Below are 144,179 nucleotides of genomic sequence, written 5' to 3'. Positions count from 1 at the left end.
TTTTGTTGAAGACTTTGCATCTATGTTCATCAGGAATATTGGCCTGCATTTCTTTTTTCATCATGTCCCTTTCTGCTTTTGGTATCAGGGTAATGCTGACCTCATAGAGTAATTTTGGAAACATTTCCTCCCCTTCAATTTTTTGGAATGGTTTGTGAAAAATTGGTGTTAACTCTTCTTTAAATCTTAAGTAGAATTCAACAGTAAAGTCACTGGACTTGAGCTTTTCTTTGTTGGAAGACTTTTTTATACTTCAATCTTATTACTCATTATTAGTCAGTGCAGGTTTTCTATTTATTCCTAGTTCTATCTTAGTAGGTTGTATGTGTTCAGGAATTTACTCATTTCATCTAGATTTACCAATATGTTGATGTGTAGTTATTTATAATAGTTTCTAATGATTCTTTGCATTTTTGTTGTATCAGTTGTAATGTCTCCTTTTTTATTTATGATTTTATTTACTTCGGCCTTTTCTTTTTTTTTCTCAGTCTATCTAATGGTTTGTCAATTTTATTTATCTTTTCAAAAGACCAAATTTTTATTTCCTTGATCTTTTATATACTTTTTAAATACTCTTTCATTTATTTATGCTCTAATCTTTATCGTTTCTTTCCTCCTACTGATTTGGGGTTTGGTTTGTTCTTCCTTTTCTATTTACTTGAGGTACCCCAATATGTTGTTTCTTTGTGTTCTTTTTACCTTTTTAATGTAGATGTTTATTGCTGTAAACCTCCCTCATAATACTGCTTTTGCTATGTCCCATTTTGGCATGTTGTGTTTCTATATTTTCATTTATTTCAGGAAGATTTTAAATTTCCTTCTTAATTTCTTCATTGACCCATTGGTCATTCAGAAACATGTTTTCTAATTTCCATCCATTCATTAAGTTTCTAAAATTCCTCCTGTTATTCATTTATAGTTTTATTCCATTGTGGTCAAAAAATATATTTTATATGATTTCAATTTTTAAAAATTTGTTGAGATTTATTTTTGGGCTTAACATACAGTTTATCCTGGAGAATGTTCCATGTGCTGATGTGAAGAATGTGTATGCCGCAGCTGGTGGATGAAATAGTCTGCAAATATCTGTAAGATAGTGCAGTTTAAATTCAATGTTTCTTTTTTTGTTTTCTGTCTAGATGATCTGTCCAGTCCTGACAATGGGGTGGTAAAGTCCTTAACCATTATTGTATTAGGGTTTCTCTCACTCTTTAGATCTAGTGATTGCTTTATATATCTGAGTTCTCCAGTGTTGGGTTTATAAATATTTACAATTGTTATATAATCCTCCTGTGGAATTAATCCCTTTATCATTGGAGAGTGACTCTTTTGTCTCTTTTTACAATTTTTAATTTAAAGTCTATTTTATCTAGTATAAATATAGCTATTCCTGCTTATTTTTGGTTTCATTTTGTGTGGAATATCTTTTTCTATCCCTTCACTTTCTGTCTGTGTTTGTCTTTACAGGTAAAATGAGTTTCTTGTAGGCAGAATATAGTTGAGTCTTGTTCTTTTTATTCATTCATCAAGTCTATATCTTTTAAATGGATAATTTAATCTGTTTACATCCAAGGTTATTATTGATAGGTGAGTACTTACTCCTGTCATTTTGTTATTTGTTTGCTGGTAGTTTTATATATCCTTTGTTTCTTTATTCTTCTTTTATTGCTTATCTTTGTGGTTTGGTGATTCTGTGTAGTTGACAAGATTTGATCCTTTTCTTTTTCTCATTTGTTTATCAGCTCTAGCAGAGAGTTTTATACTTTCACATGTTTTCATGATGGTAGTTATTATCCTTTCACTTCAGATATAAGACTCCCTTGAGCATTTCTTGAAAGGCTGGTCTAGTCAGGCATTTTCTGGTTTTGCTTGTCTTGAAAAGACTATTTCCCCTTCATTTCTGAAGGATAGCTTTGCTGGGTATAGTAATCTTGGCTGCCAGTTTTTTTCTTTCAGTACTTTGAATATATCATTCTCCCTGGCCATAAGGTTTTTGCTGAGAAATCAACTATTAGTCTAATAGGTATTCCCTTGTATGTGCCTTGATTCTTTTCTCCTGCTGTCTTTAAATTTTTCTCTTTGTTTTTGGCTTTTGACAATGTAACTATAATGTGCCTTGGAAAGGACCTTTTTGAGTTGACTTTATCTGGGGATCTTTGAACTTCCTGGATCTGGATGTCTGTATCTTTACAAAGACTTGGGAAGTTTTCAGTTAATATTTCATTTAGTAGGTTTTTTATGCCTTTCCAATCTCTGTTCCTTCTGGAATTCCTATAATAGCAATATTTGTTTGCTTAATGGTATCCCATAAATCATGTAGGTTTTCTTCATTCTTTTAAATTATTTTGTCTTTTCTTTTTTTTTTTTTGGTTCCACCGGGTTATTTCAAAAGATCTGTCTTTAAGTTGAAAAATTATTTCTCTGTTGTTGAAGCTCTCAATTGTATTTTTATTTTATTCTTTGAGTTATTCTGCTCCAAGATTTGTTTAGTTCTTTTTTATGAACTCTTTCTCTTTGTTGAATTTCTCATTGTGATCATGAATTGTTTTCCTGATTTTATTGAATTATCTATTGATATTCTTTTGTATCTCGCTGAGATTCCTAGGATCATTATTTTGAATTCCTTTTCAGACACTTCATAGATTTCCTTTCCTTTGGTTTTGTTACTGGAGAATTATTGTGTTCCTTTGAAGGTGTCATGTTTCCTTGTTTTTCATGTTTCTTGTGTCCCTACATTGATATTTGTGCATCTAATGGAACAGTCAGCCCTTCCAAATTTATGGAGTAGCTTCCATAGGGAAAGCCTTTTTCCTGTAGATATGTCCTGTATTGTTCGTTGGGTAGGTGCTTCGAATTTCGTTCTGTGAGTGCAGTAATGCAGTCTCCATGTGATTTCTTTAGCTCTAATCAATGTCAGTGGTGGTGTCTGTGAGTGCCTCAGAGGCCTAGACTGAAGGTGTTTGTGGAGGCTGTGGTGTGGCTTTGCCAGAGGCAGGGGCTACTGGATGGGCTGGTTCTTAAGTTCTTGGAGGGGGCATGCACTGAGCATAGTGTCTCCACCGTTGTCAAGATGGTGTTGCCAGCTGCAGCGGTCACTGGACAAGCTGGTCCTTGGTCCCTGGGTGGTGTACATGGTGCATGGCTACTCTGCAGTTGAAGGAGATGGGGTTGCTTGTAGCAGTGGGTACTACACAGGCAGGTTCTCGGTCCCTAGGGGGCACATATACTATGAGACAGTTGAAGGGGGCAGGGTGACTGGCAGTGGTGGGTGCCAGTTGGACCAGTTCTGGGTTCCTGGAATATGTTTGCAATGTGTGACAGTTCTGCCACTGGAGGGGACAGGGTCGTTGTTGGTGGTGGGTATCAAGCAACTTGTTTTATGGCTCTAAGGAATGTGTATGTCTGTTCCTCCAGTCCTGAGGGTGGCCTCCATGCTGTCCTGAACTGCCTGCTCCCTGGAGTGTAGGGCAATGCATAGACTCAGGTGCTGGGGTTAAAGCTGTACTGCTGGGTCTATCTGGGGTGGTGGTGCAGTTTTCCATATGGGTATCAGGGGATGATGGCTGGTCTCCAAAAATGTAGACATGTAGTGGCTATAGGATCCCAGGTCAAGATGCACACCAACAGCAACATCATTCCCCAAATGGTCACCATGCTGTAGCAGCTTTGGTCCTGGGAGTGAGGGGGCACTTGGTGTGTGTTCCTTCTTTAGAGCAATGAGGTTGTGCAGACTCCAGGCAGTTCCCTATTATGGATTCAAGGCTTGTGAGAATTGTGAGGCGTGCCAGCAGCTAGGATTGCAGATGTCCTCAGTTGAAATGGGGACAGCTGAGGAGCTCCTGCTTATCTTTTCCCCACAATGAGAAGTCCCTTTTGACTCTGAGCTGACCCCAGCTGAATGTTTCACTTCCCTGTCTATGCTGCCATCACATCCATGCCTCAGAGAGTTTTTGTCACTTTCTTGCTGTATTTCCATGTTCTCCTTTAGTTGCTCTACTCACAGTACAGTTATTTGTTGTTTTCTTCTTCTTTTTGCAGGAGATGAGTGTTTGGCATCCCTAGTCAGCCATCTTGATCTGGTTTTCTTGTGAGTTAATTTTTGCACAATGTATGAGACTTTGGTTAAAGTTTTGTTTTTTATTTTCCTGTAGATATTCAATTGTTCCAGCACCGTTTGTTGCAAAGGCTATTCTTATGTCATTGAATAGCTTTTGCACTTTTGTCAATAATCATTGGACATACTTATGTGGGGTTATTTCCTGATTCTCTATTTTGTTTCATTGATCTACATGTCTGTCCCTCTGCCAATACTACACGGTCTTGTGTACCCTTCACAAGATTATTGTAGATATGTAAGAAATCTTAAAGCCAGGAATAGTGATTCCTTCCACTTTATTTTTACTTGTATAAAATTATTTTAGCTGTATAAGTTCCTTTACTTTTCTATGTACATTTTAGAATAATCTTATCTATATATGCGAAAAGTCTTGCTGGGATTTTGATAGAAATTTTGTTAAGTTTGCACATCAATTTGGGTAGAGTTGATATCTTCGCTACAGTAAGTGTTCCAACCCATGAACACAGTATGTCTCTCCATTTATTTAGAGCCTTGATTTCAGCATTTTTTAGTTTTCAGCATACACATCCTATACATGTTTTGTTAGATTTATACCTAAGTATTTTTTTCTTTGGGGGAACACAGTCTTTCATCACTAAATATGATGTTAACTATGCTTTTTCAGTAGATATTCTTTATCAAATTGAGGAAGTTTCCCATCTATTTCTAGTTTTCTGAAAGCTTTTTGTCATTAATAAGTGTTATTTTTTTTAAAGTGCTTTTTTTCTGCTTCAATTGATATGATTTCCATCCTTTTACTCTCAATTTACCTGTATTTTTATATTTGAAACAAGTTTCTTGTAAACTCTATGTAGTTGGGTCAATTTTTAATCCACTCTTTCAATATCTGTCTTTTAATAGGCATGTTTAGATGATTTATATTTAATATAATTATTCATATTTTAGTGCTTGAGTCTACCATTTTATTTTTGTTTTTTGTTTGTTCCCTCTTGAAATGACTAAATATATATGTCACCCCAAATTAATTTGTTTAAAACTAATACCCAATATGGTGGCATAATGAGGTGAAACACTTGGGAGGTGATCAGGGCATAAAGGCCATGCTCTCATTAATGGGACAAGCACCCTTATAAAAGAGGCCCTAGAGGGACCCCTTCCCCCTTACACCATGTGAAGACACAGTGAAAATGTACCTGTGTAGGAGGAAGTGAGCTCTCATCAGACATTGAATCTGCCAATGCCTTGATCTTGGACTTCCCAGCCTCCAGATCTGTGAGAATTACTCAGTTTATGGTATTTTGTTATAGCAGACTGAACAGATTAAGACACTTCTGTTTTTTGTTACCCTGTTTCCTTTTTCTGCCTTTCTGTGGGTCACTTATATATACTTTAGAGTTCCATTTTGATTTATATACAGTGCATTTGAATGCACCTCTGTGTAAAGATTTTTTTAGTGGTTAATCTAGGTATTATATTATACATACATAACTTAATGTGTTCTAGTAGTAGCTACATTTCATCTGTTCTAGTGAAGTGCAAAAATCATACCTCCCTGTATATGCCTTTACTATCCCTCCGTGATAAGTGTCTTAAATATTTCCTCTAAATGCATTGAGAACTACATTAGGCAGTGTTATAATTTTGCTTCAACCATCAAATCTAAGTTTGAAAACTCAAGGAAAGATGGAAAGTCTATTATATTTACTCATATTTTATTCTTTCCATTGTTCGTTCGTTCTTTCTTTCTTTCTGGTGCTTCAAGTTACTTTATTTTATAATTTTTTTTCTGTTAGAGAACTTTTTTAGCCATTATTTTAGGGTAGAGTTGCTGATTACAAATTCTCTTACCTTTCCCTCATCACAGAATGTCTTCATTACATTTTCATTTCTGAAGGATTGAATTCTTACGTCACTAGATATAGAATTATGGGTTGACAGTTCTTTATTTTCGATACTTGAAAAATGTTGCACCACTCCTTTTGGGCCTGTTTTGTTTCTTGTGAGAAATTTGTTGTTCTTCAAATTGTTTTTTCCCTGTGGGTGAAGTGTTCTTTTTCTTCCACTGCTTCAATATTTTTTCTTTGTCTTTTAGTTTTCAAAAGTTTGACTGTGATGTATCTTGATAAGGATTTTTTGGGGTTTATCCAATTTGGAGTTTGCTCAGCTTTTTGGACTTGGAGGTTTATGTATTTTGAAAAATTTGGTGAATTTTCAGCCTTTATTTTTTCAAATACTGTTTTAGCTCCACCTTTCTCATCTCCTTTCCATATTATGATGGCACATGTATTAGATCTTTTGTTGTAATCCTACAGGTCTCATAGCTCCTTTCATTTCTTTATCAGTGGATTTTTTCAGTGTTGTTGGGATCAGGGTAATTTCCAAAGTTTTCTTTTCAAGTTCACTGGTTCTTTAATCCTTTCCCTCTATTCTGTTGTTGAGCCTATCTATTGAGTTTTTTAAATGTTATTGCATTTTTTTCAATTCTAAAATGTCCATTTGTTTTTTTCTTTATGTCTTCTATTTATTTGCTGAGACTTGCTCTTTTTTTCTTTTGTCCCAAACATGTTTGTAATTGTTTGTTGAGGAATTTTTATTATACTCCTTTAAAAATCATTTTCAGATAATTCTAACTAATAGCATCTATCAATTGTCTTTTATCATTTGATTCGAGATTTTCTTTTTTTTCTTATTTATTTATTCATTTATTTATTTTTTATAGACAGGGTCTCACTCTGTCTCCCAGGATGGAGTAGAGTGGTAAGACCATAGCTCACTGCAGCCTTGACCTCCTGGGCTCAAGTGGTCCTCCCACGTCAGCTTCCAGAGTATCTGGGACTACAGGCACATGCCACTGTGCCTAGTTAATTTTTTATTTTTTGTAGAGATGGAGTCTCACTATGCCCAGGCTAGTCTCAAACTCCTGTCCTCAAGCAATCTTCCTGCTTTGGCCTTCCAGAGTGCTGGGATTACAGGCATGAGCCACTGCACCTGGCTCCAGTCACTTTTAGATACTGGACTATTCTTCTTCCTCAGTTCTCTCTCACAATCTAGGCAGAACTCAGTGGTATTTAATCATTTGTCCATTACCAGCCAACTCTTCTGAAGCACTCAGTGTGTGGAGCCATGACAGTGTTTGTAAGGAACTGAGATGGCTTCAACCCAGCCAGAGTGTGGAAGGCTCCTAGGTGCTTGGGGAGGGAGATGGGTGACCCAAAAGATTATATACAGTGGCTTGGGTGGTTAACGGGATCAGGAAGTCTTTTCAGGGAATGACTTGAAGGACAGGAAGGGCTATATGGGAGGAAACAAGAATGGGAAGCTGCCCTCATCTCCTGGAACCACAGGTACCATTCCTGTCAGTTTGGAGTTGGTCTGCCTGGGTAATAATAGTGTGTAGCCTCACGTGAGAGAACACGGTGAAGCCCAGCTTGGGAGAGTCTGGCCCTCCGTGTGCCTGGAGTGGTGTTTTTTTCTCACCTCTCATCCAGGGTAAGTCCAGTATGTTGGTCACCTGATCCTGGAGCTGGCTCTTTCCCAGGAGAACTTATCTGTCTTTGTGTCTTTTCATTTATTTCTAGTTATTTCTCATGTCTTATCTGCAGAGAAGGCACCTCCTGTCATTTATTCTGACTCTCTGACTACATCCCAGCCTGCCACCACTTGCCTTCCCATTATCTGTTTGATCTCCTTCTGGGAAGGCATCTCATTGCCTGCCCAGGTTCATCTTTTCTCTTTGCACAGTTCTGACTGCCAGAAAGTGTTTCCTCATATTGACACAGGCAGTGAAATCTCAAGGTTTGCCCCTATGAATGTGACGATGGTTCAGCTTCACTCAAGGATTGTGAGTTAATAGGAAGATATCAGACTTAGGCACTGGGGAAACTGGCATTCGCCAATCACTCAATGGATAGAAATTGTTAAGTCCCTTTTCCTCTCTGGGCCCCAATTTCCACATTGCTCACTTTGGGATAGATTATTTTACAGAATATTCCATCCCAGGGACTAAATGGCCAAATACATTTCTCTCTTGGACTTCCTTTTACAACACTGAGAAGTCTTTTGTTTTTCTTGTCCTTTCTCCTGTGCCACTAGATCTGAGGCCACGGATGGGGCTGAGTCAAGAAGAGTTTGGAGCAAAGAGTTACAAATCTTTAAAAAGTTGCCCCCTTTGTTTTTATCATAAAATATGCTAATAAGGGGCTATAAATATCCAATCTTGTCTGAAAGCAGTAGCCAGGTGAGTTAGCACCTGAAATGGGTGAAAGTTACATTTCTTGTCTTTGTTCTGTGTTTGGGTAAAAGCCACAAAGGACCACGCGTTACATATTTGAAGCAATTTAAATTCCACTCTGTATTGGGGTCTTTTCTCGTCTCCGAAGTGATTTAAAGCTTATAAATACAAGTCACAAAGTTAAGAAACTTCTTGTACATCTGGGGTCATGTCCCCATGATCCAATTATTCTGAAGTCTCTCCAGAAATAGTTTCTTCCCTCCTTCCCTCTCTTCCTACCAATTCTGCGGTGCTGTTGGAAAACATTAGAGAGGAAGGATCATCCTGACCTTGCCCAAATTAACATGAACCCCTGTCAATGAGAACTCTCACCAGAGTTCATGATAGACTGTGAAACCCACCACACAGGAAAAATCATTGTAGCTCAGTCCCTTTGACCATTTCCAAATTCAGGATCCCAGGGTTGGATGAAGCCAGCAACCTCGAAGATCTCTTGTCTGTATCCCACCAAATATGTTCTATTAGGCAGCCGTTACTCAGGCCAGCCTTTTAAAGAGTCACAAATAAACCTGGTCATGGCTCCTACCAGAGAGTTTCAGAGGCACAGCAGCTGTCGACTTCAAAAAGAGCAGTCAGTCACAGAAGTGGCATCCTCTTGTGCACAGCTGAGTCTTTTCCTGTGTGTGTGTGCATGAGTATCCTGTATCTGTGCATTTGTGAGAGTACTGCTGATTTACCACTGGGATCTGGTAACCTCCACTTCTAAGATCCAAAGCTGAGAGCTGTGACTGCCCAGGCAGCAGCCAGAAGCATCTTCAATGTGGACCACTGTTTTCTGATACACTATAGTTTCTTAATCACATTCCAGTTTTCCCTTTCCCATTTAATTCTAATTCTGGGGGTGATGTGATGAGCTCTCATTCCACAGATGTCCTTGGTGTGCAAGAGGAGCCTGCCCAGTGTCAGCAAGAAATAGGACTTGGGCAATCCCTTCCACCTCTTCCACAAATGAATACACCTGCCTTGTATACCAGCTCTAAAAGTCCTAGAATCAAATACATGCCACATTCATAGTCATAAGCCGTTATGCCTTTCATTGGATTTTTTCTTTTTGTAAGATATATTATATATACAAAAGAGTATAAAAAGCACATGCAGGCCAGGCCCGATGGCTCATGCCTGTAATCCCAGCACTTTGGGAGGCCAAGGCGGGTAGATCACGAGGTCAAGAGATAGAGACCATCCTGACCAACAGGATGGTTTGTATTTTGTAAAAATACAAAAATTAGCTGGACATGGTGGTGCACACCTGTAATCCCAACTATTTAGGAGGCTGAGGCAGGAGAATTGCTTGAACTTGGGAGGCAGAGGTTGCAGTGAGCCAAGATCGCAGCACTGCATTCCAACCTGGCGACAGAACAAGACTCTGTCAAAAAAAAAAAAAAAAAGCATATACATACCATTCTAGGAAAAATAAGTCAGGGGCACACGTACCCCTGAACTTAAAATAAAAGTTTAAAAAAAGTTGTTTTTAATTTAAAAATTCCTTTTAAGATTTGTCTTAAATACTATCTATTGAATTGTATTTGTTCAATAATTGTGAACTTTTTTCCAAGAAAATGTTCTTATCTCTCAGATTATCTTTACCCCAGCCTCTTTTTTATAGACAACTCTTGTTTTATTGATTCAAAAGCCTCTTTAATTCTATTGACAAAACTACTGAGAATTTTCTTTAACATTTTCACCATCTTCCCACGTTAACTGATTTTCAGCAAAGTTTGTTTATTTTTTATGTTTTTGAGATGGAGTCTCACTCTGCTGCCCAGGCTGGAGTGCAGTGGCATGATCTCAGCTCACTGCAGTCTCCACCTCCCAGGTTCCAGCGATTCTCCTGACTCAGCCTCCGAGGTAGCTGACATCACAGGCACGCACCACCACACCCGGCTAATTTTTGTGTTTTTAGTAGAGATGGGGGTTTCACCATGTTGGCCAGGCTGGTCTCAAACTCCAAACTCCTGACCTCAGTGGATCCACCCACCCTGGCCTCCCAAAGTGCTAGGATCTTATTTTAATTGTTAGTTTGTTTCTATGGGGTTAAAAGTTTATGTCATAAGTTTTCTATTCTGCTGATCCTTTTAACTGGACTTCTAGACTGATCACTATTTGGAGCCGACTTGGAATTCCTCACAATCATGTGGGTGATTCTTAGATGTCCCCTGATGTGCATTGTTTCTGTCTTCCTCTGACTATTATGGGGCCTCAGGGATTCTTCAGTGGAAAACAAGTGATGGCTGCCACTTGGCTGCATGCTTGGTTAAGCCAGGTCAGGTGGTTAATACAATTTATTTGATCCTCCTGGACTTATCTCGGTTTTCGCATTACTCTGATGGCTCATGAGAGGACACTGTTATCTAGGACAGAGCCCAGGGATGAACAATGTCTTCCAAAAGAAAAAGAAAAGAGGCCTGTGCCCTTGACCCTTGCATCAGTTTTGTCACACTTTCCTTACTCCCCTCTCTTCTCCAAGAGCATTAATGATTTTCTGGTGAGGACTCTGAGTGAGGATGAGAGAGAGACAAAGCTACAGGTTAATTTATGAAGATACAGAGACAGAAAAATTCAGCAAACAGTTTTAAGAATTTATATGACAATGAGAAAAAAACAATGAGGAGAAAAATAAAACTAACTATTATGTAATATGGAGTAGGAAGAGCTTGAAAGGTAACATAAAAGTAAGGACCAACAAGAGTTTCTATATTCTTTTAAAAGTGCTCGCTTACCTTCTCAACAAATATGTTGATTCAAATTACTTATCTGGGATCTGAGAGTAGTCCAGAAGCCAAAAATAGCCAATCTGGTCAGAAAGCAGCAGCCAGATGAGTTAGTGCCTGAAATGGGTGAACGTTTTCTTGTCTTTGTTCTGTGTTTTGGTAAAATCCACAAAAGACTATTCATTGCTCATACAAAGCCACTTAAATCCCATCCTGCTATTGGGAGTATTCTAGTCCCCAAAATCATTTAAAGTTTGGAAATTCAAGTTACCCAGTCAAGAAACTTTTTATACATCTGGGATTGTGTCCCCATGATCCAATTACTCTGAAGTCTCTCCAGAAATACTTTCTTCTCTCCTTCCCTCTCTTCCTACCCATTTTCTGGGCTATTGGAAAGTATTAGAGAGGAAGGATCATCCTGGCCCTCCCCAAATAACAAGAACCCCCAGTCCGTGAGAACTGTCACCAGAGTCCATGATAGATCTGGGGGAATGTGAAACCACACAGGACAAATCCTTGTGGGTTAGTCCCCTTGGCCATTTACAAATTCAAAGGGTTCAGGATCTCAGGTTTGGATGAAAGCCAGTGACCTAGAAGAACTCTTGTCTGCATCCCACCAAATAGGTTCTGCTAGGCATACCCTACCCAGACCCGACCTCTAAAGAGTCATAAGTGAATCTAGTCATGGCTTCTACCAGAGAGTTTCAGAAGCAAGGCAGCTGTGGACTTGAAAGAGAGCAGTTGATCACGGAAGTGGTGTCCTGTTGTGAACGGCAGTCTTTTCCTGTGTGTGTGTGCATGAATATACTGTATCTGTGCATTTGTGAGAGCATTGCTGATTTACCACTGGGATCTGGTAACCTCCACTTCTAAGATCCAAAGCTGAGAGATGTGACTGCCCAGGCAGCAGCCAGTAGCATCTTCAATGTGGACCACTGTTTTCTGATACACTATAGTTTCTTAATCACATTCCAGTTTTCCCTTTCCCATTTAATTCTAATACCGGAGATGGTAGGTGGCACATATGATGAGCTCTCATTCCACAGATGTTCTTGGTGTGCAAGAAGAGTTTGCCCGATGTTAGCAAAAACACTTGGGCAATCCTGACCACCTCTTTCACAAATGAACATGCCTGCCTTATACACTAGCTCTAAAAATCCTAGAATCAAATACATGCCACATTCGTAGTCATAAGCCATTTTGTCTTGCATTGAATTTTTTTCTTTTTGTGAGATATATTACACATACAAAAGAGTGTAAAAGGCATATGTATACCATTCAAGGAAAAATAAGAAAATACACTACCATGTCCCCCCCACCTCCCACCACCCAGGTTAAAATTAGGATGTTCCAGAACCTTACAAGCCCCTCTTATTTCCCTATCCAATTAAATTTCCTTATTCCCTCCCTTCCAGAAGTGACCACTATTTTGACTTCTATGGAAATCATTTTGTGGTAGGCAGAATCTTAATGATCCCCACATGATCACATAATTCCCTTCGTGCGGTGATCAAACATTAACCTAGGTACTGCTGTGAAGGGATTTTGTCAATGTAACTAAAGTTCCAAATCAATTGTCTTTAAGATTAGAAGATTATCCAGCGAGGTCTGACCTAATCAAGTGAGTCCTTTAAAAACAGTTTTCTCTGGTTAGTAGCAGAAGGAGAAACCAGATTCAAAGGGTGGGAAGAATTCCACATGCTGTTTCTTGATTATAAGATGGAGGGAGCCACAAACAAGAACCAGAGAGCTCCCACAAGGAGCTAAGCATGACCCCTGGCCACAGCCAGCAAGGAAACCGGGACCATAGTCTAAAAAACACAAGGAACTGAATTCTGCCACCAACACCAGTGAGCTTGAAAGCTGACTTTTTTTCAGAGCCCAACCTAACTCACCCAACCTTCTCACTTCCAGAACTGTGTGCTAATAATTAGGTGTTTTAAGCTGCTGATATTGGGGTGGTTTATTATGCAACAAGAGAAAGCTAATATGTATTCCCTTTATTTCCTTCACAGTTTTACCTTCTACAATGTATTGGTGTACAATGAATTGTTCCATTTTGAAAAATGAATTGTTTCCATTTTGAAAAATGGAGTAACAATTACAAACCTAGCTTTTTTAAACAATACATTTAAGGGGTACAAGTGAAGTTTTGTTACACAGATATACTGAGTTGTGATGAAGTCTGGGTTTTTAGTGCAACCATCACCCAAAATAATGTACATTATGCCAATTAAGTAATTTCTCCTCCCTCAGCCCCCGTTCACCATTCCACACTTCCAAGTCTCCAATGTCAATTATTCCACACTTTATGTCCATGTGGACACACTGGTATTTGACTTTCTGTTTCCGGGCTGCATAACTTAAGAGACTGGCCATCCAACATGGCCAGTTCCATCCATGTTGCTGCAAAATACATGGTTTCCTTCTTTTCTATGTCCAAAGAGTACTCCATTGTGTATATAGATGACATTTTCTTTATCCAGTCATCTATCTGTAGATGCTTAGATTGATTCCATCTTTGCTGTTGTGAATAATGCTGCAATAAATGTACCAATGCGAGTATCTTTTTTTACATAATTAATTCTTTTCCCTTATGTAGATACCCAGTAGTGGTATCCATAAAGGAAAAGAATTATGTAATGGTGAAACCCCATCTCTACTAAAAACACAAAAATTAGCTGATCGTGGTGGTGCATGCCTGTAATCCCAGCTACTCAGGAGGCTAAGGCAAGAGAATCACTTGAACCCAGGAGGCAGAGGTTGCAGTGAGTCGAGATCGCACCATTGCACTCCAGCCTGGGCAATAAAAGCAAAATTCTGTCTCAAAAAAAAAAAAAAAGAATAAATTCTATAAAAAAATAGATTGAATACTGAATGGTAGTTCTATTTTTAGTTCTTTGAGAAATCTCAATCCTGTTTTCCATTGAGGTTGTACTGACTTGCCTTCCCACCAACAATGTACAAATGTTTCCCTTTTCTCACACCCTCACTAACATCTGTTATTTTTTGACTTTTTAATAATAGTCATTCTGACTGGCAAATCTAGTTTTTTGATGAAAAAATTGCCACTGTTTTGGGGAAGACTCCCCTGAGAATCTAATCTCTCAGTTTCAATAGTCCCTTCTGGGTAAGTCAGACAGTGCTGTAGTGTGGCCAGGTACCAGACATCTGGCAGAAATATCATCAGAGAGAGTGGATTGTTTTATGTTTTCTGCTTCTAAGCTCTGAGTATGGCCCTCTTCCCACTCTTGGGAATAGATCAAAGCAGAATACTCTCTGGAGTGGAATGAGTGTCCTCCGCTAACCCAGTCAGCAAGACATGGAGAGAGAAGAGGGCATTTTATACATGCACGGCCAAGATAAGGCCAGTGCAGGAAAGAATATGGGCCAGGCTGTCTGGGGCATTCTGTCCTCAAGTTAATCACCATGGGCAGCAGGGGTCTATGAATGAGAGCCGTTGACATGCCTGTCTCTGGAGTCATAGGGCTGCCCTCTGGGCTGGCTGCCTTCTCTGCAGGGTGTACAACTGTCATGCCAGGATCTCCTTTTACTGTCCTGGGGACTCCTTACACCTCTCTTATGGGTTGGAACTTCTGTTTCTTTTGTCAATTTCTTTCTATTTCTTGGTTTATTCTCTTATTTTGATAGAGCATTTTCTTGAATAACTTCTTTTTTTCTGAGACGGAATCTCATTCTGTCACCCAGGCTGGAGTGCAGTGGCGCAATCTTGGCTCACTGCAACCTCCGCCTCCCTGGTTCAAGTGATTCTCCTGCCTCAGCCTTCTGAGCAGCTGGGATTACAGGTGCCTGCCACCACACCCAGCTAACTTTTGTATTTTTAGTAGAGACGGGGTTTTGCCGTGGGTGCCAGGCTGGTCCTGAACTCCTGACCTTAGATGATCCATCCACCTCAGCCTCCCAAAGTGCTGGGATTACAGGCATAAGCCACTCACCCAGGTTGAATAACCTCTTGAGAAAAAGTGTATAGTATACACATTTTTGAGATCTTATGTGTCTGAACATATTTTTATTTAACCTCCTGACTGATAATTTGTTGGATGTATTAGCCAGGGTTCTCGAGAGGAACAGTACTAATAGTGTGTGTGTATGTGTGTGCGTGTGTGTGTGTGTGTGTGTGTGTTTGTATGTGTCATAAGGAACTGGCTTATCTGATTATGGAGGCTGACAAGTCCCAAGATTTGCGGTCAACAGGCTGGTGGCCCAGGAGAGCTGATGAAAAAACTAATGTCCCAGCTCAAAGGCAGGAGAAGTTCCCTCTTACTCATCCTTTTTGTTCTATTCAAGACTTTCACTGATTGAATGAGGCTTAGTACATTAGGGAGGATAATCTGCTTTACTCGATCTATGCATTCAAATGTTAATCTCATCCAGGTGCTCCCTCACAGACATATCCAGAATAATATTTGACCAAATATCTGGGCACCCCATGACCCAGTCAAGGTGACACATAAAGTTAATCATCACAGTAGTGTGTGGAATTCTAGGAACTTATTGGAAATCGTCTTCCTTCTGAATTTGAAGGTAATTCTAGTGCAATCAGAAGCCATTTTGATTCTTGATCTTTTATGCTAATTGTTTTTTTACTCCATGAAAGAGTAAAGTACCCATGCTCTCAACTGTGGCTGTTGTCTGCCAGTCCAGAGAGCCATGATTTTACCCTCTACAGAGAATAAAACTTTTGCTGGGGTGGGCAAGAGATAGTTGGCTAATGTCATGGAATGAATGAAGGGGTGTAGGGACTCTGTTTCTTATACATTTGTCACCTAGTCTTCCTTTTTTAGCAGTACTTCCTTCACCCCCATCCTAGAGGTACTTGGTACAGTGAGTTTCTCTGTACTACAAATCTAGTTGTTGCCAATTACTATGGTTTGAATGTCCCCTCAAAAACTCATGGTGAAATTTAATTGCCAGGGTAACAGTACTGAGAGATGGGACCTTTAAGAGGTGATTAAGCCAAGAGGGCTCAGCCTTCATGAAGGGATTAATGCCATTATTGCAGGAGTGAGTTATTGCAGGAGTTTGGCCTCCTTTCTCTCCTTGTTTCATGTACTTGCTTGCCCTTTCACCTTCTGCCATGGAAGATGCAACACGAAGGCCTTCACTAGATGCCAGTGTCATGCTCTTGGACTTCACAGCCTCCAGAACTGTGAGCCAAATAAATGTCTCAGATATTCTGTTAAAGCAGCAGAAAATGGAGTAAGACACTTACTTTTCCAAGTTTCTGGCTTGGAATTTGGCTCTGTCAGATCTGCTATGGCAATTAGCACTAGTTCATCTGCTTCTTAACTTTCACAATGTTCTCACTGTTGATATCTTACTTCTTCTCCTTAACCTTGTAGATTTTATTGGAAAGAAAGAAAGACTATCATTTTCGTGGGTTTTAGGAGGAATAAAATTAGGTGCATGTGTTCAGTTATCCTTTATGCAGTCTTGATTCCGTAAAATTTCTAACAACCTATTTATTTTTGTAATTGTTTATTGCTTATTTCTCTCCTGTTAGAATACAAGTTTCACAGAGGTAAGTTTTTTCTGTATTGTTCACAGATGTTTCCTTAGCATAAAAACAGGGCCTCACTCACAACTGACTCTCAATACATAGATGCTGAATAAATGAATGAGTGAATCTGTGGCCTACCCTCATTTTCTTCTGATTTTGTCCCATGTTTGCTCTTTTTTTAAAAAAAAATTTTATCTTTGTCCTATCTTTTTGAACTTCTATTTTTGTAAACATTGTGAATGTCCATAACATATTGGTACAGTAGAATACCTATGTACTTATAAGTATATATATACTTATAGGTATTCTACTTATAAATCAATAAACAAATGCATTTTAAATTGCAGGGAAGCATGATATTAACATCTTGGAGACCATGGACCCCAGATATGTAGTTTTTGACTATGACTCCATCCTTCCAAATATTTAACAAACCTCTTTTTTCTAAGTGGCTCTTACATATTGGAAACATCTATTTTGAACAGAGCAGGCAGGCAGAATTCAGGACTTTGGACACCATTTAGAAGTGATCTTCCAGGTTCCTTCTTGTCTGCATCATGTGCCCTTCTTTGCCAAAGTCCCCTGGTGAGCAGGGGCTTGTGACTGCCCTCATCATGATTTAGGAAAGTCATTCCCAAGCTGCAAGATGCCCTGAGGTTCCAGTCTGGAATCTTTCTTTCCAGGCTTGAATTTATCTTGCAACTCTTTCCTAGCCCACTGCCACCCAATGCCTCACTCCCAGACTCAGATCTCCTGCAGGAAGCTCAGGAACAAGCGAGAGAAAGGGGCCCACCACCCACGTCATCACCTCAATGGTTAAGATCAGCCCAGTCTTCCCAGACACACACCCCTGTGTTATGATCAGCCCCAGTACTCCCAGACACACACCACTGGACGACTTGATTGAATTCTGCTCTTTACAGGAGGCGTGCTCAATGTTAACTCCTGACATCATTATGTGTGTATAACTTCAAGCCATCTCCAAACATTTCTGGAATGAGGAGACAGCACATAGAAGAAGGAGATACAGTTATAAAATCAATGAGATTAGGTAAAAAATCCATAGCTCTTAGTTTGAATTGTATGTATGTATGATTTATGTATTTGATCTAAATCTATATATTTATATATCATACATACATATAATTCAATTATATTTTTTTCATAGCTCTTTCCACTGAAACATTTAGAAACCATGGGAAACTCAATAGCAACCCTAGCACCCAGATTATGACTTCTAAATACCATTCCCCATTAAAGGAAAAAAAGAGCTCGTTAGACAAAATAGTTGTTTCAGGTCTGGGAAGGAAGTGTGAATATTGAGCTTGTAATATCTTGACATACCGGGTAGCAGGAAGTCATCAAAGATACTAGCGTCATGCAAAAGGTCTCAGGAGCCATGAGCTCATAACTCCAGTAAAAAAAAAAAATTAAGTAACTAGATCTAATCACCAATGTATGGGAAACACAAAGGCAGACACCACAGAACTGCAATCAGCAAAATCAGACTGTGGTAAACTTTATAGTTTTCCATAATAAGGAACTATTCCTTCTAAAAAAAATCTAGCCTAAAAGCAGGGTGGTGGTGGTAGGAACAGAGGTAGAGGGAAAGATAGAAAAAGCGAGGGGAAATGTAGATTGAAAGAGACTGTACTGGTCCATTCTCACACTGCTAATAAAGACATACCTGAGACTAGGTGATTTATAAAGGAAAGAGGTTTAATTGACTCACAGTTCAGCATGGCTGGGGAGGCTTCAGGAAACTTACAATCGTGGCAGAAGGGGGAGCAAACATATTCTTCTTCACATGGCAGCAACACGGAGAAGTGCCAAGCAAAAGGGGGAAAAGGCCCTTATAAAACCGTCAGATTTCATGAGAACTCATTCACTATCATGAGAACAGCATGAGGGTAACCACCTCCATGATTAAATTACCTCCCGCCAGGTCCCTCCCATGACATCCCACAACATGTGGAGATTATGGGAACTACAGTTGTTCAAGGTGAGATTTGGATGGCGACACAGCCAAACCGTATCAGAGACAAATCACAATGTATGCTGTTATTTGGATCCTGGTTCAATTTAAAAATTGAAATAAATAATGTATAAGACATTTCTGGAAATATAAATGCTGGATAATTGATGATATCAAGGAATTAGTGAGTTTTAGGTGATTCATATGTTAAATATTAAATGGTACTTTATATTTTTGCAAGAGTACTAATCTTTTTTGGATATAAATACTAAAATATTTCAGGATGGAATGTTATTACCATCTGGGATTTGCTTTGGAATAATTAAGGAGAAGGAGAAATAATCCACAGGGCTACGGAAGAACAAGATTGGCCATAAGCAGCACAGAAAGACAAACTGCATGTTCTCACTTATTTGTGGAAGCTAAAAGTTAAAACAATTGAACCCATGGAGATGGAGAGTAGAATGATGGTTATCAGAGGCTGGGAACAGTGATGAGAGGGTAGAGGGGAAGTGGAGATGGCTTATGGGTACAAAAAATAGGATAAATAAGAACTAGTATTTGATAGCACAGCAGGATGACTATAGTCAAAAATAATTTAATTGTACATTTTAAAATAATTAAAAGAGTATAATTGGATTGTTTGTAACACAAAGGATAAATGCTTGAGGTGATGGATACCCCATTTACCCTGATGTGATTATTACACATTGCATGCCTGTATTGAAATATCCCATATACTTCATAAATATATATAGCTACTATGTACCCAGGAAAATTTAAAAAATTAAAAATTACACACATACACACACACACACACACACACACACACACACACCAGCCATGAGCAGATCGTCTTTGGATCTGGAAGATGAATACCTATTATTCTTTCTAAAGATTAAATTTTCCCATAAAATAAAAGTAAAAACGTTCTCCAATACCTAGCCTAAATATTGCAGCCTTTATTTCTGTTTCATGTAGGTGTGGTCCTCTTTGTGCATTTGCTTTATCTCTCTCTGCAGACCAGCTTTCTCTTCCTTGCTAGACACAGGGCCACATTTGTGCCCCCTTTACATGGTCTATCAGTTCAAGAGCTTTGTGCCAACTATGAGGTGTCTCTATGTCCAAATTCCAAGTTCCTTGGACAGAAAATATGGTTTGCCCAGTTTGGGTCAACTTGCCAATTATCTATAGCCAAAGGAGAGAGCATGACTGTCCTCTTAGCAGGGGCTAAGGGAAGACACATCCTGCTTCAGGCAGAACATTTCAGCTAATGTGCCACGGGGTACAGATGAACCAAGCTCAGAGTCCTCCTGGGATTACTAAACAGAACCCGTAGTGACCTAAGCCCCCAGGTGAATTGTCTTCAGCCATGAAAAGACTCATCCACTCACCCCAGGGTGCCTACACATCCCATTGTTTTCTATGTGCTCCATGGCAAGACACAGGTTGGGAAGCACTGTCCTAGGGAGGTGGGCGGAGTCATGAAGTTCTGTCCCACGGTGTCTTCAGTGCTTCCTTTCAAGAGTAGAATCTCGGCTTTACATTTTTGTAACAGAAAGTACCCTAGGGTGTTTTTCCTAAAACAGAGGAACCATCTGCTCACAAAGGTGAATTCAGACTTGAACAGTGGAGAAACAGAAAAATCATTCCTTGTGTATCCAGCAGCATTCTGCTTCCATCCCCTCAAGCCACACTCCCCCTGGGTTCTAGGTTTCAACATTTTAATTGGGTCCAATCACAGCTAAAGTGCTCTATTACCTGAGTATTTCAATTTTCTGGTAGTCATTCTTCACATGTATCTTCTTTAGGGAACATGCTCTTCTGAGATTTGTGGGTGAAAGCAGCCAAGAGGCAAAGAGCTATGGGGACATCTGTTCCCCCAAACATCACTAGGCAAAGTGTTTCTGAAATACCAGGTTCCTCACAGCAGCCTTTACATCCTTGTTCCTCAGGCTGTATATGATGGGATTGAGCATGGGGGTCACCACCCCATAGAAGAGGGAAATGAGTTTGTCTGCAAGGTCTTGCTTGTCTGCCCCCAGCGGGTCCTTAGACTTGGGCTTCCCATACATGAAAAGGATGGTCCCATAGAAGACGATCACGACAGTGAGGTGGGCAGAGCAGGTGGAGAAGGCCTTTTTCCTCCCCTCAGCTGAGGGGATCCTCAGGATGGTGGTGATGATGAAGACATAGGAGAAAGAGATGAACAGAACCGGGACCCCCAGGAAGATCACATTGGTCACTCCCATACTGATCACATTGACAGAGATATCAGCACAGGCCAACTTCAGGACAGCCAGAATCTCACAGGTGAAGTGGTTGATGATGTTGTCTCCACAGAAGGGCAGCCTCATTGCAAGGGATGTCTGCACCATAGAAGCAGTGCTTCCAGCTACCCAGGAGCCGGCAGCCATGGGCATGTAGGTAGCCTTGCTCATGACCACAGGGTACCTAAGGGGGTTGCAGATGGCCACGTAGCGATCAAATGCCATCATGCTCAGGAGAACACACTCTGTGGCTCCCATGGCAAAGGAGAGGAACATCTGTATTGCCCAGGCTGAGAAGGATATGGTTTTCCTGGGGGTCAAGAAGCTGTCAAGGATGAGGGGGACAGAGGATGTTGTATAGCAGATGTCCAGGAAGGAGAGGTTCCCCAGGAAGAAGTACATGGGCATGCGCAGGTGGGAGTTGGACACAGTCACCAGGATAAGGACCCCATTGCCCAATAGGATCACCAGGTACATCAGCAGGATGAGCACAAAGAATGTTTTCTCCAGCTTTGGGTGGGCAGAGAGGCCCAGGAGAACAAACTCTGTCAGAGAGGCTGTCTGGTTGGCACTTACCATAGTGTATCTCCTCTGTCAACTGAAGGAAATACTTAGAGATCCAAACTCAACATTCTTTGCCTTGCATAGGACCAGTGCATCTGGTCTGGGGTTCCAGTCTGGCTAAGACATTAGAAAACAGTTTTGAAAGTCCACAATATTTATTTCCAAGAAAAAAGAGACAACAAAATAAAAAATTATTTTGGGGCCACAGGACACCAAATGCACAAGGTTTAAAATGATGACTATGATAATGTCACACATGTGATCAGTGACGAAAACACATAACACATTCATTTAGGGATGCTATGTCCTACAAGGCAATTTATCTCATTAAACTTTGATCAGAAAAGTGACTTAAAGTTTGCTCCATGTTCCCCCAACTTTGTGCCAAATACTAGTGACTTGATTAGTTGTGAATCCTCACCTTATAACTATTTCTTCTCGTTAGACAATTTTTATATAAAACAAACTCCGGTTGTTGCCCAAGATCTTTCTCATGGGCAACACCAGCCCCAGCTGGGTCTTGCAGGAAAAGAGGAGACTGGACATGGAGAGACGCAAGGGAAAGGGGAGAGGGTTCCAAGGTAACTTCATGCTCTGGAAATTTCAATATGTCTCTAATATTTGAATCTGATGTTTCATGAAGATAAATAGGAGGCTGGCCCCAGAAACCCATAGTGGCTCACAATTTCTGGAACTCTAGTTTTCTTTGATAACTAAGGCAGTCGGGGTGAGTGTCTACACAGGAATCAAGAGTTCTTGAACCTAAGTATGTCACCCAGATGTAGATCCTGACACTGATTATGCCCCCCAAAATAAATCTAGCCCCACCCTCTGTCCCATTCTAGATCTTCCTCTGCAGAACACTGATGCATGGGTTTTCAGCTTGATCTCTTCTAGTGATGAAGAGCTCACTACATTCCCAAACAGCCTGCTTCCTATTTACAGAGCTCTGAAGTGTCAGTACATTCTTTATTCTAAACCAAGCCAGCAGCCTTCTGAGTTTCTCTCATTCATGTGATGGTGGTTTCACCTCCTTCTGGAATTGCCTGAGTTTGTGAAAAGTCAACAGAAGAGGCTCTAAAACCATATGACCATCTTATTTCTGGGGGAGTCTCTAAAGTTAGGTAAGTCCATGAACTAAGACTGAAAAGTTTCATAGGCTTCTTGCCATCTAGATTTTCTAACCTAAGAAGAAAGAGTTTTGCATGGGCCTCAATCTTTATGACAGTGCTGAAATTGCTTCATTCCTTCCCTTCTCAAGTCCCAATCCCTTTAGAAAATCAAGTCAGAAGTTAGGAATGTTATTGTGCTAATAAAAAGGTTAAGTATTACTCTTATAAGAACACTCACTTACCTTTGTCAGGAGCCTACTGAGAAAATGTGCCCATGGCTTAGGAACAGTGTGTGGGCCAGAAATAGCAGCACTAGCTTGGGAGACTCAGGTTGAGATGGCCACCTCTGATTTGAAGAAAAGAGTGAAAGCTAGTTCTTCCTACTCAGTCTTGGTCTTACGTTTTAAGCAAAATTTCCAAATGAATAACCAGAACATGAAAAAGGCAATTTGAAATCAGTGCTGCGATTGGGACTATTATGCTCCCTGAAGTGATTAAAAGTTTGGATGTAGAATTGTACAAAGTCAGGTAAGTTTTTATACTTCTGAGACAATGTCCCCAAGATCCAATTATGCCGAAAACACTCCAGAAAGACTTCTTTTCCTCCTTTCTTTCTTCCTGTTGGAACTTTCCACGCTTAGACTATTGAGGGTTGTTAGAGAAAGCAGTTTCATGTCCTTTTTGAATTTCTGCAAACTTCAAAATGCGAAAAATTCTTGAAAAGAAGCTGGAGAGCTAAATGTTATTTAGGAATGCCCTCTGTCCATGCACTATGGGACCAGCAGCTGTGGGCACAATGATTCCAAATCAAGTGCTCAGGGGCATGGCTGTGGACATTTTGGGGGAACTTCTATATAAAGCCCTGGGGAGACCTCAATGGGGAATCAGTCTCTGTCAAGTCCTTGAACAATGGGGGAGAATTTACACATGAAGAGACAGGCAAGGGATGGGAGGAAGGAGAAGACCATCTTGGGGACAGAGCTTGGCACAGCTCTTGGCTTGCTTGTTTCTTCCACAACCTCAACAAAGCATTTGTTTGAACAGCTTCATGGAACAGGAGGGATAGCACAGAGTCCAGGGAAGACATTCTATGTTGGTGGAATCTGGAGTATGACAGGCAGTGTCTAAGATGGCTTTAGTGATTCTTGCCTCCTGGTATTCATGGCTTTGTGTCGTCCTCTCCCCTTGAGTAACTTGCATTTAACCAAAAGAATATACTCACATGCTGGCTTTAGTGAAACAAACTTCCGGATTGGAGAGACAAATGTGGCAAGGAACTGAGAGAGGTCTCTGGCCAACTTAAACTCAGGACCTCAGCCCAACAACTCTCAAGGCACTGAATCTTGCCAACTACCTAAGTGAGCTTGGAAGTAAACCTTTCCCCAGTTGAACCTTCAGATGAGATCCCACCCCTAGTGAAAACCTTAGTTATAGACTTGTAAAAGACCCTGAAGCATAGGATCCAATTAATCTATAATCAGATCTTGACCCACAGAAATTGTGAGACAACATGTATATTGTTTTAAGCCACTTAATTTTGAAGAAGTTTGTTATACAACAATAAATAACTAGTATGTAGAGGATGGTTATGAAGTATGAGGAAGAAGCCAAGGAAAGAAAGGAGTAAAATATCTAGAAAACAGTGGTTCAGTAAAAGGGAGCCCCCTACTTCCTCAAAAGTCTTTCCTATTGCCAGAGGACATTAGTGTTCAACAAGTTTTTTCTCATCCTGGGTCAAAGTCTGCTTATCTCCCTGCACCTCTATCCTGGGTGTTAGCTTAGCCTTTGGCTACATGGGACATAATCACTTCCTCTTTTGTGTATCAGCCCTTCAGAGACAGAAGGACAATAAATCACTGTAGATACGTGCAGCTACACTGAAGATAGGGCTCTGAACTAGGCACATTACTCCTTCTACTGCCTGCTGTGAACACTGTGTTTCTGTCAATGTGTCAGAGATCCCTTTGGCTTACCTGGCAAATAATCATCTCCTCCAGGAAATTTCCCATGGCAATTTCTGCCCATAGAACTCTCTCTCCTCTAAACTTTAAAAGCTTCCTTTCCTGGGATGTCCAGTTTTGTTCTGAACTCTGGAAATTAACTTGTGTAATTTATTTTCTCTGGGTGTGTCCACGTGCATAGCTCTATTCACACATCCACATGCATAACGTGTGTGTGCACATATAGGTGGTTTTGTAACTCTTTTTCTCTTCAGCCTCAAGGATCTGGTGGTATCCATTTCCAAGATGAAATGCTAATAGGCTTCCTGGTGAATCGTGAACTTGAATCTTGATGTTTGAATCCCCCTTAGTTTGTCTAATTCATGTTCCAGAACTCACCTGCATTCATTATTTTCATTCTGGATGGAAACTCAGTGATGACATTATTTGTCAATAGTTCTTTCAACTATGTCCCTCATTTTTCCATAGTAGAGTTAGCCTTTATGATCATAGTGGCAAAGAGCAGGAATCAAAATGATGACTGGTGAGCTCGGTTTCCTGGACTTACTCTGTATCTCATTCTTGAACTGAAAACACTTTGTTGTCATGGTTAGCTTCTTCCTCACTTCCTTTTTTCATTCTGTGACTACTCACAGGTCTCTAGAATCATACCCCTTGGGTCCACAGTAAATTCTAATGTCTTAGATGAACCCTGCAGAATAATGGAGCTTTGAGAAACATCCTTATGTTCTCTCTCTCCATTTAGGAGCCACGGTCATGGGAATCATTGTTCCCTGCAAGCTTCCTGAGTTGGTAAAAAGCTTGTTCCAATTAGGACAGATATGTCAGGTATTGACAGATCACCTGGAGCTTTGCTTATCTTTTATACAAAGAAGTTTTACATCTTTACTTTTGTATTTGGCCTCAGAAATCTTAGAACACTCTACCAACTCTGAAACATTTCCTTCAGGGCAGCAGGTTCATTGACTTCCCTCCTGAATTCAGTCTTTGACATGTGCCTGGTGTACACTAGGGAGCATGAAGAGTCTTCCAAGTTCTGCCATATCACCACTCAAGGACATCCCAATGACCAAATATGCTTTGGCAAATATTCTTTACCCTTGTATACTAGTTTTAGACTGTCTGTCATGAAAGAGGAAGTGATTATGTCCCGTGTAGCCAAAGGCGAATCAATTCCCAAAGCTAAAAAGTCAGACAGAAATTACCACGTATTTCTATAAAGTTACACCGAGTGTGCCTGCCTGTCCTGCCTCCCTTTTACCTCCTCCACTCTTCCTCCTCTGCCACCCTCAGACAGCAAGACCAACCCCTCCTCCTTCTCCTTCTCCTCCTCAGCCTATTCAATGTGAAGACACGGAGGATGAAGACTTTTATGATGACCCACTCCACTTAACGAACAGTAAACATGTTTTATCTTTCTTGTGATTTGTGTGTGTGTGGTGGGGGGTGGGGTGGGCAGGGTCTGGCTCTGTCATTCAGGCTGCAGTGCAGTGGCACTAACTTGTTTCACTGCAACCTCTGCCTCCCAGGCTCAAGCCATCCTCCCTCTTCAGCCTCTGGAGTAGCTGGGACACAGGCACCTGCCACCACACCCGGATAATTTTTGTATTTTTGGTAGAGACAGGGTCTCACTTTGTTGTCCAGGCTGGTCTCCAGCTCCTGAACTCAGGCGACCCGCCCACCTCGGCTTCCTAAAGTTCTGGATTAGAGGCATGAGCCACTGAACCCAGCATGATTTTCTTAATATTTTCTTTTCTCTAGCTTACTTTATTATGAGAATACAGTATAATAATACATTTAACATACAAAATATGTGTTTATCTACTGTTTATGTTATCGGTTAGGCGTTCAGTCTAACAATAGGCTATTAGTAGTTGTTTTGGGGGAGTTAAAAGTTACACATGGATTTTCAACTGCAATGGGGATCGGCGCCCTAATCCCTGCGCTGTTCGAGGGTCAACCGTATTTTTTTCATGTGCCTCTTTCTTGCCTCTAGAGGGTGCACTCCCAGAAGGCAGGGACCCTGGGTTACTCTGCACATTTCTGCCTTTTGCCGCTAGAGGGTGCACTCCCAGAGGGCAGGGACCCTGGGTTACTCTACACATTTCTGCCTTTTATGGAGCATATGCTCAATAATTGTTTGCTGAATAAAGGAAAGTCCCCATTCTCTAGACTCATCCCTGTCCTGGGTCACATTCTGTCCGTGACTCGTAAGAGGTCTGGCAGCACATGCACAGATGACAGGGAGCTGAAAGGACAGTGACTTGGGTGCCCAGTGAGGATTGAGGCAGAACACAGCAGGTTGCTTCAAGGTGTTTAATCCAATGAGATGAACATTTACAGGGAGAGTAAAGGTCCTTCAGTCAGATGCCCCAAGCCACTGCGTAAGCACAGACTGGGGGTGACGGGGCTTGGCTGCAGCACAAGAGAAAGCACCTGGGGTCTGAATCCCAGAATCACTGACCCACAGATTGTTGGACCCTGTTAATGGGATTATGATGTTCAGAAAGAAAGAAAGGAGACAAGGAAGGAAGGAAGGGAAAGAGGAAGGGAGAGAAGGAGGGGGAGAAGGAGCAGACAGCTGACTTCCTACAGTGCTGCCAACATAATTGGTTCTTGGGGATGTTATCCCAGAAGGATAGAAAGTTTCTAAACTGAGTACAATTCACTTTCCAAACCTTAAATGACTTCAGGGACTACAATGGTCCCAAAGAATAAACTGCAATTTAAATTATCTTCTAAGGGTGATGGCCAGTCCTTTGGAGATTGTGCCCCAAGCACATGAGGCAGGAGAAGCAGAAAGGACCCTTCACCTGTCACATGTCCTGAGCCCTCACCCTGGCGTTTAGACCCAATGTCACTGTTTCTGACATGTAGCCTCTTTCCAAACCTTGGAAAATCGATCATTCTTGCTTACGATGTTTTTTTTTATAAAGGTAAGGGCAAGTTTTGGTGAAAGGAATTCCACAATTTTCATTAGCATTGGCTATATTTATTTTTTAAAATACAGTTTCTTATTGATACATAATAGATATACATGGTTTTAAGGTACATGTGATAATTTAATACATTCGTATAATTTGCAAGGATCACGTGAGTGTAGTTGGGATATCCATGACTTTAAACTCTTGTCTTTATGCTAGAAATATTTGAATTATTCTCTTCCTGCTATCTTTAAAGGTATAGTAGCTTATTGTAAACTATAGTCACCCTCCTGACCTATTGAAAACTAGGTCTTATTCCTTCGATCAAACCATATATTTTCACCCATTAATCAACAGCATGGTTACATTTCTATCATCAGACTTGATTGTAATGGAATGGGGGCTTGAGGAGGGCAGATGTGAAGCTGTTTCATTGGTATGATATTATTCTCACAAAATCAAATAGACCTCGTCAACCTGCAAGAATGTCTGAGATCACCTGGCCTCACCCTGCCATCATGCCCAGGAAATGCGGGCTTGCCTGCGACCATACAGCTAATAGTCTTCTTCTGACGATTGGTTGTCCTTTCTTGATAAAAACTGTTGGGCTCTTTCTCACTTCATAGTTAGATACAAAGTCTGGCAATAATAATAAGCATGTTTCTGGATCTGATAATGATGACATAGAGGGGATATTTTCTTCATATGATCTGATGCAAGTTCTTGAGAGTCGGCTGGCCAACCTACAGTGAGAAACCCAGCTGGGGACTGATACACTGCCCAACACACACATCCCAGCAGCAGTGTGTCTCGGGCACCTCAGCCATCCTCAAGCTTGGGGACTATTCTCAGTGTCAGGCTTTGTAGCGAGCTCCTGGTTGATACATTTGCCTATAAGAGATATATCTACCTTTTTAAGACCTTAAGAGAAAAAGGGAGATTTATTCTTATTTATCTTCGTGCTGAAGCCATGCTATTTCTAGATATTTAGGCAGTTGTGTGTAAGAGAGATTAACTGCCTTTAGGGGCTCCAGAAGACAAAGCCAGGTAGAAGTTGCAAGGAGACAGATTTCAGCTCAATATCCAGAGTAACTACTTCAAAATGAAGTGAGTCTTACCAGGAGATAAAGAACCTCACATCACTCAGATAGTCAGATCTAGGTTCTATGACTATCAGGAACGTGGTAAAGGGCTTTCTGCCTTAGAAAGGGAGCAATTACTAAATAGACCCTAAGACCTGTTGTCCTTTGCGTTCAAGTAATTGTTATGGATGATGATGATGGTGATGATGATGATGATGATGAAAGTATTTGTTTGTATGACTATTTCCCCACTAGATTTTGAGCTCTTTGTTCCCAGCACCTAGAATTATGCCTGGCCCAAAGTAGAGGCTCAACAAATATCTGTTAACCTGACCTGAATTATTATGGCACTGACTTGGTCACAGCTATAATGTGCTTACCACCAACATAGGAGTATCTCAGAGCTCACGAGGCAGGAAGCATCCCTGCAACAACAGAGGAGGGGGTTGGATTACCAAGAGCTCTTAGAGAGATGGATATCTGGGAGGTTTGTAAGTATTTTAGATACAGTGCTAATAAAACTGTAGTGCTCAAGTTGCCTACAAGCTTTTTACTGCTCCAGAACAAATCATAGTTTGAGGAGCACCTCGAAGTCTGAGGAGTGTTGAGGAGACAATGATTCATTAGTACTTGTTAAAGCATGGCAAAGCAGACTATTCAGGACTATCTCAACATGTATAGGGACCACTGCCATGGGATTTTGCAGTGAGGGAGATAAATTGGGCTCAACTCCAAATACAGCAGGCACAAGTGGGAATTTTTAGCCAAGGAGGGGGTCAGTAGATGGAAAATTACTAAGAAGAAACATCAGGGGTAACGGGGATTCTGGCTAAATGGACCTAACAGAATTCTTGCTGAAGAGAGGACAGGGTAATCAGACATAACCTGGGGATGGTGGAGGATAAGGAACCTCATCAAACATTGAAGATGATCAATATTGAGGATGGGGGTTCTTGCTGAACTGACTTAGCAGGACCTTTTGCTGAAACTGAATTTTATAAGCAAGCACACAGATGTACCTAGAAGAAGGTTCAGGTGCTTGGCCAAAGTTTGGAAAATCCAAGAATCTTTATCAAGAGAGATTTAACCTTTCCATTAAAAAAAAAAAACAAAGTAACCGAGCAGGACCCAGGGCTCTGTAAACAGTCTCAGGAACAAGTTAATGCCTTTGCTGCAAGCAATGGAGAATGAAGAGAAGACGGGAGGTTCAGTCGGAACTCTCATTCAACTTGGCCATGGGGCACAGGGGCCTACTTACTGCCACAGATGTACAAAAGGATCAACCAAATGTTGAGACCTTGGCACCGGATGTGTCAAGGTGGCCTGGGCTTGCTGTCTAGGCAGGTGGCACTAGAACTGTCCTCTTGGCTGCCACATGCCCCAAGAGATGCTTTATTTTCTGTTGTTGCTTTTTTTCTGTTAGTTTTGATTTGTTTTCTTGTCTCCTTGTGTGCCTTATTCTTTTTCAGTGTGTGCCAGATGTTGTGTTTGCAAAATTATTTGTGGAAATGATTTAGAGACTAGGGTGATGTTATCTTCCTCCAAAGTGGATCTATGTTTGCTTCTGTGAGGCATTTGGGAGCATCAAAACTTGGTATCACCTCAATTTAATTTCAGGGCTTGGGAAGATCTGAAGCTGAACTACAGCATGTGTAAATGTCTGTTTCCTTCTGATTTGCCCTTATTCCTATGATGCTGCCCTTTGAGAGTCCATCCCAAAAGGAGAATATTTAGTGAGGGGCCTTTCAAGGTGAGTCTTTCACAACAAAACCTATTCCCCATCTCCATGAGGCTGTCAGTAATGCTTCCCAGCCTCTCCCTGGCTCCCTCCAGAAGCTGCAAATGCTCGAGTTGAGTCACAGCCACAAGTGCTAGACTTACATCTCTAGGTCCTTGTTTTTCCCCAGAATCGTAACCCTATGTTCCTCATTGTCTTATTACTTCTCCAATGTTTTATGTATTTTTTCCAGTTTGTCTAATTGTCATCTGCAAGACAGTTAGTCCACATTAGCCTGTTTGTTCTTACTGGAAGCAGAAGTTAAATATTGACCTGTACTACATTGTTCCTAGAACCCCATAGAGATGAACAAATCATCAGCACTATTCTCCAGTTGCTCAGCAGGGCAAGGATTTGTGCCTGGCCTTCCAGGTACTTTTGGAGTAAGATAATGCTGAGGTTGACCTCTGAGTTCCTCTAGGTGACAGAGCAGATGCACCATGAACAGGTCCATTGAGACCTCCCCTGTGTTGGGGTTCATTCTCCTGGGCCTCTCTGCCCACCCAAAGCTGGAGAAGACATTCTTTGTGTTCATCCTGCTGATGTACCTGGTGATCCTGCTGGGCAATGGGGTCCTCATCCTGGTGACCATCCTTGACTCCCGCCTGCACACGCCCATGTACTTCTTCCTGGGGAACCTCTCCTTCCTGGACATCTGCTATACAACTTCCTCAGTCCCCCTCATCCTTGACAGCCTCCTGACCCCCAGGAAAACCATCTCCTTCTCAGCCTGTGCAGTACAGATGTTCCTCTCTTTTGCCATGGGAGCCACAGAGTGTGTCCTCCTGAGCATGATGGCTTTTGATCGCTATGTGGCCATCTGCAACCCCCTTAGGTACCCTGTGGTCATAAGCAAGGCTGCCTACATGCCCATGGCTGTCAGCTCCTGGGCAGCTGGTATCACCAACTCTGTGGTACAGACATCCCTAGCAATGCGACTGCCCTTCTGTGGGGACAATGTCATCAATCACTTCACCTGTGAGATCCTGGCAGTTCTAAAGTTGGCCTGTGCTGACATCTCCATCAACGTGATCAGCATGGTTGTGGCCAACATGATCTTCCTTGCACTCTCAGTCCTGTTTATTTTTGTCTCGTATGTCTTTATCCTTGCCACCATCCTGAGAATCCCCTCAGCTGAGGGGAGGAAAAAGGCCTTCTCCACCTGCTCTGCCCACCTCACTGTCGTGATCGTCTTCTACAGGACCATCCTCTTCATGTATGGGAAGCCCAAGTCTAAGGACCCAATGGGAGCAGACAAACAGGACCTTGCAGACAAACTCATCTCCCTTTTCTATGGAGTGGTGACCCCATGCTCAAACCCATCATCTACAGCCTGAGGAACAAAGATGTGAAAGCTGCTATGAGGAACCTGGTGGCTCAGAAACACCTAGCAGAGTGACTATCACAGATTCCCAGACTGCCAGAATGTATAACCTCCAAATTCCTCATTGTTCTCTCGGGGAAATGGTAACCAGGGAGGACCTTAGACTGTCAGTGGAAAGAACCATAAAATTTCTGAGGCTGCTGGTTAGTTTGTTGGCTTTACACAGAATCGTGCTGTGTCATATCATAGCTATATTTTACTGACTAAATCTTAAATTCTTTGATACAGAATTTGATGAATATCCATAAGAGTTATAGAAGTGGTCAAAAGAGACAAACAAACAAAAATTTTAGTGGTACTGGGATCTTGGAGGATACAGGATATGGTTGGGCTCTGTGTCCCTGCCCAAATCTCCTGTCGAATTGTAATCCTCAGTGTTGGAGGAGGGGCCTGGTAAGAGGTGATCGGATCATGGGGGCAGATTTCCCCCTTGCTGTTCTCATGATAGTGAGTCAGTTCCCCTGAGATCTAGATGTTTAAAAGTGTGTAGCACCTCCCGTTTCACCCTCTTCCTCCTACTCCAGCCATGTAGGACATGATTGCTTCCCCTTTGCCTTCTGCCATGATTGTAAGTTTCCTGAGGCCTCCCCAGCCATGCTTCCTGTACAGCGTGTGGAATAGCGAGCTGATTAAACCTCTTTTCTTTGTAAATTACCCAGTTTCAGTTATTTCTTTATATCATTGCAAGAATGGACTAATACAATGTTGTTTTGTCCTATGTAAAACTGCTACTTACTCTACTCTGATTTTGTGTTACCCCAGAGACCTTTGCTGTTTCTCATGTAGGGATAAATTGGAAAATGTCATCTGCCCCAACATATAATGGTAAGCATTAGCACTGTGGCAGGAATTCTTCTCACATCTTAGCACTAGGAATAGTGAGACCTGAGCAGCTGCTTTGTTTTGACCTCATGGGCACTAAGAATCTTGTCATTCACAACATTCATCTACTTATTGTCACCACAGGAGAATTCAGAGGCAAACTTGCCACCCCACTGAAGCAGTAACTAAGTACTGTATGACTGGGTGCCAGCAGCTTCCAAACTTTTGTCCATGCAACCAACATGATGCATAGCAGTTACACACAGCACATATTCCATGAGTATGTCCACATTGTTCTGGAACACCAAAAAGACTGTGAGGAAGCAAATGCAAAAATAATTCTCAATCCTACAACTAATAACAGGCCAGCAATAACAGTCATCCCTGACCATCTGCGACACTGGTGAGATTGGCTGTGTGTTCTTTGCAGCCCAAAGAGCTCTCAGTCCATGACTTCCTTCTACACTCAAGGAGCAGACTGAGATAGGAGTGAAACTTAATGTGTTATAGTGACTATTTTCAGTCCACTTTATATTTGTAAATGACAGTGTCTTCATCCATTTTTACTGCTATAACAATATACCTGAGACTAGGTAATGTATAAATAGTACAAATTTATTTCTCACAGTTCTAGAGGCTGGGAAGTCCAAGATCAAGGCACCAGCATGTTCAATGTCTGGTGACAGTCCAGTCTCTGCTTCCAATACCTTGAACACTATGTCCTCACATGGCAGAAGGGATGAAAAAGCAAAAAAGGGGCTAGCTAGTTCCCTCCAGCCCTTTTATAAGGTTACTAATCCCATTCATGAGGTTGTACCTTTTAATATTATGACATTGATAATTAAGTTTCAACATATGAATTTAGGGGAACCATTCAGACCATGGCAGTCAGTTATTACCAAACTTTGGTCCTTTAGCCATGCCAGTACATACTAGGTTGCTTTCTCCTTTTCTTTTCTCTTTTTTTCTTCCTCATCCCCATGTGAAATAAGACTCAGGTCTTTGCCCTAAATACATTTTTATTGGTGGGAGTATAATGAGGACATACAGAGGGTGGCCTAGAGAATTAAAACAGCTGGAATTCACCAGTTCCCATCAGTTTTTAAAAAGCCTAAGCCCATTAAAGAGACACATTTAGGTGTCCAGAAGGGGAAGAAGAAAGAGCAGATGTGAAAACAGGAAGGAGGAGAGATTCCTTCCAAAGGCAGGAGAGAGGTGGAGGTCGCAGATCCCACTCTAGGTCTCATCCCTACTGTAAATGTGAGAACCAGCTATTATGTATGTCCGTGCTAGTTACACATTTGGAAACCTGGAGAATGACTACCAGTGGTTAGTTCCATAAAAATCCATTTGTCCTATCAGGAAACAAACTTGGACCTAGACCCCATTTATCAACTGATTTCCATATACTCCTACAGTAGATGCTCCTTTGGGTTCCTTGGTATTAGTGTCAGTTGAGATTCTATAACCAACAGCCCTCAAAATATTAGGGTATTCCATTTTCCCCAGTGTACAGCTACTCAGGGAAATAGTCACAAGTCCCTGGAGGGAAATATAGAGAAAATCACTACTATATACATGCAAGGGAATGCCCTTGAGGCATTCTTCCTCAGAGAACAGCCTCTCCTTCAATTGAGGTATTTTGGATCTGAGACTTAATTTAGGTCTGGAATTGAGGGAATGATCATAATTTTTCAACAGGGAAGATGTTATCAGGCTTCTGCTCATCCATGCTTGATTTTGTTTTAATTACCTACATTTACAACCTTCTAAATTGCCTACCTGTCTTGCTCCCAGGAACATTACAGTTGCATAGTCATTACCATACATTCCTGTGGGTCAGGCCCTCTGGTTGCTATTCTGACCTTGCTGTCTATTACAGTAATTAATCTTCTTGCCCCTAATAGTTAAGTGCTGCCATCAGGCCTCTACTATTCTGGAAAATTATCATCTCCGTTAACACTAGGGACCCCACTTCCAAAACAGCACCTCCTACAGTCAGCCTGGCTGACAGAGGATAAACACTGCCGAGGTTCTCAATAATGCACCTCATTAGTGCATTTTCTTATTCACTTAGTGAAGAAAGTGTCCTCTAGCCTTCCTAGGGAACATAGCCATCTGGTAGGTCTAATTTAAAAGTCCACGTAGCATACCAAATTCTTTGAGCCTTTTGGCTCCTTCCTCTACACTCTGCCAAGGCAGTTTGATGTTTCCAGGAGCCATCCCAACCATCCTGAAGGATCACTTGATTGCCAGACACCCTCTCTGAAACAGTGGCCAGCAGAACAGCAGCCTATTCCTCTGTGGGGGGTGTGATGGCCTGATGACTTTTAAAGAAGTCCCTTTCAATGAGCAATTTGAAAAAATTGTGATTCCTGGCATACACCCACTCTCATCTCCTTAGAAATAGCATAGGTTTAATATGAATTTAGGCCCAAAAAATAGGGAAGCCTTATTTCACAAGACATGAGGCATTTCTGTGACTCTGATACCAGATAACATAAACTCTAGTTCCAGGCATATTCAGAAGGAAATAACGCCAATGTTGTTTGTACAAAAGTGAGTGGGCACCTTTTATGCATCATTATAGGTCTGAAATGCCTGGCATGTCTGAAGACAGAAGGGAATAAAGGCAGCCAATGATGATATAAATGGAGCAACTGACCATTTGAGCAATTGAATATAATTGGAAGCAATTGGCATGGGTCAGGCCAGGAACCAGGGGAGATGTCAGTAGAAAAACGGAGTTCTAAAGGCCGGGCATGGTGGTTCATGCTTGTAATCCCAGCACTTTGGGAGGCCAAAGTGGGCAGATCACCTGAGATTGGGAGTTCGAGACCCGCCTGGCCAACATAGTGAAACGCTGTCTCTACCAAAAATACAAAAAATTAGTTGGGCGTGGTGGCGGGCACCTGTAATCCTAGCTACTCGGGAGGCTGAGACAGGAGAATCGCTTGAACCCAGGAGGCGGAGGTTGCAGTGAGCAGAGATCATGCCATTGCACTCCAGCCCACATGACAGTGTGAGACTCTGTCTCAAAAATGAAAAAAGAAAAATGGAGTTCTTGCTGAGCGTGGTGCTTATGCCTGTAATCCCAGCACTTTGGGAGGGTGAAACAGGAGGATCTCTTCAGGCCGAGAGTTTGAGACCAGCATGGGCAACAGAGTGAGACCCCCCACTCCATCTCTACAAAAACATTTTTAAAAGTTAGCCAGGTGTAGTGGTGCACACAGGTCCCAGATACTCGGGACTGAGGCAGAGGGATCGCTTCAGCCCAGAAGTTCAAGGCTGTGGTGAGCTGATTGTGCCACTGCATTCCAGCCTGGGTGACAAAGCCAGACCCCAGAAAGAAAATGGAGGTTTCATGGCTCTCCTCATCCCCAAGGTATCTGCTTCTGGAAAAATTAATGATTAGGATTACCCAAGTATACGTAAATTCTAAACAAACATATCCTACGTACATAGAGATCTTCTTAGCACAGGGTGCCGGAAGAAAGCTGGCTTACAATTTTTCAACTTTACAATGGTGAAAAAGTGATACCTATTAAGTAGAAACTGTACTTCAAGTACCCATACAACCATTTTTTTTCACCTTCAGTATAGTAGTCAATAAATTACATGAGATATTCAATACTTTCTTATAAAATTGACTTTGTGCTAGATGATTTTGCCCAACTGTAGACTGCTGTAAGTGTTTTGAGCATATTTAAGGTAGGCTAGGCTAAGCTATGATGTTCAGCAAGTTAAGGGTATTAAATGCATTTTCAACTTACAGCATTTTCCATTTATGATGGGTTTATCATGACATTGCCCCATTGTAAGTCGAGGGGCATTTGTATTCCAGCTGAGCCTGGAGGACCATGATCAAGGAAGTAGTAGGGCTGGTATGCTTTGCACAGGAATTGGCTTGATTAGTCCCTAAAGCTCCTTCTAAGCTTGGGCCTACCATTGTCTATGAGCGAAACAAAAGCCAGAATTGAAGAATGGCCTGTACGGTGGTGTGTTTTTGGAAACCCTGATTAAGCAGAGAGCATCCATCCTGTGACTGTTTCTATGACTATTTTGCATGACCACTGAAAGAAAAACACTGACAAACACTCCAAACATGAATACTTCCAAATCAAATTAATTAGGCTTAAGTGATCCCAAAATAGAAACATCCCTCATCCTTCTTCTTACAAGAGAATGAAGGTTTGAACCATGATTCAATCTGTGGAATAAACCATATGGCTTCCTTCCTAGGACGGAAGAGGAGCTGCTCAAGGGGAATCAAAACATCCAGCCCTGGGTCAGAGACAAATCTGACCTTGGAGACATGGGACCCAGACAGAGACCCTACAGATCCTGACCTGACCTGTGTATGGAAGATGTCAGGGGTAGATGGATATTTATTCAGTCTTTTAGTCTGAACTTTACATTTAAAAGCAAAGAGGAAAACAGGGTAGTTATAGGGCTGGGCCTCAGATCCAACTTAAAGGCTTACCAGTGGATTAAGAACATCTGCCCCCGTTCCTTAGACATATGTTTTGATTTTATTGCACTGTCTCTCTTCATCTGAGAACAGATATGATAGCTCTTTCCTTCTGAGGATGTTGTGAGAATGATAGTAAATAAGGTGCCTAGTACATAATTTTTCTTTTTTTTTAAATTTTTTTGAGACAAGGTCTTGCTCTCTCACCCATTTTGGAGTGCAGTGGTATGATCATGGCTCACTGCATCCTCAACCTCCTGGGCTCAAGCAGTCCTCCCACCTCAGCCTCCCGAGTAGCTGTGGAACTGGCAAAAGGATCTGATTGCTCACTGCTTGTGGAAAGAAGTCAAAATAATAACGAGTTATGATATGGAAGAGCAATATTCCTTTATTATCCATGCCAGCAAGGGGAAGAGTAGACAGCAAATTCCACTCTTCAATTTGTGGAGGGAATGCAGGGGTTTTTGGTGGTGGTGGTGGTGATGGTTTCTTTTTTTTTTTTTGAGACAGAGTCTCACTCTGTCGCCCAGGCTGGAGTGCAGTGGCACGATCTCTGCTCACTGCAAGCTCCACCTCCCGGGTTCACCCCACTCTCCTGCCTCAGCCTCTCGAGTAGCTGGGATACAGGCACCCGCCACTGGGCCCGGCTAATTTTTTTGTATTTTTAGTAGAGATGGGGTTTCACCGTGTTAGCCAGGATGGTCTCGATCTGCTGACCTCGTGATCCGCCTGCCTGGGCCTCCCGAAGTGCTGGGATTACGGGTGTGAGCCACCGTGCCCGGCTGGGAATGCAAGGGTTTTTAAAGAAAGCATTTTGGAATGTGGAAGAGGCCAGGGGGGCTAGGAGGTGCCAGGTGCTATGACACTCCGATGGCTCATCTTGAATTATTGTTCCATTTGGTGAAGGGGCTGGTGCCATCGTGGATCCTACCAGGTTATAAATTAATCACAGTCAATCTTGTGATCACTCTTCAGCTGAGAGTGGGTTCCAGCCCTGAGGAAACCTTTTGTTGGAGAGAGAATTCTGGAGGTGTCTTCTGGTCCCTATCAGGATCTGACCTCTGCAGCATCAAAGGAAGCATACGACCAGATAAGTGAGCACGGTGTGTGCTTAACAAGCATCTAGGTAAATAAATGTGCATAAGGCATGGGAGCACAGAATGGGAAAAGAAAGGGAGAGGTTCACAGCCCATTCCGAGGCTGTATTTCAAGATGAACGGTAACACATAAGCAGTCTGTCTCAAAGTTATATCTTGAGACTGGGGGTGGGAGGAGGAAGAAAGGGGAAAGGAAAAAGAGTTATAAAATGCCTTTTGAGGCTTAGCTGCTAAGCTGCTTGATTATAGCTGGGACTACTGGTGAATGCCCCCAAACCCAGCTAATTTCTAAAAAAAAATTTTGTAGAGATGGAGTCTCATTGTGTTGCCCAAGCTGGTTTTGAACTCCTGAGCTCAAGCAATCCGCCTCCCTCAGCCTCCCAAAGTGCTGGGATTACAGAGGTGAGTCACCGCATCTGGCCTCCTAGTACAAAATTTATATTCAATTGATAATAGCTCCTACCACTGCTTCTACAGCTGCTGTTGCTGTTCTAGGCCTTGCACTGATTTTTTAGCATGTCCGTCTTCTCCTAAATATTGAGCTCTTTAAAGTAGAAACTTTGATTTTTATCTCTGAGTACCCAGCACTGAGAATCATGCCTGGCACAGAAGGTGTGCTCGGTAGCCATCTGTTGACTTGAGCCAAATGGCCGTGGCACAGACACTGTGTGCTTGCGCAAGCACAGGAGAGTCTCAGAGCTCCTTGCGGGAAGTGCTCCTGTAGCAGCCTGGGAAGGGGTCAGATCACAAAGCAGAGCTCGGAGGAGATGGATTTCTATAGAGTTTGTATGGTTTTCAAGCACAGGGTAAAATAAAACCAACTGCAAAACCCCTGGGTTGTCAACAAGCTTATGATGACCGAGGATAAATCACATGTGAGCACCTAGAAATCCGAAAGAGAGATATTTAGTTCCCTGAAAAAAAGCAAGGGAAATCTCAGGACCAGCCTCAGAAGCAAGTCAGTTCTTCCATGAGAGCTGATGGGGAATGGGGAGGAGGGAAGTTCAGAGATAACTGAACTTCAACTTGGCCAAAACGTGCAGGAGGCCCCTTGCTAGTCAGTCACAGAGGCTCACTGGTGAACTGAAATTTACTTAAAGGTCAGTAAAAGTTTAAAGTCTTGGCACTAGAGTTACAGGGTACCTGGGACTGACTCCTGGCTGATATCACCAGAGCAGAGGAGTTCTTGGCCCATCTGCCCTAAGGGAAGGAAAGAGACTAAATATCATCAGTCGCCTGCCCTTCTATGGGGACATCATCAACCACTTGACCTGTGAGGTCCTGGCTGTCCTGAAGTTGGCCTGTGCTGACATCTCTATCAACGTGATCAGGCAAAAGGCCTTCTCCACTTGCTCTGCCCACCTCACAGTTGTGGTCATCTTCTACAGGACCATCCTCTTCACGTATGGGAAGCCCAAGTCGAAGGACCCACTGGGGGCAGACAAGCAGGATTTTGCAAACAAACTCATCTCCCTCTCCTATGGAGTGATCACCCCCATGCTGAACACCATCATCTACAGCCTGAGGAACAAGGGTGTGAAGGCTACTGTGAAGAACCTGGTATTTCAGAAACCCCTAACTGAGTGACAGACTGTCAGAATCCCAGGTGGCCAGAACATATGATCTCTAAGCACCTCACTGTGCTCATGGGGAAATGATAACGCAGAGGAAAGAAGGGACTTTCCCGAGGTCCAGGCCGTGAACCATGTGACTAGGATGAACAAGTAAACTGAGTGTCCCCTGTTGTGTCACAAGTAATGGAAGCTTCTCTCAAAGGACCTAGAGGGAAAGTGCCTCCACATTTCTACTTTTAATTTCCCATTGCCCCATTTCCTCACCTATCTATTTTTAATTTTTTGGCCTTGAATACATTTTTGGGTTACCACAAATCCTTTATGACATGAGAGTAGGCATAATTGGAACCAAAGAGACAAAGCAACGAAAAAGCAAACAAAAAACCCAAATGAGCTAATGACAAGACATGGCAGTGGTGGGGGGGTGTGGGCAGTGGGCTGGCCGTCGGATCCCTTCTGTGGACCTCAGCTGTTTCTCTCCCCTGCTAGAAGCTAGTTTTAGACTGCATGGCTTTGAGGTCCTTTCAAAGTTGACCTTCCAAGGCAGTGATTCTAGCCACAGGACCTTGAGTATTGTGGGGTATTAGGCCATTCTTGTACTGCTATAAAGAAATACCTGAGACTGGGTAATTTATAAAGAAAAGAGGTTTAACTGGCTCATGGTTCTGCAGACTATACAAACATGGCTCCAGCATCTGCGTAGCTTCTGGGGAGGCCTCAGGGAGCTTTTACTCATGGCAGAAGGTGAAGTGGGAGCAGGCACTTCATATGGCCAAAGCAGGAGTGAGCGAGAGAGAGAGAAAGATAAAGAGAGAGAGAGAGAGAGAGAGAGAGCAGGCAGGAGGTGCCACACTTTACAACAACTGAATCTTGGGAGAACTCATTATCACAAAGACAGCACCAAGCCATGAGGGACCTGCCCATGATCCAAACACTTCCCACCAGGCCCCAGCTCCAGCACTGGGGATTACAATTCAACATGAGATTTGGGTGAGGACGAGTATCCAAACTATATCATGTGGAAATACCACTGGCCATCCGAATTGAATTATTAAAACAGCAGCTTCTAGCACTTCCAGAGAAAACAAGATAGCTGTTCAAAGAGCATCTGAGGGGAGTGAGTGGAGAGGCAGCCGCTCAGGTCAGCATAGACAGTGGAGTGCTTTCAGCCCAGGCCAGGCAGCCTGACACCTGCCTTCCAAGTCCGGCCCTAACACTATTTCCCGCTGCTGAGCACTTGGCTAAGTCTCCTTCCCTCTCTGGGCCTTGATTTCTTTGTCTGTAAAATGAGAGGGTATAGCCCATCCCTCTCACTAGACAATACAACTGGGGACTGCCAGAGAGGGGGAACTCATGGCTTGCACCCCATCACCCGCCACTCTTTGATTAGGGGTCTCCTCTGGGGTCGCCCCTCCATTCATTCCCTCCGCAGTTCATGAGCAATTGTTCCTAACTTCAGAATTGGGTGGCTGGTTGCAGCTCTAGCTACCTGTGCCTGCTGCAAACCTGCCACCTGGTGGACATTGCTGAAGCTGACAATTGAAATTTCCGCAAGCTCCTGAGATAGGTGCTTCTCAAACTTGAATGTTTTCATGAGTTATGTGAGAATGTGGATAAGGATTCAGTGAGTCTGAGGTAGGGTCTGAGATTCTACATCTCTAACAGATTTCCAGGTAATGTCTATGCTGCTGAACTCTGCAGGCCACGCTTTGAGGAGCAAAGCCCTAGAAGATGTGGGACCAGGGCAGAGGGGCTGAAGGAAGAGGCAGGGTAGGAAGACTTCCTCGCGCAAGTCTCCTGCTGTGAGCCAAGCCCTTGGGCATCAGCAAGCCTGTGAGGTGTTCATCAGCCTGGCAAATTCCCTCATAGCAAAAGCCTAAAATGTCATTGCTTTTAAGTCTCTGGGTTGCAGATTTCACTTAGTTTTTGGCCTTTGAGTATCCCTTAGTTTCTGGAAAGCTCATCAATACCTTTTAAAAAAATGTTTTTACATTTTATTCAGCGCGCTCAGTTGTGTTCCACACTCAGCAAGATGAGAATACTCAGAGAATCTAATTGTTCATGCTGCCAGAAGAGATACCCTTGACCAGTGTGGTTGGTTTTATATTCCCAAAATCAAGTTGCCCAGTTGCTCCCTCTATTCAATCAACAGTTTCATTAATTCATGGGGATGAACAAAGACTCCCTAGAATGAAACATTTGTTTTTCTCTTAGAGTGTCCAATTAGACAATAATCTTAAAAATTAGGCTTTCTGGCCAGGCATGGTGGCTCACACCTGTAATCCCAGCATTTTGGGGGTCCAAGGCAGGAGGATCGCTTGAGGCCAAGAGTTTCAGACCAGCCTGGGAAACATGGTGAGACCCTGTCTCTACAAAAAAATTTAAAACTAGCTGGGTGCGACGGCGCACACCTGTGGTCCCAGCTACTTGGAAGGCTGGGGCAGGACAACTTGAGCCCAGGAGTTCAAAGCTGCACAGAGTGAGCCTTGATTGCACCACTGCACTCCAGCCTGGGCAACAGAGTGAGACCTCATCTCAAAAAAATTAGGCTTTCTGAGAGAAAAGAGAGTTTTTAAAAATCCAGAATTTCTCTTTTATAGATTAAGAGCAAAATTGGGGGTTATCAGCAGTTTGGGTTTACCTTTATCTTTACTAAAAGGTATAGGCAAGAGAATTCAGGATATAATAATAAAGGTTTCCAATGTCCTTAGGGAGAAATGGAGTGCTTTCTTAGCTAGAAGTTTGGTCAGATTGAAGAGGATAATCAGAAAAGATAGAACTAGGGTAAGATTCTATTGAGTGGATAAGGAGGAATTTAACATCTTCTCCATCCTGGGCTGGTGCCCAAGCTAGAGGTTGTAAGTGATGTTGAGACAATAAAACCTCCGATAGAAAGTCCATATTTGTTAAGGGCGAATCCATGAATATTTATGGTTCTTTACTTCTTCAGAATGACCAACATCTTATGGATGCTACAAGCCCAGAAGGACTGGGCCTGCAATAGACCACCAACTCCAAGACACTCTCAGCCCCGATGGCAAATGAAAGGGGTTCAGAATTCCTGTCCCCATTAGAAGGATACAGGGGTGGTTGGACATATTATCTGATCACGTTGTCAGCAGGATCACCATGGTGAGTGATGAAGTGACCCCATCACTAAATCTTTCCATTTAATGGGTCAAGGCCATTGAATGGAAAGATTTAGAACAAATGGGAATATTAGCCACATCTTCAGGGGTCCATTGTATCAGCAGAGTCAAAGCAGACCCAAGCCAGTTGGGTGTTGATGTTTCTGGAGCAACTGGATAGTCATACGGGGGAAAAAATGAACCTTGACCTTTATTTCACACCATTCACAAAACTTCATTTGAAATCAATCATAGACGTAAATGCTTAAGCTAGAACTATAGAAAGTCTAGAAGAAAACACAGAAGAAAATCTTTGTGACCTCAGAATAGGCAAAAGTTTCTTAAGATGCAAAAAAGCATGAACCCTAAAGGAAATAAGTGCCAAACTGGACTTCACCAAAGTTTAAAACTTTTGCTCTTTGGACAATACCATTAAGAAAATGAATGGGTAAGCAACAGATGGACAGACAATAGTTGCAATGCATATATCTGATAAAGGACTTGTATCCATAATATGTAAAGAACTCTTACAATGCAATAAGAAGGCAGTCCCCAAAAATGTGGGAAAGATTTGAACAGATGCTTCACAAAGGAGTTTCACAAAAGATTTATAAATGTCCAAGAAGCACATGAAAATTGTTCAGCATCATTAGTCACTATGGAAAATCAAATTAAAACCACAATGAGATTTCACCATACACTCTTTGGAATGTCTAAAATTTTAAAGACTGACAATACCAAGTGTTATGGAAGACATGTAGCAACTAGAATAGAACTCCCATACATTGCTGATGAGAATGTAATATGGTACAATCCTTTGGAAAACAGCTACTGGTTTCTTATAAAGTTAAACATACACTTCCTTGTGACAATAGTTCAAGTCTTGAGTTTTGTATTTTCTTAGATTCTGTATTTGTCTATTTGACATCCGTTAATTTCAGGGCCAAACTAACAACCAAAGTTGTTTACATCTCCTCTGAGATCCAGGGCCTATACTCTGAACCACCTCCTTATCTAACTCACATACCAACCAATATTTCCCTGCCCTAAACCACCCGGGGCCGTGTATCGGACAACCAGAGACCACCCTCATAGCCCAGAGCCCACATATTTTTCAATCCTATGCTGTCTACCCACCCCTGCCCTGCCTTTCCCATGGAAACTGTAATAGAGTCTCTGGCCTGGGCTCTCCCCTCACACTTGCTTCTGCCTCCTGAAAAAACCTTGGTCCTTCCCCATATGACCCCAGCATGGAATGGTGTGACCTCTCCTCTCGGGAAATGTAAGTAATAAAAATCTTCTTTCAAAGGCCTCTATGTATCTTCACTCGGTCATCTACATAAGTTAAGATGACCCGAGTACATCTGGAGACATGAGTGTTTACATCAAAGAAATAAAAATATACATCCACACAAAGACATGTATACAAATGCTCATAGAATCTTTATTCGTAATAGCCCCACATTGAAAATAACTCAAATATTCATCAATAAGTCAAAAGATAAACAAATTGAGGTACATCCATACAATGGAATACTACCCATCAGTAAAAAGGAACAAAATACCCAAAAAATGCTAAGACATGGGATTATCTCAAAAACATTATACTAAGTGAAAGAGGCCAGACACAAAAGAGTACATGGTGTATGATTGGAATTCTAGAAAATTCATAGCTAATATATGGTGATAAAAATCATACCAGTTGTTGCCTGGAGCCTGGTGAGCTGCGGGGTTGATTGCAAGGGCATTAAGAAGCTTTGGGGAGTGGTGGGAATATTTTATATCTTGATTTTGTGATGGTAGTTACACAGTGCATACATTTCTTAAGACTCATGGAACTGAGTCTTAGAATGGGTACTTTGTTTTTTTTTGAGATGGAGTCTCGCTCTGTCACCCAGGCTGGAGTGCAGTGGCGTGATCTCAGCTCACTGCAAGCTCCGCCTCCCGGGTTCACTGCCTCAGCCTCCTGAGTAGCTGGGACTACAGGCGCCCGCCACCATGCCCGGCTAACTTTTTGTATTTTTTAGTAGAGACAGGGTTTTACCATGTTAGCCAGGATGGTCTCCATCTCCTGACATCGTGATCCTCCCGCCTCGGCCTCCCAAAGTGCTGGGATTACAGGCGTGAGCCACTGTGTCCGGCCTAGAATGGGTACATTTTACTGTGTGCAAATTATACCTCAGTGAAGTCAATTTTTTAAAAAAGAAGCAACTTCTTTCTTCAGTTCTCATTCTTATCTGAATTGTTATGTGTAATTTTTTAGCTGACTGAACTAGTAATTTTCTTTAGCTTATATACTGTCCCCACCCTAATTCTCATTTCAAATAGTTCTAAAATGTAGCCAAGTGCAAATAGATATAAAAGTGTGGTCAAGTGCAAAATAAGAGACGTAAATATAGCAGAGAAAGAAATATAGGTCAATTTTTGCAGAAAACCCATTACAGTATTTCTAAAAATTAACCAGAAAACTATTAGCAGTAATATGAGTTCAGAAAAGTTAGAAAATAGAAATAAGTTCCCCCAAATCGATTGTATTCCCACATACCTACATATACATTCCTGTGTTCAACATGCAACAACACAAACCAAGAACAAAAAAAAAAGGAATACTATTGTATTCATAATAATTACAAATATCAAATAATTGAGAATAATCATAATTCCAGACATGACAGATCAAGTCAAGAATAAAAGTATAAGACTGTTTTCTTTTTGTTTTTGTTTATTTTTTTAGAGACAGAATCTTGTTGCATTGCCCAGCCTGGATGGAGTACAGTGGTACCATCACAGCTCACTGCAACCTTGAACTCCTGAGACTCAAGCTATCCTCTGGCCTCAGCCTCCCTCAGCTAAGACCACAGGCACACACACCACCATGCCTGGTATAGATGATAGATAGATAGATGATAGATAGATAGATGATAGATAGATAGATAGATAGATAGATAGATAGATAGATAGATAGATTTGGTGGAGTTAGGCATATATATATATATATATACACACACATATATATGTGTGTGTGTGTGTGTGTGTACATAGATATATGTATATATATAAATATATATATATATATTTGGTAGAGTTAGGGGTCTTGCTTTGTTGCCCAGACTGGTCTCAAACTCCTGGCCTCAAGCAATCCTCCCTCATGGACCTTCCCAAGTATTGGGATTACAGGTGTGAGCCACTGCACCCAATCAAGACTAGTATAAGAGTATAAAGGAAAGCAGGGGGATTGGCCAGGGATGTGGAGAAAGAAATACAATAAAAGTGACCTTTGTTCCTAAAGTAGAAGCTCTCAAATTGTAACAAACAAAAGAACTTCTTTAATATGGCCGGACGTGGTGACTCACACCTGTAATCCCAGCACTTTGGGAGGCCGAGGTGGGCAGATCACTTAAGGTCAGGAGTTCAAGACCAGCCTGCCCAACATGGTGAAACCCCATTTCTACTAAAAAATATATATATACAAAATTTAGCCAAATGTGGTGGTGTATGCCTGTAATTCCAGCTACTCAGGAGGCTGAAGCAGAAAAATCGCTTGAACCCAAGAGGCAGAGGTTGTAGTGAGCAGAGATCACACCACTGTACTCCAGCCTGGGTGACAGAGCAAGACTCTGTCTCAAAAAAAAACAAAACAAAACAAAAACAAAAACAAAAATCTTATTTAATATACATATTGCTGGGCTCTGTCCCCAAAGATTCAAATTCCACTATGTTTGAAGTAGGGCTGATAGGAAATCTGGCCTTATAAACACAGTTATTTGATGTTTTAAATTATCCAAAAGACTCTGCTGAACACTATAAATTGCTAGTGAAGAATAATGGAACAATACAAGGATCTTTTGAAGATCACAATATCAGATTCTTCCTACCAGATTTGAACTTATATGTGAGGTAACAATTATTGAACTATACACCATTGGATTTTTGTTTTGCAAAATCATTCATATTCATGATACCAGAAAATGAATCCAAACTGTAAGAATTTAATACGTATACATCAGACCAAAATTAATAGCTTAAAGAAGGAATCATGTTTTAATAAATGGTGGAATAGCAACAACATTCAATTGAATGAAGGTTGCCTTTGATCCATACATCACACCATACACTTCCATAAACTTCAGCTGGATTAAACAACAAATGCTGTTATGATTACCAAAAGCTAAAAAAGAACACAATGACATATTTATACCAGCTGTAGAAGAGAGTGTGATTCATTATTCTGGGAGAGAAAGAGGGTATCAGAATTAAAATAGATATGTTGAAACATACATTATACAAAACTCTGGAATAATATAACCTGATTAAACAAGAATCTAACTTTTCCCCAATGGAGGTTTGTCACATCCCACAAGTAGTTAATTTGAGTTTCTTTAAAAATATAGATATTCTAAATAACTGTTAATATGCAAGACAATGGACATACACAAATGTGTTCTGTTTTTCAATTCTTGACATACTAGAGGCTACTACCACATTAACATGTGTCCTGTCGAATTGACTCACTTCTGATTAGACCTTGGAATAATTATTTTCCTGCCATCTCTATGCAATCTTCTTTAAATGTCCTTGATTCGAAAAAAGTATGGCTCTGCACTTATCTTTCCTCTTTTCTCTGTTTATTACTAGAATAGATTCAGATGTGAAATGATCTTTCTTTAATCCAAGCCTATGCACATAGCGCACGTAAAATTATACAAAGAAGTACAAATATGTGCTGTTCTCAATTAAGTGTTGGGCAAGGCTATGAATCATCTGCTTGGTGCATGTTCTTTTTATAGCATCATAGCCAATTGCACGATAACAAGTGAACATGTCACACAAAAATAATGTGCATTATAAATAATATGAGGATTAACCACAAATTTTGGTTGCTACTACCTTATAAATAGCATCAAGATTAAACATAAGTTTTGGTTGCTACATCTTTGGTTCTTTTCAATGTGTGATAAGGAATTTGAGCAGCTGTCATATTAGTGAATCGGTTTTTTCAGATTTTTAACATCTAACATTTTTTAAATTAATAAACTTTTTTAGCACACTCTGGTTCACACTTGAGTGGAAAGTACAGGGGGTTCCCACATATCCTCTGTCCTCACATATGCACAACCTCCCCCACTATCAACCAGAGTAGTACATTTGTTTCAAATGGTTAACCTACATCAACACATCATCACCCAAAATCCGTCATTTGCATTGGGGTTTACTCTTGGTGTCATACATTCTATGGGTTTTGACAAGTGTATAATGACATGTATCTACCATTGCAGTATCATGCAGATTCGTTTCACTGCCCTAAAAAATCCTCTGTGCTCTGCCTTTCATCCTTCCCTTCCCCAACCCCGGGCAACCACTAATCATTTTACCGTCTTCATTGTTTTACCTTTTCCAGAATGTCATATAGTTGGAATCATAAAGTATGGAGCCTTTTCAGATTGGCTTCTTTCACATAGTAATATGCATTTAAAGTTCCTTCATGTCTTTTCATGACTTAATAGCTCATTTCTTTTTAGCACCGAATAAATATTCCACAGTCTGGATGCACCAAAGTTGTTGTCTTTTTTTCCTCCATTCACCTACTAAAGGACATCTTGGTTGCTTCCAAGTTTTGGCAATTAGGACTAAAGCTGCTATAAATCTCCATGTGCAAGTTTTTATGTGGACATAAGTTTTCATGAACCAATATTTAAACAGAAATTTCTCAGTGCTTCATTTTCAAGATACCATCTTAATTTAAATAAAGAGTTGTGTGGGATTGCAAGTTAAGTTATTTCAAAAACTGTGACCCTTTGCAAGGTACTCATCTCTATGAATCAGGATTTTCTCTATAGCAGGCAACCAAAAAGAAAACGCATAAATAAATCAGAAGCTGAAACTTGTGTGACTGCAACAGCCATCTATAATTCCAGAATTCAATTTTTTATATTTATCAAAATCTTACTCATTGTCTTTGAATTCTCATTCATTGTCTTTGAACTCTCATTCACTGACTTTGAACTACATAATTGCTGTAAATTTGAACTTATAAAATAAGTGTAGCAATACAACACAACTCTTTTCTTGTTTATATAGCAGAACTCTAAGATTTTGTTGGGAAAAGAATGATTCCATAGTTAAAAATAAAAAATAATAGTTTTAAGTTCAAAAATTACTAAAATAAACAGCCAAAGAGAGTAAAGAATGAGGGGGGTGGCAATTTTATATTCACAGGCTCACATCTTTAGAGGGCTTATTGGAGGCTGGCAGGATATTGTACCGGCATCATAGGCTGAGGTCTCAATGCTGAATTTCATAACATGTGGGTGTTGGATGCCTAGGGGTAGGGCTTTTCTTCCTCCTCTTAGATCTTACTGTAGGGATCAGTGTGAATGTTAGATATGCCAATTCTGCTCCAAGACACAGGGACCCTTTGTTCTCCAAGGCCTTACTCCCAGTTATTAAATTAACAGTGAACATGACACACTAGCAATTGGAAAATGTCTCTGGCTGGTAGTTGCTTTCAAGCAACCACTTCTAGAAGGGGTGATCAAATCTTCAGTGGACAGTTAGTTGACTCGGCAGGAAGATCCCCTTCCTGCCGAATGACTAAAACTAAATCTCAGTAAGTTCAGTGGGATCTCGGTTTAGTCAAGTCCTCTCACAAACCCCTCCCCAGCTTTGAGAGGTCTATATAGAGCCAAAGCCAGCAACTGGGACTGGAGAAGAAGGCAGGTCATCTGGTCCTCAGTCATCATCATCAATCCCTGTTGACATCTGCATTCTCATCTGGTATCCATTTGTACAGACGATTCAAATAACAGATACAGCCTCCTCATTCCAATCTTGAGGTCGCTTCAGGCTCTCAGCTGTCTCCTACCTTGCGTCTCTTGAGGGGCAAAAAAGGCATTTGGCTGCTCTTCTGTGTGGAACATGAAACAGGACACATTTGCAGCCATTTCTACTCTATACCTACATCATGTTAAGTGCAGATGAATTTTATGAGGTCTGTCATTTCCTGAGCTCCACACAGGAAGGAGAATCAGATCGCCTCTTATCTCATAGTCTCAAGCCTTTCTGGGGATTCTATGTCCCACCCCACTGCATCAGAAGAAGGAGACCAGAGACTCCTTCTTCTCCTCCAGTGGCTCTCCTCCTTCCACATCAGAGTGAATCAAATTGCTGGAGACTGAAGGTGTAGGAGGGACTATGTCTGACTAATGATAGTATTCTTCCATGTCTGTTCTTCATACAAATATTTTATGCTCTCAGCTATAAAATAGACCACATTCTGATATTTCGAAGGCTTTTTCTCTTTAAAGCCATTGTCTCTGCCTGAAATTTTAAGTGTATGTTGTTTAAAACCAAAACCTAGGAGTTGTCCTCTTTGACTATTTTTCTACTCTAATGATCATCTCTGAAGATATGAATGCCTTGCCCTCATGTTTTAGTTCTAAAGAAGGAATTACTGGGAACAGAAAATACATTAATATTTCACAAAATTGTCCTACTGGACACATATGAAATCAGATGCCATAAAGTCTTAGTTAACTAACTCAAAATGGACCTCTTCCTTATTAAGCTAGGTCAATTCATCATGATCAAATATGTTTAGGCTAAACAAAGTCAGAAAAAGTATTTCCATTAAAGATTGGCTTTAGAAATTTACTATGCAAAAGTTCTAAAAAAAATACTCCTATTTAATTAAAATTACTTAAACATCTGCCATATTCTTAATTTAAAAAGTTTCTCTTTCTGAAACAGATTCAGGCTCTGCTGCAGGAAGCAATTAAGAAATGAGGATAGTTGGCCAGGAATGGTGGCTCACAGCTACAATCCCAGCGCTTTGGAAAGCCAAGGCAGAAAGATCACTTGAGCCCAGGAGTTCGAGACCAGCCTGGGCAACATAGTGAGACCTCGTCTCTACAAAAAATCAAAAAAATTAGCTGGGCATGGTGGCACACGCCTGTTGTCCCAGCTACTCAAGAGGCTGAGGCGAGAGGATCACTTAAACCTGGGAGGTTGAGGCTTCAGTGAACCATGATCATGCCACTGCACTCCAGCCTGGGTGACAGAGCAAGACCCTGGCATTTAAAAAAAAAAAAAAAAAAAAAAGTGTGTGTGTGTGTAAAATAAATAAGGATAGTCTATAGTCTCAGACAAAAATCTCTGCCCTCATGAAGTAGGGAAACAAATAATAAACAAGCAACACTTTGGGAAAGAAAGCAGTATATTTTATAATATTATATATTGGAACCTATTAATATGTTAGAAGGTAATCATGGCTTTTGAAAATATAAAGTGTGAAAGGGGAGAAGAAGTTCAGAGGTGGGGTTGAGTTTTAATTTTAAGAAGGGCAATTAAGGAAGGCCATTTGAGTTAAGACCTAAAAAAGAAAAGGGAGAGTGTACAACTATCTGGGAGAAATTAATTCCAAGCAGAAAGAACTCCCAGCACAGGGGTCCTGAAGCAGGAGTTACATGGAGCAGTTAGGGAAAGGCCCTGAGCAAGATTGGCTGGAGGTGATGGCTGGACAAGACAGAAACAGTAGGAAATGAAGTCACAGATAGAAGAAGAGGAGGAAAGGTGCAAGACCTTGAGAACCATGGTTTTTTTGGCTCAAAACAAAATCATTGGTGAGTAACATTTTTAAAATATCGTACTCATCTCTAAGCATTAACCGTTTTTAGAATGAAAGATAATTACACTACTCTTACAGTGCTTAAAATTGCATATTGGGGCTGGGCATGGTGGCTCATGCCTGTAGTCTCAACAGCTTGAGAGGCTGAGGCAGGAGGATTGCTTGAGTCCAGGAGTTTAAGAGCAGACTGGGAAACATAGCAAGACCACATCTCTACAAAAAATAAAATAAAATAATTAGCTGGGCATGAGGGCATGCACCTGTAGTTCCAGCTATTCAGGCAGCTGAGGTGGGAGGATCACTGAAGGCCAGGAGTTCAAGGCTGCAGTGTCCCCATGACTGTGCCACTGCTCTCCATCCTGGGCAACAGAAGAACACCCTGTCTCAGGAAAAACAAAATTACATTTGTGGTTCACTTTGGGCTCACATGTGTAATTTTAAGTTTTCTGATAGCTACATCTTAAAAAATAAAAAAAAAAGAGTAGATACATGTTATTATACCTTTGTCTAAACCCACAGAATGTACAGCACCAACAGTGAATCCTAATGTGAACTATGGACTTTGGTTGATGATGTGTCAATGCAGGCTCATCAATTGTAACAAATGTACCATTCTGGTGCAGGATGCTGACAGTGGGGGGAGGTTTACATATGTGGGGGCAGGGACTGTCTATCTTCTGTATTTTCCACTCAGTTTTGCTGTCAACTTAAAACTGATCTAAAAAATAAAGTCTACTTTTTTTTTTTTTTTTTGAGATGGAGTCTCGCTGTGTCACCCAGGTGGGAGTGCAATGGCACGATCTCGGCTCACTGCAACCTCTGCCTCCTGGGTTCAAGTGATTCTCCTGCTTCAACTTCCTGAGTAGCTGGGACTATAGGCATGCACCACCACACCTGGCTAATTTTTGTATTTTTAGTAGATACAGGGTTTCACCATGTTGGCCAGGCTAGTCTTGAACTCCTGACCTCATGATCTACCCGCCTGGGCCTTCCAAAGTGCTGGGATTACAGGCATGAGCCACCACGCCCAGCCCCTGTCAAGAGTTTTAATGCTGTCCAGCAGCCACACATCAAATGATTGCCATCAGGATTAGACAACTTGAAGAATTTACCCCAACTGCCAAAGCCTACATGCGATTCTACATCTCAATGTAACTATTTACTTATTTTTTTTTTATTTTAATTGAGATGGGGGTCTGACAACATTGCCTGGGCTGGTCTCAAACTCCTGGGCTGAAGTTATCCTCCCACCTCGGCCTCCCAAAGTGCTGGAATTACAGGCATGAGCAACTGCGCCCAGCCGCAACTGTTAATAATGATAGCATCATGACTCTTCGGCCCAGTGACTGTGTCAATAGTGGTACTATTACTCTCAGAGGGGAATTGTTAAAATAAATTAAAATGAAGAACAGGTCTGCAGAATTCCTGAGCAGATAGTCAATTTAGTCCTCATAAGTGACCTTAAACTTACTTGAGTTAATCTGAGCTATTTCTTGTAAATGCATATATTAAAGAAAAACAGAACGAGCTCAACCAATCAGCAGTAGTCCACAAACTTGTATAACTAGAGGCTTTTTAGTGGGATAGACCAAATAAGGCAACTTTATAACTGTAACCAATCAAATATTTTCTTTTTATTACTTTCCCATTCACTCTGTAAAAATCTGCTTCTTCAACAGAGCTGAGCCCCAGAACCACTTCTGGCTTGCAGCTTCTCAATTCATGAATCACCGCGCGCTGAAATAAACTTTAAAATTGTATTGTGCCTCAGTTTACCTTATACACAGAAGCAAGAGAGTCATCAGAGCAGATGTTTTAGATATTTTAACTTATTCATGTTTTCCTTTTGTAAACTCAAAAGAGAGAATAAATTTAAGAGCCCAAAGACATAAAAACCAACTTTAATATATGGATTTTGTTTAGAACTTGAAAAATTGTAAAAAGAAATCATAAGACAATAAGAAAAATGTAAATAATGACTGGATATTTAATAATATTAAGGAATTTTTAAAATGTTTTAAGTAATTTAGCCCCAGGTGTCTTCATGAGAATTTAAAACGGTGGTCATGCTTTTTCAAAAAAGAAGGAAAAAAGGTTTAATTCAGGAACACACAGAGAAAAAAAGAGACAGACAATGAATTAGCTTTGCTAGCCAGTGGCTTAAACATTCTCCACGTAGCTGCTGGGCTGATGGGTGGAGTGGGACCCACTTCCAACTTGTCTCTTGGACAAAGTCTATATTTCTCAGCCGCATATTCAAGGCTCTCCACATCTAGGTATACAAGCGTTCTCCTATCCTCTTCTCCTAGCAGGAACAGGTGCTTAATAGTAACATCAAGGCCAGGCACAGTGGCTCACGCCTGCAATCCCCCTACTTTGGGAGGACGAGGCTGGCGGATTGCTTGAGGCGAGGAGTTCGACACCAGCTTGAGAAATATGGTGAAACCCCTTCTCTGCAAAAAAATATATAAAAATCAGCCAGGTGTGGTCGCCTGCGCCCGTGGTCCCAGCTATTCAGGAGGCTGAGGTGGGAGGATCGCTTGAGCCCGGGAGGTGGAGGTTGCAGTGAGCCGAGATCGCGCCACTGCACCCCAGCCTGGGCGACAGAGCGACTCTTGTCTAAATAAATAAATAATTTTTAAAGTACCTCAAAGACACATTGAGGCTATATGTGCCAAAGAGCTTTAGTGGTGAATCCTTGTCAGGGGGCCGTGTCTGTGGGAGGCTGAAGGATCCCGGGTGACACGCCTTCTTTGGGTGAGAGGCAGCGTCTCGGCAGAAAGAATATTGCGAGTATTATTGAGGGTACGTGAAGGAGAGAAGCCCCTTTGGTTCGGCCTTGGACTAAGCCCTCGTTCTCAGGTGAACTTGCAGTGTGATCTTGAGTAAGGTCAGTCTCCTCTCTCACTTCAGTGGCCCGAAACCTCAGGAGGTGGCAGGGGTTTTCTAATGACTCTCCCAGCTCTGACATCCTCTGACTTCACTCTGGGAGAACGTGGGCTGGTGGACTCCGGGCAGAAGCCGACACACAGTTGGGCCATAACAAAGAGCCCCGGTACGGGGCACGTTCCCGCCCCCGGGAGGTTTTGGAAACATTGTTAGGCAGGGGGCGGGGCTTGAGCGGGCCGCAGCCAATCACCAAAGGACCGGGCGCTGGGGGCGGGGCCTCGCGCGAGCAGCGGCGGCAGCGGCTGCGGCCAAGCTGGGTCCGAGCATCCCGCGGCTCTGGAGCCGCCCGGCCAGGACATGGCGACCGTCCGGGCCTCTCTGCGAGGCGCGCTGCTCCTTCTGCTGGCCGTGGCGGGGGTCGCGGAGGTGGCAGGGGGCCTGGCTCCGGGCAGTGCGGGTGAGTAACCTCCGGAGCAACGGTTCGAAGCCGTCGGGAGCGGCCGCCTCAGCGCACCAAGATGGCGCGGGGCAGGGGGCGGGGGTGCGCGCGACCCCCAGTCCCTGCCCACGTCCGGTGACCCCGGGACCCGAGGTCTCAGCGCTCCAGAGGCGGGTGCCGAGGCGGGGCGAGTGAGGAACTCTCTCCGCCCCAAGATCTTCTGAGCGGTGACTCGGGTTCGAGGCCTTGGTCTGTCAGCCACCGACACGGGCCCCCTCTTCGGCACTGACCCTTTCGCTTGCCTCTGGTGCTTGTCAGAAAAGGGTGCGATGCCCCCGCCCAGGATCGTCGCGAGGTTTGGATGGGATTTCGGATACGCAGCCGCCCTACCGCGGCCCCAGTTAGTTATTGTTACTTGTTACTTGACCCGCACTTGGTTCAGAACGACCTTGTTCCCCACAGCCCGCGTGGTGGGTCCTGGACTCGGGTAGGAGACATTAAAAATCAGTAAACCCTGCCCCCCGGGGGCTGGCAGGCTTGAGGAGAGGAATTCTTGTTCTACAAGAACTAAACCAAGGATGGATAGGAAACTGTTAAGTGATTATTGATTGCTTCTCACTTGCTGGCCTTTTGAGTGGACGCCGACTCCTTCCCTCCAAAAGCTCTCTCGGTAGGAGATGGGGTACAGCAGGAGCTTGAAGTAACTCGAATTCAAGGCAGAAAGGTCCAGAGGAAATGAAGGGCCGTGTATGAGTGCACAGAGGGAGAGAGAGGACATCGACCTAGGATGAGTGGAAAGTGGAGCGATTCCCCCTAGCTGTACTAGACATTGAAAGATGGCTAGGATGTGTGCATGCAAAAGTGGTGAAGTGCATTGCTTACAGGGAGACAGGGAGAGCCACCCAAAAAAAAAAAAAGCAAAGTCAGCCGGGTGCGGTAGGCTCACGCCTGTAATCCCAGCACTTTGGGAGGTGGAGGCGGGCAGATCCCTTGAGCCCAGGAGTTCGAGACCAGCCTGCTTAACATAGTGACACCCCATTTCTACTAAAAATACAAAAATTAGCCGGGCGTGGTGGTGTATGCCTGTTGTCCCAGCTACCCGCGAGGCTGAGATAGGAGGATTGCTCGAGCCCCGGGAAGTTGAGGCTGCAGTGATGTGCCACTGCCCTGGGGAGTGAGACCCTGTCTCAAAAAAAAAAAAAAAAGCAAAGTCAGTTCCAACAAGGGTATTAACTATAGCTAGGTTTCAAATTTAGCTGTAAAATATCCCAAAGAATAAAAGAGAAAATGCTGTGTATTCTTGGCTAAATCAGATTACTTTTCTGGGCCCCATTTTTCTCCCTGTTAAATTAAAAGAGATTGAACTGAAACACTTACAAAATTATGAAATACTAGTTGTCCATTCTCCTCCCACAACCAGTCAGTTCTGCAGGAGGTAGTACAGTGGCGTGGTTAAGAACATTGAGCAAATTACTTAGCTTTAATCTTTTTGTGCTCAAATAGCCACCTTTATTGTAAACGGTATCTCACAGATTTTATTATGAGAATCGAGGTAATGTCCAGCGTTTAGCGTAGTAAGCAGTGAAATATTAGCTATTAAGTATGTTCGGGAAATACTGCACATGGTACCCTGTCTTATAAATTCACAAAACACATTAGATTCACAATAAAGGGTCCAAGGATTCCTGTGGTAAAACAAACAAACAACAACAAAAAAAAAAACAAGAAACTTTTTTGCCAGGGGAATGGCATGATTGCTAATGAGTATGAAGTTTCTTTTGGGAGTAATGAAAATGTTCTAAAATTAGATAGTGGTGATGGCTACACAACTCTGTGAATACACTAAAAACAACTGAATTGTACATATTAAAAGGGTTAATTTAATGGTATACAAATTGTAGCTCAATGAAGTCGTTAAAGAAAGAAACTCGTTTGCTCATAAAATTCTTTTTTTCTTCATAACACCTAAAGCGCACTTCAGAAAATGCTGGGTTAGTTGATTTCTAAAGGCCCTTCTAAGCTCTAAAAGTTCATGACAACATATAGTTTGCATTGTCTGATAAAAAAAAAAAAATTCCAAGTTGGATCTAAAAGTGAGACGTGTTCCTTATACTAAATTCTCGGAAGCACGTATTGCCTGGTTCCTTACTAGAGGACATTGAGTAATATAATGGACAAAGGCTTCCACTGTGAATTGTAGAAAGTATAGAAAATGCTTTTCAATCCTAAACAGAATTAAGAACACAATATAAAATTGTATTTAGTGAAGGCTTTGCTTGTATTCCTGCTCAGTCTTCCTTCCCTTCTTAACCACATCCAAGATTGGGTACTTCTGTCTGCTCTGGTATAAGGCTTTGCAGGTTATTGACCCCCTCTATTATACAACTTTGCAAATCTTATTACCTCAATTATTCCTATTCCTGGGGGATGGAGGTGTGAAAGTGAAATGACTTGCTCAGTGATTTTCTCTTTGGAGGATGAGAAGGGACCCTATCCTGCAGTATCAGCATCGTGTGTCATGGCACCTGATAATGGCTCTGTTTTTATGTAAGTTGCTTTGTAATAGTACAAAAGAGGGAAGGATATAACTTTAAGGGCCAGGTTTCAGTAAGTTGACATTTAAGGAATTAGGTAATGGTAAACCTAGAATCCAGAAGAAGAATGTAATGAATTTTAAGTTAGAAAAAGCAAACGCCTATCTGGAGCAAAGTAATAAGAAGCAGATTCTCTTACCAAAGAAGTATCTTGGCCCACACTGTAGAAAGAGCTAGGATTGGTGATAGACCAGATATGACAGTTTATTCTGGTATGCAGCTAAAAGTTTCTGTCTGGCATCCATAAATTTAAGCAATCTTTCATTAATCATACTTTTCACTGTGTGCCACTTGTAGAAAAATGGGAAGAGGTCAAGGAGGTTATTTTTATATATTATAAATGTGGTTTTTAAAAGAACAAAAGAGATACTATGAGGTTTGTTTATCCAAAAAATACTATATGAGTACTTATTATATGTCAGGCACTGTTCTAGGTGCAGAGCTGCTCCTCCAAGGAGCTTACATTCTAGGAGAGAGGCGATAGACAATAAATAGATAAATACATAACAAAATGATTTCTAGGTATGATAAGGATGCCATGAAGGAACTAAACCAAATGGCTAACACAGAGAATTGTGTGAATGGAGTGTGAGTAGTTCTTTATGTAAAAGAACTTCAAAAGAGTTTATAAGAGCTGCCTCTTTGAGAAGCTAAAGTTTAGAACTGAGATCTGAAGGCTGAGAAGGTGGTGGGTATTCTTATGAAAGACAGGGGTGAGGTCCAGGAAGTGCAGAAGCCTTAAGGCATAAGGAACAAAACGTTATATGGTTAGAATGTAGTGACCAACAGAGTATCCTAGGGCTAGATGGTGCAGAGCCTTGCAAAAAACCACATAAGGATTATAGATTTTATTCTGCTCACAGATAGAAACCAATAGAGTTTTAAGTAAGAGTGGTATGATTTTATTTCTATTTTAGATCAGTCTTGCTGCTGAATGGAAAAAATTATTGTAGTGGGGTAAGAGTATAAGCAGGATGACTAGAAGGCCATTGCAGTAGTTCAAGCAGGAGATAAGGGTTGACTCAAGAGTAGAGTGGTGTGGAGTTAGGAGAGGGGATATTTAAAATACATTGCTGATGGATTAGACGTGGGAAGTAAGGGAAGAAGGAATTAAGGATTACTCATAGGTTTTTTTTTTATCATGAGCAATTTAATAAAAGTTGATGCCATTTACTGAAGTAGGGAAGATGGAGGAAGAGCATTTTGGAGGAGGGTTGGAAGGTAAGGAAAGGAGAGAATAAAAAGTTCTATTTTTGTACATGTTTAGGATGAATATTAGTAATAATCACACTAGGGCCATTGCTTAGTAAGCCAAATTCCATACTTGTGAGTAATCCATTTAGCAAATATTTATTAAGCTATTAATACTGACAGACACTGTGATAGTCAGAGGTATAAAGTGGTAAGCAAAAATAGGAGCTTAAGTTTGGTGGGAAATTCAGACAGGAAATATCACCCCAAAATGTTTAATACCTACATTGCTAATATTATGTGGTTATATTAGTACATACCTATTTATATCCTAAATCTGAAGAATATATTTGAGGAAAAAGCATGTGGTTTCATCAGGTATATAGCACATAGTATGATGGATGCTGTAAAGCACATAGATAACTTGAACAAGACTATAAGTGGAGTATTAAGAGATGTGTTCTGACCATGAGATAATTGGGAGCTATACTTTTAGATCCTTTGTTTAGAGATGGGAGCCCTGCTGCAGTGGGGAGGGGAATTATCTAAAAATACTGACTGTTAGCCTCTGGGAAGAGGACTTTAGAAGAGTCATTTGCTTTAGTTGTTTCATAATGATGAATGTCTAGGTTACAGCTCTTTTGACTCTAAGGAACAAAACCCAAAATAAGTCAGGATTAGGGGGCTGATTATATAGCATTTAACAGGAAATCACATGGAAAGCCAAGGGTAGGAAATTCAGCACATCTCTACCTCAGGGACTGCTACAGGAACTAGAAAGTTGACAGGAACCAAGACTGACAGGAAATTAGACTTCCCGTGTATTCTTTTAGAGACAGTCTCTATCTCACATGGCTTCTCTCTGTGCATCTCTTCCAGTTTCCTCTCTCCCTCAATCAGCTTCCTTTTTTTTTTTTTTTTTGCACATGGTTTCCACACCCTTATAAAATGTCAGCTTCCTAGCCTCAGCTCTTCTTGACCTTATAGCTGCAGAGCCCACCACCAACTGGCTGCCTGCCTCTTACCTGAGTGTATGATTTAGTCCAATTTATCTTTTGATTTAAAAATCATATGTTGTTTTCTAAATTATAGGTGAGTTACCATATGAAATATGGTACTGAAATAGTATTAATATAGTGAGAGAAAATTTTTTGTACTTTTTTCCTGTTAAAAAGGCATTGTATAACTATAGGATATTACTACCTATTTTTTTTAAATAGGTTTTAGGGGAACAGGTGGTGTTTGGTTACATGAATAAGTTCTTTAGTGGTGATTTCTGAGATTTTGGCGCACCCATCACTACAATGTACCCAATGTGTAGTCTTTTATCCCTCACCCCCTGCTCACTCTTCCCCTGCTGCCACCGAGTCCCCAAAGTCTATTGTACTGTTCTTATGCCTTTGTGTCCTCATAGCTTAGCTGACACTTGATAAATGAGAACATACAATGTTTGGTTTTTCATTCCTGGGTTACTTCACTTAGAATAATGGTCTCCAACTCCATACAGGTTGCTGCAAATGCCATTATTTCATTCCTTTTTATGGCTGAGTAGTATTCCATAGTGTGTGTGTGTGTGTGTGTGTGTACACATATACCACATTTTCTTTATCCAATGGGCATTTGGGCTGATTCCATATTTTTGCAATTGCTAATTGTGCTGCTACATACATATACCACATTTTCTTTATCCACTTGTTGATTGGTGGGCATTTGGGCTGGTTCCATATTTTTGCAGTTGCCAATTGTGCTGCTATAAGCATGCGTGTGCAAGTGTCTTTTTCATATGACTTCTTTTCCTCTGGATAAATATCTAGTAGTGGGATTACTGGATCAAATGGTAGATCTACTTTTAGTTCTTTAAGGAATTTCCCTACTGTTTTCCATAGTGGTTATACTCGTTTACATTCCTACCAGCAATGTAAAAGTGTTCCCTTTTCACTACATCCACTCCAACATCTGTTATTTGTTTATTTTCTAATTATGGCCATTCTTGCATGAGTAAGGTGGTATTGCATTGTGGTTTTGATTTGCATTTCCCTGGTAATTAGTGATGTTGAGCATTTTTTTCATACGTTTGTCGGCGTTTGTGTATCTTCTTTTGAGAATTGTCTATTCATGTCCTTAGCCCACTTTTTAATGGACTGTTTGTTTTTTTCTTGCTGATTTGTCTGAGTTCCTTGTAGATTCTGGATATTAGTTCTTTGTCAGATGCATAGTTTGCAAAGATTTTCTCCCACTCTATGGGTTATCTGTTTACTCTGCTGATTATTTCTTTTGCTGTGCAGAAGCTTTTTAGTTTAATTAGGTCCCATGTATTTATCTTTGATTTTGTTGCTTTTGCTTTAGGGTTCTCGGTCATAAAGTCTTTGCCTAATTCAATGTCTAGGTGGGTTTTTCCGATGTTATCTTCTAGAATTTTTACAGTTTCAGGTCTTAGAATTAAGTCTTGATCAATCCTGAGTTGATTTTTGTATGAGGTGAGAGATGAGAATCCAGTTTCATTCTTCTACATACAGTTTGCCAATTATCCCAGCACCATTTGTTGAGTAGGATGCCCTTTCCCCACTTTACATTTTCATTTGTTTTGTTGAAGATCAGTTGGCTGTAAGTATTTGGCTTTATTTCTGGGTTCTCTATTCTGTTCCTATGTGCCTATTTTTATACCAGTACCATGCTGTTTTGGTGACTATAGCCTTATAGTATAATTTGAAGCTTCCATATGAATTTTAGGATTGAAATTCAAATTTTAGGAACTAGAATTGTTTTTTCTAGTTCTGTAAAGAATGATGATGGTATTTTGATGGGAATTGCATTGAATTTGTCTATTGCTTTTGGCAGTATGGTCATTTTGACAATATTGATTCTACCCATCCATGAGCATGGGATATGTTTCCATTTGTTTTCTGTTGTCTGTGATTTCTTTCAGCAGTGTTTTGTAGTTTTCCTTGTAGAAGTCTTTCACCTCCTTGGTTAGGTATATTTCTAAGTATTTTATTTTATTTTTTTTGCAGCTATTATAAAAGAGGTTGAGTTCTTGATTTGATTCTCAGAGTGGTCACTGTTGGTGTATAGCAGTGCTACTGATTTTATACCTTGATTTTGTATCCTGAAACTTTATTGAATTCATTTATCAGATCTAGGAGCTTTTTGGATGAGTCTTTAGGGTTTTCTAGGTATACGATCATATGATCGGCAAACAGCAACAGTTTGACTTCCTCTTTACCAATTTGGATGCCCTTGATTTCTTTCTCTTGTCTATTTGCTCTGGCTAGGAATCCCATTATTCCTTATTAGTCAGTGAATCTAATTTTTGAACTGAGCACTGTGCTAATTGTATCAAGAAGCTTACAATCAATCTGGGGATACCAAGAGAACCCACATGAAATGATTAGAGAAGAGTTAAGTGTTAAAGTTTCCAACTCTCACTAGAATAGTAGGGTCTTAAATAACAAAAACATCAACATGGCCTAGAGTTGTTGGAGAAGAAAGGCTTACTAAGAATTAAGATGATAGTTGAGCCTTGCAATATGTTTGGAGTCAGCAGGAAGTGGGCATCAAGCATTTCAGGCAGAGGACTATGTTCTAGGTAAGTGTAGATTTTCTTTGCTAAAAGTAATAGAAGTTTAGGGAAGGGAAGGCTAGAGAAAGACTTTGAAATTTTAGAATTGGAATAGCAGGAAGCCATTGTAGGCCCTTGATTAGAAGAGGGATGTCATGAAAGGTTTGTTAAAAAAAATAATCTGGCAGTCATATTGGTACTACAATTGACTTAATATAATTGGCTGCTGTAGCAGTGCAATATGAGGCAAGCAGTGGAGAAGGATATATGTAACTTGCAAATGATTCGCGAAAAAAATAAAATATGTATCTATCCATACATACATACAGATAGATACGGCAGTATGACAAGATGTTAGCAATGTTGAATTGAGGTGGTGGGTATGTGAGTAATCCTCTCACTCTTTGGTGCTTCCTTGGCTGACTGTATACTTTAAGCAGATATACCCACATGTATATTTTTAAAGGGTTATATGTGACAATTGCATGAATGTATTTATAAGTTAAAGTTGCAGTTCTCATTTAAATGTTTTTTAAGTGATTGTCATTTTCCAAGTTATTTTGAAAATTAAAATTTGATTAAAAATAAGATTTTACATTAAAAAAACAGATTTTTAAATTAGTTTTTTAAATTTAGAATGACCTTTTTCCAGTATCAACTCAGATTTAGTTTTTTTCTCCTGAAGTGTATAGTAAACACTCAGTGCACGTGCACACACACACATCTATGTATGTATATGTGTGTGTATATATATATTTATACACATACACACTGTTTTAGTTGTTCTTTAGGGAGACATTAATTAGAGGGAATCTTCTTTTTTTTTTTTAGGAGACAAGAATTGCTTTTCATTAACCAACTGAATTATAGCTTTTGTGAGACATCTGTGGCAAAATCCCTTTTAACTTCAAAAATCCTATAATTCTATGGATATTTCTTAGTTTTGGATTAGGGTGTGTGTTTGTTTTTTTAAAGCTAGTTGGCTTTAGAAGCTGCGTTTTTCTGCATGTGGCTGGAGCATGTGCTTCCTGCTTACTTGCCTGTCTTTAGTATACACATGGCCAAAACCAGCAGCTGAAACTCGGTGTTTCTAATTATTGGATAATTCCGCTTGCATATTTTCAGGCTACACTAATACCTTCTTAAGCCCAAAATATGTGGCCTTTAGTAATCAATTTTTAATTTTTACTTTATAATCACAGACTATTGGAATAAGAATGCAAGATACGACACTCATACTGATGTCTTTAATGAAGATAACACCTGTGTTTTTTATTTTCATCATAGCAGTATCACATTTTATTTTGAACTGTTCCATCTTTATCTGTTCAATTCCATTTTACGAAAATAAGCAGAGTTTTAAACTATTATTCTTTTAGAATATATTAGGATCAAATTATAAACCCAGAATATATCCAGAATTCATTATCTTATAGAAAGCATTAGGCCTGGGAGAGTTTTGTTTTGTTTTGTTTTTTTGTACTGTAATAGTTGAATGACCCAATTAATCCCTTTTACTTGCTCTGAAAAAGATAAAGACCCTTAATTGCCACATTAATTGCATTTGAATTCTTCTCCCATTGATAACGAAGTCATATGAATGGATGTCTATTTGTAGACATTTATTTCTTGAAAAATATGCAACGTTAAAGATTCTAATGAGCTTTAACTATTTCAAAGGAAGAAAAATGTGTGCAGATACAATAATGGCTAAGGGTAAGAAGAGGGTGTAGAAAATGTGATGGAGCAGAGGTCCCCTGTCCTGTTCGTGGAGAGTAGCAATGCCCTCAAGAGAAGACATATACTGTTACAGAAGAACATTTGGTTGGGAGAAGGAAAGAAGTTATTACCAGGAGACTTTAGGCTGCCCTCTTTCATCCCATTTTGTCAGAAGTATCAAAAAGTCTTTTGGAAAGACTGGAAGGAATATATGCCAAAATGTCAACAGATGTTGTGGCAGGACAGTGGAAATATAATTTTTCGTTTTCTTCTTGTTTTCCAAATTTTTGAGGTTTTTTTAAATGAAAAAAAGAATTATTTTAAAAATTTAACTTTGAGGGATACTCCCCTATAGATTTGACCTTCACCATTAAATTGGAAAAAAGGCTTTTATTGTTATTTTTTTAGTAAGACCTCTGTTAGTGGAGTTTTAATTATAACACATTTTGTGTTTCTGTTCTAAATAGACCTTTACTCCAAGAAATTGTTTTTCAAAAATCCCTAGGTCCAAATCAGACTCCTGTCTGCCTGATTGTTTACTTTTTGCTGAGCCTTTTTCTGTTTATTGGGACCATATGTTATCCTGAATTATCTTTGATTATGACCAGCAGGATTTTCTGCCCTCATATGACCTTTGTGTTAGACGCTAGTAGTAGAAAGTGCCAACTTCTAGAGCTCTTCAAAAGAGCACATCAGTGTCACTCAGGAGAGCCTTTTTTCCTGACTATCCTCCCAATCTAATGAGGGTAGGGACATAGCAGAGTCTTAGGAGATGGATGTAGTTTGGTGTGGCATTGCAGAGGAGTTGTTATAAGAAGGTGTCGGCCAGGTGTGGTGGCTCATGCCTGTAATCCCAGCACTTTGGGAGGCCAGGGTGGGCGGATCACTTGAGGCCAGGAGTTCAAGACCAGCCTAGACAACATGGCAAAACCCCATCTCTACTAAAAATACAACAATTACCGGGCATGGTGGTGCATGCCTATAATCCCAGCTATTAATACTTGGGAGGCTGAAGCACAAGAATCACTTGAAGGTGGAGGTTGTGGTGAGCCAAGACTGCACCACTCCACTCCAGCCTGGGTGACAGCGTGAGACTCTCAAAAAAAACGAAAACCCTCATGAGTGCTTTGGTCGTCCCTTGTGTTAGCCCTTCATAGAAAGTAACTACAGCCTTACTACAATCAAGGCACATTTTTTTTCTTCTGAAATGTAGTGAAATTTTTATGTGTCCTTCAGAATTTTGTAAACCAAATGTTTAGAACTTCAAGACATGTTTTGACATAGAAGTAGTATTAGAAAGCCAGTCTCAAAAAAAAAAAAAAAGCTAACTAAACTAAACTATAGTAATATGGCAGTAACATCCTAGACCCTGTCATTGTTTTATGGAAAAGTGATTTCCAGTTTAAAACTTAGAAACTTGGTTGGTAAGATCTGAAGAGGACTTCTTTTATTCATTTGTTTACTCATTCATTTCTCCTCAATACCAATCCTACTTTTCAATAAAAAAAGTTCTACTTTTATCTAATATGTATACTGAAGTTGTATAGATTTCATTTGAAGAGAGGATTATGTTGCATACACGTGCACAGACACACAGGTTGAATATATATTAATATATAAATATATATTTATATATAAATATATATTATATGAATATATATATTTATATATATATATTTATATATTAATATATATATTTATATAATATATATTTATATATTATATATTTATATATATAATATATACAAATATATATAATATATATATGTAAAAACAGGTGTTTTAAACCATTGTACCAGATCTACCTGCCTGAAATGTAGTATTTTTCCCTCCTGTGTCTTTTGACTTGCCAATTCTAGACAGCTGCTGACCATTCCAACCCTATCCTCTTTTCAGTCTTCTGCGCTCTACAACAGTTACATGCCTCTGATGATTATCGCTATAGCCAATTTATGAATTCCTCTGGAGCCATAATGCTGCTTGGCAACCTTTTTCCTTTTCTCAAATTTGACATTTCTTTCTCTAAGTTGATGAAGCAGTGTTGTTTTGAACACAGGTTTGAGAAACATATTTATAGTTGTTTTCTTTCTCTATTTTCCAAAGTGGCTGTTTCAGACCTCTATAATTTCAACTCAAGCCCCCAGCCCTATCTCAGCCCTATCTATTTTCAGATCTAATCACTATTTCACTGAGAAAATGAGGTGCTGTCAATTTCCCTGTTAATTTATTGATGTCCTTGAATTCTTTACTCTTGTCTAGATTTTGTCCTACTACCAGATGGTAACCTGGGTGAAGTTAGAGAGCATAACTTTTGTTCACTATTGTATCCCTATTCCTAAACACAGTGCCTCTTTTAAAACCCACATGCCCTTCCAAGAACCACCTCATTTCTCTATATTCTGTTTTACTTCCAACTGGATATAATGTAATTCAGTTCTGCCACCCAGAATCAGCATCTATCCCGCAAGTTAAAGGGCATGGTCCCCAACAAGATTGCCCTTAATCCAGACACTAGCTTCAGTTCAAGGGTCCCCAGGCCACCCACACTTTTGACCAACTGGCTATAAATCCAGGGTTCCCATGACCCCCCTCAGGTTCAATAATTTGCTAGATCAACTCACAGAACTCTGGGAAGCACTATACTTTAAATAATGGTTTTAATATAAGGGGTAGAGTTCAGGATGATCAGTTAAATAAAGAGCCTCATAGGGTGAGATCTAGGAGGGAATGCAGAGCTTCTATGTCCTCTTATGGAATCAGGTGCGTCATCTTCCCAGTACATCAGTGTGTTCAACCAGGAAAGCTCCACTGAGCTTCTATGTCCAGAGTATTGATTGGGGTTTCATTACATAGGCATACGTGATTGAATTATTGGTCATATGGTTGAGATCAGTCTGCAGTCCCCCTTCAATCCCTGGAAGTTGGGAGATCAGGTTGATCCCATGTGGCTAAAAGTCCCAGCTCTTTAAACACATGGCTGTTCTTTCTGGTGTGCCAGCCCCCATCCTGAAACTATCTAGGTCAGGGGTGTCTAATCTTTTGGCTTCCCTGGGCCACACTGGAAGAATTGTCTTATTTCACATGTAAAATACACTAACACTAATGATAGCTGATGAGCTGCAAAAAAAAAAAATCTCGTAATGTTTTAAGAAAGTTTAACAATTTGTGTTGAACCACATTCAAAGCTGGGCCTGGGCCACATGCAGCCCATGGGCCACCATTTGGGCAAGCTTGATAGGTGAGACCATGGGTCACCTTATTAGCATAACAAAGACACTCCTATTACTCAGGAAATTCCAATGATTTAGAGTCTCCCTCCCAGGAACCAAGGAGAAAGGCCAGTCAAATTATTTATTATACAGTGTTCTACCACTGCTCAAAAGTAGACTTCCTCAAAAGAATTGTCTGTATTTTCTTGAATTCTCTCTTGAACTCACTGCAGTCAGGCTTTTGCCCTTTATTTCACATTGATGACATTTATTTAAGGTCATCATCAATATCTTTCACATTGCCAAATACTGTGATCAGTTTGAAATCCTCATTACTTGATAGCAGTATCTAACATGGTTAACATCTTCTTGAAACATTTTATTTGGCTTTTTGGACACCATTCTTTCTCTTAATTATCTTCCCATATATTGACCACTCTCACCTGTCTCTGAAGGATGGAATGCATTGCTCAGTTCTCAGATCTCGTCCCTCCCCAGATGCCGTCATGGCTTTAAATATCGTCTACATAGTGTGTCTCCCAAATTGCCATCTCCAGTTTGGAGTCTTCCCAAATTCATATATTCAACTCCCTGCTCAGTATATTATTTTAGATATATAATAGGCATCTCAAAATTATATCTAAAACTGAATTTCTGATCATCTCTCTCTCTCTGAGATCTCCTCCCTTAGTCTTTTCCGTTTCAGTTAATGGTATTTCTAGATATTTCTGTTTTCTCACTTTGTTGGACCAAAAACCTTAGAGTCATTCTTAATTCTTTTTCTTCCATATTTCACTTCCAATACATTAGCATATCCTGTCAGCTTTATATTCATAATATATCCAGATTCGGACTACTTAAAACCATCTCCACTGCTGCCACCCTAGTTGAAGACACTACAGTCTCTTATCAAGACTACTGCAATAGCCTATTAGTGTTTCCTCCCTTACTCCTGTGTATTATATTTTTAACACAGGAACCAGAGTGGTCTTTTTAAAATGTTATTCTGATTATGACATGCTGCTCAAAACCCGTGGGTGGTTTTCCATCCTTCTCAGAGTAAAAGCCAAAGTTCTTACCATGGCCTATAGAGACCTGTATGATCTGGTCCCCTTCTCTGACCGCATTATGTCCTACTCTACCCTTCAGTCATTCTTTTCTAGCCACACTCTTTGCTCTTCTTTGAACACACCAGAAACTTTGCACTTGCTGTTTCTGCCTTTTGGAAAATTCATTGTGGCTTGTTCCCTTACTTTAAGGTATCTGCTTGAGTGACACCTTTTCAGTGAAGCCTTCCTAGCCTGCCCTATAAAATACCCACTCACTCCCACACACACATCCTCCTTACTCTTTAATCTGCTTTATTATTGCCATAACATTTACCACCATTTCACATTCGTATTCTCTCTCTCTGTCTCCATATATATATGTATGTGTATATATACATATATAGTTTAATATCTGCTCTTTAAGTTTCAAGAGAACAGAGACTTATGTTTTTTTGAATGAATGATCAATGCCTAGTACTTAAGCTGCTCATAAAATTTTTTTAAGTTAATAAATATCTTGGAAGAAGAAGTATTCCCTGTTTCTTTCCAGGGATATGCCTTCTCATCTACCCTTGGTTTTATCCCCTTTGGAGTCCTCTTGAGACTTGTTCTATCAGAGGAACATTAGCTCTCTACTGCTCTTTTCTGTCTGTAAAGAAGGTCAAGTCTTTTCCACTCTGAAAAAGGGAGAAAAATCTTGGAACCTTGCATCTTTGTATAATTACTACTCTTTTTCCTTCCCATCATTGCTAGACTTCTTATGACTCTATTTTTGATGTCTGTACTTCCTCACCTGTGGTTTACTCCTTAATATCATTCACTTCTACCAGTTCCATAGAAAGTACCTGTGAAGCTCACCAAGTGGCTAATTAGTAAACCCATTTCCTTTTTTCATTCTTCAGTCTAACTTGACTCTCGTGGTGCATGACACTACTCCTCCTGTGATGCCACTCTCACGGTTAACCTACTTTTCTGACTATTCCATCTCAGTCTCTTTCCTTTCTTTCCATATCTCAGATGTTGCTCTTTAGAATCTGGTGCTATGTTCTCTTCTCACTAGAAACTCTCCCTAGACAATATCATTCATTTCCATATACTCCTTTATGTTGATGAGTTCCAAATTTGGATCTTTAGGCTTGGCTTTACCTGCACTCTAGGCCTGAATTTCTGAGTTTACTGGAATTTCCATCAGGATATTCTGTAGGAACCTCAGATTCACATGCTCAAAACAAAATTCACTATCTTTTTATCAGTTGACTTTTTATTATTGGTTTAATAATAGCTCTAGTCCATACGGTAATTGTAAGGATTAGATAAGAAAATGCATACAACAAACTTAGTCGAATTCTGGGACATAGCACACACTAAATAGTAGCTATTATTATTACATGACAGTCGCCCCTATTAGACTGCAAGCTTCTTGAGGACAGGGACCATGTCCTCAAACCTAACACTGTCTTTGACTTGTAATAGGTGCTCAGTAAAGGTTTGTTGAGTTAAAATGAATAATAATAATAATAATCTACTGAATAAATGGTTTATGTAACCATCTGAATTAGCTTAGTCATCTTGTTTAACAGTGGAACAACATTTGATGTCTATTTTTTTTCTCCCTAGGTGCATTGTGTTGTAATCATTCAAAGGATAACCAAATGTGCCGTGATGTATGTGAACAGGTAAGATTACATAATAATTACAGAGGCAGCCAGACACAGTGGTTCATGCCTGTAATCCCAGCACTTTGGGAGGCCAGGGTGGGAGGATTGCTTAAGGCCAGGGGTTCAGGACCAGCCAGGACAACATAGCAAGACCCCTGTCTCTAAAAAATAAAAATAAATAAATAAAATTATAGAGGCTACTAGTTATACAACTATTTATTAAGTATAATTGTTTTTGGAGAAGTCTGTTGGATAGTACCTTAACTAATTGTCCAGGGTTCACATCACCAATAATGGGGCAAAGTGACTGTCTGCTGACATGATACACTGAGAAGGAAAATATTATAATTGCATAATTTGAATTCTGAAGAAATAGTCAGGCAAACCCAGTTTGAGGAATATTCCTCAAAACATCAATGCCTGTACTCTTTAAAAATGTCAGTGTTATAAAAACAAAGAAAGGCTAAGAAACTGTTACAGAGTAAAGGAAACTAAAGAGATGTGACAACAAAATGCAATATGTGATCCTGGATTGGATCCTGGAATGAAAGAAAATTGCTATAAAGGACATTATCAGGATAAACTGGTAAAATTTGAATATAGACTGGATATTAAATAGTAGTATTATACCAATACTGTGATCCTGAATTTGGTGATTATATTGTGGTTGGGTGTGTTGGTGTCCTTGTTCTTAGGAGATACATGCTAGGATTCAGGAATGAATGAACATAATGTCTATAACAAATTCTAACATAGTCCTTCAAAATAATAGTATGTAATAATAATTTGTGTATATATAGAGAGAATTAAAGCAAATGTTGCAAAGTGTTAAGGATGGGTGCATCTTGATGAAGACCATGTAGGTATTCACTGTACTATTCTTAAAAGTTGTCTGTAGGTTTGAATTTTTCTGGTTGAACCTGTTTATGAAAGTTCCACTGAAGCACTACCCATTCATAAAGCCCTACCTTTCTTTCAGGCTTGGTCATGTATGTCTAGTCTTAGCACTCGAGAAATAATAGTCTCAATCATCTTTTAGAGGAGTCTTCAAGTAATAACGTGGATCTTGTTATTTTTAAAACTGAGAGAACTACTTAACTGGGACTATAACTTCTCATAAGTAATAATAATGAAGATGTAGAAAGATTTTGCAAGATATGGTCTGATTATAAGACATGACACTGATTCACCTCATCTAAATGGCTACCAGAGAATTCAGTGATATATCAAATCACTATTGCAAATTTTGCTGCACACTTACTGCCAGAAGAATAGCTTTTTAAAGCAAAAATGGCACCTTGATGATATCATAAGGAAGCTTTTAAAGTAGCTCTGCTACTTTGGGAAATATGACTTACCTGACTTTTCACTTCGTTTCTTGCTTTTTCTACTGATGTTCTATAGGGTGAATGATTTTTAGGAGGTATCTTGTAATGAGGCACCAGCAGCAGGCAAGGTCTAATTTCTTAAAATCTGGAATGCTAGAAATTATATAACTTAGCAAATTAATTGAATACTATAGTCAGCCTAATAAAGAACATTCTTCCCCAACCAAGTTCTTAACTAATTGAGAAATAAGGCAGATACGTCCAAAAATATTACTTTTATTACTAGTTATACAGATGTCGAATGTGACTTTTATCTCTAGGCACACACTAAGTGACAGAATTAGACTTACTCCCAGAGGAGGAGAGGTAAGGGCTGTGTTACATGTGTTTACTTTCCCCTACCAAACTCAATGGTCAGCTAAGTCAGCCATCCTGATCATGGGAGAAGTGTATCAGGGGTGTGGAGAGAGACCAGGGCTGTTAAAACTCATAGAGCTCACTTCAAAGAGAAGGAAATGCTGTGAGTGAGGAATCATTATTTCTTCAACCAGTAGGGAATGCAGACAGGATGGAGTCTTGATGACATTTAGATTTTGAACTGAGTAAACAGCATTCTTGATGACTCTAGGAGGTTAGGGAAAAGATTTGGTTTGAGGAGAAGGTGAGCTGTTGAATTATCAGTGAAAACCACTATGTGAAGATAGGGATTTGGAATTAAAACTTTTGGAATTGGAATTTAGGTAAGAAGTCAGGGCTGGTAGCTTATAATATTCAGCAAAATATGTGTGATGGTTTACAGTGAAACTGTCAACAGTGTCAGATGCCAAAGAAAAGTCAAGGAGTTTGAGATCTGAGAAAAGGCCCTTAGTCTAAAAAAAAAAAAAAAAAGCCAGTTAGTGGAGACTTTAAAAACATCTCCCTGCAGCAGGGATTTTTGTTTGCTTTGTGATGAATTCCTTGGTGCCTAGAACAGTTAAAACAGTATCTAACACTCAAAACTCTCAATAAATATTTCTAGATCAACTGGAACAATGTAGCTAAAAGTCACACTGCAGGCATTAAAAATTTTTTAATAAAAATATTTACAGTTATGTAATTTTTCAGACTTACAAAAATGTATTCAGTTTTTGTATATGTCTTACCTGTATATATTATGAATTCCTTGAATATAGGGATCGTGTCTCATTTGCCTATGTTGTATTCATGTCCCTGCTCATGCAAACTAATTAGTTAATATTTTTGAGTTGATTGGTGAAGAAATGGGTGTACAATGAAAGGAAAAAGCTGGAAAAGTCAGTAAGTGCAGGAAGTAAAGATTTGTTTCAGGATGAAAAGTTTTTACTTGTTTAAAGACAAAGGAAAAATGAGTTATGACAGAGGAAGGAGATAAGTATGGATAAAAAACTTCTCAAAATTCAAGATTGTAAACCCTATGATGTGATAATTTCTGCCTTGAGTGGCATACAAGTTTGGTTATTAAATTTTTTGCTCTGAGATGATTTGTATAATTATAGTATATATTCTAGTATGTATTCTGAATAAGCATTCATCTTTCTTTTTAAGTGTGATTACTAGTTGTTTAGCAAGAAAAGTGACTTTATATTCAAGTCCACCTTATTATCTGAAAGTTTACATAGTACATGCTGGTTTATTTAAGCTAAATGTATTTCTAATAAGTATGTGTTTATCAGTTTAATTCATTCTACTTTATAGGATCATAATTTTAGAGACAGAAGGGACCCAATAGATTATCTAACTTTTTAATTTTGCTTATTAGCTATTCAGGAAACTAGAAACTGGGACCTAAATTTTATTTTACACTTTTCCCTAAGTGCCATGCCCTTTACTGTACCCCTTTACATGCATTATTTTCATTTAATTCTTACACCCAGCCCTTGAAAGAGGTATTGTCATTATTTGTATATTATAGGTAAAGAAATTGAAATATAGAAGACTTAAATAACTTACCAAGGCCCCAAGCCAATTAGTTGAGGAACAGGGACTCAAACTCAAATGTGTCTGATTACAAAGTCCATACCCTTAGCCACCAGGATATAACTACCTCCTATGAGGCCAAGTGGTTTGCCCAGTGGTATTCAGAGTGTATTTCCAACTCTCAGTTCTATATTCTTTCCATTGGTCTAACCTGTTTCAAGTGCTTGTAGGTTTTTTGCCTTTTTTGTTTGTTTTTGTTGTTGTTATTGAGGGGAGATGGAATTGCACGAAGAAGGAATGAATGAGAGAGCATAGCCATCCCTGTGCTTTTTCCTAGTCTGCTACAATGTCATATCTTTCGTTTTTTCTTCCTCTTTCTCTTTTTCATTCTTTCTTATCTTTCATTGTTGTCTTTTTCAATCGATTTTTCTTTTCTTTCACTTTTCCTTTTATCTTTTTATAATAGAAAACTTTAAGTATATACAAAGGTAGAGAGAAAAGTGTGATAAACCCCCATATTCAGCTTCAACATTATTAAGTCATGACCAGTTGTGTTTCATTTAAATCTCTTTTTACTTTCCCCACTATATTGAGGCAAATTTATGTAGCAGCAAAATCTCAATTGTCATATTTGATCCGTAAATTTTCAGTTTGGAGCTACAAATGATATGTCATTTAAAAAAAAGATAACCACAATACTGTTATTCCTTCTTTGAAAATGTAATATTCAAAAATCTAGTTATTCAGATTTCTTAATTATTTTATAAGGTTTTTTTAGTTTGGATCACAATTCAAGTGATATATATATATATATATATATATATATATATATATATATATATTGCAGTTGGTTATATGTTTTTTAAATATCTTTTGATCTGTAGGTTTCTCCTTGCAATTTATTTGATGAATTAATTTGATCATTTGTCCTATAGAGTTTCCCATAGTCCAAACTTTGGTGTTCACATCCCCCTGGTATCATTTAACATTTTCCTCTTTCCTCTGTGTTTCTTAGTAATTGGCAGTTAGATTTAGAGCAGAGCTATCCAATGGCACTTTCTACAATGATGAAAATATTCTAGACCTGTATGGTAGCCACTAGCCACATGTGCCAGGTGAATACTTGAAATGTGCTTAAAGAGACTGAGGAACTTTAATTTTTAATTTTATTTATTTTACTTGATTTAAGTTTAAATACCCACACATGGCTAACAGCTACCTTAGGAGCCAGATTCAGAGGCTTAGTTTTGTTTAAGTCTTCCCCCAAAAATGTCTCTTTTTGTGATGTTAACAGTCATTGTGATAATTGTCTAAATGCGTTAATTCACTAGGGGTTGCAAAATAGTGATATTCTATGTCTTTTCACTTCTTAATTGTAGTTGGTAGTTTTGGAGGAAAATGGCTAATAAATAAGCTAACTGGAGATAAATCCTTTTTCATTGTCCATAGCATTCATGGATTTTACCGTCTCAGCTATTTGCAGGTAATCATGAAGGTCTGTCTGATATGTGTAATGATTTATTATTTACTGAAACACCAAATTGTAATTGCATAACGTCCTATTTGGAAGTGAGCCATTTAGCTTAGTGATTGAACCTTTGTCAGCTCATCAGCATCAATTAAAAAAAAAAAAACAGCTTTGTTTCTATCTTACAGCATTTTATGGAGAACTTATGTGCCATAATGCTGTTTACAAATTTGATCTTCACCAGTATCACGGGTTTGATGACAGTCTATTTTTCATTGTTACCAGTTGACTAAAAACAATTTACAGAACAGTTTAGAATAAACTTATCTTTTTTTTCTTCTTTCTCTCGCTCTCTAACCCCCAGCCTCTAAACAGGTTGGTAGCCTGGGTTTCTCCACTTTTTTTGGTCAATAGAAAAGGGTCTAGACTTGCTGTATTTGGACTTTTCTTGCTTATTTACGAAACTAATCAACACTTTTTAAGAAATGTTACCTCAGCTTAACTTAGATCATTCTGAAGGTTTTCCACTTATAAAAGGAGCCAGGCACGGTGGCTCATGCGTGTAGTCCCAGCACTTTGGGAGGCTGAGGCGGGCGGATCGCTTTGAGCTCAGGAGTTCAAGACCAGCCCTGGCAACATGGTGAAACCCTCTGTCTACAAAAAAATACAGAAATTAGCCAGGCGTTTGTGGCTCATGCCTGAGGTCCCAGCTACTTGGGATGCTGAGGCTGGAGAATCGCTTCAGCCTGGGAAGTGGAGGTTTCAGTGAGTTGAGATCACACCACTACACCCCAGCCTGGGTGATAGAATGGGACTCTGTCTTAAAAAAATAAATAAAATAAATAAAAAGGAAGTTGGAAAATATTCTAGACAACTGATAAATCTAGAGGATAATAAGTTTTACCTCTTCTTATTTCTTATAGAAAAATGCCACAAAAACTTTTTTTTTTGCCAAATAGATTTTCTCCTCAAAAAGTGAATCCCGACTAAAACATCTGTTGCAGCGAGCCCCAGATTATTGCCCAGAGACAATGGTAAGTCTTATTGTAACTTAAATGTAGAAGCTTCTGTCTAAATGAAACTATCCAATGAATTACTTTCAGAGTTAGCAAATTTTTGAATGTGATTGGAATTTGTGGTCAAAATAAAATGTTAAGTTTAACTTAAATACTTAAAAAAAATCTTCATATAAATTGCTAGATAGAATATTGTTTTTCTTCTTTTATTATCCTATGATATAGATCTAAAAACAATCTTAAATATAAATATGTTCTTATCTTTAAATTTCATTATAGTATTTTATCTGGGGTTGGGCACGGTGGCTGACGCCTGTAATCCCAGCACTTTGGGAAGCTGAGGCGGGTGGATTACCTGAGGTCAGGAGTTCGAGACCAGCCTGGCCAGCATAGTGAAATCCCGTCTCTACTAAAAATACAAAAATTAGCCAGACGTGGTGGCACACGCCTGTAGTCCCAGCTACTCCGGAGGCTGAGGCAGGAGAATTGCCTGAACCCAGGAGGCGGAGGTTGCAGTGAGCTGAGATTGCGTCACTGCACTCCAGTCTGGGCGGCAGAGTAAGACTCCATCTCAAAAAAAATTATCTGGAACTTATAATTTTATTTATTATTATAGTTTGACTAATTTTATGAAAACTGTAATAACTAAATCTATTTATTTTGATTTTGGAAAATTGAATTTGAGATAAGGGAAAATATATGACTTATTATCTTTCAATTTTCTGACATACTACAGATATATTGCTTACCTATCTGAATCAGGTAACTTAAAATGTCTCTAATACTTGGGCTGTCCTCAGTGTTTGGGATGCTCATGTGCCAGACCAAGAAAGTGTGAGTTTGTTTGCAAGAGCCTCTTTAGATATGGTGGCTTGTGAAGGGGAAAATAAGTTGATGATTAAATAGTTCTGACTGATACATTCCCTTTAGTCTTCACTTTTGTCTGTCAGCTTGGAAACAGTGATTCCGGTAAGTATCCTGAGTAACTAGACTCATCGTTAATACTCTCAGATGGGAAAAGAACAAGGAATATTTCTGTATCTCAGCTTTGTTCCCCCCAAATAACTGATTGATATGCCTATAGTTCTAGAACATTGACTGTATAGACATAGCCATAATCAAATTAGCTGTACATAATTTCTGTAGAAATTAATTGTCATATTTAGGAACTGGTTATCTACATAAAAGCCTTTTGTTGGTTACACTTTTAGGTTGAAATTTGGAGTTGTATGAATTCATCTTTGCCAGGTAAGCAATAGGAATGTAACATTTAGCGCTTAATTTTAAAAGCTTACTGTGTGAATGTAAAATTAGTGTCATTGTCCTGGAACCTAATTTATACTCTGGAGTTTCTATCCTCTCCTTCCCTTCAACACCTGAATTTTTTTTTCTAAGACACAGTCTTAACTGTGTTGCCCAGGCTGGTCTTGAACTCCTGGCCTCAAGTGATCATCCTGCCTTGGCCTCCCAAAATGCTGAGATTACAGGCGTGACCCACCATGTCCAGCCCAAATTTTCAAATACATAATTTATTCTCATTCACTCAATCCTTAACTTTGTTCTCTTGTCTCCACTTCTGCCATTCTACTGAAACTAGTCTTTGAAAGAATACCAGGATCTCTTGGTTCCTAGATCTTAGGGCTCTTTCTCAGTACTACTCTCTTTGACCTTCTGGAAACACTTGATATTATTGATTACTACCTCCTTATGACTCCACCTTAGCCTCAGAACCTATTCTGCCTTACCTTTTTTTTTGTAGATGGAGCCTTAAGGACTATGGTTATTTCTGTGTGTGGTCTTCTTCCCTTCTGTCTTCACATTCACCTTAGTAATCTCATTCCTTCCCAGAACTGTTAACTAATCAGCTCTGAGAAGGTAACTCTCAAATCTAAATCATTGTTTGTAACTTCTAGATGTCTTTGTAGACATCTCTACCTGGATCTCTGCATCCAGGTGCCATCTGAAGCACAAATCCAAAATCAAACTCATAACTGCACCTCTTGTGAATGATACTAGACTGGAAACTCCCAAGTTATATTTTACTCCTTGTTCTTTCTAATTCCATTGACTCTCCCCTTGCAAAATTACACCTGTCCTCTCTATTTCTAGTTCAAGTCTTTATTCTTACACTCTTGGGATAGAATATTATAATAACCTTATAACTGATATTTCAACATATTATATCTTTCTTTCCTATCCTCTTCAAAAATAATTTCTCAGGGGATATTCAATTCCATCAGAATAAAACCCAAACTCTCTAGCCTGGCACTCATGATCTCCCAGGATTACAGCCTACTTTCCAGCCCTGGATAGAGCCAATTTCTTGAAGAAAAAAAAAAAAAAAAAAAGAGTATACCTTATGTATCTCTGAATTCTAGAGGCTGTCGCACTGTTTAAAGTTTGTATTTCAAACAGGTTGTCTTCCTGAAATTGCCCACCTCCTTGCCTGTCTCCTAGTCTTGTACCCAGCATCCTTAGTATCCTGTAATTTTCTACACACACACACACACACACACACACACTGTTGCTAACAAACTGTAATCTCCCAAATAGGATAAATCATATATTTTATTTATTCCGTAATTTCATAGCCCACATAACACCTAACAGAGTGCCTTGTACATAGTAGGAGCTTAGTAAATATAAATGCTTGTTGGATAATTTAATATGTTCTAAGAGGCCACTGGATACCTGGAAACAGCAGCATACTTCATTATGATATAACAAGTCACAGAGTTTATGACCTATCTTGATTCCATTTAAAAATCTTTCCAACTTGTGAGGAACCTGAATAGCAAGCAGCAAAGGTTTAGAAGAAATTATACTAGGCAATGAGGCTAGATGTGAATTTGTTACCCTTTGTACCCTTAAGACACATAGAGATAAGCTTATAATATGCAGTATTTTTAGTCAATTTTTATAATTGGGGTAGTTTATTATATTTTGAGAGCTTTGTCTATCTGTGAACCATTTATTTACCTTGTTTTACTTTTTAGCAGAATGCTTCTATTTGTTGTGTGAAGTCCTAGTTTCATTTGGGGAACTGTGTTACTTATTGCCTTGAATCTCTGACATTTTTTTCAAATATAAATAATAATCTAACCAGATATAGATTCTCAAATTTATGTTTTACATAGAAGCAGCATTAGACAATTTTAAAGGAGATAAGGAGGAATTTGCAGCATTCCTGCAAGCATAAGGCTTTTCTCTTTTCATAATTATTTCTTGTATCTCCTACTTTTTTTTTTGAGATGGAGTTTCGCTCTTGTTGCCCAGGCTGGAGTGCAGTGGCACAATCTCAGCTCACTGCAACCTCTGCTTCCCAGTTTCAAGCAATTCTCCTGCCTCAGCCTCCCAAGTAGCTGGGATTACAGGCATGCACCACCATGCCTGGCTAATTTTGTATTTTTAGTGGAGACAAGTTTTCACTATGTTGGTCAGGCAGATCTCGAACTCCTGACCTCAAGTGATCCACCCACCTCGGCCTCCCAAAGTGCTGGGATTACAGGTGTGAGCCACGACACCCAGCCTTTTGTTGTTGTTGTTGTTTTGGTTTTTTGTTTTTTTGAGACAGAGTCTTGCTGTTGCCCAGGCTGGAGTGCAGTGGTGCAGTCTCGGCTCACTGCAACCTCCACCTCCTGGGTTCAAGCAGTTCTCCCACTTCAACCTCCCAAGTAGTTTGGACTACAGGTGTGTGCCACCATGCCCAGCTAATTTTTGAATTTTTAGTAGAGATAGGGTTTCACCATGTTGGCCAGACTGGTCTTGATCTCGTGACCTCAAGTGATCTGCCCGCTTTGGCCTCCCAAAGTGCTGGGATTACAGGCGGGAGCCACTGAGCCCGACCCTATCTCCTACTTTTACCTTAGGATTCATTCATTGACATTTATAATTGCAAAAGGGGTTTAAAAGCAAATTAGAAGCCCAGGCGTGGTCACTTACACCTGTAATCCCAGCAGTTTGGGAGGTCAAGGCAAGCACATTACCTGAGGTCAGGAGTTCAAGACCAGCCTGGTCAACATGGTGAAACCCCATCTCTACTAAAAATACAAAAATTAGCCGGGCATGATGGCAGACGCCTGTAGTCCCAGCTACTCAGGAGGCTGAGGCAGGAGAATTGCTTGGACCTGGGAGGCTGAGGTTGCAGTGAGCCAAGATCGTGCCACTGCACTCCAGCCTGGGCAACAGAGCAAGACTCCGCCTCAAAAAAAAAAAAAATTAGAACACTTTTTATAATTTTATCATCTTTCAGTTTCACAATAATTTGGTTGGAAGAGTCGCTGCTGAACATAAATTGAACCAGAGTAATACATAGTCATTTTGCCCCATGATTAAATGTGCCCATCAAAGCCAGATATACCTGACTCACAAAAATTGCCCCTGTTTACTAAGTATCAGTTTTTAAACAGGATCATGAATTTTATGCTATTCTAGGTATTTACTGTTTTGAATACAGTAATACTTGTGCCCTTTCTTGTTAGTTTGCTTAAGTTAAATTAAAATCTTTGCCTCTGATTAACAGTCTAACAGTAAGAAAGCCCTCTTCCTTGCTTTCCTTCCCTTGTATGTCCTCTGGTAAAGATGTTACCTACCCAAGAGTGAGAATGACTTAAAGAGCATTTAGGGTGGGAGGGAAAAGAGAAAAAACAAACGACCTGATAATTATGCTGTGAGGGACTTTGAAAGAGACTGATAGCAGTGGAAGTAAGGGTAAAGGGAGGTCCTTAATAATTTTGAGGCCCTGCTGTCTGAACCAGTTTTCTTATGGACACCTGCTTTGACTTTTAGTAGTAGCCTTGAAACATCAGGCATGCTATTTGTTTTTATTGCTACTTATGACCAAAACATTTAAACATTTTGTTTTTAAGGTGTGTTTAAGAAGTCTGATGGCTGGGTTGGCTTAGGCTGCTGTGAACTGGCTATTGCCTTGGAGTGTCGACAGGCATGCAAGCAGGTAACACTGGGCAGTCAGGCTCTCAAACATCACGGAGTGCAGTTTGGTTTTAGCTGTGCATATGTCTTGGGCCTTGCCCACCTCCTAGCTTTGCAGAGGTAACCCACGAAAACTGCAAATTTAGCATTTCTTGTATAGACCATTTCCTTTTAGACTTGCTGTTTTTTTATTTATGGCTGCTGCATATGGCCTCAGCCTTCTTTTATTCTTTCTTATCATTCCTTGTCTCTGCCATGCAAAAAAGAATATTATAGGAATTTAGGTCTTCCATACTTTGCCTGCAATCATGCTGAGTCAATGCTGATGATGGCTGGGTAAATTTAGGGTATGCTTGGATGAGAACATTTGACACAGTTGGCTTATTTTTTCATCTCCTTTTCTCTGTTTCATCATGGCTTTACCCTAAGTGTGTTCTTATATCCCTTCTCTGCTCTGAAGATGAATGTGACTCTTACAGTGAGTTATTACTTATCTTTGATTTGATATAGTTCTGCCCCAATTCAGCTTAGGTGCCTGAGTTTGTCCTCACTTTCCATATTTTAGTAGTGGTTTCTCAGAGAGGAAAAACTAGCCTCTTGGTTCCTCTACTGCAAGTGGCAGAAATAGACTTAACTGGGAAACTAGAAGTGGTTAGATGGACCTGAAACCACAGTTGGAAAGCCTTCTCTTATTTTCTTCTTCTAGGGACTTATCTCGGATAAGAGTATATGAGATATGGTATCACCTTCACTTTCACAGAGACGACTATCCTATAGCCTGAGCAACAGTCTGGGCAGCACATGACCTAGCTGTCTGCTGCTGTCCTCCAGGCATTGAGGTGAAGCTGAGTTGCAGAGGATTTGAAGTATAACGGGTTTAGTGAGTTGTAAAACAGTTGCTGGCCCATTCTTCTTGCTCTCCCTGTCCTCATCAGCTGGCCTGTTCTAAATTGCACAGGCCTAGGTGATAGAACAGGAAGAATGGAGCAAGGAACCAGAGCCCACAGCTCTGGAATGGAGACTGACTCATGTGGAAAAACAACCACCCCTCAGCAGATTTTTTTTTTTTGGCTTCTTTTATATAGAAAGTATATACTTAAATCTGGCAAATAACTTGCTACTTCTCTAAGCACCAGTTTCCTCATCTGTAGAGGGGTTAGTATCTTCTTTATAAACTTGTTAAGAGACTTACACAAAAATAACTTGTTAAATGCCTGGCATAGTACCTCTTCCCTATTTAGTTGCCCCCTCCATTATATACTCAGCGAGTTCAGAATGAAAGTTTAGAATGTGAAAAGTTAAAGAAAAAGCAAAATGTAAGTGCCCTGGCAGAGCTTCACAAGAAAATTTGCTACAGAGTGGAATTCAGCTAAAAAAAAAAAAGTCCTCTGATTTACAATTTCCTTCAAAGACATCTAGTTTCTGAAATAACAAAAAGACTGTGTTATTATGTGAGATTAAAGCCATAAAAGTTAGAGCAAAGCTCTAGAATATTGAGTAGCCCTACAGATGATGTTTTTTTTTTTTAAAGAAATTGCATGAAATTTGTTTGTTGTATTTTAGGAACTTTAAAATATTTGAACATAAGGTTTTCCTTGATGAAATAAAGGATACTATATCAGTAATTAACATATGCTAACTTATGTACTTTTTGCCCTGTGCTGAATAGCATGTATAATAAATTAATGGAGAAATTTGTTGGTTTTTAGGCATCTTCAAAGAATGATATTTCCAAAGTTTGCAGAAAAGAATATGAGGTATGCATTTTATTTAACGAATGTGGATAGCCTATTCAGATGTTATCAGAATTAACAAAATTACTTAAATTTTTTTAATGAATTTATTTTTATACAACTTCCCTTTTACCTTACAAAAAATTTTGCATTGACAAAAATGTCATTTACTGTGTTTGGAAATGTTATGATTTTAGTTGATTTTTGTTGAAATGAAGTATTAATTTTAAAGAAATGCCTAAATCTCACATACAAAGGATTTAACCTATGATATTTTTATAACAAAGCAACTAGTTGTACCCAAGGTTGTGAAATAGTTTTTCTCATGTTTCATGTTCTCTTTTGTCTCATCTCCTATCTCTTGACCCATCCAGGTGGTATTCATTTCTATAAACTACCTCTAATCATAAAGAAAAGTAATAAAAGAAAGAAAATCACAGGGCTAGTGTGAATAGCTCAGACTTCCCTAGAATCTTGCATTTGGGGGAAAAAATACTAAGTTACAAAAGCTATATTAAATCTGAAGGACTCTCATCTCAGTGGTGGGATTTCTAACACTGGCATCTAGATGGGGTAGATATTATGGCAGGGTATAGTGGAAGTATTTTACACCATACAAATATGTGCAGAAGATTGTGCCTGATATGAAAAAAACCTCCTCATTGGGGCTACTTTGTTCATTTTCTAGAACTCTGTTCTTAAATGTGACAATATTACAGTTTTTTGTAGTGTAAGGCTATGTAATTAAGGATACTTAAGTGCATATATCTCATGCACCATTTTTATATACAAACATTGGGATTCCTATTGCTGTGTTTTCTTGGAGAAGATAGAATAACTCTCTTAACTACTTCTAGGTTATAGTTTTTATTTTTTTCTTTTCTCAAAGCCTATATGTCTTATTTTTAAACTTGACAGTCTTATTTATCTTTTGTTCCTTTGTACTGTTTGCTAAGTTATAGCTATTCCTCTGAAGACAAATTTCCAAATTATAGCTCTCCTCTGTTCTTACTGAAAGGAGCCCTGCTACAGAGAAGTAAAAGATCTTTATTTTCTTATCTCTCTATCTTTGAAATAACCAGTTTTAGTTTCTCTTGAACAAAGTGGCTAACTGTAATAATTCCTTCTTTTCTCCTACATGATGTCTGACATTGTCCATCTTCCATAGCCTGTCCTCCATTATTTTAGTGTGCTTCCTTCTCTTGTCTGGATTTCTGCATTGCCCTAGGAAGTCTGCCAGTTTGTGTTGATGAAGGACGAGACAGGAAAGGTAAGAGAGACAAACTGTCCTATGATAGAAATACTAAGAATAGTTTACCTCTCCCAGTCTATCTTCCCTAATTTGGCCTAGAATTAAGCAACCATTTTCCAAAAATCTGTATGGCAAAAGGATCCTTTCGTTTTTATATTAAAAGTTGATCCCACAAATTCTTCAATATAAGACTCAATTTGATTTCTTACATGTTATTTAGAAATGAAAATAGAGATAAGAGTACTTTAACGCAGGAAGGGTTCTGCATTATAAACCTAATGCAGTGACCATAAACAGTCACTGTCATGATTGTTGAAGTCTAGTCTAGACAAAAGCTATTTGTTATAAAGTGAATTGGGTAAATTTGGTGTATTATAGCCTATTTTTAACTGGACTGGTTGTTTATCAACATCAGAATAATTTATAAACTAGGCTTTTAGTATCTTTTCCTTAACACTGGAATGGTCCCTAAGCCATTTCTATAGGCTTGCAATTTTAAGGGTAGCATTTACCCCGGAGAGTGTTCTTATGTATAGTTTGATCTGAGTTTCAGAGAATGAGTAATTACATTTGGAGGAGCTAATGTTTTTCTTTTTTGGTAAGCTGTTGTAGATTTCCTTTTGAAGGGATTTGCTAAGAAATTTACTTAAAGTTTTAAAATTTTAATGCCATTTAAGATTTTGTCTTGTTCTAGCCAACCTAAGATAAACCAGTTTAATGTAAAGCATTGTTACATCAGATTTTATAGAGTCTGGTTTTTTTCTTATGCAAATTAACAAGTACCTGTTGAATACTGAGAGTTTTATATATTAGAAAGAGCATTAACTGGAAGCAGACTTAGTTTAGAATTCTGATTAAGCAACTTTTAGCATAACTCCAAATACTAAAGAATTATATCTAATTGAGTCAGGCTAATTAAAATATATACTGCACACATAAGGGCTCAGGGACATAAGAAAGCAGAGCAAGAATGTTTGGAGTTATCAGGAAAAACGTTGCAAATGAGAGAGGCCTGAAAGGATTGGTATAATTTGGGTAAAGACCTAAAGACGTAAGACTGTGGATCAAAGGTATGTTATCAAAAATGCACATGGCTTATGCGGGAGGAAAAGAGAAGACAGACCTATTTTGGGCTGCAAGTCTGTGCTCGGATAGGTAAAGTGGGACCAAATCCTAAAAAGATGGCATTTTGAGGCTCAACTCATTATTAATGAGAGGGTGATAATTAAGGTTCTGTAAAAGGAGACCAATATATAACAAATAACAAAGCCAATATTTTAGAAACTTAAACTCATAATCCTGTGCAGGCTGTTTTAGATCCCACAAACCCCTCTAGCTTAGCTAAAAAGAGATAATAAATCCCAGACTAGGATAATAGTAATAGAGTCAAATATTCAAGAATAAATCAGAGATTCAAAGGCAGAATCCATCAGCAAGATTTGTTATGATGGATTGAATATAGATGATATTCAGGGAGATAATCTAATCTTTTAAGCCTAGTTTCCTGGCATTCATTTACTATTCTTATATACTTAAAGGTACTAGTTAAAACTTCTCTTTCTGGTAATAGGGCAGGCTTGCTACCTGGACCAGTCCTCCAGGTGAAAATAACTTAAAATGCTAGATGAACTTGCTGGAAAGAAAATACGGAATGCTCAAGCCAAAAACTAAATGAAGGCAGGAATCCAGAGAAGTAAGAGCAGTAAAGAAGGCATTAGCTTTGAGGGCATTTGCTGAATCAATTTTTATAGCTTTGTAGCTTCACGAGGCTCAGAAGTCAGGAGACAAATCCTGGGTTCTGATTGAAGGTGGAAAATCTAATTGAAATCCCCTCCCCTTCCCACCAATAAATTTGGGATTCCAAAGGGACTATACACTTAGTATTAGGATGACCAGGAAATATGCTCATCTCCCTTTCCAGGGGGATCTGCAAGGAAAACTGCTTCTCTCCAACATTAGCCTTATTCCATTGAAAATTCATAACCCTAAGCTGGTCTTCACATGAGTTTGCAGCCCAAATTTATATCAAGTGAGTGTTTGTAAAACCTCAAGCTGAGAATTTATTTCAAGTGGTTCTGAAATGGTAGTGGCCCTCAGATGCTTGAGAAAAGGTAACACAGATCCTCTCTGGAGGAACTGATATTGTATTTCAGACCTCTTGAGATTTCCACAGATAAAGTCCTAAGGAAAAATAAGCAGTTCACAATAAAAAAGTCACAGAACTCACCAGAAAATATGATTCATCAAATAAAAGCCAACAGGAACAATGGTGAATAGAATCAGACCTAAAGATACTTCAGATATAGAAATTATCAGATGCAGACTAAAATGTTTAATATGTTTAAGAAATAAAATAGGCTTACAAATATGAAGAGCAGGCCGGGTGCGGTGGCTCGCACCTGTAATCCCAGCACTTTGGGAGGCTGAGGCGGGTGGATCACCTGACATCAGGAGTTTGAGACCAGCTTGGCTAACATGATGAAACCCCGTCTCTACTAAAAATACAAAAATTAGCTGGGTGTGGTGGTGCACACCTGTAAATCCCAGCTACTTGGGAGGCTGAAGCAGGAGAATCACTTGAACCTGGGAGGTGGAGGTTGCAAAAAAAAAAGAAGAAGAAGAGCAAGCATACTTGAAAACTAATCAAAGAGAATTTCCAGAACAGTATAATTGAAATACAAACACAATGGATGGGTGTTATAATAGTTTAGGTACAGCAAAGAAGGTTAGTAAATTGGAAGATAGAACTAAAGAAATTATATGGAAAAGAAACACAGAGGGGCATGAGGCTGAAAAATAGTTTAGGACACAGGAAGGATAGAGTAAGAAAATCCTCTCTAATTGGAGTACTAGAAGAAAAATAAATAGGATGGGCAGGAGCAGTGTTTAAAGAAGCACTACAAATACCCAGCAGGATCAAAGGAAAAAAAAAATCCACATATTATAGACAGACGTCATAGCCAAAGATCTTAAAAGTAGTCAGAAAAAAAGGCATTGCCTTCAAAGAAGACCAACGACTGATTTCCCAGTAGCAACAGAGGAAGCCAGAGACAGTAGAATGATTCCTAAATGGTTCCAAAAGAAAGTAACTATCAATCTAGCATTCTATATCCAGCAAAAATATATTTCAAGAAAGAGACAAAATTAAGCTATTTCTAGACAGCTAAAACAAAATTGCCATTAGTGGACCCTTTCTAGAAGTTCTCTGTAAAGGAAGTTCTAAAATATCTAATTCAGACAGAAAATTATTTGAGATGCAAAAGAGAATGGGAAAATAGAAAGTGGGTAAATTAGGACACAGATTTTTAAAACAATAGTAACATATTACTGGATTTTTTAAGAAATAATTAAAACATAGCAACAGTAGCATTTATGTTGGGAAAGGAATTTGAAGAAATTGAAGCATATGGTGTGTTAGGGTCTTTACATTAAAAGACCCATATCTCAGAGGTGATTAGGAATCCAGACTAAAGATGAGGAGAATTATCATGCCCACAGTCAACCTTGAAGTAACCCTTGAACCTTGGAGTGAATGAAAGCTCCGTAGAAGAGAAAGTGTAAAAAGAATAGAGAGCTGGGTTTTGAAAGAGAACAGAATCTTTTAGAATCTAATAGAATCTAAAATAATCTGTTCTTTTGAAAAAAATAGAGAGTAGAGAGCTGAGTTTCTTTAGGGAACTAGAAAAGAAGGAGCCAGATACTGATCTGAAATTGATCAAAATGGAATGAGATATTCTAAAAACAGAGAACTTCCTATCACTGGAAATGTTCAAGTAAAGACTTACTGGATTCATCATGTGAAGGGGATTTTTGCAACAGTCAGGAGATTTGACGATCTCTCTTCCAACTCTGTAGCTCTCTTATTCTGATGAATACCTAAGAAATAATATATCCTTCACTACTTAAGGGTACTTCTTTTGATAATCACACTTGTTTTGATTGTGGGGTCACCAGACCTGGCCTGTAGGAGCTATCCAAATCAACCATTAGCTTGATAACTCCTTTATGGGCATGTTCAAGTATCATGGACATGCTCAGTTCTAGGTTCTCTGCATTTTCACAGGCTTTGTCCTTTGGCCCACCTAAAAGTATTGGCTAGGCCACATGGGGTTCATGAATGTGTTGTGAAGCCACAACCAGAGATGATATTCAAAGTATTCAGCAGCTGTAGTTACATAGACACCAACAGTCAGAACAGATGCTGGCTGTAAACCATAGGAATAGCCATACTTGTGCACATTGGCTGATTAGAACTAAAGTAAAAATGAATTCATGTTTTCCAGGGGGTGTGAAATACAGTGTAGATTCTTTTTGCATAGTCTTCGTTCACAGGTTGGCTGTGAACATTTCTGGAGCCACCAAAATTATGATTTAAAAAATTTTTTGGTTGTTGATAGTTATTTTCTTTCTTGAATGTCACAATAAGCTTCGTTAAGGTAATATGAGGCTGATGAATTCCCAGAGACTGGCAATGGCTATAAAGTGATGAGATAAATTTTAGTTTGAGGTTTGTAAATCCATTTTATACCTTTAATGGCAGACCTTACCTGCCATTCTCTTAACATAATGGCCATAAATATAAATGCCTTTCCATTTGCTGTGTGAGCCACTGAAGTATAATGCTACAAATTTGCCATCATACTTTTTATATTTTTTACTTGTTTCTTCCTTCTTTCACAGATTCTTCTCTAAGCTTTTCTTTATATTTTCAGAAATGTCATTTTCATGTCTCTCCTTTGCTAGCTTTCTTCAATACACTTTTTTGATGTTATATCATTAAGGAAGGTGAGAAACTATGAAGGAAAGTTAGTAGGGGGTATTTTTGTGAGGACTAACTTTTTAGTCTTAAGGCAGTTAAGTTTTAAACTAAACAGTTGCCAATACAACTAAAATATTATTCTGCCATGGGGCTCTGGTTCTGTGAGAATGCTAAAATTAAGACTGTTGAGGATTCTGTCTTCTGTTAGCCCCACCTGTCAGTACACAGCTAAATGTATACAACGGTGCAGGTATGTGTTAAATTTTAATTTTGGGATTTTCACATTGTTCAAAATTCAAAATGGTATACAGTGAATTATCTTTCCCACAGCCATCCAGTTCCTAAAGTTACTAGAGATATTTAAGATATTTTCTGCATATAAAAGTAAATATATATATGTATAGTCCTCCTCTACCCTCCTTTACCACAAATGGTGGTTTACTATACACTTTGTTCTGCCCCTGGATGCCAGTGTTTGGTGTATGTTTATGTATGCCTACCCCGACTGTATACTGTTTCCTCAGGAAATGTCACAATAAAATGTTCTGCTTAAAGATTTCTGTGTATCTATTAATTTTATTTTGTTTCTTTTTCTTTCAAATTAACTTTGGTTCTAGATTTACTACCAGAAACATAAAGGAAAAGGGATGAAAAATTAGCCCAATTTAGAGATAAGAGGAGCAGGGATATCAGGACCAACAGGATTCTCTGGACAGCTAGAAGCCTCCTAAGCTTCAGTGTGATTGGATCTGTACTGCAGTGGTTCTAAGAATAGAGGAGACCATCTAGTTGTGGCAGATCACAGCCTAGGCTATGGACAGTTGTGTTCCTTGCCCGGTCAGCTTTTAGGGATTTTAACAAAAGGAATCGTGTAGTACTATGCCCCAGCAAAGCCCTCAGGACCTAAAAGTAAAGCATCTTTTAGTTTATGCTGAGGCAACTTCAAGAATTGCCAGGATATAGTAAATAGAAGACTATGAATGAGAGGCTTTATAAATGGTAAAATGCTATACAGGGATACTGTATCAGAGTAGATTTGAGCCGTTACCTGCAGCTGATGAGCTCCAAAAAGAGCGAAACCTATTAGGTCCTGCAGTACTGGCTTAAGATAGTATAAAACTTTGTATGTTGTTTTGGTTGTCGTATTTGTTTTGTAGTTGGGGGAAGGGAGTAACTCCTATTTAGTCTCCTTGCTGCTAGTGTATTTCCTTTTCCAGTTCATTCTTCTCAGAAGTCACCTGAACAAGATCATTCCAAAAGGGAAATTTGATCAAATCAGATTAGATTGTGACCTGGTCTCATCTTAAGTGGCCAAGGTTTTCCCCTTAAGCAATCTCATCTCCCATAGATTTAATTGTTCCTGTATGCTGACAACTTCAGAATCTTCATTGCTAACCTGTTTTTCTGAGCTCCTGAACACTACTGGATACATGTACTTTTGATGCTCCCTTGGAACAACAAACAAACCAAAACTGATTGATTTCAAATCAACCAAATTGATTATTACTTTCTCTACCTTTTCTGCCTCCTCTTCCCTCCCTTCCACCCCTAAACAGCAACACACACACACACACACACACACACACACACACACACACATCCCAAAACAAAACTTATGATTTTTCTTGCATTTCTTGTTTGGTTGTACCAATATGATCCTTCCAGGCACATCAACTTAAATGCCTGAGAGGTATTGTCTACTCTTTCCTCTTTCTCATCACCTCCTACAAATTACTGTCTCTCAAGCCTAAAGAGTTGCCTTCTAAATGTACCTTAAATCAGTCTCCCTTCCAGATCCTCAGGTATTGCCTTAGCTTAGGTCTTTCTGCCACTTTTCTGGATGCCTATAATAGCTGCCAAACTAGTTTTCCTGTGTCTAATTTCTCCTCTTATCTACTATATCCACTTCTAGATTCATCTCTTTAAAGACCAAATTTGATCCGTGTCACTACCTTCCTTAAACCCTTCAGTTGTTTCCCTGTAGAACACAGCTCATGCTCCTCAGCCCAGTATCCCAAGCTTTTCTCAGTCTAGCTCCTGGTTCATCTCTCTGTTACACTTAAGCAGCATGCTACTTACAGTTTCCCAGATTGACCCTGTTGTTTTATTTGTTAGTTGTAGTTGTACAAATTGTTTGTTCCACCTGGAATTCCTTCTTCTGAATCTTGGAACAAAAAGTATAGTATATTGGAGCTGGCAATACCAGCTCCCTACCAGCTAGGGAGTACTGCTTGTTAAATATTCAGGGATTTTGCAAGCCAGCTTGTAACTTAAAATCAGCCTTGGGTGGAGGTATTTGCACCGTGAATGTCAGCAAATACTACAAATCCAGATTTTCTCCACAACCACCCCCCAAAAAAAAAGCTGGTTCCAGAACATCACTACCCCTATTGAACTAGAGTAACCTTTGCCTTAAATCCTGGTTTAAATGGTACTACTTTAAAGCCTTTCCTGCCCATTCATCTTCTCTCCACACACGTAAAATTGATCACTACTTCTAAGCCCTTTGCATGCTTTATTATAGCATTTGTCGCTCTATAGCATAACTATATTTACATGTCTCTTTTTAATACTAATCCCTGAGTTCCTGGGACAGAGTTCATATAGTTATCTGTGTCTCTGTCATTCATTCACTTAACATTCATTGAACTGATACACACCGAACCAATATATTTAATATGTATCAGGCATTGTTCTCAGGGTACAAAAATGAAAGGATTTAGTCTGCAAGAAGCTCATAGTTAGTCCATGGGAAGAGAGAAATCCAAATAGTCCATTACAATACAGTGAGAAAAGTACATTGCTAGAAGTCTGTACAAGATGTATTGGAGCCTGGAGGGAAAAACCCTGCCTAGGGAAATGGGAAAGTCTTCACAGAGCAGGTAAGACTTAAAGGATGAGCAGAAAGCTGTTGCCTGTAAAAAAGTGCTACAGTCCGTACTTTTATAGATAGAAAAATTTTATAGACTTTTTCCCACTCTGGAGAATAGAATTATTCAAGATTCTTTGTAACACAGTATATCAGCTTTATGTGGAAACCCTGTGTAAATGTCTTACACTCTTGGAATGCATGGAGAAGGTGCTCATTTTCTACAGTACTGTGGAGAATGTTTTCATTCTGAGTACTATCTATTATCCCAATAATGTTGTATAGTAAACCATCCCAAAACTCCATAGCTTAAAACAGTAACAATTTATTATTTCTCACAAATCTAAGGGCTTACTAGGCAGTTCTGCTCTGGCCAGGCTTAGCTGATTCCAGCTGGGCTCACTCATCCGTCTACAATCAGATGGCAGGTCAGCCTGGGGCTGCCTGCTTTAGGATGCCATTGGCTAAGTCAGCTCAGATCTTCTCCATGTTTTCCCCTCCCTCTAGCAGACTAGCTCAGTTCAGGCATGTTCACGTGGTGGTGGCAGGAGTCCAAGAGACAAAGTGGAAACATGCAAGTGTAGTTCGGGCAACTGCTTGCTCCAAGCTTGCTAGTGTCCACTAGGCCAAAGCAAGGCAAGTCACATGGCTAAGGCCAGAGTTAGTGTACAATAAATAGATATAAGGAAATGTGAAAAATTGGGGCCATTACTGTAGTCAGTTCACTACAAGCACATACTCTGTGCTAGGCTGTCTTCTAGACCTTGTGTTTCTCTGCAGATGTTACTTGCCAGTGAATTTGCTTCCAGCTGGTTGGGTGCCCTGTGGTGATAATGAGCAAATTTTTCTGAGCAGTCTAGACCTATAAAGCTCATTTCTGCTTTGGGTGTTCATTTTTATTTGCATATCTATTGAAATGACACATCATTTGGAAGGCTGAAGAAATTTAAGAATCACTTGTTTAGTGATATTTCCAAGTCATGACATTAAACTCCTTACATATTCTAGTCATCTATACTTTTTGACATTCATGGTATCCACAAGGAAAAAACACCTTGTAGAGCTTTAAAAACATTTATGTTTTTAAAGATCAGTTGTATTTAACCTCTCCTACTTAGCATTTCATGAGCTGAATTTCTTGTATGAAATGCGAAACTTTAAACTGGAAGAAATTTCAACCCATCTGTGAAAAGGGAACAGATTTTTATTTATTGAGGCCTTAGAAACGAAGTAGCCCCTTTACTTTTAAGTAGTAGCCTAGTTAAGTAGAAAGTACTGGGCATATAAAACATTAACATAACAGTTAATAAAATGTGCTCTTTTGGGTCTTTGTCCAAAAGTAACTAAATCATCCAAAATTCAAACCTGTAATTTTTTTTTACAAGATTCATATGATCAGTGTTTCGTTGTCATCATCTTTGTCATTGATTGTAGGGACCAGCCCCACAGGGTCGGTGGGTCTCTCCCCATGTGTGGCAACGAGAGAGTGTAGAAATAAAGACACAAGACAAAGAGATAAAAGAAAAGGCAGCTGGGCCCAGGGGACCACTACCACCAATGCGCGGAGACCGGTAGTGGTCCCGAATGTCTGGCTGCGCTGTTATTTATTGGATACAAAGTAAAAGGGACAGGGTAGAGTGTGAGTCATCTACAATGATAGGTAAGGTCACGTGGGTCACGTGGGTCACGTGTCTACTGGACAGGGGGCCCTTCCCTGCCTGGCAGCCGAGGCAGAGAGAGAGAGGAGACAAAGAGAAAGACAGCTTACACCATTATTTCTGCATATCAGAGACTACTAGTACTTTCACTAATTTACTACTGCTATCTAGAAGGCAGAGCCAGGTGTACAGGATGGAACATGAAGGCGGACTAGGAGTGTGATCACTGAAGCACAGCATCACAGGGAGACAGTTAGGCCTCCGGGTAACTGTGGGCAAGCCTGACTGATGTCAGGCCCCCCACAAGAGATGGAGGAGCAGAGTCTTCTCTAAACTCCCCCAGGGAAAAGGAGACTCCCTTTCCTGGTCTGCTAAGTAGCGGGTGTTGTTCCTTGACACTTTTCACTACCGCTAGACCACGGTCCGCCTGGCAACGGGCGTCTTCCCAGACCCTGGCGTCACCGGTAGATCAAGGAGCCCTCTGGTGGCCCTGTCTGGGCATAACAGAAGGCTCGCACTCTTGTCTTCTGGTCACACCTCACTATGTCCCCTCAGCTCCTATCTCTGTATGGCCTGGTTTTTCCTAGGTTATGATTATAGAGTGGGGATTATTATAATATTGGGATAAAGAGTAATTACTACCAACTAATGATTAATGATATTCATATATAATCATATCTAAGATCTATATCTGGTATAACTATTCTTGTTTTATATTTTATTATACTGGAACAGCTTGTGTCCTCAGTCTCTTGCCTCGGCACCTGGGTGGCTTGCCGCCCACAATTTATGAAAATGAGAGAGAGCTGGAGTAGCCAGTAGTAAAAGGGCAGTGGACAGAGAAAGGATTGAAACAAGTGGACAAATGGAGGAATGAACCGTTTTTTTCTAATCCAAAAGCCAAATCAAATTGAACAGCCAGATATACGTAGCAAGCAAAGGGCAGAGCCAGGGCTAGAACGCAGACTGCCCTACCAGTGCTCTTCCATGACACTGCATTGTGAGAATAGTCTTGTCTCACTGTATTGTAATGGACTATTTGGATTTCTCTCTTCTGAATGCAGCCAAAGCAAGGTTGAATGTTTGTTCATAGATTAATCTATTTAACCAGTTTCCTATTTTAAAAATCAATAGAAAAGGGTCACTGAAGTGGCAGAAAATAAATTGCAGAGCGAACTTCTGGGCTAGAGGTTGGACCAGCAGAGTCTACCTCCCAGGTGCACCCAAACGGTCTTCCCCACCAAAAGGAAAACCAGTGTGGCATGAAGGATCACATAGGGTTCCCTCAACTTTGATTTACTCTGTTTTTGTGCCAGGTTTGCCCATAGTTCATATGCTCCCAACACTGGATCAAAAGGCTTGTTCTACCTGGAATTCCCTCTTCCTGAATCCATCCTAACACACCCCCATCTAGTAATATATTGGAGCTGACATCTACCAGCTTGGGAGTACTAATTGTCAAATATTCAGGAATTTAATCGTGAGAGTAGGGCAGAGAACTAGTTATTGAGAGCAGCTACCAGCGGAAAGATTTTAGGATCAAAAAAATTTTTTTTAGGATCAAAATATTTTTAGGGAAAATAATATTAACCTCAAGAAAATGGTGACCTTTTTTGGTTACAATTTAAGGTACTGATTTTAAAAATAGGGGACTGGTTAAATAGATTACTCTGTGAACAAACATTCAACCTTGCATTGGCTGCATTGAGAAAAACAATCCAGACTATTCTCAGTGCAGTGTCATGGAAGAGCACTGGCAGGACAGTCTGGGTTCCAGCCCTGGCTCTGCCCTTTGCTTGCTATGCATATCTGGCTCTCCAACTAGATAGTGACAGCTTTTGGATTTGAAGTTCTCTTGAGACCCTGTCAATTCCAGTATGCTGACATGTTCTTTGCATCTTTGAGGTTATGGTAGATCCTCACCTCAGCACCCCTATAGTTTTGACCTATTCTTGAGTAACATGAGTAGGGGAGGGAGCTGTTATATGGGGGCACATTGGATGTGGTATTGGCAAGCAGGTCAAAAGAGGCTCCATAGGAGTGAATATGAACCCTCAGTTACCTCCAAAAGTCAGAAAGTTACCTTTCAAAAGTCAGATGGCAGACTTTTGAAAGACTTAAAAATTGACTAGCTAAGACTTCAAGACAGGCTGACTTAAGAAATGAAGAAACTATTAAGTTAATCCTATAACTCATTATGTGTATGTCCTAAGTCCTGTCAGACTAATCAGCAGTAGTTAAAGTGGTAAAAAGATAGAGTTACATATAGTAAATTTAGGAGTCATTCATCAAAGAGGGAGATGTGATCAGTCTATTAAATCATGATAGGTGTAACAGAATTTATTCATCAAATGCTGGTATACTGGAATGAAGGAACATTCTTTTAAACCTTAAAATGGGTAAAGAGGCAAGATGGTATTTATTTATTTATTTTTTTCCAATTTCTTTTTTTTTTCAAACACCGCATGTTCTCACTCATAGGTGGGAATTGAACAATGAGAACACATGGACACAGGAAGGGGAACATCACACTCCGGGGACTGTTGTGGAGTGGGGGGAGGGGGGAGGGGCAGCATTAGGAGATATACCTAATGCTAAATGACGAGTTAATGGGTGCAGCACACCAACATGGCACATGGATACATATGTAACAAACCTGCACATTGTGCACATGTACCCTAAAAAAGTATAATAATAATAATAATAATAAAATGGTATTTATTAACACTAAAATGTTAGTGGTTAATGGTAATTTTCACATGATGCTGCCATGTGAAAATATAAAAGATTAGTTCAACAAATTCAGGTAAACTTAAGCACAAAAGGTCTATTAATAAACATCAAGAGAAATAAGAGATGCTTGAAGAACATCTCTGAACTCTGGATGTGACATCAAGGGAAGCAACTGTGCCGTTTTCCTTTTTCTTCAGGCATTAGGAGACTTTTTCTGTAAAGGGCCAGATAGCAAATATTTTAGGCTTGGAGATCATTCACTCTCTGTCTATTCAACTTTGCCACAGAAGTGTGCTTAGTGTGAGGTAGCCATATAAAATATGTAAATAAGCCGGCATGCACCCATAGTCCCAGGTACTTGGGAGGCAGCAGAGAGGAGGCCAACCTGGGCAACATAGCAAAACCCTGTGTCTTAAAAAAATTTTTTTTAATTTAAAAAAGTATGTAAATGAAAAAAATAATTAAAACTTTAAAAGTATGTAAATGAATGGGCATGTCTGTCTTCCAATAAAAACTTTATTTCCAAAAACAGGTGGCAGGCAAGATTTGGCTTGTGTGCCATAGTTTGCCAGCCCCTGTTTGTGAGTAAAAGCTATTGTCCATAAGTATTTCCCCTTTCTAGGCCTTGGCCTCTGGCTTCTATTAAATAAGGAAGTTGGACTAGATGATTTCTCACATTTCACAGGTTTTATCTCCTTTAGTAGTACCTCTCCCTGAAGCTAAGTGATCCACAGGCTGAACCACAGTGACATTTATTTGTAAGGTCAGTTTTTTAAACATCCAGGTTGAACAAATATATAAGTCTCTAGAGCAGAGTTTATCACTCTTGGCACCAAGGCATTTTGGTCTGGATAATCTTTTGGGGGAGGGAGACTGTCCTGTGCAGTGTAGGATGCTTAGCAATGTCCCTGGCCTCTACTCACCAGATGCCAGTAGCACTCCCCACCCGTCAGTTGTGATAACCAAAAATGTCTCCAGGCACTGCCAAATGTACCATGGGAAGCAAAATCACCCCTAGTTGAAAACCACTTCTGTGAAAAGTTCAAAAATAACTAGAAAAATATCAAATACTAGAAAATCAGGCCATGCAACCCATGATAGCTACCAAGATATCAAACATATTTATTCAGGTACAAGGTCAAAAAAAGCCAAACCAAAGGGAACAAAGATCTTATTAGAAAGAAAAGAGCAATGAGAATTGCATTCATCCAGTCAAAGAGGGCTAGAAAGTTGGTAGCCGACTACCTTTATTTTATTTAATTTATTTATTTTATTATTATTTTTTTTTTGAGACAGAGTTTCACTCTTGTTGCTCAGGCTGGAGTGTAGTGGCATGATCTCAGCTCACTGCACCCTCTGCCTCCCAGGTGCAAGTGATTCTCCTGCCTCAGCCTCCTGAGTAGCTAGGATTACAGGCATGTACCACCACGCCGGGCTAATTTTGTATTTTCAGTAGAGACAGGGTTTCCCCATGTTTGTCAGGCTGGTCTCAAATTCCCGACCTCAGGTGATCCTCCCACCTCGGCCTCCCAAAGTGCTGGGATTACAGATGTGAGCCACCTCACCTAGCCGGTAGCTGACTACTTTTTAATATTGATTTAGATCATTTTATAAGTGTTCCTGAGTCCAGTGAATCCATTTAAATAGAGAGTTATCTATAATGGATAACTGAAAAGTCACACTAAAAGAAGGAAACATGAATGAAGAGAGATATAAACAAGATCGTTGTTAATGAACACTAAGAATATTTACTTTTTCACTCCTGTTATATTGCTTGATGGAGTCTCTAGCAGAAAGAATTCATACTGGGTGAATTCAGGAACTCTTATCTATGAGGCCCAGGATTTTCTGTTTTGTTTTATTTTATTTTGCTTTAAATTGTTAAATCAAGTGTGGCATATTCCTACAATGGAATATTATTTAGCAGAGAAAATGAATGAATACAGCTTCACACAGCTACATAGAGGGATCTTTGAAGCTAGGTTTTAAATGCCAGTAGCTGATCCTTTAACAAATCTCCATCACCTATCCAGCTTGCAATATGGCTGCAATTAAAAGCCAAAATCATCTCGTTTCAACAATAAGGGTGTGCTTGATTTCCTTCTGCCTGTAATTTATGCCCCTATTATTTCTTTTAGGAAGTCACTATCTTCCCATTGTGATTGATTATTATTCATAGCTGACAAGCCCTAACTATCCAAATGGCTTTGTATAAGTTTTTCATTTTTGTCTTGTTTTGGGTTTTATTTTCTTTACGTTGACTTTATTACAGGGTGGTGTTTTCTGAACAATAATCTAAGCACTCTAGAGACACTAATTATAGTCTCAAACTCTGCTTTTGACTTTTTCTGTTACCTGGGGCGGGTCTCTTTTCCCCTGCTGAGGAAACAGTTTCTTCATCTGTAAAATGATAGATTCCCAAACTCTGGTCCCAGGATGGCTATAAAAAAACCATATTTGAAGTCTTGTTTAAAATTTAGATTTCTGTGCCTCACCCCTAGATTCTGAATCTGTAGTCTAGGGTAAGGTCTAGGAAACTCAGATGATTCCAGTTTACAGCCGTGTTTGAGAACAAGTAGAGATAATGTCTAAAATCCTTTCAAATCTAAAATGCAGTGGTTACATGAAATATATATTTCCCTAGATGTCATTTATTAGATTATTTTCTGGAAAGTTTTTATATCCTGCAAGGAATAATTAAGATTAATACATTGTAGCCCCTCCCACCCCACACACACACTTACAGCTTTACATAAACTTGGTTTGCTATAGCTGGTCAGCTTTGGCTCCAAGTAGTCATCTTGATCCTGATGATATATGTTGGAAGATGATTTCCCTTTTTACAAGGATATCATTTCATAACTTCTGTGTTTTCAGTCTTGGATTTAGAGAAGAATTAAATAGTTTTAATATCATGATTTCCATGTAACCATAAAGTGGAATTAAATTACAAATTCTCTCTGGTTGTTAATTTCTGTTTATTTGTTTTTCTTCAATTTACAGAATGCTCTTTTCAGTTGCATTAGCAGAAATGAAAGTAAGTATATTTGTCAATGGTTGTACAAGCAGTCCAAAGATATAATTAGCCATCTGAAGCAATGTGCACAGCAGGATTCCGATAGGCTCTTTCCCATGGTGTATTTAGGTCATTTGTGTATTATAACAATTCCCATGTCCTAATTGTAGATCTACAATGCAGATACTAAAGCTGTATGTGCTAGAGGATGACCACAACCCAATAAATAGGCCAGTTTTCAGAAGTTAAGTAACCCATGCTATATAATGTGGCACTTGCCGAGTGCTACGTCTCAGTTCATTCAACAGACGTTGATTGAGTACTTGGTCAGTGTGGGGCAGACACACATCAGTGGAGGACACGACCTGTACACAAAGAACCCTGGGATATGGTAGGATATGAGATAGTGTCACTGGATAAAGTGCTGCAGGAGTTCAGAGAAAGAAGGGATCATGTTCTGCAGGGGTACTTAGAGGTGGCTTCATGGAGTTGGTAGCTGATCCCGGCCGTGAAGGATGGGTAAGATGGAGGAAATGGAGATTGGAGGAAGGGCTTACAGGTGAAGGGAATAGTGAGAGCAGTTAGAGATGGGAAAACACATGTAAGGAACAAAGAGTTCTTTAGCTCAGCAGGGAAGTATATTGAAGGATAATAAGAAACATTTGCTGTCTGTAATTTATCTTCTATCCTTTCTAACTGGGGCTTAGTTCAAGATTTTCCAGGTAGTCTCAGGTATGTAATCTTATGTCCTCCCACACTGGTGAAAAAGCCAGCCGAGTGGAAGAATCAGAAGATAGGCATCTTGTCCTGTTCCTATGTGTCTGTTCTTACATGTCCTCACCATTCCCCACCACTACCCCCAATGTATCCTCACTGAGGTTTACAGTGATAAATGTAGCCATTAATCATTGTTCTTTGGCCGGGCGCTGTGGCTCACGCCTGTAACCCCAGCAGTTTGCGAGGCAGAGATGGGTGGATCACTTGAGGTCAGGAGTTCGAGACCAGCCTGGCCAATATGGTGAAAACCCATCTCTACTAAAAACACAAAAATCAGCTGGGCGTGGTGGCACGTGCCTGTAATCCCAGCTACTAGAGAGGCTGAGGCAGGAGAATTGCTTGAACCCAGGAGGCAGAGGTTGCAGTAAGCCAAGATCGTGCCACTGCACTCCAGCCTGGGCGACAGAGTGAGACTCTGTCTCAAAAAAAAAAAAAAAAAATTCTTCTTTGTGAAGAAAATGAACTCTTTGGCAATAAACACAATAAGTTTGGTAGTAGTTGCAAGTTTAAAAGAGGTGGTACAGTAGGTATGGAATAGTTTCCTGGTCTGGGAAACTGAGGCTTGTCCTATATCAGTTCAGTCCTAGTTCAGTTTCTTCACTTATGACTTTATTATTATCATTATCATTATTTCTGGAAGTCACCTGAACTCCCTGCTCATGGGTCTTTGGAATTCACCAGAAAACCTGATTCTAGTTCCTCCATATCTGTCCCTAATAATTATCAAGAATTTCCTCCCTGCTCTCTCTCCCTCTCTCTCTCTCTCCTTTTTTCTTTTTGAGACAAGATTTGGCTGTGTTGCTGAGGCTGGAGTGTGGTGATGAGATCTTGGCTTACTGCAATCTCCGCCTCCTGGGCTCAAACCATCCTTCCACCTCAACCTCCCTAGTAGTTGGGACCACAGGCACATGCCACTGCGCCCAGCTAATTTTTGTATTTTTAGTATAGATGGGGTTTCAACATTTTGCCCAGACTGGTCTCAAACTCCTGGACTTCCAAAGTACTGGGATTATAGGTGTGAGCCACAGTGCCCAACCCCCCTGCTTTCTCTTAACCTCTTCCCGCCATACCTCTACCTCTCCCTTCAGCCTCCCACAGACTCCCTTAGATTCCTGTGAGGCATTCTTGTTCTCCTTTACAGATCCCACATCTGCACCCCCAGCTACTCATCTAGCTCTCCCAAAGTACCTTAAATGGCAGCCCATTGATTTTTTTAATACTTAAACCCAGAGTAATATTTATTTCAAATGAGTTTTCTTTTCAGTATTGAAGCAGGACATATCAATTGTGAGATGAAGTCTATCTCAATTTAGGCATACTCTTACAGATAGATGTTCAAACTGTATAGAACTTTTGGGATTTTGTTTCAAGATATACAGTTATATAAATGTCAAATTAGTTTTTACTGGCCCTGTTTTATAAATGTGAGGGATTTGGGGTTTTGTTTTAATTTGGTTTGGTTTGGTTGGTTTGGTTTTGCTTTGCTTTGTGTTTATAAACCTCTACAAATCTAACACAGAAAGACACTGCTTCACTGGTTTTCAACATGGGCACTCTTGGCATTTTGAGAGACAGTGTTTGTTGTTTGAGACTGTCCTATGCATTGCAAGACGTTTAGCAGCCCTAACCCTCGTGTACTAAATGCCAGTCGTAGTCCAACTCCTTGTGGGGTGTGGTACTATTCCTGTGGAGAACCACTGGACTATAGACTGTAAGTTGATGATTAATGACTTTCTTGCACTAGTGAGCACTTGAATGTCCCCATGATTATACCTACAGAAGTGCCGATTTTAAATGTTCATCGTCTGTGGCATGGTTTCATTTCTCAAATTTAGAAAGACATATTGTTCCATCATTATGATGATGATTTAATGTTAACAAAAAGCTGTTTCCATTTCAGTGCCTTCTCTTTTTTTCTCCATAGTGGGCTCGGTTTGTTGCAGTTATGCAGGTCATCACACAAACTGCCGAGAATACTGTCAAGCCATTTTTCGAACAGACTCTTCTCCTGGTCCATCTCAGATCAAAGCAGTGGAAAATTATTGTGCTTCTGTTAGTCCACAATTAATACATTGTGTGAACAATTATACTCAATCTTATCCAATGAGGAACCCAACGGATAGTAAGTAAAAGGGACATATTCTTCTCATTTCAATCTTTGGTAAAATCGTTTGTAAAAAGAAGTGATACGTTCTTGTAGATATCTGCAGTCTGGGTCATTTGAGAAATATCAGACTTCCCTTGGTATTTAGATTTGGCAGATTGAAGAATATTGTCATAGCCAAAAGGGGCCAAGAAAGATGAGACTGTAGAGGGTATGAGGAAACAGGAATTCTCAATTCTGAGGGTGGGAGAGTTCACTGATATGGATTTTTTGGAGGGAATTTGGGTAATGACCATTAGGATTTCAAATTATCATAAGCTTTTGATCTAGCAGTTCCATTTCTCAGAATTTATCTCACAAGAAAACTTATACAAATTTGCAAAAATAAATATATATGCATATAAACGATGTTCACTACAATGCTGGTATAATAGAGAAAAATTACAGATAACCCAAACATCCATCAGTACAGCATTGATTAAAATTGATTAAATTACAGCATACCTATAGAATAATAACACTTGGCAACCAATAAAAAAAAGGACTTCTCACATAGAAGTCCAAGGCTGAGTGTGGTCGCTCACGCCTGTAATCCCAGCACTTTGAGGGGCCGAGACAGGCAGATCATTTTGCGCTCAGGAGTTTGAGACCAGCCTGGGCAACATGGTGAAACCCCGTCTCTATAAAAAATACAAAAATTATCCAGGTTCACATGCTTGTGATCCCAGCTTCTTGGGAGGCTGAGGCTGGAGAATCACATGAACCTGGGAGGCTGAGGTTGCAGTGAGCCAAGATCCTACCACTGCACTCCAGTCTGGATGACAGAGAGAGAGCCTGTCTAAAAAAACAAAACAAAACAAAAAGGCCAGGCACGGTGGCTCACGCCTGTAATCCCAGCACTTTGTGGGCAGATCACCTGAGGTCAGGAGTTCAAGAACAACCTGACCAACATGTTGAAACCCTGTCTCTACTAAAAATACAAAAATCAGCCAGGTGTGGTGGCACGTGCCTGTAATCCCAGCTATTCGGGAGGCTGAGGCAGGAGAATTGATTGAACCTTGGAGATGGAGGTTGCATTGAGCCGAGATTGCGCCACAGCACTCTAGCCTGGGCAACAGAGGAGACTCCATCAGGAAGGAAGGGATGAAGGGAGGAAGGGAGGGAGGGAGGAAGGAAGAAAGGAAGGGAGGGAGGGAGGGAGGGAGGGAGGGAGGAAGGAAGGAAGGAAGGAAGGAAGGAAGGAAGGAAGGAAGGAAGGAAGGAATGAATGAATTATAGTGGCTCACACCTGTAACCTCAGCACTGTGGGAGGCCTATATGGGAGGATTGCCTGAAGCCAAAAGTTCAAGACCAGCCTGGACAACATAGTGAGACCCTATGTCTCCAAAAAATTAAAAAATTAACTGGGCATGGTGGCACATAGCTGTAGTCCTAGCTACTTGAGAGGTAGAGGCAGGAAGATGGCTTGAGCCCAGGAGGTCAAGGCTGCAGTGAATTATTGTGCCACTGCACTCCAACCTGGGTGACAGAGCAAAACCCTGTCTAAAACATAGTGAAGTCCAAGATGTATTAAGCAAAAAAAAAGTAAATCACAGAACTAAAAATATAGTGTGATACATTTTTAGTTTATACCTAATTGTTTCACTTTATATATTTTCCACAGTGTTTGAATTTTTTGCCAATGAGCAATTATTACTTTTGTAATTAAAAAGTCATAACAATGAGAAGAGAGCCTCACATCTTTTAAAAATCAGGGCCTCCTGATGAAACTGACCTGATATGGCTCTTCAGAGTCTCAGCTTTGTACATCCTGGAATCCATTTTCTTCATCTAGAGGTGACCAGATTTATAAAAACTGACTGATTGACCAAACTGACCAAAGACTGATTTATAAGATGTCAATGTTTTGATTTACACTGGGATATTGAAAGAGGCTCTGTGGCTTATGTCTGTAATCTCAGTGCTTTGCGATGCTGAGGCAGGAGAATCGCTTGAGGCCAAGAGTTTGAGACCAGCCTGGGTAACAAAGTGAGAACCCAGCTCTACAAAAAAAAATAATAATAATTAGCTGGGTGTGGTGACACATCCAGCTCCTCAGGAGGCTGATGCTGGAGGATCGCTTGAGCCCAACAGTTCAAGGTTGCAGTGAGCCATCATCACTTCAGTGCACTCCAGCCAGGGCAACAAAGCAAGACCCTGCCTCAGGGGGTAAAAAAAGATGAAAAGAAAGACTTGTTTTTTGTAACTCAAAAGCAGTACTGTGTGCCTTGCTTGGCCACCATCTAAACCAGAACTCTAATGGCTTTTGACATCCTGTGGTGTAGCTATGTGGTCAAAATCAGAGGATGAAGCATTGCCCCAATAACCTTCATTTGTTTTAAAGGCAGATCTGTGCTCTCTGATATTTAGTCTATACAGAGGTACTGCTGAAGCTAAGGAGATGGCAGCTCAATAAAAAAGCAGAAAGAGGTTTTAAGGGTAGAACCACCATCTCTGTCTTTGCCAATACAGAGGAATCCGGAAAAGAAGGCGCCAAACAGATATGCACAGATTTCTTCCAAAGTCAAAGAAAACTACTTCAAAGAAGCCCTTCTGAATTCTGTAATATGGTTGAAAGTTTTTTTATTTCTGATTCTTTGAGAAAATTAATGGCAGAGCCAAACTCATATCTTGGCAGAGTTCGCTACTGTATTATTTACGTTATAACTTAGATTAATTAGCATAAGATATATAGAAGCTTTATGTGGTCCTGGAATGTGATGAAATATTGTGTCCAGAATTGGTTCCTTCTGGTGGGTTCTTGGTCTCGCTAACTTCAAGACTGAAGCCGCAGACCTTCGCAGTGAGTGTTACAGCTCTTAAAGGTGACATCCAGAGTTGTTTGCTCCTCCCAGTGGGTTCGTGGTCTCGCTGACTTCAGGAGTGAAGCCGCAGACCTTCGCAGTGAATGTTACAGCTCATAAAGGTAGTGCGGACCCAAAGAGTGTGCAGCAGCAAGATTTATTGTGAAGAGCGAAAGAACAAAGCTTCCACAGCATGGAAGGGGACTGGAGCAGGTTGCCACTGCTGGCTCTGGTGGCCCACTTTTATTCCCTTATTTGGCCCCACCCACATCCTGCTGATTGGTCCATTTTACAGAGTGCTGATTGGTCCATTTTTACAGAGTGCTGATTGGTACCTTTACAAACCTTTAGCTAGCCAGACAAGTTCTCCAAGTCCCCACCTGACCCAGAGGCCCAGCTGGCTTCACCTCTCAATATGGTGTTTGTGTTTGTTGCTATAAAAATTAGTCATTTCTCTCATGTCAAGAACATAATCCCTTTTAGGTAATTGTTTCTAGCAGGAAATAATTCCAGCTTGATCTACGATACCTTTTCTAGGAATGTCAAATACCTCTCCTGTGAGGACTTCTTAGGTGTAGGATGGCCTTTCATTTTTGTAAGGATGGTGCTAAAGATCCCATGATTGGAGACAGTGGTGAATTCTGGTAATAGATACCTTGTGCACCTAAAGCTCCTCACCTTTTTGCTACACTGCAAAGTAATAGAGAATTTCATAGGGCCTGTATTCTGCAAATACTGACATATAACTAAGCGTAGTAAAGGCTTCCACTACACTGCCATGTTCTGTGCTAAGCAGAGCATGACAAAAAACGAAAAAAAAACATGCACACGTATGTTTATTGCAGCACTATTCACAGTAGCAAAGACTTGGAACCAACCCAAATGCCCATCAGTGACAGACTGAATAAAGAAAATGTGGCACATCTACACCATGGAATACTATGCAGCCATAAAAAAGGATGAGTTCATGTCCTTTGCAGGGACATGGATGAAGCTGGAAACCATCATTCTCAGCAAACTAACACAAGAACAGAAAACAAAATACCGCATGTCCTCACTCATAAGTGGGAGCTGAACTATGAGAACACATGGACACGGGGAGAGGAACATCACACACCAGGGCCTGTCAGGGAGTTGGGGGCTAGGGGAGGGATAGCATTAGGAGAAATACCTAATGTAGATGACAGGTTGATGGGTTTAGCAAACCACCATGGCATGTGTATACCTATGTAACAAAACTGCACGTTCTGCACATGTATCCCAGAACTTAAAGTATAATAAAAACAAACAAACAAAAAAACAGCTAATTAAGCCACTTATATTCTGAAAATGTAGGTTTATATTGCTGTGACAGAGCTGAAGACCATGCTTGCCAAAATGCCTGCAAGAGAATCCTGATGTCCAAGAAAACGGAAATGGAGATTGTTGATGGTCTCATCGAGGGTTGTAAGACCCAGCCCTTGCCTCAAGATCCTCTTTGGCAATGTTTTCTTGAAAGCTCACAATCTGTTCACCCTGGAGTCACTGTACACCCTCCTCCCTCTACAGGCCTTGATGGGGCTAAATTGCATTGTTGTTCTAAAGCAAACACTTCAACATGTAGGTTAGTATTTCATTTTCCTTTACTAAAATCAGTAGAAAATGGCATTTTAATTAATGATTTTAAGCTTAGCAAACGTGCGTTATATTCTTACATGGTATAGGTTTAGCATTTAGAAAATATAAAATATTATTTCATCCAACAAATGTGTATTGAGCATTGTGTACCGTATACAAAACATTGTTCTGTATATTGAGTGCTAAAAGCACTGTGTTTTGGGGTGTGGAGGATTAGCATTGGCAGGGTAGTAAATATTTAAGATGATGCAATAGATGAATTCTATCCTTATAGAGATCATTAAATAAGCTTACAGTTTAGAAGATGTTTTGATCTGACATCTAAGGGACATTCTCTTTATTAAATTATGAAACTTTGAACTTTTTATTATATTGGTGGATAACCTGGGTTAACACTTATAACCAGAGTTAGGTGGTAGCATATTGGCATTCATCTGGGTGATACACTTAGGGATGAAAAATTAACAATACAAATATAAGATGTAGGAATTGCAGTCTAGAGACAAAAACAAGTGGAGATACCTAAGATCATGGTAGAACACAGGTACAATAGAAATGTGCTTTATTAGAGATATTTGGGGTAAAAAGGGACCCCATGTTACTAGGATATCCTGAAATGAATATAAGATACCAGGCGTAAAACAATCTTTCCTGTGGTTTCTAAATTGGATGGACCTTTAGCAAAAAATTTTGCCTAGAATAGCTCATCAAACTTTGGTAACTGTCAATCAAACTTTGGCAAATTTTTTAAAAGACATGAAGGTCAGGTGTGGTGGCTCATGCCTGTAATCCCAACACTTCAGGAGGCCGAGGCAGGGGATCACCTGAGGTCAGGAGTTTGAGACCAGCCTGGCCAATATGGTGAAACCCTGTCTCTACTAAAAAATATACAAAATTTAGTGGGGCGTGGTGGTACGTGCCTGTAATTCCAGCTACTTGAGAGGCTAAGGCAGGAGAATCACTTGAACCTGAGAGGCAGAGGTTGCAGTGAGCTGAGATTGCACCACTGCACTCCAGCCTGGGCGACACAGTGAAGACTCCGTCTCAGAATAAATAAATTAATTAATTAAAGACATGAAAAAGAGCGAGACTCTGTCTCCAAATAAATAAATGAAAGACATGAAAAATCTGAAAAATATCCAAAGAAAATTAACAAAAAGGCTTAAAGGGAAATTAAATTAGGCTTATAATTAAGGAAATTGGGTTGCTTATAGAAGTTAATAAACATATTTATGGGAGGGGTGCTGAGTGTTTCTTTGAATGCCCACAAAAAAGTTAACACCTACATAGCGTCACTAGAGGTTAGAATGGCCGTGTTGTCCCAGAAGAGCTTCAGTAAGGAAGGCTTTTCCCTCTCTCTAACCTTGATACAGGGTTTTATGGTTTGCTGAAGGCTTTCATTTTCATCAGATTTCATCTTCATAAAACCTTAGGAGATAATTGGAGAAATTTATGTAATTTTTCTTTTACACTTAAGAAACTAACTATGAGATGTTAAATAACCTGTCCAAGGCAAATACAGATTGACCACCCTTAATCCAAAAATCTGAAATCCAAAATGCTCCGAAATCAGAAACTTTTTGAGTGCTGACATGACACCACAAGTGGAAAATTCCACACCTGACCTCATGTGATGGGTCACAGTCAAAATGCAGTCAAAACTTTGTATCATGCACAAAATTATTTAAAATACTGTATAAGATTACTTTCAGGCTATGTGTATAAGGTATATGTGAACATAAATGAATGTCGTGTTTAGACTTGGGTCCTAGCCCCAAAATATCTCATTAGGTATATACAAGTATTCTAAAATCCAAAATTTGGGTCCCAAGCATTTCAGATGAGGGATACCCAACCTATAGAAAGTTAAGGACTAGCCAGATGCAGTGACTCACACCTGTAATTCCAGGGTGAGGCAGGTGGATCACCTGAGGTCAAGAGTTCCAGACCAGCCTGGTCAACATGGCAAAACCCCATCTCTACTAAAAAAATACACACACACACACACACACACACACACACACACAAATTAGCCAGGTGTGGTGGCAGATGCCTATAATCCCAGCTACTCGGGAGGCTGAGGCACTAGAATCACTTGAACCCAGGAGGCAGAGGCTGCAGTCAGCCGAGATCATGCCACTGCACTCCAGACTGGGTGACAGAGTGAGACTCTGTCTCTAAAAACAAAACAAAAAAGAAAGAAAGTTAAGGACTAGAAAAAGGAAAGTTTCCAGATCAAGGTACCTGATGTAACTTGATCACAGCTTCCTTATTCTCATAATGTGTAAGCCTCCCTGATAGCAGGGACCTTGTCTGTTTTATTCACCATTGTATTTCCAGTGCTTTGACTAGGCCCTTACACAAAATAGACACTCAATAAACATTGGTGGGGTGAATGAGCAAATGTAAAAGTAAAGATATCTTTGTCTTAGGGGTAAATATGACAGTCAAATAAAATATAAGGTAAATGAAAATTTTTACTTACAATTTTGTATATTTCAATAAGACGAAAATTTTATTGTAAACATGTATTTTATAAATAAAATGAATGAATATCGTGTGTGAGAGCACTTTAGAAATGGTACAAATGTTTTAGCTATATACACATACTTAAGTTGCTTTGTAATCATTGAGTACTAAAAATAAGAATATTGTGTATTACAATAGTACATAGAGGCTTTGGAATATCTTAGTGAATAGAAATGGCTTTAGTATAGTTTTTCAGGGAGAAACTAATGTACCCTAAGTCTATCATGCTTCTTAAAAGAAGTCAGAGGACCATGTCCTAGTTTTACCTTCTGTTACTGAACATAAATATAAGGGAATATATCTTTGTGGAGGCAAAACCATGTGCTTTAAGTAAAAGTAAAAAAGAAATCGGAAAGATATAGGGGGAAATAATTGTGCCAGGAACTAAGGATGCACAAATACTGTAATTGAGCATTAAATTTGGCACTGAAATTTCTAGCAACCTTGACAAAAAGAGAAAAGGCAGGTGATAAAAGAAGCCTGTTTTCCATGGAAAACGATCACTTTTTCTGGCTCTAGTTTCTAGGAAATAGTCATTTGGTTTTTTTACTTTTTTTCTCACATACATTCCAAAGTATATAGTTCACAGAGTTTTAGTTTTATGCAAATCAAATACTTGGTTGGCTCATGTCGACTTCTGCATTTGTGCTCTTGTTTCAGGGAACTCTGCACTAAACTTTACAGCATGAGCTGGGGCAATACACAGAGTTGGCAAGAGTTTGATCGCTTTTGTGAATATAATCCAGTGGAAGTGTCCATGTTGACCTGTTTAGCGGATGTCCGGGAACCTTGCCAGTTGGGCTGTAGAAACCTTACTTACTGTACTAATTTTAACAACAGGTAGGACAAATTATTATACATGGAATGGAAATATTTTATCATTAATTATAAATAAGTGAAATACCACGTTATTCTGATTTTATTCCTGATGAGTTAAAAGAAAGTCTTATTTCTTTATGATTTAATCTTTAAATGCAGTATTCCATCTGGTAAGTCACCTCTGGGAAAGGAAACACCATTACAAAGTCCCTTCCAATCTAGAGATACCTCAAGCTTCTGGAATTCAAAGAATCTCTTCTGCCGTCAGTCCCCTCTCCCTTCTGCTGTACCACCAGTGGAAGTAATTCATTGTAGAATAAATTATTGTGAACTATTTGGTCATCCAAATGTACACTTTTAAACAGTTTACTTTAAAGGACCTTGAGACTGGTTGAGGTTTCTTCTCTGTGAGTCCCTTGTTTCATACAAAAATATTTCTTTACAAAAGCAATTCAAATAGATGTTTTCCCAGGGTATCAAGTATCATTAGAAAAATAAGGGACAAGAACTGAGCCTTGGAGCACATCAACAGTTAATGGTTGAAGAAACCAAAGAAAACAGAAAAGGGCACCGGAAGCACAAAGTGAGAGAACTCCATACAGAAGCAAGAGAGAGAGAGTTACTAAAGAAGAGGTGGCTGGTTTTATAAGTTACAACCCAGAAATAAAGAGGGCAAAAGGGAAGAGAATCATTCAATTGGGCCAGAAGGAAGTTCTAGATATTTTTGTCAGATGGTGTTTACTTCAAGCTAACACACGTCTTATCTTTTTTAAAGTACTCAGAGTATTAAGAGTGAGAAAATTGAGGTATCTTTAAAACTGGTGATAGAGTATTAGCCAGTAAAGACCTGATTTAGAGATTGAGTACATCTGAAATGTTTGAAAGTTAGACTTTGGCACATAGCTCTGGTCCGGCTTCTGGTAATCGTGGAGTAGCTTATATGAGAATAACAGTCCTACCAATACCAATTATGAACTCGGCACAAAATATAAAACAACAATTGTTTTGAAGGTATTGGAGACTGATCAAAAGCAGGAGGGTCTACATCTTTTTTTTTTATTTTTGAGACAGAATCTCACTCTGTCACCCAGGCTGGAGTATAGTGGCATGATCTCGGCTCACTGCAACCTCCGCCTCCTGGGTTCAAGCAATTAATTCTCCTGCCTCAGCCTCCCAAGTAGCTGGGATTACAGGCGCCTGCCACCATGCCCAGCTAATTTTTGTGTGTGTGTGTGTATTTTTAGTAGAGACAGGGCTTCACAATGTTGGCCAGGCTGGTTTTGAACCCCTGACCTCAAGTGATCTGCCTGCCTCGGCCTCCCAAAGTGCTAGGATTACAGGCGTGAGCCACCACGAGTGGCCAACATCTCTTGAAAGATAGAAACCACACTGAGCGAAAACCACATTTGTGCATAGGCACTTTCAGTTTCTTTTCATGGGGAGTAGAGTTCAAGCAGAAAGCAGCAGTCTTGGCCTAAGGAGTGAGATATCAGAGTTTGGTCCTGCCAGAGAGGCTAGATATTGAAGGAAAAAAATCCCACAAGGGAGGGAACCACAAAAAGAAATGTCCCAAAAATCCATAAACAGACTCCTTTTAAGTCCTCGGCTGACTCCTGAATTGTACTTTTGCGGGATGAGACTACAAGGAACCCAGGGGAAGGTGAACATAGATTATAGCAGTTAGCATTTGCTGGGCAGATGATTTAGAATTCAGATCATGCCGAGTTAGAAGGGCCTAGTAAACCCCATAAGGGCCAAACCTTGGGAGTACATATGACATCCAAGAGCTAAGGGTAAAGCTGAAAAACCTTAACAAAACCTGAAACTGCCTCCAGAAGAAGGAGGTATTTGTCAGTAATTTAACTGCCTGCTGGTGTGAAAACAACATTCCTCCAAAGAAGGTAGCAAAATCCTAAATCCCACAAAGTATCATGCATAATGTCCATTATACAATCAAAAATTACTAGAAATGAGAAAAATAGGAAATATGACCCATAGTTAAGAGAAAAAACAATCATACGCATTGGTGACCCAACTATTGGAATTAGCAGGTAAAGAATCTAATTATGATAAATATATTGAAAGATCTATAGTAAAGATAGATATAGGTGAGATATGGAAGCTCTAAAAAAAACCACATGGAAACTCTAAAACTGAGAAATGCAATATCTAAAATAAATTTATTGTAGGGAATGGAAAATAGACACAGCAGAAGAAAAAGGTCAGTGACCTCGGAGATTGCTCAATAGAAATTATCTAAACCAAAGCACAGAGAATAAGTGATATAACATCTGTAGTAGTAACCCAGAAGGAAAGGAAAGAAAGGAGCAGAAAAATATTTGATTAAACCTTGGCTGAAATTTTTCCAAATGTGATCAAATACATTAACCCACTTTTTGGGAAACCTTAGTAAACGCCAAGTCAGATAAATACAAAGAGAGACACACCTAGCACATTATAGTCAAACTGTTGAAAACCAGAGGCAAAGAGAAATAGTTAAAGCAACCAAAGGAAGAAAAAAAGACACTTTACATATGATGGAATAACAATAAAAATGACAAGTGACTTCCTTTCAGAAACAATGGAGAACCAAAGACCATCAAGTAGTATCCCAAGTAGTATCCTTAAAGTACTCAGAGAAAAAAAAAAATCTTATATTCAGTGAAAATATTCTTCAAAAATAAAGGTATTTCTAGATATTACAAAAAAAAAAACCTCAGAATTTTCTGCCAGCAGTCTCTCACTACAAGAAATTCTTCAATCTGAAGGAAAATGCCACATGAAAACTCAGACCTATAGAGCACCGGGACTGGAAAATGTTGATAAACATGAAAAATATCTTTTCTTTATTTTCTTTTATATTTTATTTTTCAAAAGTAATTGGTTAAAGCAAAAATAATAACAATGTATTATGGAATTTATACATACAAGTAAAATATATGATATATGACAGTAGCAAAAAGGATAAGAGAGAGGTAAATAATTATACCGTTGTAAGTTTCTTACATTATTTGTGACATTGTATAGTATTAATTCAAGGAAAGCTATAATAAATAATGGGCATATATTATGCCTAGAGCAACCACTAATTTAAAACACAACACAAAGAGGCATAGCTAAGAAGCTAATAGGAAATATAAAATGGAAAACTAAAATAATACTTGATCCATCCAAAAGAAGACAGAAAGAAAAAGGAGACAAATTGAAAACCACAGCAAAATGATAGAGACTTAAACCCAACTGTATCAATAATTACATAAATGTAAATGAACTAAAAACATCGATTGAAAGGCAGAGATTGTTAGAAAGACAAAGAATATTACTGGAGATAAAAGACTATCACCTTATAATGATCAAAGTTCAATTTATCATGAAGATACAATTAACCTAAATATATATGCACCTAATGTCAGATAGGTGCATATACTCAAAATACTTATAAACAGAAGTAAACCCTAAAGAGAGGGAAATATTCAATCATATTCAGAAATGTTAACACCTCTCCCTCACTAATAGAACAAATGGAAAAAAGTCAGTGAGGATATAGAGGATTTGAACAACATATACTGGGTTAAAAAGCAAGTCTCAACCACTGTCAGAAGATGAAAATCATAAAAAGTGTATTTTCTGAACACAACAGAATCAAATTGGAAATCAATAAAAATAAACTATATTGAAATATTCCCAAATATTTGGTAATTAAACAAATGCTTCTAAATAATTTATGCAACAAAGAAGAAATCACAAAGGAAATGCTTGAACCTGGGAGGCAGAGGTTGCAGTAAGCCAAGATTGCACCACCACACTTCAGCCTGGGCAACAGAGCGAGACTCTCTCAAAAAATAAAAGGAATACTATGAACAACTTTATGCCAGTAAATCCTGCAATTTAGATGAAATGGATACATTCCTTAAAAACCAAAACTAACACAAGAAGAAGTACAAGTTAGGATTATTCTTATAACTATTAGAGAAATTGAATTTGTAATTATAAATCTTCACACAAGGAAAACTTCTGGCTTTACTGGTAATGCTTACCAAACATGTAAGGAAAAAATTATGCAATTATTACACAGAATTTTTCAGGAAGCAGATAACATATCCCAACTCCTCTTATGAGGCTAGCTTGATACCAAAACCGACATGGACATTAAAAACAAGGTAACTATTGTCCTGTGTCACTCAGAGATGCCAAAATCCTCAATAAAAGATTAGGAAATTCAATTCAAGTATAGGAAACTGATTTTCAACAAGAGCAGCAAGGCAATTCAATACAAAAATAAACATCTTTTCAGCCAGGCGTGGTGGTTCACACCTATAATCCCAGCAGTTTGGGAGGCTGAGGCAGTTGGAATGCCTGAGCTCAGGAGTTTGAGACCAGCCTGGGCAACATGGTGAAACACCATCTCAATCAAAAATACAAAATACTGGCCGGGCACGGTGGCTCACGCCTGTAATCCTAGCACTTTGGGAGGCCAAGGTGGGTGGATCACCTGAGGTCAGCAGTTCGAGACCAGCCTGGCCAACATGGTGAAACCCTGTCTTTACTAAAAATACAAAAAAAAAAAATTAGCCGGGCATGGTGGCGGGCACCTGTAAACTTGGAAGGCTGACGCAGGAGAATCTCTTGAACCCGGGAGGCAGAGGTTGCAGTGAGCTGAGATCACATCATTGCACTCCAGCCTGGGCAACAAGAATGAAACTCCATCTCAAGAAAAAAAAATTTAAAAATTAGCTGGGTGTGGTGGTGTGCACCAGTAGTCCCAGCTGCTCAGGAGGCTGAGGTGGGAGGATGGCTTGAGCCTGGGAGGTGGAGGTTGCAGTGAGCCAAGATCATGCCATTGCACTCCAATCTGGGTGACAGAGTGAGACCCTATCTCAAAAAAAAAAAAAAAAAAAAAAAAAAAAAAAAAAAAAAAGACTGGGCATGGTGGCTCACGCCTGTAATCCTAGCACTTTGGGAGGCAGAGGTGGTAGATCACCTGAGGTCAAGAGTTCAAGACCAGCCTGGCCAACATGGTGAAACCTCGTCTCTACTGAAAATACAAAAACTAGCTGGACATGGTGTCGGGCACCTATAATCCCAGCTACTCGGGAGGCTGAGACAGGAGAATTGCTTGAACCCAGGAGGTGGAGGTTGCAGTGAGCTGAGATTGTGCCACTGCACTCCACCGTGGGCAACACAGCAAAAACTCCATTTCAAAAAAAGAAAAAATAAAATAAAATAAAATAAAATAAATAGAAACATCTTTTCAACAAATAATACTAGAATAATTGCATATCTTTATGGAGGGGGAAAAAAAAAGAACCTCAACCTGTGTTTCACACCCTACAAAAACTGCTTGCAGATGGATCATAGAACTAAACATAAAAACTAAAAATATAAAGCTAATAGAACATCTTCACAAACTTTGTGTGGGCAAAGATTTTGTAGACAGGACGCAAAATATACAATTTTAAAAGAAAAAAATGAATTAGACTTCAACAGTAAAATCTTTTGTTTGCCAAAAGATATCATTTAAAACTTGAAGGGGCAAGTCATAGACTTGAGAGGGAATATTCAACATATCACGCACAGATGCGTGCATACACACACACACACACACACACACACACATTTGTCAAAGAACTTGTGTATCCAGAATACATAAATAACTCCTACAACATCATGATAAAAAATAAAACAACTCAATTTTAAAATTGTGCAAAAAAAGGCCAGGCGTGGTGGCTCACACCTGTAATCTCAACACTTTGGGAGGCCAAGGCAGGTGGATCACTTGAGGTCAGGAGTTCAAGGCCAGCCTGGCCAACATGGTGAAACCCCATCTCTACTAAAAATATTTTTAAAAATTAGCTGGGCATGGTGGCAGGCACCTGTAGTCTCAGCTACTTGGGAGGCTGAGACAGGAGAATCGCTTGAACCTAGGAGGTGAAAGTTGCAGTGAGCCGAGATCGCGCCACTGCACTCCAGCCTGGGCGACAGACCAAGACTCCATCTCAAAAAAAAAAAAAGAAAAAAATTGTGCAAGAAACTTTCAAAGACCCTTTACCAAAGAAGGACATCACAATGGCCGTTTAATCAAGTATATGAAAAAATGTTCAACATCACTAATTATCAGAGAAATACAAATTAAAACCACAATGAACTATCCCTTCACATGTGTTAAAATGGCTATTATCAAAAAGATGGAAGATAACAATTGTTAGCAAGGATATGGAGAAAAGGGAAGTCTTGTACACTGTTGATGGAAATGTTAGTACAGCCATTATGGGAAACAGTATGGAGGGTCCTCAGAAAATTAAAGATAGAAGGTACCATATGATCCCGCAATTCCACTACTAGGTACATATCTAAAGGAAAGGAAATCAGCGTGTCGAAGAGATACTTCACTCCCACATTCACTGCAGCATTATTTACAATAGCCAAGATATGGAATCAACCTGTATTTATCAATGAATGAATGGATAAACAATATGTGGTATATATACACTGTGGAATCCTATTCAGCCTTTATAAAGAAGGAAATCCTATCTTTTGCAACAATATGAATGAACCTGGAGGACATTAAATAAAATAAGCCAGGCACAGAAAGACAAATACTGCATGATCTCACTTATATGTAGAATCTAAAAAAATCAAACTCATGGAAGCAGAGAATAGAATAGTGGTTACCAGAGGGTGGCTGGAAAGGGTGGTGCAGGAGGAGGAAAGGGAAGAGGGAAGAGAGAGGGGAGAGGATTGGGAAAATGTTGGTCAAAGGACACAAAATTTTATTTAGACAAAAGGAGTAAGTTCAAGAGATCTATTTTACAATGTGGTAACTATAGTTAACAGTGAGTTGTATACTTGAAAGTTGCCAAGAGAGTAGATGTTAAATGCTCTCACCACAAAAAAATTATAAGTATGTGAGGTAATGTATATTTTAATTAGCTTAATTTAGCCATTCCACATGTGTCATGTTTAAATATATTATGTTGCACACAATAAATATATAATTTTTGTCCATTAAAAAAATTTAAAAGAGATAGCCATCTAGTTCATTAAAGGGTTCATTATTATCAGTCATGGCAAAATACAAATTAAAATAGCAATTTGGTGCCTCCTCACCCCCAAAAGAATGCCTGAAATTAAAAGACTGGTAAGCATATGAAGCAAGTGGAATTCTTGTAGTATGTTACTACTGGGAGTAGAAGATAGTTTGAGGACTTTGGAGCTTTTTTTCAGTTTCTTCAAAAGTTAGATCTATGACCTAACAATTTTATCCTGAAGCATTTACCCAAGAGACATGAAAACATATGTCCAAATAAAGACTTGTCTAGTACCCTTATTCATAATAGCCCAAAAAATGGGGGAGAAGACCCAAAACATCTGTCAGGAGAATGAAAGAATATAACATTGTGATGCATCCAAACAATGGGATAGCAATGGATGAATCTTACGTTAAGAAAAAAAGCCCAACACAAAATACATTCTTGACACATGAGATCCAAGAATAGGCAAATGTAATCTATGGTGATAAAGATCAGAATATCCTTTCCTCTGCTGGAATCGGAGATTGACTAGAGGGGGCACAAGGGTACTTTATAGGGTGATGAAAATGTTCTAGGCCAGGCATGATGGCTCACACCTATAATCCCAGCTCTTTGAGAGGCCAAGGTGAGCAGATCGCTTGGGCCCAGGAGTTTGAGACCACCCTGGGCAACATGGCAAAACCTTGTCTCTAAAGAAAATACAAAAATTAACCAGGTGTGGTGGTGGGTGCCTGTAGTCCCAGCTACTTGGGAGGCTGAGGTGGGAGGATCACCTGAGCCCACGAGGTCGAGGCTGCAGTGAGCTGTGATCATGCCACTGCACTCCAGCCTGGGTGACAGAGTGAGAACCTGTCTCAACAACAATAATAACAACAACAACAACAACAACAGTGGAGCTTTCCAGTGACTATAAAACATGTGATACAACAACAGATTGAATGCAGAAGCAGATATGAAAATCCACCTGAGTTCTATTAAGCCAGACATTACAGAGATTTGCAAAACTGTAAAACAGTCCTATTCTTCTCACTAATGTTTACTTTGGAAAATAGTTATTTTTCATAAAAATACTTATATTAACATGTAATGGGTTTATTATAATTTTAAATAACTTGATAACTGCTTTAAAATTTGCTTAAATTTTTTTCAACATGGGGTATTCCTATATTGCCCAGGCTGGCCTCGAACTCCTGGGCTTAAGCAATCCTCCTGCCACAACTCCTGAGTAGCTGGAACTAGAGGCATGCCACAATTTTTTTGTTTGTTTGTTTGTTTTTGTTTTTGTTTTGTAGAGATGAAATCTTGCCATGTTGCCCAGACTGGTCTCAAACTCTTGAGCTCAAGCTGTCTTCCTGCCTTGGCCTCCCAAAGTGCTAGGATTGCAGGTGTGAGCCACTGCACCCAGCCTAGAACAGGCAAAATTAATCTATGGTGATATAAGTATAAATAGTTATGGCCTCTGAGTTGCAGTCAGCAGGGAGGCATTAACTCAACAGCAGCACAAGGGAACTGGCTGAAATGTTGGATGGGTTCCTTAATTGATTTAGATGTGCTTATGGATGTACATATTTGTCAAAGCACACCAAGCTGTACCCATAAAATTGGTGCATTTTGCTTTTGTAAATTTTGTCACCATTTTAAAAAGTTGGCCTCATAATATTTATTTTATGAAATGAAATGGGATAGTCTGGGGATAATAGTCCTGTTTGGAGCATTGTGAAGTTTTAAACTGCCCCACAAGAATCTGTTAAAAAGAAAACATGCAATCAGAGTTTAATGCTAGTGTCTACACTGAATCTTCATACAGTCGAAGCTGATATCCTTTCATGGGTTGTATGTGCTTTCTTAAGAAAACCAGATTTTTATGATGCACTAGTATGTCAGGATTTTACTCGTTGCTTCTCTCTAGAAAATAATTGCCTCTTGATTCTTTCTGACGTTTTTTCTCTTTAGGCCAACAGAACTTTTCAGAAGTTGTAATGCACAGTCAGATCAAGGAGCCATGAATGACATGAAGTTGTGGGAGAAAGGAAGCATAAAGATGCCATTTATCAATATACCTGTTCTTGATATTAAGAAGTGCCAGCCAGAGATGTGGAAAGCAATAGCTTGTTCACTGCAGATTAAACCTTGTCATAGTAAATCTCGGGGAAGTATTATTTGCAAGTAAGTTTCTTTCATCCTTATGATTCTCCAGCTTTAGTTCAGACCCTCCATGATCTCTAGCCAGAGCCTCTCCATAGAATTTTCTCTCTTACCACTTCCTTTGCCTGTCACCCCCGCATGTCAAATGCTTTCCCACTTTTTCCTCCTCTAGTTGAAATACTGCTCTCCTCATCACCACCTACTGGCTGTCCTTGTCTCCTCTGAAACACCAGACATTCCTGTAGTCTTCCTGGATTTCTCCAGCTGAAAGTAATTTATCCTTACTACAGATTCCTATAGACCTTTATTTGTATTTCTCTTATGGAACTTAGTTAATGAAACATTTATTAAATACCTCCGATGCCCAATTCTATTTTTATATGTTAATTTATGTACTTGCCTTGTATTCTGTTAGACTTTGCTCTTCTTCTTCTTCTTCTTTTTTTTTTTTTTGAGATGGAGTCTCACTCTGTGGCCAGGCTGGAGTGCAGTGGCATGATAGCTCACTGCAACCTCCACCTCCCAGGTTCAAGCAATTCTCCTGCCTCAGCCGCCCGAGTAGCTGAGACTACACGCCCAGCTAATGTTTGTATTCTTAGTAGAGATGGGGTTTTACCATGTTGGCCAGGATGGTCTCAATCTCTTGACCTCATGATCTACCCGCCTCGGCCTCCCTAAGTGCTGGGATTACAGGCCTGAGCCACTGCGCCCAGCAGTGCTCTTCTTAAGGAGCTTATTTTGCTTAGGAAATCGAGGATCAAGTAAAGATAGGAGCTGCTATAGTGGGTGAAACCAAAAGCATTTAACACATAGTAATCTGCCCATTGTTCTTCACATATCTTTTTTTCCAAAAGTTTTCCAAAACAATATCTAGCCCCTAAGCTGTTGGTATGTGGCTCAGTGCTGCTGGGTACCTTAATAATTTCAACCTTAAACAGAGTCCAGTCTATTCTCTGACATGGCTTGGGGATAACCTGATGGGGAAATACTGAGGTATAACAATTAGGTAACAAGCAAGAGGCAACAAGAGGAAAATATGCAGACTCTTAGCACAGGAAACTTGTAGGAGTCAAATCCCTATTGAAGACCAAGAACATTTTAAAGTAGTGGACTTCCTAGTTGTTATAGGCCAGATGCTAATGTTGATAACTAAAAAGAGACTTAGATAAGGAAGGGAAGGAGAAAAGAGGCAAGCAAGCAAACAAGCCAGCATAAGGTCCTAGAAGTGAGGATATATGATTTTTGCAAAGAGTAAATCAGACTAGCTTCATTTAATTTCCTTTCAAAGGTACTGAAAAGCCACATTGCTGGTAGTAACAGTACGAAGAAGTGTACGATTTGAGTAAGGGCTTTGGTCTCAGACAACAGAAAGTTAGGGGTGCTTTGAATTTATTATTCAACCTGAGCTCTACTGTGACTCCTGTTCTCTTTTGCCATACTTAACCAATTATGAAACATGTTAAGTTATGAAAGCTCACTTTCTGGAAAGCTTCAGAAACACGTCATGTTGACTGGACAACATGAGGAGGTTCCTCAAGCTCTAAACTTATGTGCATTTTTTTTTCAAGATCAGATTGTGTGGAGATTCTTAAAAAATGTGGAGACCAGAACAAATTCCCTGAAGACCACACAGCTGAAAGTATTTGTGAGCTTCTGTCGCCTACAGATGATCTGAAGAATTGTATACCTTTGGATACATACCTCAGTAAGTACTTTTTTGTATATGTGTTTTTAGATTTCAAATACTTCTCTCTTCCAACTATTTGTTTTACTATTTGTTTTGGATGAGCATTTATCTGTTGAGAACATGGGGTTCAATGATACTATCTCAATCACAGACTCTTGTTTGCTTGGCCTTTTTGGCCCAGGAAAGAATTGTTGTTTTAAAATATGTAAGCAGAAGTGATTCTATCAGTCTGAGGGAGTACGAACTGTTGTCAGTCAGGAATTCTAAGCAGTGACTCAGGGGGCCAGCATTCTCAGATAACCAGCTCCATATCATTGCTGTCTTCTTACCATAATAATGACTAGAAAGTGGAATTTACCCCCAGAGACTATCAGCCTTTTGTCATCAAAGTGTCAGTAGATGAGAGCCAGGAATTGGCTTGGACTTACTCACCCAACAGGGTATAAAAAATGATAGTCTAGGCCAGGCGTGGTGACTCAAGCCTGTAATCCCAGCACTCTGAGAAGCTGAAGCGGGCGGATCACGAAGTCAGGAGATCGAGACCATCCTGGCTGACACGGTGAAACCCCGTCTCTACTAAAAATACAAAAAAATTAGCCAGGCGTGGTGGCAGGCGCCTGTAGTCCCAACTACTCCGAAGGCCGAGGCAGGAGAATGGCGTGAACCCGGGAGGTGGAGCTTGCAGTGAGCCAAGATTACACCACTGCACTCCAGGCTGGGCGACAGAGCAAGACTCCGTCTAAAAAAAAAAAAAATGATAGTCTAGCTTAATATGTAAAAATGGAACTTATCGCACTGCTTCAGTTTTTCTCTGCCAAATACTCCCGCCAAAAGCTAGAAGAGCGTGTTGCTATCTCATTGAGGGATCCTGGAGCTGGAGCTCAGCTTCTTGGCCGTGAGACCCATACACGGTGGAAACCCGGGGATGACAAGTAGAACTCCTACACACCCAGTAGTTAAGATAAGGGAAGGGTTCAGGCTGCCACCAGGGGGCATCTGTGCCATGAGCTGGCTACAAAGGCAGACAGTGAAGTCAGCTCCTACTTGCTTTGTTTTCCTGTGTTAGGTAGGATTAACAAAAAACAAAACAAACAGAAGTAAAAGAAACCCCAGAAACGAATAGTCTAGGGCTTCATCATCAGGAATCCAGGCTCCTTTTATCTTTCCCCACCATCCTTAGCATTTAGCTTCAGTCATCAAGATTACTTCGTGTACTTTGTCATCACAACATGGCTATTGGAGTTCTAACCACCATAATCTAGTTCCAGATGGCAAAAAGGAAGGGAGAGAGCAAACAACTTCTCCCTAGTCACACTGTCCACCCCTAGTTGTAAGGAAAACTGAGAAGGTTTTTTTTTTTAGCTCTGGGTCCATTGCGGCCCTAAGTAAAATTGGAGATCTTTTAGTAATCAGGGAGAGAAAAGTATGTGCTAGATTTGTAGCTGGTAGTATTTGCCATATTTTCTCAAGGCCAACAAACTGTGTCCCTTAACCTTTGTGACCAATATAGCAAAAAAGAGAGCATTAGACTGGAATTTAGACCTTTGTGTCTTTGAGCAGATCACTTCTTTGAGCCTCAGCTTCCCTATTTATGAAATAATTAGGCAAAATGAGATGAACTCCAAGGGCCCTTATACCTCTGTTAGTCTTGGAGTATGAGTCTGGCCTAAAATCAAGTAAGCAACACTTATTGTATTTATAATTCTAGATTCTATTACAGCAGGCAAATATTTGTGTAGAAGGAAACTATATCAATGGGAGGAAAATTAAATATCTCTTTAAATATCACACATGCTTTCTATCAAGTGAGACTCTTCCTTGGCCATGATTTCCAAAGTTAAATATAATCATGGTTTGGAGTCCATACATATTACCATAATAAATTCTCATTTATGATAAAACACACTAAATTATCCCTCTTAGACATCTTATTTGACCACCCTATCCAAAATATACCTGTCACTTTCTATGCCCTGACACTACTTATTAATTATAATTTTCTGACTTATTTATTTATTTATATATACACATATATATACACATAGCATGTGTGTGTGTATGTGTGTGTATATATATATATATATATATATATTTTTTTTTTTTTTTTTTTTGAGATGGAGTCTTACTCTATTGCCCAGGTTGGAGTGCAGTAGTGCAATCTTGGCTCATTGCAGCCTCTGCTTCCCAGGTTCAGGCCATTCTCCTGCCTCAGCCTCCCGAGTAGCTGGCACATGCCACCACGCCCAGCTAAATTTGGGGTGGGGGGGGCTTTGTTTTTTTGAGAAAGAGTTGCACTCTGTCTCCCAAGCTGGAGTGCAGTGACGTGATCTCAGCCCACTGCAACATCTGCCTCCTGGGTTCAAGCAATTCTCCTGCCTCAGCCTCCTGAGTAGCTAGGATTACAAGCACCTGCCACCATGCCCAGCTAATTTTTATATTTTAGTAGAAACGGGGTTTCACCATGTTGGCCAGGCTGGTCTCAAACTCCTGGCCTCCGGTGATCCGCCCGCCTCAACCTTCCAAAGTGCTGGGATTACAGGCGTGAGCCACTGTGCCCAGCTCATACATAGTATATTTATTGTCTGTTTCTCTACTAGATGTAAACTCTATGTTAGAGACTTGTCTATTTTGTTCATCACTGTATCTCCAGCACCTAGAACCTTGCCTGGAATATTGTAGATCCCAATAAATAAAAAAATGAATGAATGTATGTTTATGCTTAATTCATCTTTCATTCACAAATGAAAGAATCTCGGTGTTTTAATAGCTTGGTAGAATCAGGCCTTACTTTATGCTCATGAGCTCTTCATTTATTCCAGCCATAATTAATTCAGATAATTTACAGTTCTCTCTTACTCTTTTAGGTTGGTTAAACTAATCTGTTTTGGTTTTTTCAGGGCCAAGTACTTTAGGTAACATTGTAGAAGAAGTGACTCATCCCTGTAACCCAAATCCTTGCCCTGCCAATGAGCTCTGTGAAGTAAACCGAAAAGGATGTCCATCTGGAGATCCCTGTCTTCCATACTTTTGTGTTCAAGGTAAGAGGTAGGTGGGTGTGAGAAGAGGATGGATAGGTGCTGCTAGTGTTTCTTTATAGGAGCTATCTTTCTTTTTTTCAATCCTGCTCCTTCTGTAATATAGGGGTTATCTTTGGAGTGAGATTATAAGGGACTTCATGTTCTATATTATGTTTTTCTATAATGTTTGAGATTTTCTCATTAAACATGTATTATTGATGTAAACAGGAAAAGACAGACACTTGTAATCCTCCATTGTTATTTAAATTGTAAACTAATAATAACAGTCTAAAACTTGACTGTTGTGAGTTGCAGGGTTCTAGACTATGAAAGAAAAGAAGCTCAGACCAGCTTTTTGTACTTTCTCTTCTATGTTATAATGTTTGAAAAAAAAATACTCTACATTGTTCATGTTTTTCTTTTCTTTCCTTTAGTATATAGAGAAATAGCATATTCAATAGAATGTATAGCTATCTCCATAAAGTTTAATGTCATATTGAAATGTATATAACTTTAAGGCTGAAGGATTTTTATCCCATAGAATTATGATAGTCTTTATCTTTCTGTCAATCCGTTTAGAATATAGTTGTTGCAACATTTTGCTTCTTTTTGTCTATTTCCCAATTGAGAATGTTTCTTTATCATGTTAGAATCAAGATTTAAAAAAAGGCTGAGCGCAGTGGCTCACGCCTGTCATCCTAGCACTTTGGGAGGCCAAGGCGGGCGGATCACGAGGTCAGGAGATTGAAACCATCTTGGCTAACACGGTGAAACCTTGTCTCTACTGAAAATACAAAAAATTAGCCGGGCGCAGGAGCGGGTGCCTGTAGTCCCAGCTACTTGGGAGGCTGAGGCAGGAGAATGGCGGGAACCCGGGAGGCGGAGCTTGCAGTGAGCTGAGATCATGCCACTGCACTCTAGCCTGGCGGACAGAGCCAGACTCCATCTCAAAAAAAAAAAAAAAAAAAGGAAAAAAAAAAACATTTTTTTTTTTTTTGAGACGAGGCTTCACTCTTGTTACCCAGGCTAGAGTGTAATGGCACTATCTTGGCTCACTGCAACCTTCACCTCCTGGGCTCAAGCAATTCTCCTGCCTCAGCCTCCCAAGTAGCTGGGATTACAGGCACCCACCACCATGCCCAGCTGCATTTTTAGTAGAGACAGGGTTTCACCATGTTGTCCAGGCTGGTTTTGAACTCCTGACCTCAGGTGATCTACCCACCTCAGCCTCTCAGAGTGCTGGGATTACAGGTGTGAGCCACTGCGCCCGGCCTTAAAATATTTTTAAAGTAAAATAAAGCAAAAGATGAAATAAGCATGATGTCTCAAAGGATCATCTATAATATATGTGTAATACTGTAATATATCGGCTATAGTCATAATCTTGTCAAAACTGGAAATGTTGGACTGTTTTAAATTTCAAGATAGTATTTTCTGTCCATTTACCCTTACATTATAAGTTGGTCAGTATTTTCTTTGGCAAGAAAATAAGATATAGTTACTTAAAATGGTGACATCTGTATTTCATATTATTTAAATATAGAATTCAATTCAGGAGCCGGGTGCAGTGGCTCGCACCTGTAATCCCAGCACTTTGGGAGGCCGAGACAAGCAGATCATGAGGTCAGGAGATTGAGACCATCCTGACTAACACGGTGAAACTCCGTCTCTACTAATAATACAAAAAAAATTAGCTGGGCATGGTGGTGGGCACCCATAGTCCCAGATACTCAGGAGACTGAGGCAGGAGAATGGTGTGAACCTGGGAGGTGGAGCTTGCAGTGAGCCGAGATTGTGCCACTGCACTCCAGCCTGGGCGACAGAGCGAGACTCTGTCTCAAAAAAAAAAAAATTCAATTCAGAATCCTCTTGTTTCATTAAACTCAGAAAACCCATCATATAATAAGATAGAAAATGGAAAATGGGTTTTCCATAAGCCCACCCAAACATTCAGTTTTTCCTTGAATTTAAGGTATACTTGTTTTCCATCACGAAAAGTTTTTCTGAACAATATTATTCTAAAAATACTGGCCAGGCGCGGTAGCTCACGCCTGTAATCCCAGCACTTTGGGAGGCTGAGGTAAGTGGATCACGAGGTCAGGAGTTTGAGACCAGCCTGGCCAATATGGTGTAACCCCGTCTCTACTAAAAATACAAAAATTAGCCGGGTACAAAAATTAGCCGAGTGTGGTGGCATGTGCCTGTAGTCCCAGCTACTCGGAAGGCTGAGGCAGAAGAATCACTTGAACCCGAGAGGCAGAAGTTGCACTGAGCCAAGATCGTGCCACTACTCTCCAGCCTGGGCAACAGAGCAAGACTCCGTCTCAAAAAAAAAAAAAAATACTGTTAGTTTCCTTATTCCATTTTTTAAAATATCTGTGATTTTAAAATATTTTTTACTAGCCCCTACAAATAAAAAGTTACATATCTATAATAATAAAAATAAAAAAAAGTTACATATCTTACAGCACTGTTATACTGAATGATAGGTCACTTTGGGGTACAGATCTGTAATCACCACCATCTTCCAGAATATGGAATTTTAATTTGAGAGGTATGTTTTTGGCCAATGAACCAAAGCAATTCCTTAATTTGGTGAAAGTTCTATTACATAATCTTTAATAGTGATTTAGTACCTATAAGACTTTTATCAAGTGTATATCTAATGTTATAAAACAATGTCATAGAACAGTACCATCTCTCTCAGCTAATTTTTGCTTGTACAGGTTGCAAACTGGGAGAAGCTTCTGATTTCATTGTCCGTCAGGGGACACTAATCCAGGTGCCATCATCTGCAGGGGAGGTTGGTTGTTATAAAATCTGTTCATGTGGACAAAGTGGACTCTTAGAAAACTGTATGGAAATGCACTGTATAGATCTCCAGAAGTCTTGTATTGTTGGAGGAAAAAGAAAAAGTGAGTCTTAAGCTCTGTTTTTGTTTTTAATATGAGATTAGTTATTTTTACTTTGTAGAAAGAACACTGGATAGATTCTGACCAAAGAGTAAGGTCTGCATATCAGATACTCCAGGGCAGTATTTTTCAAACTATACAGAGCACTAGGGCTTCTAAGGAAGTCTTTAGAAGTCCCCTCAATAAGAGGCTAATGGCTAATAATAATTAATATTTATTGAATTCTAATCATGTGCTAAACACAAGGCTAAGTCTTGCCTTACATTATCTCATTAAATCCTCCAAGTTACACTTTGATATAGGTAATAATAATACCTGTATTACCCTTACTGCATAGATGAGGAAGCTGATGCTTAAAGAGTTCACCCAGCTAGTAAATTACCACAGCTGGATTCTGCTGCAGGTCTAGTTGACTCCAAATCCCTTACCCTTCACAGGCCAAGGACACAGGTAATCTTCCCCCGACCCTTTCCTCAGGCATACCCCACCCCACCCTCACTTCACCAGAAGTGAAACTCAGATTTTGACATCATGGAAAGCAAGTGGGTATAGGAACTACACTGTTAGGAGTTTGGAAAAAAAGTACATTAAAAGGTACTTTGACCACCTTCTCTAAAAATCTTAGACTCCACTGCTTCCTTAACCATCTTTTGCTTGTAGCCCCAACAACTATTCATGTCAATATATGATTTCAAACAATTGTGAAAAAACACCACTTTTGAGGATCTGTTCCCTCCCCACAAGCTCACTCTGCTACCCCATTTCTACTCCCATCCCCTACCCCTTCAACCATAGTAGTTCAGCTTTTATATGCTTTTTGGTTTACTCTTCTGTGTAAGATTTGATTAGAAATAAGAGTGCTCTTGGCTAAAATTAGCTCTCAAATTTCTGCCTTAGAGCAAGTCAGGTATTTATCTGTCAATCCATATTCTGCTTGACTAAACTATGAAGGTAGGTACTTTGTATCACAGAAAATATCAGGACAGATTCATTCCTTCTGTAACATTTCACTGACTAAATGCCTATTCTGTACAAAAGAGCATACTAGTGCCTTATGGAGCTGAAACCAGGATGGGGGATGAGGTCATGCTTTATGTGTTAAGATGAGAGAATTTGAGCCAAAAAAAGTTGCAGACCAAGTGCTCTTCTGGGAGCTGGGCATTCCTGCCAGCATCAGAAGAGTCTTTGATCCAAAGATGGCATCAGGTCTGGCCCTGGAGAGATGAGCTTTCAAAGCAGAAGGGGCAGCCAGAAACATTCTTAGAGGATAGGGAGCAGCCTGGTAAGACCAGCACTTCAGGGACTTGGAGGAATGAGATGGGAGGCAAATATGAAAATATAAATATAGTTGGTATATTCAGAAGTCATCTTTCAAGAATTTCTGGCTGGGCACAGTGGCTCATGCTTGTTATCCCAGAACTTTGGTAGGCCGAGGCAGGCAGATGGCATGAGCCTAGGCGTTCAAGACCAGCCTGGACAACATGGTGAATCCCTGTCTCTACAAAAAATACAAAAAATATCCAGATGTGGTGGTGTACACCTATAGTCCCAGTTACTTGGGAAGCTGAGGTGGGAGGATCACCTGAGCCCGGGAAGCGAAGGTTGCAGTGAGCTGGGATCATACCAGTGCACTCCGGCCTGGGCGATAGAATGAGATCCTGTCTTAAAAAAAAAAAAAAAAAAAGAATTTCTATTTTAAAACTTGTTGAACTATTAAAATTGTAATATGTGCTCTATTTCTCAATGCGTGATATAGATCAACATTTTCTTTCTCTTTCTGTCAGGTCATGGAACATCCTTTAGTATTGACTGCAATGTCTGTTCTTGTTTTGCTGGCAATTTGGTGTGTTCTACCCGCCTTTGCCTCAGTGAGCACAGTTCAGAAGATGACCGTCGTACCTTCACAGGTGACCGTGATCGCCCAGAGTCTGTCCTCAGGGGCCACCATTTCTTTGCACACATTTTTCCCTTCAAGGCAGCTTCTCCAGTCTTAACTGCAAATGTACACAATAAAATCAATACAGAATCTAAGGGCAAGATGCTTTTCCTCTCTGGATCTCAGTTTCTTCCTCTATGAATTGAAGGTATTATACTAAATGGTGTCTTAGGGCCCTTAGCACTAATATTCTGGAATTTCATGAGTCAAAAAGAACAGAGCCAGTGATTGGAATGGGTTTAATTAAATTGAACTTTTCTACCTGGTAGAATACCCCATTTACCCCTACTGCTATGATCTAAAATGTCCATGCATGTTCTCAGTTTGTTTCTCAGCACCCTCTTCCTCAGCCTACCTTAGCCTACTTCTTCATCTAGACTCCCACAGACAATAATATCCCAGAATATTACTTTCTTGACTTTCCTATGCTTTGCTGCTCTTGTTATTCTTACACCAACATAAATAAGTGAAAAGGCTAGTGAGATGGGATGCTTTCCTCTCGTGAAGCTATTGTTGCCAATAGCAACAGCACAGTCTGCTGGTATATCTTGGTATCTGCTTTTTCCTAGATCTAAAATACCTTTGGTTGTGGGTAAAAAGTTACTAGGTAGCTGCCCTTGCCCCCATTTCACGCTGCTGCAGTGGCAACTTGATTCTTCTTTCCCCAGAATTAGTATTACATGTGGAGAGGGGTGGGGGCTGGGTGGAGGAGAAGTGGAGGAGAGGAGAGTAAGGATTTACCAACCTTGTACCTCCAGCCCATTGGAAATAAAAAGGGGATCAGAAATAAGAAGTGAATGGCACACTGGTAAGGAAGTAGAGGTAGGACGAACACTATCCCAGCCTTCACTGCTTTATTACCATCATCCTTTAGTATTATCCTTTGCCCTGCTCAAGCAAGGACTATTCATTCTGCTTAGAGAAACCATAGAGGGATATGGGGATAAAGAATAAGGAAAGGATTTACAAGGAAGACTTTTTAAAATTTTTTTGTTAACGTCTAAATGTTTTTAGAAGTTGAGCTTTACAACTGGCAAGACCCCTGTTTCCTATAGTGTGTGGCCCCTGATGTCCTGGGATAAATTAAGTCAATGACTGTTGATCTAGCAGACTAAGGAAATTTTACTGACCCAAAACTGTGCTACATTTCTTGGGACCCAGTGTCCCACTCCAAATGTGACTCAGAGAAAGATGTTCATAACAATTTGTAAGTCTTAAAATTACAATAATTTTCTAAGTTACTGTCTTGAACATGAGAGTGGAAGGAACCTACAACCTTCACTCTTTCTTTTTGTTTTTTCTGAGAAGGATCTTTGCTCTTGTTGCCCAGGCTGGAGTGCAATGGTGTGATCTCGGCTCACCACAACCTCCGCCTCCTGGGTTCAAGCAATTCTCCTGCCTCAGCCTCCCAAGTAGCTAGGATTACAGGCATGTGCCACCACGCCATTCTAATTTTGTATTTTTAGTAGAGATGGGGTTTCTCCATGTTGGTCAGGCTGGTCTCAAACTCCCGACCTCAGGTGATCCGCCCACCTCAGCCTCCCAAAGCACTGGGATTACAGGCGTGAGCCACCGTGCCCAGCCCACTCTTTCTTATGCTTGGTATTAGCCTTTAACATTCAAGAAATCCCCACACCAGACTTCAGGCATCTAAATTCTAGATTTTATATGCCAAATTGGGAGAAACAGTCTTTACTTTCCCTACCTATAGCCTTGTTAATAGGGGTCTCTACCAGGGATCAAAGTCTAGGGGGCCCTCAACTAGCTGGCAATAAAAAGGACAAAGGAAAGCCATCTTGCAGACAAGCTATTCAGAGCATTGCTGCCTTTAAAAACCCTGTTAGAATACAAAAAAAAAAAAAAAATTAGCTGGGCGTGGTGGCACGCACCTGTAGTCCCAGCTACTCAGGAGGCTGAGGCAGGAGAATGGCGTGAACCCGGGAGGCGGAGCTTGCAGTGAGCCAAGATTGTGCCACTGCACTCCAGCCTGGGCAACAGAGCGAGACTCCGTCTCAAAAAAAAAAAAAAAAAAAAAAAACCCTGTCAGAGATCGGAGAGAAGGTTTTTCCTGACTTAATTTACAATTCTATTTTAACATGAGACCTTCACATGATTGCTCATGGTTTGCCTTAACAAGGAAATATAAGGGGAGGGGGAATATACACATACATATTTTTGAGGCTGTTTCCTCTCCTTAGGTCTGCCCTGTAACTGTGCAGATCAGTTTGTCCCCGTATGTGGGCAGAATGGGCGCACTTACCCCAGTGCCTGCATTGCTCGCTGTGTGGGCCTCCAAGACCATCAGTTTGAGTTTGGATCATGCATGTCAAAGGAACCATGTAATCCTAATCCCTGCCAAAAAAACCAAAGGTAAGTCAAATGGCTTCTTATTTTATTCAACTGAAGACTAGTACTTACAAAGCATCTACCATATACCAGACAGTGAAAACACAAAGGTAAATTAAGAAATCGCTTCTGCCCTGAAGAGTTTGGAGTCTGGAGGGAAAGAGAGCCATGTAAAGCTGCTTGATAAGGTGCTGCGATTGGGAGCCCAGAAGTAGGGCAGTTAATGCAGCCTGGGGAAGAGCCTGGGGAAGAGCCTGGGGGAGCCTCTAGAGATTGTGATACCTAGCTGAATCTAGAAAGATGAGTATAAGAGATCGCAGGCAAGGTTTGCAGTAGAGAAAAAGAGGTGGTAGTGAAGGCAGACTAACAAGAGTCGTGGCTGCTGGAAATGTTATCTCCATAACGTTGTTATCTCCATAACATGGTGTCTTTTGGGCACTGAAGCAGTTCTGTAAGACTGAAACAGAAAATGTAACATAAGGAGAGGTAGCAGAAGTGACTAGAGGAAAGGGTGTATTCTTACTAGTAGCTGTCACCTGATAGTCAAGGGAAATTTTCTTCTAGTTATATGCAACCGTTTTAGAAATTGGACATGAGAAATCTCTGGAAATGCAACTTCACTACTATTTGAAATTATTTGTTTTGAACTCCTTTCTCTGCTGTTTCCTCACTGGAGCTCAGAAGACATTTGCCCCAGCCTTAATGATGGATTTCTGTATGGGGCAGCCACCACAGCAGGCGTCTTGCTGACCCTTAGGTTACAGCCTTCTGGAAGCAGAGTGTTTACTGGCTTGCCTGAATGACCTGAACAGTACACATTCCAATGCCACAGTGCTTTCCTAAGCCATTGCTGGTTCTTCATCCTGAAAACCCTGGTGTAATATGGAGGGAGGGGGAGACTTTCTCATGTGTTAAAAGAAATGGCAAAGAATTAGTCATCCATCTGCCAAAGTTTATACAATGAAACTAATCCAAGAAAGTTTCTATGGAAAGAAGACAGGACGCAATGCATAAGAAATAAGCTGAAAGAATAATACAGGTTGTGTTGGGAGGTAGAATTGAGGATTGTCTTAATACTTGTTCATTTGTTTTCTCTGTTGGCTAGCCTTTCTGAGTAAGGTTGTCTTGCTTTTATAATAAAACAATAAAAATAAATGTCAAAGTGGGAAGGCCTTCTTGAGTATATACAAGATTGAAAAATTCAGCTACATGAACCTCAAAATTTTCTGCATGGTAACAGACAAATGACACACTGGAAGGAATATTGCAGAGAAAGCGCTGATGTCCTTGTAATATAAAGAGCCCCTGCAAATCAATTTGAGAAAGATCAACCTAATATCAAAATGGACAGAGATCAATAACCTAATAGAAAAATTGACCAAGGACATAAACATAAAAAAAGAGGCCGGGCGCGGTGGCTCACGCTTGTAATCCCAGCACTTTGGGAGGCCGAGGCGGGAGGATCACGCAGTCAGGAGATCAAGACCACGGTGAAACCCCGTCTCTACTAAAAATACAAAAAATTAGCCAGGCGTGGTGGCGGGCGCCTGTAGTCCCAGCTACTCGGAGAGGCTGAGGCAGGAGAATGGTGTGAACCCAGGAGGCGGAGCTTGCAGTGAGCCGAGATTGCGCCACTGCACTCCAGCCTGAGCGACAGAGTGAGACTCTGTCTCAAGAAAAAAACAAACAAACAAAAAAACATAAAAAAAGAAATCCAAATGGTTCTTAAACATTTGAAAAGGTACTTTTATTTGTTAGAGTAAGTAATTCTAGCTACTGTATACAAATTCCAAAATATCAATAATTTCACAGAGTAGATAATTACATAGAGCCCATTTGTTTCTTCAGCAGGCGGCTTTCCATGTGGTCATTCAGAGACGTGGGATCCTTCCATATAGTGACCCCATCTTCTCCTACAGCCTCATAGTTCTCTTCTGTGTCTTCTGCATCTGGACAGCAGATAAGAGAAGGGAGATAGTGGGGATTGCTCTTAAGAAGCTTTAATAGGCCACATCTAAAAGTAACATTCATCACTACTTCCAGCCACATTCCATTGTCTAGAACTCAGTCAGCTGGCCATAATGAATTCCAGGGAGACTGGCAGATATAATTTAGATACATACCCAGGAAGAAAGTGAAGTGAATTTGATAAACATCTAGCCAATCTGCCACAATGCTTAACCTTCCTCATATTAAGAGAAATGTAAATTAAATTAAAACTACAATTGTATACCATTTTCCATCTATCAGATTGGCAAAGCTAAAGTTTGATAACATAGTATAGGGAAATAGCTGCTTTCATACAAGAGGGAGCTGGAGGAGGATTGGTGCATCCTCTATGGAGGGCAGTTTGGCCAAATTTGCAGTTTTAATGCACATACCCTTTGGATCAGCACATATAAATGCTTATCCTTACATAAAATATATCTGTAAGGATAAATAAGAAAGTGGTAGCTCACACCTGTAATCCCAGCACTTTGGGAAGCCGAGGCAGGCAGATCACTTGAGCTCAGGAGTTCGAGACCAGCCTGGGCAACCTGGTGAAACCCTTTCTCTACCAAAAATTAGCCGGACATGGTGGCTCCCACCTGTAGTCCCAGCTACTCGGGAGGCTGAGGCAGGAGAATTGCTTGAACCCGGGAGACAGAGGCTGCAGTAAGCCAAGATGGTGCCACTGCACTCCAGCCTGGGGGACAGAACAAGACTCCATCTAAAAACAAAACAAAACAAAAAACACTAAAAGAAAGAAATTGGTAATAGTGGTTCCTCTAGGGAAGGGAACTAGGTGTCTGGGACACAAGAGTAGAAGCGAGGCCTATTTTTCACTGTATACCATGTTGTACTTTTTCAGTTTCACCATGGGCTTGTATTATGTGTTCAAAAAATAATTGTGGCCGGGCATGGTGGCTCATGCCTGTAATCCCAGCACTTTGGAAGGCAGAGGTGGGTGGATCACTTGAGGCCAGAAGTTCAAGACCAGCCTGGCCAACATGGTGAAATCTCATCTCTACTAAAAATACAAAAATTAGCCGGGCGTGGTGGCACACGCCTGTAATTCCAGCTACTCAGGAGGCTGAGGCAGGAGAATCTCTTGAACCCGGGAAGCAGAGGTTGCAGTGAGCTGAGATCACACCACTGCCCTCCAGCCTGGGTGACAGAGCAAGACTCTGTCTGAAATAATAACAATAATAAATAATAATAATAATAATAGTTGTTAAGAATTGTATTCATCCATCAAGTATCTACTGATGTTCCAGGCATTTTTCTAAACATTAGGACATAACAACAAGCAAGACAGATCAAGTCTCTGCCCTGCTCACGTTTACTTTTATTTGCCTCCAGATTCTCAACCTTTTTTTATGATCCTCTTATTTCCATATACTCAAATTGATCAAGCTTTTTCTCTCAAAATTACCAAATTTCTCCTGATATTCCTGTTTCTCATCCCTGGCATGTTAGTAGGTAATGAAGTTCTAAATATTATTTTCCATTATTTCTCTTCAAATATTTTAAATTTCCATAAAACCATAACTAAGTGCATTGCAATTTCAAACCATTTCATGCATGGTGATGGTGGTAGTGATTTTGGTGCAGGAGGTTAGCCCTAAAAAGAGTATAAATCATTTCCTTTGAAATTAAAATAACACTAGCTACTATATGCTTCCTCTTTTATTTTATAAACTAAAATTTATATATCTTAGTACTTAAAATACCCAGTGAAAGCTAAACATTTTCATGGGTCTTATCTCCTTATAGAAAGTTATGTAAACCCTTTATAAAAATTAGGAAAGCAGAAAAAAGCCTAAAGAAGAAAAGAGTCATCATCCCTAGCCCCTCTGAAGGAGCTCAGGAATTAAGAATGAAGCAAGGTCCTTACCTTACTAGGAAAGACCAGCTTCATGGTGGCATTCTCTCAGTCATTTGCAACCAGCCAGTATCAGATCCTCGGTCTTGTAGGCACAAAAACCTGAATTATTTTAGGACAAAGAGTGAGGCCTTTTCTTTTTTTTTTTTTTTTTTTTTTTTAGATGGAGTTTTGTTCTTGTTGTCCAGGCTGGAGTGCAATGGTGCGATATCAGCTCACCGCAACCTTCGCCTCCTGGGTTCAAGCAATTCTCCTGCCTCAGCCTCCTGAGTAGCTGGGATTACAAGCATGCGCCACCATGCCCGGCTAGTTTTGTATTTTTAGTAGAGATGGGGTTTCTCCATGTTGGTCAGGCTGGTCTTGACTCCCGACCTCACGTGATCCACCCGCCTCGGCCTTCCAAAGTGTTAGCACTACAGGCGTGAGCCACTGCGCCCAGCTGAGGCCTTTTCTTAAGATAGACTCATATTAGCCAAGCTGAAAGTTAAGCCCCTGGAAGTGTTTCATTTGTTATTGAATGCAAGGCCTCCAGCCTCAGGCGCCAGCCTATCTGTTGGCCTCATATCATGGCCCTTCTGCTATAGGTCTGTCTGTGCCTCCTTGGCTCCTGCCCTCTGGATCACCTGCCGTTTCCCCAGCACCACATTCCTTGAGCATCACACCTGTGTTCATGGCTGCTCTCTCAGCCTGGCAAGCCCATGCTGCCCCCTTTACCCCCCAGGCTCCAGCTAAAACACTGCCTCCTCCCCTTGCTTTCTTCAGGCTCCCCAGATGAGAATGACTCATCCCTGCAAGCTTTGTGCACATCTTTTCTACCTTTTAGCCTACTGTATATACAGGCTCGACTCTCCCACTCTACATAAGCTCTTTGGAGACAGCACTGTCCTGATTCATCTCTTGCTCTCTCTTCAGCCTCCTATCCCTCATCTAGTGCTTTGCTAGCCCCACCACAGTCCCTCCCTACATCGGCTCATGGTGCTGCATTCATCTTTTTCAGGTGCATACCCAAACCACAGGTCTGCCTGACGACTTTTGATAAATTTGGATGTAGCCAGTATGAGTGTGTACCAAGACAGCTCGTGTGTGACCAGGTCCAAGATCCTGTTTGTGACACAGACCACATGGAGCACAACAATCTCTGCACTTTATACCAAAGAGGAAAAAGCCTCTCTTACAAAGGCCCCTGCCAGGTACAGTGCTTTGGCTGACAAAACAAAGTACACTAGGGATAAAATCAGTTTATGATCTTTTACAGATGAATCAACAGTAAGACTAGCTGAGGGTCTTCTGTGAATCCTGTCAAATCTATAGCACCCAGTCCTCCACTAAAAAGGAAGACTAGCTCCTTCTCCTAACTCTGGAAACTATCTTGCTAATGTGTGTACTTTTGCACATCTGGTGTACAAGCAAGAACAGAGAGTGGCTTCTTGCAGTCCACTCCTAGGAAAAGAACTTAAAAGTTTCACACCCCTGGCATGGTCAACATCATTCTTACTTCTCATAGTTCTCTGGGCCCTCACTAAGAAACAAAGCAGGAAGAATGTGAGTCAAAACCAAGAAAAGTTTTCCCACTCTTCCCACATCAGTCCCACCTCCCAAGGTACTGAAAAGTCATTGAAATTTTCTTTAAGACTTAATGTCTTTTTACATCAGCTTATCTCTCAGTTTTGTAGGTTTGTGGAATCTGCATTTATGTTTTAAGGAAAAAAACTGGGCCGGGCGCGGCGTTTCACGCCTGTAATCCCAGCACTTTGGGAGGCAGAGGAGGCGGATAACAAGGTCAGGAGTTCAAGACCAGCTTGACCAACATGGTGAAACCCCATCTCTACTAAAAATACAAAAATTAGCTGGGCATGATGGCACACGCCTGTAATCCCAGCTACTCAGGAGGCTGAGGCAGGAGAATCGCTTGAATCCGGGAGGCAGAGGTTGCAGTGAGCCGAGATCATGCCATTGCACTCCAACCTGGGTGACAGAGCAAGACTCCATCTAAAAAAAAGAAAAAACCAAGGACAATTCCTTTCGAGGCTTCTCACATGCACCACTGATTTTATGCTTGCCCCTCTCGCTGGGACTGCGCTTTGGGCCTAGCATCCGCTGCCCACAACCAGCTAACACTTAAGATGATTGCTTCACATTCTCTGGTCTTCATGGTTAAAAAAATTCCATCATGATGTCTCCCTGAAACATGCTTGTTTTCTCTCAGAGCCTCTGTGCCGTTTGCATTGATCCCGTCTACCCTGAATTCTGTCTTCCCCTACTTGTTCCCTTCTCCTGGCTGTGATTTTTCTCGGATCTATTCCTGACCTACCTGTTGGCTCCAGAGTCTGTCTACCCCACTGCTCCCCCAGCTCCTCCCTCTCCTTATCCCATACCCAGCATGAAATGATAAGACTTCTGCATTTGCATGAAGATTGACCTGGTCATCTTAAAGAGGCGCTTCTGGGATACTAACAGAAGTCTGAGCAGAGCAGAGAGAGGTAGCGGGAAAGAAGATTTTTATCTCTTATCAGTTCACATGGAATAAGCACCCAGATCCCAGAGAGGCTGAGAAAAGTAATCTTTCAGCTCATCTGGAGACACCCATATTGCTGCCTACCCCACCACCCCCCTAGCATTTAGCCCACATCAGGAGCTTAAGAGGTCCTCATAATTTATACCTGTGTCTTTTTTCCTTCCTGAAAATAGGGAAGCATGCTCTGTACTCTTGGTTGGGAAAGGTACAACATAGACATTTCCAGGCTAAATGTGATTTGTTTGCCCTCAGCCCTTTTGCAGAGCAACCGAGCCCGTATGTGGGCACAATGGTGAGACCTACAGCAGCGTGTGTGCTGCCTACTCGGATCGCGTGGCGGTCGATTACTATGGGGACTGCCAGGCCGTCGGGGTCCTCTCAGAGCACAGCTCCGTCGCTGAGTGTGCTTCTGTCAAGTGTCCTTCACTCTTGGCAGCTGGATGCAAACCCATCATCCCACCGGGTAGGCTGGCAGTATCGGGGTGGACAGGGGAGGACTGGGAAGATTTGCTTATCCACCTCCAGAGAGTGAGTCATTGAGAAGAGAGCCGACTAGCTCATTTACGTTTTTTCAGAAAGTGTTGGAGAGATTCTTATGCTGATCACACTCACTACTTTGGGTTGACCTTAAAAAACTAGGGCTTGCCTTAGATATCATCTGGTGTCCTGCTATTTTAAAACAATACAGCAGCCTTTTCTCAAGCTAAATCTTACACCAAACACCAATATATAAACAGATAAAGCAGTATTCAATTATGAAAATTAGGGTTATTAAATGCATAATGTTTACTTATTACAAAGTTAACAAATAATGAATTACTAATTAATGAATAATTAAAGTAGTTTTGATGAACACAAACTTTTGAAATTGAGAGAAATAGTAGTTGTTGTCTTAGATTGGCCTTAACATCTAATTTAATTGTTTTAGTTGCATATAATCAGAAAAGTTTTGTTTCGTACAGACTGTTTTTAGCAGTAACAGTTTTTTAAAACAGCTTACCTTACAGTCTCACACTCTTAGTCAAACAGAAGTAGCAGAAGAGACTTTATTCCAAGTCTTCTCAGAACAGGTTAATCTGGAGTCTAACAGGTTCATTCCTCCATCCGTTAATTCATCAAAGGTTTATTTAGCTTTCACTATGTACCAGACACTCCTCTAAGCACTGGGGACACAGCAGTGAGAAAAACAAAGCCCTTTTCCTTCTGGAGACCATGTTCTGAGGGAAGTGACAGACCAAACACAAGTTGTCATGCAAATCCACACTAAACCAGATGGCAGCAAGTACGATGACACGAAATGAAGGGGAATTGGAGGGGCCCAGGGCAGAGAGGCTGCTAATGGATTGGTTAAATCTCTGTTGTGTTAAAATACGGCATAATATTATATTTGATTATGCCATATTCTGTTATGGGTTTTAGCAGTTTAAAATAATTTTTAAAATTAAATTTGAATCAGTCAGGCGTGGTGGCTCACGCCTGTAATCCCAGCACTTTGGGAGGCCGAGGTGGGCGGATCACGAGGTCAGGAGATCGAAACCATCCTGGCTAACATGGTGAAACCCTGTCTCTACTAATAATACAAAAAAGTTATCCGGGCATGGTGGCAGGCACCTGTAGTCCCAGCTACTCAGAAGGCTGAGGCAGGAGAACGGCGTGAACCTGGGAGGCGGAGCTTGCAGTGAGCCGAGATCGCGCCACTGCACTCCAGCCTGGGCGACAGAGCAAGACTCTGTCTCAAAAAAAAAAAAAAATTAAATTTGAATCAAACACTCATGGAACCCCTGAAACACCAACTCCCTTATTTTGCAGACAGGGAAACAAGGCCTGGCAGAAGCATTTGCCCAGAATCACACAGTGAGTTTTGAGGCAGAGCAGGATCAGGCCCCAGGTCTCGAAAAGCCACCTCTCTCTGTGCTATCTGCACCACAGCCTTCTCACTCCAAGGAGTGGTGAAGGATGAAAAGCAGGGGTAGAGGAAGGATTTTGGTAAATGTAGAGATGAGAGGACTCCAGGTTGGTCAAGGAGCTTATATGAAGGTACAGTCTTTGGGAAGGACACTGTAACTCTCCTGCCCAAAATGAAGGGCTGGACATTTCACTAAGGATTTTAAATTCTCTTTGTTTCTAATTCTGAACACACATAAAATGGTTTCTGTTATACAGGTGCTTGTTGCCCATTATGTGCTGGGATGTTAAGAGTTTTATTTGACAAAGAAAAACTGGATACTATTGCTAAGGTAAATTGCTTTATATTAAGATGCTATTGAAATCTTATTGCTAAGCCTCTCAGTAATCCTAGAGAGTAGAATGTGTTGTCCTCATTCATAGATAAAGAAACTAATCTTCAGAAAAGCAACTTTCCCAGGGCCATATAGCCCTTAATCAGTAGGACGAGGGTTTGCACCCAGGCTGGCTGACTCCCAAGCCCATGTTCCTCCCCTCTACACCCTGGCTGTGCACATCACAGTCAGCCTGAGCCTTTCTTAGAAAAGGCCCCTGCTGGCACAGTAAGCATAGGTGGGGCTGCAGGCAGAGCCAGGTAGCCAGAGACTGGTGGGTGCCCAGGTGGTTTTGAGGTCGCCTCCCCTCACGCCAGTCCCTGTGCCTCCTGAGGGGACTTTCTGGAGCCCTGCCCATTCCCTGCATAGTTCTGCCCTTTCTCTTTTCTGCACCATCACAGGGCTCCAGAAATGTTGCACCCAACACTTGCCACAACCTAGAGATTTATCCCCATTTTGATTACAAACACCTGTATTTTTAAAAACCCTGTGACCTCTACCTCAGAACAGTCACTTTTTGCAAAAGTGTTTCTGGTGAAAGTATTTATCTTCACTGCAGAGTTTCTCAGTCAGGCAAAACCCCATTGTGATGGACTGGAGATTCAGAATTTGGCCTAGCAAAGCTGCGGTTGGGCCTTCCGCTGAGCGCTGTGTGGTCAAAAGAGCCTCCTCAGCTGGCAGCCCAAAGCAAGGGAGCTTAGGCAGCCATAGGAATTCTTCTTTTTTTCAGGTAATACATGTTTTCTCTTTCCAGGTAACAAATAAAAAGCCAATAACAGTTCTGGAAATACTTCAGAAAATCCGCATGCACGTGTCTGTCCCACAGTGTGACGTGTTTGGATACTTCAGCATTGAATCAGAAATCGTGATCCTGATCATTCCCGTCGATCACTATCCAAAAGCTCTGCAGGTGAGTTCAGCACACGTTGTGAAGCCATCTTGTCACTTTCAAGTTTGGTGCACCTAGGAGGGGGTGGGCACAAACTAGGACTGAGGAAGGATCCGTGGGTGAGGGAGTGGAGGCATTTGGGAAGTTCAGTGGGACAGGAGGGAGAAAAGCAAGGCAATCTCTAAAGGACTGAGCATTTTGCCAGTGGCTGAGACCTGGTGCACATTTGACAGTGGGATGCAGAGGCACCAGGGGAGGGGAGGGGTTAAGATACTGTGACTGGGAGTGTGCACAGCTGGAAGGGGTCCAAGAAATCACTGTCTCTAATCCGCCCATTGTACAGACGAGGCAGCTGAGGCCCAAGCCAGGGAAGGAACTGGTGCAGGTCATGCAGTGATAAAGCCAGAATAGACTCCAGTCTCCTGAGAGCTGTGTGCCCACTGTGGAGGAAGATCCCAGCACAGCTGGTCATGTGGGCTCCAGTGTTTCTTCATCAGTCTAGAGACATGTAGAACCCCACTCACATAGACCCAAGTTTCAACATCAAAGGCAGTAAGGGCTCAAGGGAAGGGAACGAAGGCAAGCAGTCTGTGAATCACTAGGAAGCTTATCTCATCCAATTGTTTTCCTTTTCATGTTTCAATGGACATTAAAATTGTATTCTGTGTGACCCTAACTAACCATGTAAGGATAAAGTCTAAATGTGGGTAAGAGGTGTGGGTAACAGGTGTGGAAAAATGAAAACAGTTGATTGATTAGGGCAGTGGCATTGTGGATTATTTCTTGTCTTTCTCTTTTCTTTTTTCTTCTTTTCTTTTCTTTGAGATGGGGTCTTGCTACATTGCCCAGGCTGGTCTCGAACTCCTGAGCTCAAGCCACCCTCCCACCTCGGCTTCCCAAAGTGCTAGGATTACAGGCATGAGCTATCACACATGGCCAATTATTTCTTTTCTGGTTTGATTTCCATTAATGCTGCTATATTTATGTAATAAACTAAAACTATAATAAAATGTTACTTTGGATAAGAACAGAAGGACAAAGAAAGTAAATGCCCTCTGAGGCCACGCTACTTTTAGGATATATGTGGAATTTGTCTGGCTTGACGTTGAAAACGTTCTGTGGTTTTATATTAAAGGAACCTTGTTTCTCCTCACAGATTGAAGCCTGCAATAAAGAAGCAGAGAAGATTGAGTCCCTTATCAACTCTGACAGCCCGACTTTAGCATCACATGTCCCTCTCTCTGCCCTCATCATTTCCCAGGTACAGGTCTCCAGCAGTGTGCCATCGGCCGGCGTCAGGGCCAGGCCTTCTTGCCACTCCTTCTTCCTTCCCCTCAGCTTGGGCCTTGCCTTGCACTTGCTCTGGACGTATAACTGACTGCCCACGGAAAGTGCAGAATGCTCCTCCACCTCACTCTCCTGCCTTGAGAAAGACATTCAGGACTGCTGGTTTGTAGTTGAATAGTGGCCAAGGAAAGGCACATGTCACCTCTATTCACCACACAGTATTTTTTTTTAATCCGCCAATATTAGTAGGATTTTTGTTTTGTTTTTACAAATGTTAAAATGTGTTGTTCCAAATACTAATGAAAACAGAATGCCTCTTCCTGGTAGACCACTGCCATATGATTTACATTTCCTCACGATATGGGTCCCCCACTCTAAAGCAAATTTATCGCTTGGAAATGAGATGACCACTTTTTAGAAAGATAATTCACTTTACTATCAGGTTCACAAACTTCATTTCAGAGTTCTTTTTGAAGTATTTAAGGTTCCCGTTGCATTTGTTTTGTTTACAGATAATTACCTACTCTGGCTAGAAGCTAGGGGTCCCAGTGAAGAGCCACTGCCATTACAGAATATGAAATATAGATAAAGCATCTTTGAAATTATTATATAAATTATCAGGTAAATTTGCATTAAATTACAGAAATTTAATTCAGAACCCCAACTACTGTGTTATGCAAAAGCAAGCTGATTAAATGACACTCATATAATTATATGTTGTAAGCGACAGGCTCACTGGTCACGGATTTGTGTCTATGACTTTTGTGAAAGGGAGAAGTGACACTGCATCAAAGCATCTTGCATTATGTAATTTTTATATTAACCAGATATATATTCATCGGTATTCATCCGAGTTAAATGTAGAGTTTTTAAACATCAATCTTTAAACCAATTGCTGCTACTTATATAATTGCCAAAAAGTGAGATAATGAATAGTTCATGTAAATAATACATTATATTTCTATTTTATTATGAAGAAGGTGAGTAGCCATATTTGTAAAATGACAATCATGTGTGTTAACCCAGTGCTTTCCGTTCGTGAAAACACATTTGCTTTTTGTGATATGCACAATGTAGATGTGTTCTGTCTGACTTTCTTTTTTTGATATGGAAGTAGAAAGAATTGTGGTTTATATATTTAAAAGTGTCAAGCTGAGTATTAAAATGTCTGCATGTTGTCTAAGAAATTGAATACTTTGAATGTGTTTCACAGTTTGAAATAAGCTATTTGATGTAATACTTCTTGTGTGTATGCACATGAACTTAGATTTTACATGAAGTATTTTTTCAGTATTATATGTACCCTCTGAAATACATAGGGATATGCGTATTATACCAAAATGTTGCTGAAAAATGGGCACTTAAAGCTTTCAGAATATGTCAGTGCTGATGTAGCATGCTTGTTGCAATTGCCTTTTTTCTGTATAAATGTCTTTAATGCAATATACTGGAAAGCTTTTCTATTTTAATAAAAATAATTTTTATATGATCATGCATGCTTCTAAGCAATGTTGACATTCAAAAAGGAAACCACTGATCACCCTTAGGTGAGCTGTATCCTTTGCTCTGGGATAAGAAGTCATGGAAATTAGCCGGGTATGGTGGCACATGTCTGTGGTCCCATCTACTCGGGAGGCTGAGGCTGGAGAATCACTTGAACCTGGGAGGTGGAGGTTGCAGTGAGCTGAGATCACACCACTGCACACCAACCTGTCTCATACCTGAGACAGAGTGAGACCCTGAGGGCAGGCAGTGACAGAGAGTCAAATACAAAGACCCCAGCTTTCAGCCTTAAGGACAGAGAGAGCTTCAGGCCTTCCAAGACCCAGGAGCATACTAGGCAGTTCTCCCCACTGTGCTGGTCCTGATGTTCCAGTTCCAGGGTACACCTGGGGCAGGGAGACCATGGGAACATGGAGATGGAGGGCTGCTGAGGGGACCAGAGAAGTGGTACCAATCAGCTTAGGCTAAGTCCCCAAAACTTCAGTGGCTTACAACAGAAGCTTCTATTTTGTTCCCTTCACATGTCCATTGTGGGTCAGCTGCCACACCTGATACTATCTTCACTCCAGACCCGTTCCAGTGTCCTCACAAAGGGGAGAAAAGAGACATAGAGGACCACAAGCTGGCCCTGAAGTCCCTGCTTAGAAGCGATGCTGTCATTTCTTTCTACATTTTACTGGCCAAAGCAAGTCACATGGCCACTCCAGAGTTCAAAGGGTGGGGATGCACAGTCCTCCCATGGTGTTTTGTGTGTGCTGGGGGAGGGACAGTAAGTATTTTGAATAACACAGTCTACCATAGACGTCTTTTCTCATCAGGCTAGGACAATAGCCAGGACTGACAAGATTTTTTATTAGAGAAGTAGATGTTCCCAGCCTGGTCAACATAGCAAGAACCCATCTCAAAAAAAATGCAAGGCGTTTATGGGACAGGTTGGAGAAGGTGATCAAATTGTACAGGCAACCTGCCATGGGAGGTGTGAGCTGGGGGAGGGAGCATCTAACAAGGGGGAAGACGCAAGCCCTTGAAAAGAGGGTTGGTTTGCACCAGGCCTGGAAGAAATCAGGAGGCTTTGCCAGATGGCTTTGAGAAAGGCATTCTAAGTAGGAGGTACAGCTTGAGCAAAGGTGCAGAAATGACAGAGTCCAGGTCCGTTCCAACGGTAGAACAGCAGGGCTGACATGTTGTGAGGGGCGTGGTGTGGGGAAGTATAAGGCAGATCCGATGTGCCCAGCTTGAATGCCAGGCCACAGTGGCATCCTAAGCCTCTGCCCTTGCCCTTCCAGCTACACTGACCAGCCTGGATAGCTCTAGCCTGCAAAGGATTGTGTGCCCCAAACTTCAGTGCCACGAGACCTTCAAGACCATCCACTGATCTCATTACTAAGCAGTGCTTCCCTCCATCCTGTGAGCACCCTGGACTCTCCTGAGGAAATAATAACTGAGCAGGCTGGGGGCCAGGGTTCCCCTATGCCTGGTCCCCACCCTTAGAGTTCAGCCAGGGTCTCTTTCAGCTCCACTGTGTGAAGAAACTTAAACCCACCAGCAACACTGATCATCACTGAAGAAACTGCACTTTCCTTCGTTTGATTCAATGCCTCTCTTTCAGCCTTGGGCTGATGGGAGTCAGGCCCACACGCTCCCACAGAGGGTGCTCTAATTCTCAGAGGGACAGGAGGCCCCGCTGCAGGGGCCTTTCCTTCCCTG

At 40.3% G+C, this 144,179-nt stretch overlaps 3 protein-coding genes across 9 annotated transcripts; 2 read left to right on the top strand and 1 right to left on the bottom strand.

The window, feature by feature from the left end:
* Positions 1 to 20,468: 20,468 nt before the first annotated feature.
* Positions 20,469 to 21,425, bottom strand: LOC129490168 (olfactory receptor 13C7). Its single transcript, XM_055293743.1, has one exon. The coding sequence runs from the start codon at positions 21,423 to 21,425 to the stop codon at positions 20,469 to 20,471; it is 957 nt and encodes a 318-aa protein (XP_055149718.1).
* A 9,281-nt stretch (positions 21,426 to 30,706) lies between these two features.
* Positions 30,707 to 31,643, top strand: LOC129490169 (olfactory receptor 13C7-like). Its single transcript, XM_055293744.2, has one exon. The coding sequence runs from the start codon at positions 30,707 to 30,709 to the stop codon at positions 31,601 to 31,603; it is 897 nt and encodes a 298-aa protein (XP_055149719.1). The 3' UTR covers positions 31,604 to 31,643.
* A 22,889-nt stretch (positions 31,644 to 54,532) lies between these two features.
* Positions 54,533 to 142,459, top strand: RECK (reversion inducing cysteine rich protein with kazal motifs). 7 transcript variants are annotated; one of them, XM_055293709.2, is made up of 22 exons: positions 54,594 to 54,711; positions 69,632 to 69,690; positions 75,363 to 75,437; positions 76,631 to 76,667; positions 80,288 to 80,373; positions 82,061 to 82,108; positions 98,359 to 98,392; positions 101,073 to 101,270; positions 105,431 to 105,698; positions 108,902 to 109,081; positions 118,045 to 118,257; positions 119,805 to 119,941; positions 122,821 to 122,961; positions 125,667 to 125,855; positions 127,637 to 127,759; positions 129,987 to 130,158; positions 134,997 to 135,189; positions 136,767 to 136,977; positions 138,678 to 138,751; positions 139,548 to 139,703; positions 140,839 to 140,943; positions 141,482 to 142,459. In XM_055293709.2, the coding sequence occupies exons 1-22, from the start codon at positions 54,612 to 54,614 to the stop codon at positions 141,500 to 141,502; spliced, it is 2,820 nt and encodes a 939-aa protein (XP_055149684.1). In that variant the 5' UTR covers positions 54,594 to 54,611; the 3' UTR covers positions 141,503 to 142,459. The 7 variants fall into 7 exon arrangements, with proteins under 7 accessions (XP_055149683.1, XP_055149688.1, XP_055149687.1 ...); XM_055293710.2 differs by adding an exon at positions 74,385 to 74,418 and having other exon boundaries at positions 140,839 to 142,459; XM_055293708.2 differs by having other exon boundaries at positions 54,533 to 54,711; positions 140,839 to 142,459.
* The last annotated feature ends 1,720 nt before the right edge of the window (positions 142,460 to 144,179 follow it).

This window comes from Symphalangus syndactylus, chromosome 9 (assembly GCF_028878055.3).
Source record: "Symphalangus syndactylus isolate Jambi chromosome 9, NHGRI_mSymSyn1-v2.1_pri, whole genome shotgun sequence".
Classification (NCBI taxonomy): domain Eukaryota; kingdom Metazoa; phylum Chordata; class Mammalia; order Primates; family Hylobatidae; genus Symphalangus; species Symphalangus syndactylus.
Note: the sequence above shows the minus strand (reverse complement) of the source record. Positions and strands in the feature narration are given on the sequence as shown.

What these genes read in the sequence shown, in the direction of transcription:
- RECK (XM_055293708.2), top strand. Translation starts at nt 54,612, where the DNA reads ATGGCGACCGTCCGGGCCTCTCTGCGAGGCGCGCTGCTCCTTCTGCTG. An exon ending in GTCGACAGGCATGCAAGCAG is followed by an intron (nt 80,374 to 82,060) that starts GTAACACTGGGC and finishes GTTGGTTTTTAG; the next exon opens with GCATCTTCAAAGAATGATAT. An exon ending in ACTATCCAAAAGCTCTGCAG is followed by an intron (nt 139,704 to 140,838) that starts GTGAGTTCAGCA and finishes TTCTCCTCACAG; the next exon opens with ATTGAAGCCTGCAATAAAGA.
- LOC129490169 (XM_055293744.2), top strand. Translation starts at nt 30,707, where the DNA reads ATGAACAGGTCCATTGAGACCTCCCCTGTGTTGGGGTTCATTCTCCTG.
- LOC129490168 (XM_055293743.1), bottom strand. Translation starts at nt 21,425, where the DNA reads ATGGTAAGTGCCAACCAGACAGCCTCTCTGACAGAGTTTGTTCTCCTG.